The sequence below is a fragment of the Leuresthes tenuis genome, unplaced genomic scaffold, assembly GCF_036924035.1.
Source record: "Leuresthes tenuis unplaced genomic scaffold, fLeuTen1.0.hap1 SCAF_15, whole genome shotgun sequence".
NCBI lineage: Eukaryota > Metazoa > Chordata > Actinopteri > Atheriniformes > Atherinopsidae > Leuresthes > Leuresthes tenuis.
Genome location: NW_027325369.1, coordinates 20,899,073 through 21,039,372, shown reverse-complemented (window position 1 = coordinate 21,039,372; position 140,300 = coordinate 20,899,073). Strand labels below are relative to the sequence as shown.

The 140,300-nt window shown below is 40.8% G+C and overlaps 11 protein-coding genes and 3 non-coding genes across 20 annotated transcripts; 9 read left to right on the top strand and 5 right to left on the bottom strand.

Annotated features, from left to right (window-relative positions):
- Positions 1-2,102: 2,102 nt before the first annotated feature.
- Positions 2,103-13,213, top strand: tonsl (tonsoku-like, DNA repair protein). Its single transcript, XM_072365658.1, has 28 exons — positions 2,103-2,379; positions 2,461-2,556; positions 2,666-2,808; positions 2,900-3,083; positions 3,177-3,306; positions 3,467-3,638; positions 3,722-3,836; positions 3,942-4,093; positions 4,194-4,346; positions 4,667-4,792; positions 5,159-5,369; positions 5,465-5,520; positions 5,630-5,719; positions 6,071-6,143; positions 6,273-6,436; positions 7,879-8,002; positions 8,090-8,331; positions 8,439-8,910; positions 8,997-9,196; positions 9,693-9,799; positions 9,914-10,070; positions 10,312-10,390; positions 10,492-10,799; positions 11,190-11,361; positions 11,609-11,784; positions 11,888-11,961; positions 12,192-12,325; positions 12,753-13,213. The coding sequence occupies exons 1-28, from the start codon at positions 2,355-2,357 to the stop codon at positions 12,950-12,952; spliced, it is 4,335 nt and encodes a 1,444-aa protein (XP_072221759.1). The 5' UTR covers positions 2,103-2,354; the 3' UTR covers positions 12,953-13,213.
- A 1,272-nt stretch (positions 13,214-14,485) lies between these two features.
- On the bottom strand, positions 14,486-16,638 carry LOC140270238 (antimicrobial peptide NK-lysin). The gene is made up of 5 exons (XM_072365354.1): positions 16,569-16,638; positions 16,379-16,458; positions 15,158-15,235; positions 14,912-15,066; positions 14,486-14,667 (listed from the first exon to the last, which is right to left on the bottom strand). Exons 1-5 carry the CDS (start codon positions 16,615-16,617, stop codon positions 14,580-14,582), a joined length of 450 nt encoding a protein of 149 aa, XP_072221455.1. The 5' UTR covers positions 16,618-16,638; the 3' UTR covers positions 14,486-14,579.
- A 9,032-nt stretch (positions 16,639-25,670) lies between these two features.
- Positions 25,671-56,373, bottom strand: stac (SH3 and cysteine rich domain). 3 transcript variants are annotated; one of them, XM_072365924.1, is made up of 12 exons: positions 55,947-56,373; positions 54,951-54,983; positions 52,229-52,562; positions 45,454-45,587; positions 40,328-40,409; positions 39,996-40,102; positions 38,505-38,586; positions 37,436-37,503; positions 34,582-34,679; positions 29,727-29,778; positions 29,026-29,163; positions 25,671-27,063 (listed from the first exon to the last, which is right to left on the bottom strand). In XM_072365924.1, the coding sequence occupies exons 1-12, from the start codon at positions 56,058-56,060 to the stop codon at positions 26,965-26,967; spliced, it is 1,341 nt and encodes a 446-aa protein (XP_072222025.1). In that variant the 5' UTR covers positions 56,061-56,373; the 3' UTR covers positions 25,671-26,964. The 3 variants fall into 3 exon arrangements, with proteins under 3 accessions (XP_072222025.1, XP_072222026.1, XP_072222027.1); XM_072365925.1 differs by lacking the exon at positions 54,951-54,983; XM_072365926.1 differs by lacking the exons at positions 25,671-27,063; positions 29,026-29,163 and adding an exon at positions 29,173-29,617.
- A 10,990-nt stretch (positions 56,374-67,363) lies between these two features.
- On the bottom strand, positions 67,364-75,206 carry mtfr1l (mitochondrial fission regulator 1-like). Of its 4 annotated transcripts, XM_072365123.1 has the most exons (8): positions 75,083-75,206; positions 74,164-74,296; positions 73,899-74,006; positions 73,679-73,788; positions 73,026-73,237; positions 72,001-72,379; positions 71,747-71,916; positions 67,364-67,591 (listed from the first exon to the last, which is right to left on the bottom strand). In XM_072365123.1, the coding sequence occupies exons 2-7, from the start codon at positions 74,176-74,178 to the stop codon at positions 71,790-71,792; spliced, it is 951 nt and encodes a 316-aa protein (XP_072221224.1). In that variant the 5' UTR covers positions 74,179-74,296; positions 75,083-75,206; the 3' UTR covers positions 67,364-67,591; positions 71,747-71,789. The 4 variants fall into 4 exon arrangements, with proteins under 4 accessions (XP_072221224.1, XP_072221222.1, XP_072221225.1 ...); XM_072365121.1 differs by lacking the exon at positions 67,364-67,591 and having other exon boundaries at positions 70,549-71,916; XM_072365124.1 differs by lacking the exon at positions 67,364-67,591 and having other exon boundaries at positions 70,549-71,907.
- Positions 75,207-77,224: 2,018 nt separating this feature from the next.
- LOC140269729 (oxidation resistance protein 1) lies at positions 77,225-90,403 on the top strand. 2 transcript variants are annotated; one of them, XM_072364703.1, is made up of 16 exons: positions 77,225-77,353; positions 78,090-78,312; positions 79,199-79,395; positions 79,653-79,714; positions 81,633-81,776; positions 82,248-82,421; positions 83,248-83,379; positions 83,461-83,645; positions 83,751-84,115; positions 84,209-84,365; positions 85,941-86,103; positions 86,333-86,449; positions 88,088-88,240; positions 88,328-88,423; positions 88,701-88,774; positions 89,416-90,403. In XM_072364703.1, the coding sequence occupies exons 2-16, from the start codon at positions 78,212-78,214 to the stop codon at positions 89,549-89,551; spliced, it is 2,256 nt and encodes a 751-aa protein (XP_072220804.1). In that variant the 5' UTR covers positions 77,225-77,353; positions 78,090-78,211; the 3' UTR covers positions 89,552-90,403. The 2 variants fall into 2 exon arrangements, with proteins under 2 accessions (XP_072220804.1, XP_072220803.1); XM_072364702.1 differs by having other exon boundaries at positions 82,245-82,421.
- Positions 89,978-96,596, bottom strand: selenon (selenoprotein N). Its single transcript, XM_072364704.1, has 12 exons — positions 96,151-96,596; positions 95,256-95,373; positions 95,004-95,134; positions 94,593-94,805; positions 94,377-94,501; positions 93,879-94,016; positions 93,715-93,796; positions 93,246-93,434; positions 93,049-93,154; positions 92,410-92,521; positions 92,186-92,288; positions 89,978-91,803 (listed from the first exon to the last, which is right to left on the bottom strand). Exons 1-12 carry the CDS (start codon positions 96,334-96,336, stop codon positions 91,636-91,638), a joined length of 1,671 nt encoding a protein of 556 aa, XP_072220805.1. The 5' UTR covers positions 96,337-96,596; the 3' UTR covers positions 89,978-91,635.
- Positions 96,597-98,261: 1,665 nt separating this feature from the next.
- On the bottom strand, positions 98,262-99,809 carry znf593 (zinc finger protein 593). The gene is made up of 4 exons (XM_072365035.1): positions 99,751-99,809; positions 99,241-99,456; positions 98,824-98,886; positions 98,262-98,680 (listed from the first exon to the last, which is right to left on the bottom strand). Exons 2-4 carry the CDS (start codon positions 99,438-99,440, stop codon positions 98,554-98,556), a joined length of 390 nt encoding a protein of 129 aa, XP_072221136.1. The 5' UTR covers positions 99,441-99,456; positions 99,751-99,809; the 3' UTR covers positions 98,262-98,553.
- A 524-nt stretch (positions 99,810-100,333) lies between these two features.
- Positions 100,334-114,300, top strand: rlf (RLF zinc finger). The gene is made up of 8 exons (XM_072364840.1): positions 100,334-100,596; positions 103,067-103,221; positions 105,718-105,799; positions 107,163-107,298; positions 107,412-107,614; positions 108,372-108,508; positions 108,694-108,835; positions 109,080-114,300. The coding sequence occupies exons 1-8, from the start codon at positions 100,366-100,368 to the stop codon at positions 113,739-113,741; spliced, it is 5,748 nt and encodes a 1,915-aa protein (XP_072220941.1). The 5' UTR covers positions 100,334-100,365; the 3' UTR covers positions 113,742-114,300.
- A 1,156-nt stretch (positions 114,301-115,456) lies between these two features.
- Positions 115,457-120,014, top strand: zmpste24 (zinc metallopeptidase, STE24 homolog). Its single transcript, XM_072365045.1, has 9 exons — positions 115,457-115,853; positions 116,526-116,672; positions 116,806-117,009; positions 117,128-117,280; positions 117,439-117,580; positions 117,686-117,852; positions 118,132-118,236; positions 118,407-118,550; positions 118,632-120,014. Exons 1-9 carry the CDS (start codon positions 115,746-115,748, stop codon positions 118,854-118,856), a joined length of 1,395 nt encoding a protein of 464 aa, XP_072221146.1. The 5' UTR covers positions 115,457-115,745; the 3' UTR covers positions 118,857-120,014.
- Positions 120,015-120,764: 750 nt separating this feature from the next.
- atp5if1b (ATP synthase inhibitory factor subunit 1b) lies at positions 120,765-122,106 on the top strand. The gene is made up of 3 exons (XM_072365616.1): positions 120,765-120,916; positions 121,566-121,678; positions 121,812-122,106. The coding sequence occupies exons 1-3, from the start codon at positions 120,848-120,850 to the stop codon at positions 121,951-121,953; spliced, it is 324 nt and encodes a 107-aa protein (XP_072221717.1). The 5' UTR covers positions 120,765-120,847; the 3' UTR covers positions 121,954-122,106.
- A 2,214-nt stretch (positions 122,107-124,320) lies between these two features.
- rpl13a (ribosomal protein L13a) lies at positions 124,321-126,154 on the top strand. Its single transcript, XM_072365218.1, has 6 exons — positions 124,321-124,409; positions 124,669-124,734; positions 124,941-125,042; positions 125,352-125,437; positions 125,628-125,687; positions 125,899-126,154. Exons 3-6 carry the CDS (start codon positions 124,970-124,972, stop codon positions 126,106-126,108), a joined length of 429 nt encoding a protein of 142 aa, XP_072221319.1. The 5' UTR covers positions 124,321-124,409; positions 124,669-124,734; positions 124,941-124,969; the 3' UTR covers positions 126,109-126,154.
- Positions 124,504-124,586, top strand: LOC140270967 (small nucleolar RNA Z195/SNORD33/SNORD32 family). The gene has a single exon (XR_011907783.1). It is a non-coding gene; the product is annotated as a small nucleolar RNA Z195/SNORD33/SNORD32 family (small nucleolar RNA).
- Positions 124,786-124,866, top strand: LOC140270969 (small nucleolar RNA Z195/SNORD33/SNORD32 family). Its single transcript, XR_011907785.1, has one exon. It is a non-coding gene; the product is annotated as a small nucleolar RNA Z195/SNORD33/SNORD32 family (small nucleolar RNA).
- LOC140270971 (small nucleolar RNA SNORD50) lies at positions 125,178-125,253 on the top strand. Its single transcript, XR_011907787.1, has one exon. It is a non-coding gene; the product is annotated as a small nucleolar RNA SNORD50 (small nucleolar RNA).
- Positions 126,155-140,300: the final 14,146 nt, after the last annotated feature.

The following is a 140,300-nucleotide window of genomic DNA, read 5'->3' as shown; positions in this document are numbered from 1 at the left end:
GGTTCACATTCCCCAGAGGACAGACCTCTCCTGTCAATCAGAATCTACTCCTCGCCAGGGTTTGGAGCACTCTGCCCTCCTGAGACATTCCCTTCTCCAGCGCCGGAGCAGATAAGAAGGAGAAAAACAGTAACAGCAGCAGCAGCTACACTGGGCTATTCTACGGCCTGAGTGGAAAACATCCTACGGTGCTTAATCTCCACTGTGGGAAAAGCAATTTTGACTAAACCCATAAATCCTTGAGCGTCAGATGGTACAGATTTGATCCCTCCAGCGGCGGATATGCCTGCCTCTCTGTGCTCTGCTGCTCTCTGATACTCTGCACTCTGATGTGCTCTACTCCACTTTGCACCGCCCAGAAACACCAATTCTCACAATGATGCAGCATACCCATTTGTAAGGTCACCGGTGTGGAAATAGAGACCTGCAGAGGCTGAGACGAAGCTCTGTATGATCTGAGAGGCGTCTCAGCTGCTTTTGATGCTTGAGTCCCCTGCTGACATTCTGCATAAAGCAGATGCTTTCCTGTTGGTTGGTTTAATGCCAGCAGAGCTTGTTTTTTTCTTTTTTTTATGGCTGCATGCTGTGGTGTTCTTCACTGCTTTTTTTCCCACGGGACTCATATTGGGAACTATTTTCGGATTTACACAGGTAAATGTGTCTGTAGACCCCAGCCATGAAATAAGTCAACATACTATTAGAGATGTCAAAAAAGAAAACTTCAAATCCACTTCATTAAGATGACATGTGAGAGTGAAGCTGAGGACTTTTCATCATCACTCAAATATCAATCTCATTAAAAATCAAATAATAAAAAAAAGACAATAGTGTGTTCATTGAATTTAGCGTCAAGCGAAACGCTGCACCACAATTTGTCAAAACGTGCTGTCAATCAAACCCTAACCCTGAATAGACCAGTAAAGAAAACAAAGGTCTGAGCGCTGACGTCACCTGGCCATGTGTCGCCCTTTTTTTACATTTTTTTTTTTCATAGCACACTGAACGACTGGATTATAAGATCATGAATGTGGGTTAGCTGCAGCTGTGCCAGTCTAAATAATTGGTGTTAGTAATCTTAAGCATTGTTAGTGTGACAGATCTGTGGATCCTTGTTCTAAAAATAATAACGTCATCTGAATCAGATTAACGCTCACACGGGTGACCACTCGCTCTTATTTCTTACATTTGTCTTTTTTCCCCCTTCTTTTTGCTGAATTTATATGTATTTCCTAGTATGGCCTTCTTTGTATTTCAAAAGTAACTAAAGATTTGAATTTGAGCCTTTTAGGAAAGGTGTATATGAACCGTCAGTGAAGGTGGAAAAAATTGCAATAAAAATTAACTTTGCATTTAGTGATCGGTAGATATTAAAAGTTAACCCTTTATCGTATAATACTGTTATGTTCTAGCATCTTATTTTTTCCCCAAATATTTCATTAAAAATATCTTGATTCAGGGACATTTTAAAAATCATGCAATTTAACTTTTTATTTCAGCTTTCTGTGAAAAGTTGAATCGTCCAGCATCTGCCATGGCCATTGATTGACCAAATATACAGGTTTCAGCAGATTTTTGTCCTTCTATGTGTCTCTTTATCCAACATAGACTCATCCCTCTCACTAGGTTCAAGTCAGACTATGACTATGGCTCCAGTGCGCATTCGTTGACTGCTGCATTGTGTCTGTGTGTTTTTAACGCCACACGGCACTGATTTACTATCTTGCTTTGAAACTATGGCTCTATGTGTTGGATTGGAGCGAAAATACAACAATTTAGTAAAGTTAGTGCCACAGTTGTATCACGCTGTAGCGTTGGCCAATGAGCGGTTACCTTGTGAATATGTGTTTTTTATGCCCTAAATTTAGTCTGTCAGACTGAGGCACATTCTTTTATGGAAGTTCAAAGGTACGATATTTGTTCTTGTGCTGAATATCATCATAGAAACTGTCAGTAAATCTATAAAGTGCTAAATTACTGGGCCTTATCAGGAGATTTAAGTTTAAAAAAATTTATAATCTCAGGATTTGAGGAGGAATTTGTGCCTGAAAGACTAGGAAATGGACATTAAACACAACAATAGCTATTGGCTGACACGTTCCTGGCGGGTCAATCTGAAGTTGTTGTAAACTCGAAGCTAAAACAGAGAGAGATGGTTAATATAGAGGGCTGTTTTCTATGACCATGAGTGCGATCGGACACACACGAGACTGCTGAACATCTGCGGACATGTGGCATGGAAGATGTGGTGAAAAGTTAGTTTTATACGTTTGGGTTCAGGCAAGCTAACAGTAGGCGCGCTGAGTTGTCATTCACTACTAGCTGGAAGTTAGCTTAGCTAACAGAGCTGGGCCGAGATGAGCTCCTTACGGGAAATCAAACGTAAGTACTGCTTTGCTTTCACGTTTTCTACTTCGAAAGATTTGTGTAACCCACATCCATTCAATGGATTGCTCTCCACAGAGCTGCAGAAAGCTAAAAACAAAGCCGAGGCTAACAACAACTTGAAGGAGGAAGCCAACATCTGCAATCAGCTTGGGGAGCTGCTGTCCAGGAGTGGTAAGTCGCAGTGTGAATGAACAGTCGGCTTTCCTGCTTTGATTCTTTCATTTAGGCTCTTTAATATTTGTTTCCAATATTTGTCATGTGTGGTTTATGTGCATCTCAGGTGATTATGAGGCAGCCATCGGGGAGCACCAACGGGAGCTGGCTATCTCTGAGGCCTTAAATGATGTGATCGGACGAGCTGTGGCGCATCGTAGAATAGGAGAGTGCTGTGCCGAGATGGGAAACATTCAGGCTGCTTTAAAAGTAAATGGACTTGAGATTTACTTTGGCTTAACACCGGTGGCTAATGTGCGTAAGCATTTGGGATCTATGTTTTCTCTTTTTCTTCCTCCAGCACCAACAGTGTCACCTGGACCTGGCCCGCTCTGTCAGAGACCATGCTGAGGAGCAAAGAGCCCTCGCCACCATTGGTCGAACCTACCTCTTCCGTTATGAATCGGACCACTCGGAGAACAGTTTAAAGCAAGCAGAGGATGCTTTCAATAAAAGCCTGACCATTGTGGACGAGCGTCTGGGAGGTATGTTCCGTAGAGGAGAATATTGAATGACCTTGTTCCTGTTTTTGGGGTTTTTCCAAGAAACGTATGCTCGAATCCTTTTCTGATCTGCAGGGACTGTTCCTCAGCGGGAGATGAGCGAGATGAGGGCTCGTCTCTTCCTCAATCTTGGTCTTGTGTGCGATCATTTGGGGGAGCCCAAACGCTGCAGCGATTTCATCCGACGGAGCGTCTTTATTGCTGAGTAAGACATGCCAAACCATCGTAAAAGATATTTCCGAAGCTATCCCTCTTGTTCCCACTCATCACTAACGACGTGAACAACAAGTGAACGCCACAGTCGGTGTACCTAATCTATAAAATGCTGAGAAGAAAGCGTTTTGAGCACTTCTTGTTCTGTACAGGAAGAGCCAGCTGCTGGAAGATCTCTATCGCGCAAACTTTAACCTGGGAAACATCTACTTCCGCAACGGTCAACACTCTAATTCTGTCCGCTGCCTGGAGCAGGCCAAAGAGTGCGCCAGGAAGATGAAGGACAAGTTCTGTGAGAGCGAGTGTTTTCACTGCATTGGCAAGGTGTGAGCTCCACCGACTCCTGTACGTCTGGTCTGATTTGACAGGGTGTGACGTTTCCGTGATGTCATGATATTTGCCAACAGGTGCAGCTGTCTCTGGGTGACTTTGTAGCTGCCAGGCGATCTCTGAAGAAGGCTCTCCAGCTGGGTTCCCAGCAGCCGCTGGACGGACAAGCGGTAAAGAAAGCGTTCAAATATGGTGAGAGAGCAGCTTTGAATCCGTTCGATCTTGTTTTTTGTTTTTTTTCTAGACCTCTCTAAGATGGCTGCATTAATGGCACCATTTGTGTTGTCAATTTCACAGCTGACCGGGGCTGTAAATTAGAGGAAGAGTTCGGGGAAGATCAGGGCAAAAGACTCGGCTCCCATCAGGCTGTCGAGCTGGCAGAGCAGCTGGGGGACCTCTATTGTAAGATCGGCTGCTACAGCAAGGCTCTGGGTGCCTATCAGGCTCAGGTGTGAAACATCAAAACATGGGCAACAAGCAGCTCGCATCCCAGCTGTTTTAACCTGACCTCCCGACATTCACTGCATTATAACTTCTCTTGTGGTGTAGCTGAGGGGTGCTGAAGCCATGGGAAAGCCTGCAAGGGAGCTGGCAGTCATCCACGTGTCTCTGGCTGCGACCTACACAGACCTGAGGCAACACAACAAGGCAGTGGAGCACTACAGAAAGGAGCTGGCTTTACGACAGGGCAGCCCCACTGAGGTGAGCATGAATAAGCTGCATTCTACGCTCAGAGATGGAGGACAAAAGCCCCGAAAACGTTCACCATCTATCCCTGCAAGGGCTTTTAGATGTAGAAAAGCTCCAGTCGGAGCCCTGTGCTTTGTAGAAGAGGCCTTTTTGCTAAGTTTTATTCTAAATTAGATGAAAATACGATCTATGCATCATTTTAAAAATCCACTCGCAGTAAATCGCTGAGCTGGGATCGCTCATATTAAGTCACAGCACTAAGTCGTTAGCCAACATCATCGTGTCGTGCATCCTGGCAGGAGTACATTCTGACTTGTGTGTGTTTGTGTCAGGAGTGTCACACATGGCTGAACATCGCGGCAGCTCAGGAGGAGAACGGCTGCGCCTCCGAGGACGTCGACGGCAGCCACAGGACGGCCTTACGCTGTGCCCAGGTGTCTGGACGCGCCCGGCTGCAGGTGGGTTGGAATGAGGGGTTAAAAGCTGCAAAACGGTTCAATTTAAAAGAAAACTACTCTGTTTCAATTGGTTAAACGTTGACAATTGGATTCATGCACAAGCGACATGTTTTTTTTAGCTAAATATCCATTTACTGATTAGAAGAATTAAGCTTTAAAGCAATAAGAAAGATTCTCACACAGTGTTTTTATCTGTCATTAGCAGAAAAATCTGACATGATGGGTGATGTGCTGTAAATGTAGTGATCTAATATTATGATTCATATTAAGTGTGTAACTTCTCAATTTAAAGACAAAGGTAAATGGGTAGAAAAGCATCAAGTCATCGTTGTCACCACCCATAAAAGCTCTCCTTCACGCCCACAGAAACGCGTGCTGTCCCTCTGGCTCGCGTCCCAGAGACGCTGCGGCTCGTCCAATGTTAACGACACCGAGGCGAAGCTGCGTCAGCTTTGCGCTTCAGAGGGCTGGAGTCCAGATGGGAGTGACGGTGAGGAGGAGGAGGAGGAGGAGGAAGAGGAGGAGATGGACTACAGTGAGCCTCTGGGTGACAGTGATGTCATTCTGTCAGACTCAGGTAGGCTGTGAAGAGAGCTGGCATAGAGGCAAATGGAGCCTGAAATTGATCAAATTTACTTAGATTGTCTTCCATTACTTTATCACGGGTTCTAGATGATGATTTGGAGGGTTACGACAAGATGGTGTCAGGAAAAAGGAAGACCGGAAGGGTGAGTTGGTTGTTGCTTTGCCCAAGCTGTCATTTCGTCTTTGTATTCTTTATTTTGGATCCTCACTGTCTGAACTCTTGTTTTTCTTGTGCCCGTCTCCCTGATTTAGTGGAACAAGAGGAATGAGAAAGGGGAGACATCTCTCCACAGAGCGTGTATAGATGGAAACCTGAAGCAGGTCCAATATCTGGTAGAACAGGTGAGGGGGAAAAACAAGGTTTCTCATTCATGTCTCAGACAAATATTTTATATCGGCCTGTCCTGAGCAGACCTGTCAGTATCTGCACTGGACTGACCGAGAACAACAATAAGAAACTTGTTGGAATTGAGCTGCTTGTCTGAGCTTATTAAAAATTGAACACGTCACACATCATCTCTCTTTTAATCTTAAAAAAAAAAAAAGAGAGAGATTGGCTCTGCTCAGCTCAGCAATGAATATTTTATGAAGAGTTCTTCTCATGAACATTATAGTGTTTTTTTTACACAAACGGCTGCAAACAGCAACCATAACCTCAGACAACATTGACTGTTTGAGTTTTACTTGTGTCAGGGTCACCCTGTGAATCCCAGAGACTATTGTGGCTGGACGCCCCTCCATGAGGCCTGCAACCACGGTCACTATGGTAACCGATTTCTGATTGGCAGCATAAACCTTTGCTTCAGAGTTGTTTTTGTTTAAATAAAAAAAAGAAGAAGAAAAGAATCAGCCCTCTTCAGCTGTGTTGAGTGCCTCTGTTCTGTCTTTCATGCAGATGTTGCCGCTGTGCTGCTGGAGCGCGGCGCTAACATCAATGATCCCGGTGGCCCCGGGTGTGAGGGAGTGACTCCTCTGCATGACGCCCTTGCTTGTGGCAATTTAAGTGTTGCAAGACTGTTGGTGGAACGGGGGGCTTCAGTCGCACTACGCAACTCCAGGGTATGTGTGTGGTTACACCATGATCTATGACTTCATTTGGGTGGGAGTAACACAACAGGCAGGATTGGGCAGTAAGATACTGTATTTCCCTTGAAATGAAAGTCACATTTCATACTTTAGAATCATATCGTTAGAACGGGGCCGTTACTCATGTCACATAAAGTCAATACTAAGGCATTTCAAACCAGCTAAAACGGAATAAACAGTCTCCTGATATGACGGCAACCTTTTTAATGAGCTTCCAGGAGCTCATAGATTTAACGTCTTATTTATTTATTTGTTTGTTTTCCTTTTTTTTTTTTTTATTTTGGTTGACTCACGTGACCAATTCTTTTCTTTTTTTCCTTTTTATTATTACCCTGTAGTTAAAAAAAAATCAATTTGGCTCGAGTCCCGGCCCCTTCCTTCCTCTCTCTCTCTCTCTCTCTCTCAGTCCCATTTCCTGTCAAGCAACTTACCAATAAAGGCCACTCCTCTTATTTCATAGTAAGAAAGGGGGGAAAAAATACGCGTTTGTCAGTGTCAAATTTCCAATTCTTATTAATTACTGATGGATTTGTTACATCTTCGTTCCTATGTGCATCTTCAGTCATGTTCTTTAATATTCCCTCTCTTGTTTTTTTTTTTTCTATCATTCATAGTATTTCTTTCCTGCTGTGAATTCATTGGCATGATTCCTGGAACCACAACTTGGTTTTAAGCCTCTCCTGTCATGTCCTACATAAAGAATACCAATCTTGCAGTAATGAGAGAATTAGGTTGAGGAATCCTGTTTTTCTTTTTTTAATCCGTGTGTTTTGCTGCAGAATCTCTATGTGGCAAAGTGAAATCTAATGCTGTGTTGTCTCTGCATGTCTTGTTTTTGTCTGTTTGTTGGGTGTTGCAGTGGCTGCGTACGAAGATGTGTTGATGGGAAGGTCACTAGTCTGTGTTTTTACCTCTTGAACAAAGCTGGCCGAGGAATGTGAAGCGAATATAAAGCAGTTTTGTATCATATCGTACGTGAGCATTGCCCCCTTCAGCAGAAATGACTTCTTGGGGTTGTTTTGCCTCCCTGTTCACCAGTCTTTCTGAAGTTTTCTGATCATCTTACATGAAAAATTCCTTCACATCCAAGATGTTTGAGGATTTTCTAGCCTGCAGAGATAATTTCAAACCCCCCCCACCACCACCACCACCACCCACGGCTTTTCAATTAGATTCAGCTCTGCGTTTTTTTTAAAATTGACATTCTATAGCTCTCCGTTTCTTCTTATTGGACCTTTTCATGGTGGAATGCCACTAATTCTGAGATTATATTTACTTTAACATATATCTGTGATAGAAAAGCAGCTCTTGGCCTCGTATAATTGAGGACTTTGTGGCTTGGTAGATGTAGTTCAGGCAGAACTGAAATGGCTGACCTCTTATTTCATCAGTTTTTTTTTTGTCTCCACCCTTAGGGTGAAACTCCCATGGACACCCTGCGTCAGTGGCAGAGGACTTACAGCAGAGAGTTGGACGAGGAGACCAGAAAGGAATGTGCCGCTACAGAGAAATTGCTCAAGAAGGCACTAGCAGGGGGAGGTAAAGCTTTCACATTATTATATCATGTTAGCCTTGGTCTTACATGCATTTTCAAATGCATGCTTTTCTTCTCTGTGGGAACTACAGTGCCTGCTGTCCCGGCCCCAGCCAAGCCTTTTGATGCCCTGCAGGACAGCCAGCTGTTTGATGCCGAGAACTCTGAGCCGCTGTCAACCACTGGAGGGGGCTGTTCCTCCAGCCAAGACTGGCCCCGACCCAGCAGGAGCTCGGAAGCTCAAGCAGCAGCCGTCAGCCCCAGGAGGCAGCAGAGCAATGGCTCATCACAGCGGCGCAGAGCCAGAGGAACGGAGGCTGCTGTTCTGTATGGGGTAATGACTGGCAAATGGTTTTTTTCTGAGGGTGAAAATACCACACGGTTACTGTTTAAAGATTCTGTTTGAGGTTATAAAAGCAGAACGTGTATGTGTGCTTTTAGATTAACAGCGGCTCTGATGACAGTGGCTCCGACAGTCCGGTTAGTCCTCTCCGTCCCGTTCGTCCTAGACGCACTTTCCCAGCAGCGCCGAGCCAAAAGGACGTTCTTCCAAACAAGGAACCCGTTACGGTCCCCAGCTCAGGTCGGGAAAGTAACAAGGAGGCCCCTGCCCCATCTGTATTTGGGCGAGAGGCGTACCACAGTGCCATTCGGGGTTTAGGCAGTGCCAAAACTCTTCTGCAGGGTCTCTCACAGCCTCAGTACTCCAGCACACCTGCTGTTTCATCCGGCAGCAGAGCCGCTCTGGTTCCTGAGGACGAATATCTGGCTGATGACTGGTTGGAAGATGATTTGGGGGAAATGCAGCCAAAGAAAAAGAGGAGGCTTCGAATGGAACAAGGTGGATTGAGGGGAGAGGAAAGTGCTTCAGCTTTGACTGCCAGGAGTCAAAACATGGACACAGCTGTCAGAGGTAGCCATCCAGTTTGTTTGTTCCTCTACATATCTTTTTTTAAAATTTTATTATATTGTATCTTCATTACAGTCCTCTTCTCTCAGATTCTGCAGCCTCCTGCAGCCGGGCTCACACCGGGAGAAGGAATGGCTTGGCGAAGCCTCATCAGGTCAAAATGACTCAGATGTCAGGAATGGTGAGGTTGGGCAGACGAGAGGTCAGCAGGTCACACAGCCCGACCGTCACAGACGATGATGACATGAGGCCCGACGCACCTTCACCTCCCCCACAAATACGTGTTCAGGTCAGAACCCCGTCTGCATATGGAGTGATCCAGATCAAGTTCAAAAGACTCCAGTTTAAATTGAGAGTAATATTTGACATTAGATATTCAGGGGAACATGAACTCAGGGAGATGATCCTTAATGTTGCAGCGTCACCGGAGGAAATCGCACGATTTGTCAGGAACGTGTCCCCATGATTAACTTTTGACAGTGATGAATGTGGCTGCAAATGAGAGCTAGTTGATCAAGAAGCTTGTGCTATTTCAAGATTTTGCCAGAGCTTAGGTCCCATCGGATTCATGTGGGATTAAAAACATTGTGATTTCTATCAGGATGATGCATGAATCACATGATACAGAGAAGCTTTGTTTTTTTTTTTTCTTTTTGGCATACTTCTGTAAAATGACATCCCTCGGGTAAATCCTGCTTCATGAGGCAATATTTTTCATTTAACTAAAGAAAGAAATGAAAAAGAAATGCTTTATTTTATTAAGTAGTTTCCTTTGTACATTTTAGCCTCCAACGCAAGCTTTGGTTGCTCCCATGCCCACATCAATGCCTCCACCTATCAGAATGAGGGTCAGAGTTCAGGAAGATGTGTTCCTGATCCCTGTTCCGCAAAGGTTGGTATATGTCTTCGATCGATAACGTAAACTGAAACACTTCTGTTGAAGAAGCGTTCTGGTTTATTAGCATGTTCTAGCCAGTTGGTTCAATCCCGTTGCTTTGTGTTCCAGTGAGGCAGACTCCTGCACTGTCTCGTGGCTGTGTGAGCAAGCAGCTCAGCGTTACTACCAGAAATGTGGCCTCCTGCCCCGTCTCTCGCTGCAGAAGGAAGGGGCCCAGCTCTCTGCGCAGGACCTGCTGCTGGCTGTCCTGCACACCAACGAAGAAGTGAGGATTGTTTGAACCCGCGCTGCTGCTTGAGGGAGGCCTGAGGAGTAAAACTGCATTTGATTTAAAAGAAAGAGAACAGCGTGAAATTGAAGTGTTTAGCTCATTCATCTTATTACTTTAGCACATACCGCATCCCTAATACGTGTTGATTAAGGGCTGATCTTGACTTATTTTGTTTAAACAGTCTGCTTTTAAACGAAGCATCGGTTCTGAATGCTGGTGGTGTGTTGTGTTGCAGGTTCTCGCTGAAGTTTGCTCCTGGGACCTCCCGCCTCTTCCTGAGCGCTACAAGAAGGCATGTCAGAGCCTGGCAGTTGGTGAGCAACGTACCCCGAAAGCACTCAAAACTCTGCCGCGTTTCTTGGATATCTCTTCCTTTGCATTTGTTCTAACGTGCCCGGTCTGCATGTCCCTGCAGGCGAGAACAAGCGTGTCACCCGGCTGTGCGAGGTTCAGGATGGGAGCTCCTCTGTGTCGGTGTGTGGCCTCAGTCTGCCCTCCTCTTCCCTCAACCCTTTGCTGCGTGCCCTTAAACTTCAGGCCAGCCTCACCGAGCTGCGCATCTCCGGCAACCGGCTCCCCGACCACCTTCTCCCTGAATTGGTCGCCACAACAACCACCATGCCTCGGCTTCGGCTGCTGGACATTTCTGCGAATTCGATTTCAGCGGAAGGGCTGGAGAAGGCTGTTAATACTCTAAAGGGACACAGTCACCCTGCATTCCCGGTAAAACCTTCATTTTTATTTTATTTTCACGGCAGCTCTGTTGTTAGTATTTGCAGGAACTGACGTGTCTTGTTGTGCAGAAATCAGGCTGTGGTTTTAAAAGATTACATAGACAAATGAGAAATTGCTTCTTTGTTATTCACACCTTTTATATTGAGCTTGAGAAAATAAATGCGTTTTTTTTTTTTTTTTTGCTCTCTTAAATTGTCAGTTCTCAAACCTTGTGACACTGGTTTGAATAGAACTCCTTCCTGTCTGTTCAGCGCTTTCAGAAAACTCCCCCACTGCTCCCTTTCCGATCAGGTCTTGGTGAACCATTAAATATGAATTTGAATGAATAGATTATCCTTTCTCATGTACTTCTCTATATATGGTTGTTTCCAACTGTAGTGCCTGGAGGAGCTTGATCTGAGTATGAACCCTCTGGGCGACGGCGTGTCCGAGTCTCTGTCCTGCCTGCTGTCCTGCTGCCCTCTGCTCGCCAAGCTGTCTCTGCAGGCCTGTGGCCTCAGCGCTCGCTTCCTTCAGCAGCATCGACTGCTGCTTGCCAGCGCTCTGACAGGTAGCTCTTGCGTCTTACTTTTCAACTTTGATCTTTTATTCTGTTAATCATTCAGCTCAACTGAACTCCCGGCGGATTAGGACATTAAGCAGTGGGAGCGGTAAAGATGAATTTCCTTCCAGAGACTTTGGTGTTGAGATGTTCTGAAGACGGAGGAGAACGAGACAGAATGTTTCCTTTTATATGATAATATTTAACATCTATTCAAAAAGAATAGCTTTATAAATGATATTTTGTGATCTCTCAGGCATGGGTCACCTGAAATCAGTGTCCCTTTCCCACAATGCACTGGGCTCCACTGGCTTTGAGCTGGTCTTGAAGACTCTGCCCCTCCACTCCCTCACACACCTGGATCTGTCTGCTGTCTGCAGGGCTCCTGGCGATTACCCAGCCCTGGAACACCTCACCAAAGTCCTGTCACAGGTGGGCACGCATAAATGATGTGTCCCTCGTGTTATGACCATCTGAGGTGTAACTGTAGCTGCAATACAGTACAGTCAATTGAATCTTTTCATCTTTTTTGTAGGAGGAGTCTTCTCTGACCCACCTGAGTCTGGCGGCAAATGGGCTGACGGACAGCTGCGTAGTTGCTCTGGCCAGGTTTGTGTTTGATCTGCTGTCCGCCTTTTTTTTCCCTGCAAGAACATGCAAAACGTCGTTGTAATAATCTCTGGCATGTTTCCAAAGGTGTTGGTACTGTGGTAAAAGAAGGATGAATCAGTGGAGACGTTTGAACATGCGTGATGACGCAGTGTTTTCTTCTGCTTTTGCCTGGGACGTCCAGATTTCCTTGACTTGTCTCTGGATGCGTTTCTCTTATTTTCTTCCAGGTGCCTGCCGTCATGTCCGTCCCTGGTGAGTCTGGACCTGTCGGGAAACCCCTCTGTGACCTCGGCGGGACTTAACAGCATCCTAACGTACATCAGAGAGGCTGCTCGACCGTTGACACTTCTAAATCTTCAAGGTACGCATAGTTCAGTACTTGGATGTATCCCGTGTAGTGTTCTTTATTATTTTTTAAGATATCTTTCTTATGAAAACTGATCGATGCTGATAGAAGTCATTCTTTTTTAGCTTTGAGGGTTTTTTTTTTGGGTTGCGCATTAAACGGCAGAAAATGGCCTTTTGTGCATCATGCAACATTGACTGCCTCCTTTGTTCAACGTGAACTGAGAACAAGATGCTGCATACTGTAGATTTTGGTGCTAATGTCTATTTGAACACAGTTAAGGTTTTTCATATTCATTGTTTGATGCATCCAGCGTTTAGGTAAACATGTCAGTCTTTGTGGTTCGTTGTGCCCGAGTAATTCGTTGAGTTGACTGAACTGTCAAACTTGACAGTAACGGTCCCGTAAATGCAAAAGTAAGAATTTCTCCTGTTGCCCTCAGGTTGTCAGGTGTCTGGCCCCTGGGACGGTGAAGGACCTGACGATCTGGCCGAACTGGTCCAGGATCTCCGCCTTTGCTCTCATTCCCTGAACAAGTTGGACCGACTGGCTTTAAAGCAAAGATGGGACGAGGCTCAGCCACACGGACATTTCGTGGACCGCGGTGCCAAGTGCCTGCTGTCTGCTGCAGCCTCTTCATGAGGGGGCACCGTTTGCTGGTGGTGGAAGTTCTTTGTTTCTCACATCCTCTCTTTATCATTGTAATCGGGGGGGGGGGGGGGGGATTTCTTTTAGGGATCTGCTCGGTGAAAGCTAAAGGCTACACACAAAGGACAGATTGTGCACTACGCAACCAGCAGTGACCGCCACTCTGTGCAAGTCGCTTAAATGTTTCCTTAAGTTTGTTTACCTTATTTATGTGTGCGTGAGTATTGCCTTTGTTTGTCTTCAATCTACTGAATAATTGTGTGATTTATTTTTTTTAATTAAAAAAGAACAATTAAAGTGACTCAATATTTCTGTATTCCTTTGAGAGTTCCTCTGGTTCACACATTCTGCATAAAGTCTGCCGTGTGTTCACACACGTTACTGCGTATTGGGGCATATTTGTGTTTGGTGCAAAGTTTTAAGACTGAACTGTGTGTCGGCTCATATTTATCGTCCACATTATAAGAAGAATGAGACTTCATTTAAACCCATTACAAAGAAATTATGACAGAGCACCTGAGCAAAGATGTTCGTTGGACTTGAAGGTCCAAGATTTGTCCTGTTTGGCTCCAGCCCCCCCCTTAGTTGGATTAAGTGGGTATAGAAAATGGATTTTCGGTAATGTCACAGGGTGCTTAAGCAGGCGTTAGACGAGGTTAGATACTATAGGTGTTCACAAGACTAAAATAATAAAGATCTGCCTGTATCTCAGGGCGTATCTCTGTGGATTTCAATGGTTGAGAGGGCACATATCACATATCAGTGTCATGTCAGTGTGACGTGTATGCAGTGGCAATGGCATTTAAGGCTTCAAACATTTTTAAAAATCTCAAATATTCATTTTGTTCTGTTTTTTTGTCTAAGTTTGAGGTTGCACTTTTGTATGCTGTAGTGAAGCTCACTCAAATGTACTCATATTTACTCACGTAAACCAAATCCGGAACTTGTGGCTTGTTTGTTCTTTCTAAACTATGTTAATGGAACACTTTTCTTTCTTGCAGTTAAGCCGAGCTGCATTGCAGTCATCACCAGCACACCATGTGCTCATTGTGTTTTGACTCAAGACTCACCAGCAGGACATGAGAGGTGGTATTTTAACAGAACCCACCAACATCCTGTCAAAATAGATATTTAAATGCATACATATACATATACATACATATTTAACTATGTGTATAATCATTTTATTATGAGCCAATGCAATCAAATGTACTATACAGTATTTATGTTAAAGTGTTTCTAAATTAACAATTTTTTTATTTTTTTGCTGTTGTTTTCAGAGGTGAAACCACTATAACCATAAGATGTGCCACGTGATTCAGCAATAGGTTTCTTGTGCCTGTGAATATTGTTTTTAGAGTAAGGTCTCTCTGAATGTTCAGAGCTTAGTCGTTTTTATTTCTATAAAGTTTGTGAGGGAATACCAAGCACTTCTAAAGTTCAACTTTAAGTTTAGTCAATGAAACACAGAGGTGCAAAGAGTCTTTCAGCTGTTTATTGATACCAAATGGGCACAAGTTCATCAACAATTCAAACGCTGTGACGTGAATAAAGGGGAGATTATGCAGTAAGAAAAGAAAGCTGCAAGAGATGACAAACTGATTTGTTGATGATAAATGTTTCAATCCACGAGGGTTGAGATTTTATACATGTCAATGCTTGATCCTTCTTCGTTTGGATAAAAGAGCAGGTCATTTAGGTCCTTTGGTCTAAAGATCAGAAAAAGCAGAAAAAAAATCCAAAATAATTCTAAAATATCGATTAACCATTGGTGGAGAATTAAGATCCATGGGAATTAAACTCCATTACTCGATTACAACTGAGTTGTACATTATGAAGATGTATGAAATAATCAGTCACTGTCAGCCAAAGTAGAACTAAACTGAGCATTTTGAAGAGCTGCAACTAAACCATTTTAGAATAGCATTACTTGTGCATGTTGCAGTCACTCACTTGCATGCTTTCACGTTGACACAAATGGTCCTCACATCGTCAGTGGTTGTGAGCTCCTCAATTAGTACAGGGAGGTACCTTTTCACAAATTTGTTGCAGGTAGATTTCATGTGTCCAATTTCATTGCAGACTCTTAACAGCGTTGACTTCAGTTTCTGCAAAAGTAAAAATTACACTACTGCTCCTTCCGAGGTGCTCCTGCTTTCTAATGCGGTTTAATGTGGACAGTCTTACTGGACACTTTACCTCTACTGTTGCGTTTTTTCCAGCCATTTTCTTCACCTTGTTCAAAGCCCACTTGCATGCCCAGCAAATCCCTGGACGCTGTGGGTCAGAATATAATGATGTCAAGAAAGTATGTGGTTTTAAAATCTTTTTTTCATCTCTCTGCCACCATACATTTTCAGTAACATGTTAAATAGTGACTGACTATACCATAAAGTACAGTATGATAAAGCTTTAAAATACTGTATATGCCACAAGCTCATCACAGTTGAATCCTTTGAGACTTTTAGTCCAATTAAGATTTGAATTATATTTAAGCTGCAGCAGTACATACTCTGGAAACATCCCCATCCGCTACATACAGGCAACACCGTTCATTAAAACCAAAATGTAACTCCTGAAAAGCTTTCCCATTTTCCACTCTCCCTGTTGACATGTGGTCTCTCATGTTCCACTGTGTGAAATATTCAAATCCAGTGCTTTTTCCGACTGCACCTTTACATCAAGCAGAAATATTTAACAGGTCTGCTACGTAACTTCAGAGACAGTTTTCTGTGGGGTGTTTGTGAGGGCTGAAGGTAGCTCGGGTATTAGAACAGATGGGTGTTAATGAGTAGAGGCTGAAAAAAAAGTACAACTATCCAATGTAGCAGACAGAAAAAGTTTTAAAAGAATAATAATAAAAATCAGAAAAATATTGTCCCTTTTATTTTCTGATTTGTTAACTCAGCCGTGTCTTCCAGATTTACAGACAAAGTTCTTAGTATGATAGAATAGAATAGAATAGAATAGAATATGCATGTTCTCCCCGTGCATGCATGAGTTCTCTCAGGGTTCTCCGGCTTCCTGCCGCCAACCAAAAACATGCATGTTAGGCTGATTGTTTATTCTAAATTGACCTTAGGTGTGAGTGTGCATGATTGTTTTTCTCTGTGTGGCCCTGTGATGGACTGGCGACCTGTCACCTGACCCTGATTTGGATTAAGCAGGTGTAGAAAATGAATGGATGGAATATACATATATCTGTTGCAGAGTCATTTTCCTGGAAAATGAACACTTTTAGTCTAAAGTGGCTTCTGTTCCTGAATTTTAATATTTTACATGTAACAGTTTTCTATACTACAGGGATAAATATCAGAATATTTCACCTACCGCTGATTTAAGTCTGAGTGTGGTCAGGTTAGTATTTGCAAAGTGCTAACCTGCAGCACTGCAGTAAATTGTTTAAAGCAGTCACTTTACCTTGCGTGCCTCCACAGAGATTTCCATCTCTTTGTCGTCATCAATGCTGATCTCTACGCTTCTCCCTTGGACTGCCCAGACTGGGAAGAAAGAAATCAGAAATGTCAAGTTATACTTAATGAAACCATAATGAAAACTTGTACTGCGATGGAATAAGGTATAAAAGCTGTATTAAAGACAATAGCCATACCAGAGCATGTCACCAAGATGCACAGAAGGAGGACTGAGGATCTTTCCATTGCTGGCAGTTAGCAGTTTTCTCTGAGTCTGAGTGTTTGAGGTGTTAACATAAGGCTTTTATACACAAGGGGTGTGGTGAGTGGGCTACACAATAGCTCTTCTGCAAGTGATTGTTTCCGCTCTGAATCCCCCTCCCCAACCATGTCATTTCTTGAAAATGGTGGGTTTGCTTGTGGGCACAGACCGCTTGTGAAATATCATGCGCACCTTTAGCACAATTACCACACAGTGACCTGAGTCAATCTTCTTTCTAAAGGAAGCCAGAAAACATTTAATGGATAGAGATCCTGTTTAAAGTAATGTCAGGATCGCGTTATGTTTGATGATTTCATTTAGTTCCATTTCAGTTCAGTTCAAAAAATCCAACATATCTTCATTCCTTCATCCTGACCACACATGGAAGGGCTTCTAGAAAAAGTTCTAGCGTGTCAGTGTGACTTTAAGTATTGGTGACAATTGCTGTGTTTAAACAAACATAAAAACTAGTTAAAGATAATCTCCTGCAACTTTACTTTCAAATTAATTTTGTTCAGTTACTGACTCATTCAGTCACTTCCCCAAATGATAGAAACACCTCACAGTCAACCCGACATCCAACTCTCAAGCTGGGTTTTATGAGGCCTCTTCATGGTGTTTTGCAGAACTGAAAACTCTCATCCTCCTTAGTTTGGTCCTCCAACTATTTCCATGTCTCAACAACAGCTAAAAACAAAGTATAAGTGCCAACATACTTGTATTTTCCAAAAGATGGTGGTAAAGATAAAGTAGGTATAGAAAAAGGATGGGTGGATATACTTACAAATGAATACATTCTTACTAGTGGACAGCAGAATAGTGATGAGGGTGATAGCATGGCTCATAGTCATTGTGACCATTTCATCTGAGCTGATTTCAACCACTGCTTTTTGTACTGTTTTAAGGCTTGGCTAGTTTACTTCTGAACTGCATGTATCAGCATTTCATTTACCAAAACTGCCATGCTGTTTGAAAAAGTGACACTTTGCATTTTCTGTTTCTGCAACAAAGTGTTTTCAAACAACACCAGCTGACTCAGAGGGGAAACATATGATAAACTGGATGGAACACCCAGGACACCCCACCCTAATACATATGTATGCCATGAACAATGTTGTGTTTACTCAGAAAGTGTTTCCCAGAAAAGACCCTGCCTGGGAGAAGGAGCTAAAATAGTTATAGGAACTAAGGGCCATAGTCCCTGGTTCCTGTATGTCCGAATGCACGAGAAAATAGCCCTATTCCTGAAAAGGTTATAGGAACCGCAAAGGTTCTGTTAGCCCGATTTTTTTCATTGGAAGCCCAAGAACAAGCTGGTGAAATCGTTTATTAAAAAAGTATTTATTAGTGGTCACAAGTAAAGTATATTGCAGCGCTGGTCTCGGAGTGCCAGAGCTCCCGCAGGAAATCCGTCAGGCCGAGCCCCGTTATCCGGAAACATTTCATATTTATATTCAGCTTTATCTCACAGAAGTTGTATTCACACTTGTCAGAGTATAATTGGCCAGTTTTGAGTGGCATGATCAGGCAAGCTGCTGTCCTTGTTGTGTTCTTTGGATGTGATAAACAATGTGTGTATGTGTGAGTGCTGTTTTAGGCATGGATCTAATGTACCAGACCTATCTGCCCTAATAGAGATGTTTTGTCTGACCCAGTTGTTTATGTCCTTCTAAGGTCTTGGACCATTTTAAGGTCATCGATTGTGCAGTATGAGCAGAGTGGAAAAGTAGCAGCTAGGAACATAGGTTATTTAGTAAAATACAGAATATGAATTTATAATGTCTAAGATCAAAGCCAATTATAACAGTTCCTACAGTGGAAATGCGCCTATTGAGAGCGGTGTACTTTTCCCTCTGTTTTGAGTTCCTCTTTGTTTGAACTTCGCCAACATTTAATCTGGTGAATGTATCTTTCAAATACATGTTGGAGACCTTTTTGTCTGCTTCTCTGTGACACCTCTGAAGAATTTTTCCAGAAAATTTCAGATAATTACTGAAAATAAGGGGGCGGGGCTTAGCAAAGGGTCAATTGTGCAGTTTCTTAGAGGGGCATTATTATGTTGTGCAAAGGGAAAATGACATGTTTATTTTTTAATTAATATTGTGTAAACATGTTATTATGCTGTTCATGATAAATGCATTACAACATTGAACTTGACTGAAGCTACATTGTGTCCGTGTCATATTTTCTATTTCCGTAACACAGGGAGGTAACACTAGCATATTAAGGGGTGAAATGATCCTCCCCTTCTTAACACCCACAGTGGCCACAGTGGGTATAAACTGTTGCATGCACTGCTTCGTACTGACAATGTGTGAACTGAGAGATCTCCTGTCTCCTCACAAACAGTAAGCAGTTTGTGGTCTCAGCATTTGTTTCTGTACTGATAGGGAGACTCTGACCGGCAACAAAGCGGAGTCTCATCACTGCTTGCACCAGTTCAAACTCCAGTTACTGAAGAAGCAAGCTCCTTCACTTGCACCCGGTTCCTCCTCCTCTCACCTCCTGGTGGCTGATCGCGCCTCCTTCATTTTCCATGTCTTCGATTGTCTGACAGTTTGTCTCAGATGATTTCCAGGACATCACAGGGCACATAGCCTGTCTTCTTTCCGCTTGCCACTTTGATGAAGCCACTGCGTTCACCCTCACTGCTCACACAGATCTGACAGCCAGAAAAGAAATGTTACTTCACTGACAAGCATCAGACAAAATAAAAAAAAAATATATATTTTCCATGTGCTCTCAGTTCTGAAGTTGTGTTCCAAGCCAAGCGCCATCAGTCAGGTCCATTAGAGTTTTAACTTTGGCGATATTGTTGTAATTTGCCCCAAGACCACAACAATGGGCTTGAAATAAAGGAGCTTGTATATAACTAAAGTGGCAAAAAAAGGGTTATCTGATTTTTTTTTTTTACAGTTTCTCCATTTTCTGAGGCTAAAAAGTAGTCAAACAGTTTTTTACAAAGTGTTCCTTTTGCATTTGGTGGCTCTTTCATCCGATATCAGCTGGGTCATTTTGGTGTGTTCTCCCATCACCAGCATTTGGGAGCCATCTTTACAGTGTGTTCATATGCTGTTCGGTTTCTTTAGAAGCTGGTGACAGAAGCCCAGCATGGGGTCATGTTGGTTTGGTGTTTAAGAGCCCTAAAGGTGTCATGTGCAACATTAGAAAAGTACTGGATATTGCATCAGAGCAACTGAATCAAACTCTAAAACAAACTGAGCCAAACCAGAAGTAAACATGTGAACATATGAGCAGGAAATATGACGCAGGAAGGGAAGGAAGCTGGACTCTTTGGTAAGAACATCAACACACTGCTCATTTAAGGTTTAAAATATTGCATGAATTTTATTTTAAAATCGTTGTACTATAAGTCGATTCTGTAACTGATGTTAAACTCTCACAAGTTCATAAAACAGCAGAGCATTTCCATTTTTCCTTACATTTCTGTATTATTTGCAGCTTTGTCTCAATTTATTTTCTGTTTTCATTTCTATTGATAAATCTGGCTGCTGCATACAGAGATCAGATCACTAATTTATATAAAGTTATCATTATTCTTAATGGTATTGACGTGGTTGTAATAAAAGAATAACTAAAATTGCTGCATTTTTTATCAAATTTGGTGCATTGATGATGTTTTAGGAATAAATGCTGTGTTTTTCTCAGCTGGAAAGATAATCTTTAGAAGCTATTATTTCTTTGCAGCTTCTAATTTCTCTCATTGACCATCTTAACGGGTCAGAAGACACTGTGTTAGCATGTTTGCTCGAAGCTCTCTACAGCATCTTCCCCTGTGTCTGTGTGACTGGAAAACAGAGTCAGAGGGTCACTGTTACATCTTGTGTTTGATGGTTTCATCTCTGTTGGGAGTTGCTTACTTTAGGCCTCCTTGTTCCAACAAGCCATGAAAGTGTTGTGGGAAAAAGGAGGCCTGTTCTAAGTACTGCCATTTTGCCAAAATGCTAATTTGATGGTAACGTCTGGGAGTTATCCTCTATCTCTTGACTGTAGTTGAGCTTGTCACTGAAAGAGTGTGCGATGGAAGCATAGTAGGAGGGAGCTACAGGAGGGTAATAAGATGGCTGAGGAGCTGTTGGATAGTGTGAAGAGCATGTGCTGTAATGGCCAAGGTGTGCCCATGAATTAGTCACACGAATTCTCAAAACCATGATGACTACTCGTCTGACTGCTTTAGTCTTTTTGGCTCTAAATCTACAAAGTTAACCAGAACACAAGCAACTGAGAGTGACACAGCTTCGGAGTTTCTTTATTGCAAAGACATGAGGCCCACATGACTGCATTATCAACACGAACAGCTGAAGCATTTTCTCTGCTTTTTTAAGTTAATGTGTGACAATTGATATATTCTGTGGTTTCTGAATGCGGTTGTATTTTTCCTTGCAGATTTTTGCACAAAAGCAGAGAGTTGCGAAAAGCAAGAGCATTTAAAAATGTCTTAAAAGTTTTGAAGAAACGTGATTTTGCACGTTTTTCCTGTACAATGCCATGATATGAGGCCATGGAGCCGATTGTCCCTTTTTTTAACTATAAGAATTCTGCTCAAAGCCTAAAATGTGATTTGTATCATATCAATGTACAAGAGAAGTGTTGCATATTATTGAACTTTTTTGTTCTGCATAAACTTTCCATATGTCCACATATTGTGGGACATTTTTTTTAGGTCTGACAAATTTTTATCTGATGACGAATGAGACATTTTGACACCTTGGAGAAATGAATTTCCTGACTGACTTACTTTCTCGTTGCAAAACTTGCCACGAGATAATATCACAGTAACTGCCAGTAAGATTTGCTTACCTACTATGTGATTTTACTTTACTTTACTTTTATATTTTGATACACTTTGACTTCGACCAAACAGCAACAACAAAAAAAGTTTAAGTTAATATGTTAAACTCTGAATCTATGGATGATAATTCATTATTTTTCATGACAGAATATTTTGTGCACGTTGACATGATGGCTTTAGAGGCTCTGCAGGAACCCGGGAAACCTCCATCCTGCAGGATATGATAAAATAAACTTTAACTTTACACAACCCAACATCCTCATGTGCTTTTTAATTCCAATTAACTTCCGACCCCATGTGTCGATGAGTCAGTCAAAGTCTCAAGGATTGGTCAAGTTTTAATTTAACTTCACAAGTGTGAACCTCACCTCCTCTTCATGGTGTTTTGCAGAACTGAAAACTCTCATCCTCCTTAGTTTGGTCCTCCAACTATTTCCATGTCTCAACAACAGCTAAAAACAAAGTATAAGTGCCAACATACTTGTATTTTCCAAAAGATGGTGGTAAAGATAAAGTAGGTATAGAAAAAGGATGGGTGGATATAGTTACAAATGAATACATTCTTACTAGTGGACAGCAGAAGAGTGATGAGGGTGATAGCATGGCTCATAGTCATTGTGATCATTTCATCTGAGCTGATTTCAACCACTGCTTTTTGTACTGTTTTAAGGCTTGTATAGTTTACTTCTGAACTGCATGTATCAACATTTCATTTACCAAAACCGCCATGCTGTTTAAAAAAGTGACACTTTGCATTTTCTGTTTCTACAACAAAGTGTTTTCAAACAACACCAGCTGACTCAGAGGGGAAATACATATACATATGTATGCCATGAACAATGTTGTGTTTACTCAGAAAGTGTTTCCACACCGTCCACCCCCCTCCTTGTAAGTGTTTAGTGACACAGGTGATATTTGAGAAAAAACATCTGCTCAGATTATTTCTCTGATTATTTTTGTTCATTATTTCACTGATTCCTCTTCGCACGCCTATCACTCCACAGAGGGCAACTACAATTGCTTCTCCAAAATAAAGATACACACCTGAATGCTCCAGACCAGAAACCGATGGTTGTGTCCGTGTTGTATGAGTAAATATCTCAGACAAGGGGCGTAGCTACCAACCACCAATCACCTACGGCATGTGTTCCTATGGAACCCAGAAAAGACCCTGCCTCGGAGAAGTACCTAAAATGGTTATAGGAACTAAGAGCTGTAGTCCCTGGTTTCTGTATGTCCGAATGCACGAAAAATTGGCGCTATTCCTGAAAAGGTTATAGCAACTGCAAAGGTTGACTGGGTAGCAACAGTAACCAAGGGGGCTGGGCTTAGCAAAGGGTCAATTGTGCAGTTTCTTAGAGGGGCATTATTATGTTGTGCAAAGGGAAAATGACATGTTTATTTTTTAATTAATATTGTGTAAACATGTTATTATGCTGTTCATGATAAATGCATTACAACATTGAACTTGACTGAAGCTACATTGTGTCCGTGTCATATTTTCTATTTCCGTAACACAGGGAGGTAACACTAGCATATTTAGGTGTGAAATGATCTTCTCCTTCTTAACACCCACAGTGGCCACAGTGGGTATAAACTGTTGCATGTACTGCTTCGTACTGACAATGTGTAAACTGAAAATAAAAATCCTGAGAAACATGACTCGATATGCAGCACTTCACAATATTTTTCCATAACTAATGAACTATCTGACTCTGCTATGTTCACTCTACTTGCTGGTAGAATGAAGCTAGTTTTTATACCTTTTTATAACCTACTGTGGTCAATACATCAAGTAAGATACATCACTCAAGTCCATAAAGAGCATTAATTTTTCTCAAAATTTTAAATTGGTGTGCCAACAATGCTCGCTGACGTTGTGTGAAAAAGCAGCTGTCAATGGAAGCAGCTGAAAGTACTACTTTTGTACATGTTTAAGCTTATTGAACAGTTAGTTTTAACTGTGAGGGTTTAATTGTACAATAGTAACAGTGCAGTTATCAGTTTGAGAAAATGTGGTTTACTTCATCTGAGGAAACTGTCTCCTCTGTCAACTCTGTATGAGAACCTGCTCCATCACACAACTCTGCAAGTCCTTATAGAATTGGTTATTTCGTACGGTTGTTTTATCATAAAAATTCTTATCAAACAAACAAGTATGCCATTTTTGTCGTCAAAAACATCTTAATCATTTTCCAGGAAATGACACACTCTAAAGTACCAAAAAGAGTATCCATAAAATTACATTTTATAAAATTAAAATGAAATTTTATGGATACCTCACAGCTAGATGCTGTTGTGTTCATCTGTTAGGATTCTTCCCCCACTCTGCATTTAAGAGTGTCTGTTCTTTGTTCAGCAACAGTTCAGTATGGGACAACCTTGTTCGACTGTGCTGACTCTTGCTGTTACTGTGACCAGCCAACAGGGGGTGCTGGGTCCTGTTGGCTTCCTGCAGCAGTGGCCTGCACAGACACGGAACAAGAGCACTGACAAATGCACAGAAATAGCAGAGTGTCTGTGATTGTCCTAACTACTGTAGTTAGGCTGTGCCTTCAGCAACAATTCTGCCATTTGAGCAGCTGCTTAATGAAGCTACTTTAAGCCTCTGAATCTGATCCGCCTTCCTCGTGGTAGACTGCAGGGTGTGGAGGTTGGGAAATATGGCAAAAGGTTCTCTGAACTATGACAAACAGATGAGAATGTGGCTTTCATGATAATCTCTTCATGCTAAAACTCAACAAAAAACTATTGGAATGTTGCCTAAAATGTCAAGACAAGGACAAAAATACAGATATTAAGATTGACAAAACACAACCATTGCTATTATTAATATTACTATTATTGTTAGCAGTTCAGACAGGAGTGTGTTGTATCAGCTCTTTTAAAAATACTCTGTCATGCTTAGTATGTCTGTTTGTCACTGATGCGAGCCTTCCCAACCAGTTGTGGCTAGCAGAGCAGAAACTCAATATGTGAAAAGGAGTGATGGTTGAAGTATGCGTTTTATGTCACAGAGATTCACTATCTAAGTATCGACATGTAACTGCTCCTCACAATACAAAGAAAAGTGGAATGTTTGATAAGCAGTCTGGGGAAGCGATTTAAAACTTTTGATTAGAACCAGTGCGAGGACACTGGCATCTTGCTTTTGCACTCTAATGCACTCAACCCAGCATTGCAGCTGTAATGCTCATGCCCAAGACACAGGCTGTACTGTTGTAAAATCCATCCCTTTTCTATACCTGCTAAATCTAACTGTAGGGTTGCAAGGGGGCTGGATCCTATCCCAGCCGTCATTTTGCAACAGGCCTCTGGTCAAATCACTCTGCATTAACTAGAGCCAATAGACTGTACATTGTCTCAGTGTATTTATGCACATTTATGTCAAACTTGAACCAAAAGTCATTTAGAAATTGTGGTTACAAATCAAAGACCTTCTTGTGTCTTGGGATCACAACCCTGTTGTGTTTATAACAAGTAATTGATCGAGGTGGACACATTGCTGCTGGATATGAGTGGGGCATCTGCTGTACGCGATGGCTGATACGCTGATTTTGAATGATGTGAACATGCTGCTTATTAGAAATGGTGCGGGCCCTTTGACTGAGCAGTCAATGGTTGAGCTGCATTGTGGGAAATGTGTGGATAAAAGAGCATTTATAATGAAAAAAGATGATTTTTCAAGCTCTACTTCAAAGATTTTGGATTTCACTCACTGGAGACCCCATTTGATCTTGAAGTAATTGTTGAAATTTTGTGATGTACAATAAAGAGGAACAATTTAGAGGAGCGCACACACAGAGAGTGCATTCTCTAAAAAAGGGGCACCAGATCTACACAAAAAATGACATTTTCTTTGCTGCTCCACCTCACCTCCAAGTTTCTGCAAAAGATCGGCCTCTATGGGTTTTTTTTAACCTCACAGACATAAATTGCACTGAGAAATTTTTAGGAGACAATTTTTCCGTCTCGTGTTCTGATGAGTATCATCAAATAATAATTGTTTTGTAGTTAAGAAGCTAAAAAACCCGATCATGCTCAAATGTCGACTTGAGTGAATGATGAGCAAATTACACGAACAGGAGAAAAAGAGATTTAAAGAAAAAAATCAAACTTATTTTTGGGGAAAATTGCTAAGAAAATGTTGGTCACAGCAATACAGAAATAATTGTCATGCCCATCGGATTTCTTTGATTAAAAACAAATTTTATTCTTGTTCATACATGTTTGTTCAATAAAGCATTCTTGTGCAGTCAATAAAGCCAGTGCAGAGCGACCTTTAACAGATGAACTATATCTACTTCACTGTGACACCTTGCCATAAATGAACTCCACGAGATTCTGCTGAAGTGCTGTTCAGAGCGGTCTGAGCTGAAAAAGGAGAAAACCACACGAGGGACCACATTTAAGGTTAAAGCTAACTAGAAATGCATCATTTCCTTACACGTTTTCTTTCATGGTAACAGGCCACACCGAGTAGGACAAACATACTGTGGTTCAATCAAAAACAATTTTTCTCGTCTGGTTATACTGTGGCTTTAGTTTAAATCTCTAAGGAGACCGCAACTAAAAACCCTAAATAAAAGCTATTCATAAACCAGTGAAAACACCACTGGGTAAAAAATGAGAAGGACAATTTTATTTTTTTATCCAAGTGGGTGCTAAGTAACCTGCTGTATAGTACCATTGTGATCAAATGAAAGACAGTAAATCTGGGGCGGGTGAAGACAATATCTTTAGAAGACCACTGAGACTTTTAAAAGTCTTTGATTGAATCACTCTCTCTCTCACTCATAAAACTCCAGGTTTTAAGATAAACACATGGAAGCATTTTTCAGTTCTGTCGCAAAAACAGCAAATACACTGGAGGACATACATAGTTAGGTTTTTTAAGAATACATTTTAGGGGGTATATTGCAGTTAAACATTTTCATGTTATTGTTTGACACATGTATTAGTTAATCCATCATCTCCGTCAGGCGTTTTACCTTTTCAAAATGACACTTAGTACAGCAGCTACTCTTGACTACTTTGCATTCGCTCAACATTTCCATGGAGCAAACCACAAAATAAAATCATGAGAAACTAAACTATTACCTGGAAGAAGTTCATTTGTGTATTAGAATCTTGAAAAAAAATCCACTTTTGACTCTTAAAGCCAGCTAGCAGCCCAGTTAAAATGGAAACGGCTTGTAGAAAAAATAAAACTAAAGGGAAATGGGGAAAAATCACACGCTCACATAGGCTCTATAAATTAAATAAAATCAGTGACACAGTGATCTCCTGTCTCCTCACAAACAGGAAGCAGTTTGTGGTCTCAGCATTTGTTTCTGTACTGATAGGGAGACTCTGACCGGCAACAAAGCGGAGTCTCATCACTCCTTGCACCAGTTCAAACTCCAGTTACTGAAGAAGCAAGCTCCTTCACTTGCACCCGGTTCCTCCTCCTCTCACCTCCTGGTGGCTGATCGCGCCTCCTTCATTTTCCATGTCTTTGATTGTCTGACAGTTTGTCTCAGATGATTTCCAGGACATCACAGGGCACATAGCCTGTCTTCTTTCCGCTTGCCACTTTGATGAAGCCACTGCGTTCACCCTCACTGCTCACACAGATCTGACAGCCAGAAAAGAAATGTTACTTCACTGACAAGCATCAGACAAAATAAAAAAAAAATATATATTTTCCATGTGCTCTCAGTTCTGGAGTTGTGTTCCAAAGCCAAGCGCCATCAGTCAGGTCCATTAGAGTTTTAACTTTGGCGATATTGTTGTAATTTGCCTCAAGACCACAACAATGAGCTTGAAATAAAGGAGCTTGGATGTAACTAAAGTGGCAAAAAAAGGGTTATCTGATTTTTATTTTTTTACAGTTTCTCCATTTTCTGAGGCTAAAAAGTAGTCAAACAGTTTTTTCCAAAGTGTTCCTTTTGCATTTGGTGGCTCTTTCATCCAATATCAGCTGGGTCCTTTTGGTGTGTTCTCCCATCACCAGCATTTGGGAGCCATCTTTACAGTGTGTTCATATGCTGTTCGGTTTGTTTAGAAGCTGGTGACAGAAGCCCAGCATGGGGTCATGTTGGTTTGGTGTTTAAGAGCCCTAAAGGTGTCATGTGCATCATTAGAAAAGTACTGAATATTGCATCAGAGTAACAGAATCAAACTCTAAAACAAACTGAGCCAAACCAGAAGTAAACATGTGAACATATGAGCAGGAAATATGACGCAGGAAGGGAAGGAGGCTGGACTCTTTGGTAAGAACATCAACACACTGCTCATTTAAGGTTTAAAATATTGCATGTTCTTTATTTTAAAATCGTCATACTATAAGTCGATTCTGTAACTGATGTTAAACTCTCACAAGTTCATAAAACAGCAGAGCATTTCCATTTTTCCTTACATTTCTGTATTATTTACAGCTTTGTCTCAATTTATTTTCTGTTTTCATTTCTAGTGATAAATCTGGCTGCTGCATACAGAGATCAGATCACTAATTTATATAAAGTTATCATTATTCTTAAGGGTATTGAAATGGTTGTAATAAAAAAATAACTAAAATTGTTGTATTTTTATCAAATTTGGTGCATTGATGATGTTTTAGGAATAAATGCTGTGTTTTTCTCAGCTGGAAAGATAATCTTTAGAAGCTATTATTTCTTTGCAGCTTCTAATTTCTCTCATTGACCATCTTAACGGGTCAGAAGACACTGTGTTAGCATGTTTGCTCGAAGCTCTCTAAAGCATCTTCCCCTGTGTCTGTGTGACTGGAAAACAGAGTCAGAGGGTCACTGTTACATCTTGTGTTTGATGATTTCATCTCTGTTGGGAGTTGCTTACTTTAGGCCTCCTTGTTCCAACAAGCCATGAAAGTGTTGTGGGAAAAAGGAGGCCTGTTCTAAGTACTGCCATTTTGCCAAAATGCTAATTTGATGGTAACGTCTGGGAGTTATCCTCTATCTCTTGACTGTAGTTGAGCTTGTCACTGAAAGAGTGTGCGATGGAAGCATAGTAGGAGGGAGCTACAGGAGGGTAATAAGATGGCTGAGGAGCTGTTGGATAGTGTGAAGAGCATGTGCTGTAATGGCCAAGGTGTGCCCATGAATTAGTCACATGAATTCCCAAAACCATGAAGACTACTCGTCTGACTGCTTTTGTCTTTTTGGCTCTAAATCTACAAAGTTAACCAGAACACAAGCACCGGAAGTCCGAGGTAAACCTTGACCTTAACAAATCTTATAGCCAGACTGACAACTTTTCAAGAGAGAAATACCCAAGGGTAATTATACTCAATCCAAAGTGCAGCAGACCCAAACAACTCTAATAGAGTGTGAGCGCTGCCATCTGCAGCAGCATGAAGCTGAAGCAATTAACAAACAGCTGTGCTTGAAGAGAAAATAGCTTTTTCTTCCGTTGGCTGGGACGTACAACCTGATCACGTACAGCTGCTTGAATCTATTCTAATATTACACATAGTGACACAGAAAACTGTGACAGAACAGGGCGATGCCTAAACCGCCTGAAACACAAAGCATTCACTCATCGTCATCCATTGTGATATTGGATAAATCATTCTGAGCACCTGCCCCTCCTTCAGGGTGATCTGGCCTTGCTCCTTGCAGCCAATGAATGTCCTGTTACATCTGAACACTTGGTCACCTGCCCGCAGTGGATGAGCAAAGGCTGCTGGGAAGAAACCAATCCTGTCATCAATTACCCCCTGAAAAAAAAAAAAAGACAAATATCATCAAACATATGGTGCGTGGAGGGCTGGATTAACAGGATTAATAACCTCGCACACGAATTATCAGATGAAAGCCTTGCAAGTGCTCTACTGTATGTACACCTGCAAAAACTGTCTGAAGAAGATGAACTGATGATGTGTTTACATTGAGAACATCAATATTGAATAAAGGTGCTATATGAGGTGCTAATGTTCGTCTCCTGACTTGCTATCTGCTGGTTAAAACCGAAACAGGCCAGATGTCTCTGTTTATCTACAGCCTGCGAAGGACAAAAGTGTGATGAGCTTTTTCATGGTCTGGTGGAAACGCGCCGCATATGCATAATTTCTCTGCCCTCTTGTCTCCGTCATCTATCTTTCATGCGTTTGTGTCCTGAGTTGGCACCTTGCTCCTATAATTTGCAGCCTCTCTTCCTATAATCCTTTAATCCTTTTCGATTAAAGTTTTTGGATTTAAGAAAAACAGAGAAGATACAAACTCGTGAAGCAACACTTTGGAGAGGTAATTGTGCTCAATAAACGTGCTGTTTCATGCCTACCTTCCACCAATCCTCATTGGAGTCGTCAGCCAATAAGATCCTGTCTCCCGCTCTATAAATAAAAACATACAGTATTTGCTTTTTTTTTTAAAAAGATGACTATCTATGACCAACATGATCAAAAAGCAGTGGGTGGTCCTGCTGCAGCAGCAATTCCCTTTCAACTTCATCACCTTAAGTTTAAGAGATCGGTCTGCTGTGGTTATTACTATAAATGGTGATAGCAACTTTTTTAACCAGGGCCCCTCCTCCCTGTTTATTAACATCCTTACAGTGCTTTAAACCTCCGAAGAAGCCCTGCACTGCTCTGCTTGCTCTCATTACTCTTCATGTACTGTATGCAGTAAAGTCGAGCTAAAAATCAAATGACATGTGAGACAGCTAAAATCCTGTTTCTCGTAAGAAAAAAACAATCTTTATCCAGGAAATGGATGAATCATTGCACCCTTGCACCTCATGCACCATAATTACAAGCATCTGTTCAAAGCTGATGGCTTAATTTGGCCAATAAAAACAAAAGGCACAGTTGCGCCAAAAGCTAGTTTACCTGATTTTTCCTTTTTCTTCCCTTTGTGGGTTCAGTTACAAAACTGAGGCTGAAACAACAAAACTGAGGATGTTTGCTTGGTAATAATCACAATGACTCAGAAAACACTGTTTATCAAAGGTAAGAAGAGCAGGAAATATACCGAGTGAGCCTTTGTGCCAAATACTGTGTTAGAATCAATCAAGTAACAAAAAAGTGAGCTGCCAAACTGAAAAGAGACTACTGTAATTTTTTAATACAAAAAAAATTAAAAGTGTGAGCTTAATGAGTCTGTTATTTTGAAAAACAGGAGAGGACATTTGATTAAAAGGTATCAGTGGGCAGAGAGTTCAAGAGAAGAGCTCTATTAATTTCAAATAAAGTCTGTACATCGAAGTTTCTCTTGACCAAAGACAGACACACAACCCACGACTGTGTGTGAGTATGTGAATAGGAAAGACAGAGACAGAGCAAGTACACCATCTTAACCCTCAATCCCCAGGAGATTTCAGTGAGAACCAGGAACAAATTGGTACTTTGGTACAATTGGACTGTTCTCTTCTGAGGGCCTATTTTATAGCATGTTGTTCTTGGTACCCAATCAATCACAGTTATGGCAGGGAATAAAATCTAGAGTCTGAGCTTCAGACTACAAGAAGATAATAAGACAAGGCAGACACCCAGAGCTCTGTCTACTTTAAATTTCTGTTCCAACATATGAGCATGACTGTTGGCAAAGTTCGCTGCTTAACCCTGAATATCTTCACAAATTCATCACAAAGTTATACACTTGAGGTTATTAATTTGTTGCTTAAATGGCAATTAGTACCATAGCGGAGTTTTCATTCAGTAGTGAGGTAAGTCTAAAGCAATCAGAAATCAGTTTCTGTTGACTGGTTTGAGGCAAATAAACTAGGCTGGGCAGGATGGTCGCATAGGCTACTTTACAAGCGGTTGTACTTTAGTAAAAGTAGCTGTATTAAAGAGGAATAAAACAAGAGGAGAAAGAAAACTACAACTTTAGGGAATGTCCACAATAGAAAAAGGTAGAGGGCTCTTCTTCAGAAATGACTTTAATCTTTGGGAATATCTGGAATGTTATTTTATATCTGGGAAGATGCCAGTCAGTCACAGAGGTTTATTGTTTGCCAGCTCAGATCCAAAACAGCTGGTGATTTGCGTCATTTAAATCTATTCCAGGTCAGATGTGATTCACAGAATTGTTTCCATTCCCTAATGGGCATCAAATCTTTGAAACTGGCAAAAACCACCTCAAGAAAACCTACAAATTTTTGGAGTATTTGTGGAATTTTTTCCCCCCAATTTGTTCCTTTCCCATTCCTTTCTTACTTTTTAAAAAAAAAGCATATTTTAGTCATGAATCATCCAGGGCAATGGAAACTCAACTATTCCCACACATGACTAATCAAATGTCATAGCTCATGTTGAGAAACAATCAGGTGCCACGTCGGTTGATTTTTATCAGATAAAGCCAAACCACCATCAGCCATTAGGTCAAGCCAACCTACACAGCAAAACCACACTCGTGTTAACACGAGCCATCTGATTAAGGGGAGTACGCTGATTTTGTACGCTGCTGACGGTCATGGTGAAGACCCACTGGTGTGCATTGGAGTAGGCATTACTCAGCCAAACTTATACAGCCAAACTAAATATTTCGCTTGGGTAGCTTTGCTGTAGTTTAACTTCCTCCTTCAACTTCCTGTCTGCAAACAAAGTGGGATCTTGTTGCTTTGGCTCAATGAACATGTGGGTTGTGGTCATTTTTAACCAAATACATGATAAGTTTCTAATCTACTGTTCATCGACTGTGACAGTGTCAGAGCCGCAGGACACAGATGCAGGGTCGTTTTCAGAGTAAGAGTGTTTATTTGGGAATAAACAAGTTGAGGATCTCCAGACAGAGCAAAACAAAGGGGCTGTGAAAATCCTAAAGCACTCTCCTCAATAAATATGTTTGAGGAGGGTGCAGCTATGAAAGTTATCAGAAACCAAAACTCACTCCACTACAGGAGGAAAACAAACAAACTATAAAAGATCATCTTTAAACTTAGCGCACTTTTCTAACGAGGCAAAACAAACAAAAATCCTCTCCTTCTAATGGAGGCTCTATGAAATATTAACAATAATTCAAAAACCCAACACTCGACTATTGGAAGTTCTATGAAACATTAATGAAATCAAAATCACTCCTTAAGGGAGGAACAAAAACATGCTATGGAATTTACCGTGAACTAAACTGAAGCTATGGAATAAATTAAAACTGAAGATAGCTCTGAAGGAGGATCACCCAACTTCAGGCTCAAGGAAATCACGACTTTGGGATACTTGGAATGGCTAGAATGACGAACTCTCAACAGATTGTTGCGACACACTGGCACAAGACAAGGGAGACACAGACTTTTTGATTACATGAGGAGCCATGGGGAACAGGTGGAAACACTTAAGAATCAGGGAAGACAATCAGACACTTGACACAAGAGGAAGGGCAAGGTACCTGAAAGTTAGTGTTTCAAAATAAAACAGGAAATAACGGGTCAAAACCTAAAGACGTGCAGGAAGGAAATTAGACTTCAGTCTGACAATCACTGTCTGCTGTTTACATAGTGGAGCTAAATATATGAGTTCTCAGCCACATGTCATCAGGATCAACTGGTCAAATCTCTCTTATAATGTTCATGATGAGAGGTCAGGGTTTGGGTCTTTTTATTTTCTATTCTATCATGACACAGTGTTACATGATTTTGGACATAATACAATATTTTTTCATCCCAAAAAATTGGTCTCGTTTGCACTTTATCATTGCATAGCATGGAATTCATTACATGGAACGGGCAAAAGATAAGTAAAGTCATGAGCATACAAATAGAGTAATAACTTAATGACATATGTTACTGCAACATGACTCCTGAGACTTTATATTGCAGGAACGGCAGAGCGACACAACTCGCAGCTGGTCGATGCATCTGTAAATTAGTTAACTAGCGAATGTGGCATCAACCTGACGATGTATCTTGTGATGTCAGGCTATAAGGTCTCATAAATGTATACCGGTGCTCCCGAACTCATTGTATAACACCCAGTGATGTCAACAATCATGAAAAGCAAAACTGAACATGAAACAAACGAAGAAGGTCAACACTTTTAGTTTAATTTATCACAACGGAATGCATAATCTGCAGATCTTGCCCAATTGTTTTGTACCTTGAGTACATTTTTTTCCCATTAAAAAAAGTAGAATTGGACTCTAAATTACACAGGGATCTACTTTTTTGCTTGCCTGAAAAATGTGGACGTCTCACCATTTGGGCTGCTATAAATCAAATTAGTGTTAGCTTTCAAAAACTATATATCCCATCTTAGCTAATGGAAGAGTGTCACAGCCTCGTGGGAGCTACAAATAGATAGACGATCCATCTCTCTCAGGATATATCTGAGAAGACACAAGACTGATGAGATATTAATAGACACTCACATCACCCACACAGGTACCTTTAACAAGATCACTCCAAAGAACTCCAAAGAGGGCACTAATTAGTTTCTTATGTAAATTCATTTTTGCTTATTATAAGCTGTGCTGCTCTGAATCGAGTAATTATATAACCTAAAGCTGAGAAAAAGACACAGACGCATAAATTAGGAGACAAAATGCTCCTGCGAAGGAGCAGACAGCACTTTAACAGCACTAACATGACAGAAAGCAAAGTAAATGAACACGAACTGTATGCACAGCGTCCATTGTGTGCACAAAATATAGTATTTAACTGCACTAGACAGTTGCATGTATTATAATGTTCATAGTCATCACAAAAGGCAACGAGGCTCTGTTTCTGTCATGGCTGCTGCGAGCACATGGAATATCTGTGCAATTATTCAATTTATTACAAAAATCCTCTTTTGTTTCTTAGTTGTTTAAGTACAAAAATTTGATTCAAGATTAAATTCTTGGTCTATAAATAACTGAAACTAATGATCATCAATAAAAAGTGTAATTGCAAAATTTAGAAACTGGAACAGTTCGCTTGGCCAAAAAAAGTGATTCAATCGGTCTTGTTCAGAGGGTTTAAATCAAATTTCATCGTGAAGTTGAATCATGCTTATAGGACACGTGGAATTGGAGTGCCTTAGTCTCAGGATCTTTGTTTACTTCTCTTTCTGGATAATAAATAAAAAATTAAAAAATCATTGCAGGAATGTCAGAGTCAATCAGTTAATGATATTCTATCTGAAATCCTGGGAAGAGGCTCTTTTGAGTAATGCTGGGAGGTGTTTTTATGTGTGTGTGTGTGTGTGTGTGTGTGAACGAACCTCATCTCCAGGTCATGGCTCTCTTGGGCAGTGAAATTGTACAAGGCCACAAAGGTGTTGAGCTTGAGCATATCCCTCTGTAGCTGGCTCTCCTCCATCTAAATGCGACACAAGAAACACATTGTTTACAAGCCCTTGTTTACACCACAGTGATACACTGAGGTGCTGTTTAAGTTGCGCGGCAATCTGTTCGTTTAAATCTGCTGTCGACATGAGTGAGAAAGGCAGGATCAGGTCCTCATGAAGTTACAACAGGGCTGCGTTGTGTAGGTGGAGAGGAAGTTGTCAGAGAAGTGTCGGCACAAAAAGCAAGGAGATACTGTATGCCACCACTGTGGCACTCTTCGCACCTGCTGAGAAAACTGGTGGGTGTGCTTTCCTGTTTCATCACCCAGTACCTTGAGTCTAAATCCTGACAGCTGTGTCCCATCCACTAATAGCTCTCCCTGCGCGGTAACAGAAAGAAAACTCCTCCAAAAGATATGGCGATGACTTTTGTAAGACATTAATGTCTTGAGCAGCAATAGACTTCTCCATCTTTGTGCCACTATAATGAAATGAAATGGCTCCCCAAGTGCCACCACCAAGGACTGGAAATGTAGCTGATGGATGAGATGAGTTAACTGTTGCCACAAGGCAAACTGCCTCTGCGGCCTCTAGATGGAAACAGCAACATCAGACAGTGGCGATCTATTACAGCTAACCAAGATCTGCACACTGGCCTCAAGGGACTCCTGATGCTCCGGCTGGAGGGTGAAACAGTGGACACCCAAGATAACAATCGCTGAGTATCATTTGAAACGAAGGATGATGTGGTGATGGGAAAATGAGAAAAAGAAAAAAAGATTCATTTAAACGGCAGCATGCAAGACTTATGGGAATTCAATAAATTATTAATAGCTACAGATATGTTTTGATTTGCAAAGTGGATATGTGACAGTTGCTCAATTAAACATCACTGAGCAACAATAACATCAATTGGGATTTCTGTTTCTGGGCACCAGGTGAATGAAATTCCAATGTTCAACCTGTTTTTGATGCTCCTGTGGGAAATGCTGACTGTGTATTTTTATTCTATTGGATGCAGGTCTGGCTGAAGAAAGACAATGATGAGGTGAGATTGATTCAAAATGGCAAAGCTGCTGCCCAAAAAACAAAAATTAGATAAAAGACTCTAAAGCGCTTACAGCTGGCATAGCTTCATGTTTTCTCAACAAACAATTGATTCGGTGTTAGGAGAAAGTGCTGTTTTCAAAGACTTGGATTTGATTTTCTCTGGAAGTGATGGACTGTTTCCAGAAATACCAGAAGCAAAGTTGTGAATCAACAGAGGCCGCCAAAATTGTAATGTAGATACTAAAGCATCATATTGTTTAGCAATAATAGGTGTGAACAGACGGTGATCCTGTCTGTGATTGTGTGCATTCCTACATGCACGTTGAGACCTCCTCTCCGGTAAAAAAAAAGAAAAGAGTTTAAGCATTTTTTCTCTGCTCATTACCCTGCAGAGCCTCCATCTGTCTGTCCGCCTGCCTGAGCTAATGGACCTGTCGGCTGACAGACGAACCGCCCGCTGCCAGCTGTGCTCGCTCCAACCTGATAACGCTGCACAATCCTCCTCCCTGAAATGGATGACCGGACGACTGGAAAGCATTGCAGAGGATAGGTGCACATGCACAGTGCATGTGCGCGTGATCGCCTTTTATGGATATTTGTTCATTTTTGTGTATATCCAAGCATCCATGGTCTTTTTCCATTGTTGACAGTTAGGACAAACATGTTAAACTATAAAAGTAAACAGAATAGATGGCTGCATGGAGAAAATATTTACAAAGCAACGCGATACGAAGAGAGCACCTCTCCCACAAATCCAACCATGCAGGAGAAGATAGAACAAATAAACCTGGCCTTGAAAAAAATCATTGCTGCTCTACAGGAGTCTACGACATATTTGTGGAGGTTTAACCTTTTTTCTTTCTGTGGCATAAATTTTGCTCCATCAGCAGTGCATAAGAGAACAACCACAGCAGCACAGACTCCAGAGTTTCAGATCCAAACATTGAGGTCAAGGCTTCTCCGTATCAGCACAGGCCAGCGGTCACGTCAGCTTGAGTTTGATTTGTTACAGCAGGAAGAGAACAGAGAGTTTTCCCCCCCAAAGTCCTGGGAAATTCAGCAGTGGGGGGCAGGATGCTTAATGGACGCGGAGTGAGTTGGCTGGGTATCAGTTCTCAGACTGACCATGCAAAGTTCAGGCACTGGTCAGTGGATAAAGTTTGTTCACAGAGGTTTCAGACTGTGAAAATAATACATGTTGCAGAATAACTAACACTGTGAACACAGGAGGTAAAACAGCATGAAACTGAAAAGTTGACATTGTAACTTATTAAACCGGTTTAAAACTTATTAACACAGTTAAGCTAGCAGTTCCTAACAGTTAAGTGCTTAGCTTTTTTCTTTTTATTGATTGAAGTGGGAGGCTATATATGGGTTCTCTACTTGTACTAGTACAACTAGTACTAGTTGTACTAGTACTCCAGCTTGTTTGTCTCGTTTGTCTCTGTGTGGCCCTATGATGGACTGGCGACCTGTCCAGGGTGTACCCTGCCTCTTGCCCTATGACCCCCCGCGACCTGACAGATTATAGAAAATGGATGGATGGATGATTGAAGTAGCAGCAAATTGTCTTTATGGGTGTAATGCTTGTGTCTTAGCTTAAACTGTTTTTTCGATAGCACGAGTGCTTAAAAGGCTTTTCAAAGTGTTTGTAAGATATAAAAACAGCATTAGGTAGTAAACTCAAAATTGCTTTCATCACTGCAAGGAAAAACTGTTTGATGGATTAGTTTCTCACCGGTAAATCATCGGCTTTTCTCTCTGGCAGGTGGTAACGCTCTGTTCCGTTTTCAATGACTGTGAAAACTGAGAGAACAAATCACCATGTCACAACAACAATCAATTCAACAGAGAGACTCAGTCTAAAAAAAACAAAAAAACCACCCTGACATGTTTGATATTTCTTGAAATCTTTCAGGAAGCAGGCAAAACTGATTTAATTTGTCTTATAGGGGGCACTTATCACAGAAATCAAAAGGTGCTATTAGAGAAGGATAATCACCTCTTTCTGTGAACCTTCACATTTTTAACAGTGTTCCTTTATTTTTCTGGAGGAAAATGAACCCACAGTATAACGTATGATGAAATCACCAAAAAAATACCATGAGAGTTGTATTGTTTGTTTTTTTTATCATTCATGAGTTCAATAAGGCTAATTAGAAGTTATTGTATAGCCTACATTTCATTCTTCTCACGGGAACATATATCTCTCTCATAAGGCTTTGGTCTACTTCAGAAGGATCACATTTGTTCTTTTACTAAACAACAAACTTTTGGCATTTATTTTTAGGAGGTTTCAGGACCAGCGGTGAAATCTGGCAGACACTGGCCTGTAATGATATCCAATTAAAAATGTCCAATTCGACATCATATCGTGAATAATCAGTTACATAAAAGAACTGCAAAACCTGTTAACCTTAATTGTACAGTCTATGAAATGTATGAAATTTGTTCTGTTCAGGCAAGAAACTAGAGCAGTTTCCACACTTCTTCTGCTGGGTTGAAAGTACAATTCACAAAATGTTTCCCAATTCCACGAACAACATTATAGCTTTCTCTGTGCTCTGAGAGCACTACCGAGACTGAATTCTTTGGAGCTTAAAGTGTTCTATTTAAGTTGTCTGCCTTTTATACCGTCTCCAAGAGAGCAAACGCAGCTCAGTGGGAAACTGAGAAGCCGTCTCTGATGTTTCAATATTGCAGCCTTCTTAGACTCTCGTGTGGGAAGAACTAAAGATGTCATTTCTGGCTGTGTCACTGCATGGCTTTAATTAAGATAGAGACAGTGAACTGCAACAGATACTTGCCATCATCACTGTGTTTTCTTGATAGCTCTTGCCGACTGCTGTGGGCCACAACTTCCTCTGGAACATTATCCAAGTCACTGGTCTGCAGACATTAGGATATCAATGATTAGTGAGACTAAGACAAATATTGATAAAAGAATTGGAGGAGATATAAACTGGTACAGAAATAACATTTGTTAGAAATAAACAGTGTGGATGGATCAGTGAGAGTTTTTGAGCTAAAATTCATCCAATTTCACAGGCTGAGCATCTATTTGGAAGTCAGCAGTGCAGTAAACTTGCTGTTTCCCAGTCTGCATTTGGAAACTATTATCAGACCCCTGTTGAGATCACATTGTCTCTGAAGCTTGTACTGACACACACACACACAGACATCTGTAACAGCTGCAAAGGGCAGCAGAGGATGGCCCAAACCCAGTAGCTTTAAGACGTCATCATACACAGGAACATATCCAGATACAGATACAGCCCACTGAACATAGGACATGATACACTGTGAAAAACAGATTTGACATGCAGCTGGATATCAGTTTAATGCATCTTCAGAGCTGTAGGTTGAATGTTTACACTGACAACTTCTTACATGACTGCCTGGACTACATTGCCTTTATTGGTAGTGTTTACAGCCCTGTAGTGACAGTATCTATTTAGACTATCACTACAGTCTGTCTTATAAAGCTGGGCAAAAATGTAAGAACATTTTGAAATATCTTATAAAACAAGTCAAATTCGGGATACGTTAAGAAAAATAACCTAATTTCTATGCCTGGTAACAAGTATTTGATGTCTGAAGTGACCACCAACTCTAAAACATACTGTAACACAACAGTTTGGAAGTCCCCTAGATCCCAAACTATGTTATTCAGTGAGTCATACATCTAGATAAATATCTATGTAACATTATCCATATAAACATAAGTTTTTAATGTTAGCCTCTCATAAACTGAATTATTTACACTGATTATTTCTTGTTGCTTTAGAGTTCATATCTCTGGTTTGGCCCAATTTGTTTAACACACGGCTGGCAATGAGATCCCGAATAAAAGTAGGATAAGTACTGACTGTGGCCGACCTGCAGAGGAAATGTAAATATTTGATAATAAAATTCCCAGGCAGTCACATTTTTCTTGTGGCTGTGTAAGCTGTCAAGTTAGGTGCTGCATGTTCTCTCAAACTGTAATAATGTGCTTCAAGGGGTTACTGAGACTAAATTGTATGTAATTTCTATGCATGGTAACACAAACCTGTATTATATGAATGTCAAACTGGAACCTCCCCAAAAAAGATTGGTGGGGAGAAGTGGTAGAGGTGGATGATAATAATAATAATGACTGGATTGATAAAGGGTGATTTTGTTCTGTTTCTCTGTAGGATTTGGCCAAAACTTGTCACAGACCTTTGTTAAGAACTTAGAAAATCATGTCAATTTTTGATCAGATGGGCATAATGTGTCCCTTAAGCGACAACAGTGACAGGTATCCTGTTTCTTACCGAGCTTCTGTGTGGAGAATCAGAGCCGCTGGCCCTCTTGGCCTTTTGTGCCAGCGATGTCCCAAACCTCAGTGCTTCATATACGGGGTCCACCTTATTGCCACAGGCTTTGCAGTAGAGAAACACAAATCTTAACAAAAGCCGATGACAAACAAATGCAAAGCTCTCATCATATCTAAGTTGTGAGTGAAAAAAAGATGTCACCTTATGGATAAGGTTCATAAAAGATTTCAAGTAAAAAAAATGGATCTGGGAAAACAGAGTTAATGCTTCACTTTTGTGCATTCCATCCCAGGCAGAACTGAAATGAGGATGAGATTTATGCTGCTCACCAATAGGCAATACTTCTTTGATGCAGCCATACTGTTCCTGGATCAGTAATGGAGAGCTGTAGTATCGCCGAAAGCCTTTTGGCTGAAGAGAGAAAGATCGAGAGGAGGGAAAAAGAGTGAGGTGACAGACATCGGGAACAAATCAATAAATACACAACACCACGGGCAACACAGCAGTCTGGCACTGAAAAAGCACACGACAGTGCACAGTCAAACTTTTCTGAACACAGCTGTCCTCGTAGTGGGAAAGTTGTAGCACAATACGTGTTTGACACGATAGTTTTGATATAAAAATTCTCTGTGAAAAAATGAATTAGTCCCAGGGGGCGAAAAAAAAAAGTCTACAGAATGGTAATCAATATGAATGAATCTATACTAATACCAATATGATTAGGAGGCTTTGAGCATTATTCCCCACCAACTTCATAATGCTACAACGGTCAAAAGACATTGTTGCAAAGAAAAGGGAAAAGAAGTCGCTAATCAGGCACTTTATGAACAAGTCTGTTTATAATACATCACCTGTTGTCTGAACTTATTCTGTGAATGTATCATTTGTAAGTGTGGAGTTTGACGCGTGGAATGATGTGCTTCGTGTCATTTTAAATGTGGCCTGCAGAGGTCACCGATTTTATAGTCATCTTCATCAGTTTGTTCGATCCAGAATACACGCCTAGTTTGAAATGATCCAACGCGTTTTGTTTTTTTTATTATCTGCGTAAAAGGAGCCTGTGTCTGTGTGTAATGACACACACACTGCTCTGCCCTCATTGACCCTGTTACCACGCCTCAAAACGAGCAGTTAGCTGTGCTGCATAGTTTGTACAATACGGATGAGTGGGCCTCAAGTTTATGCACAAGTTGAAGCATTGTTGTTTCGATAGCTTTCAACAACCAGAGCCACATTATACAAGTTTACTAGATTGATTTCTATAAATAGTAATGCTTTCTTTTCAAATATCTTAATTACTTTGTGTAAATGAATATAATTTTTTGAACAAGATGACTAATTTTAGAATAAAAGACAGCTGCAAACAACATTTATCAAAGACCATAAAGCATAGTAATTTTAGAAACCTCAAATATATGAGGACATGAAATAAATGACATCGCTGTAAAGAAGATAGTTCAAGGGCAAAGTGGACAACAGATGCCGGAGGGGCTATGCCTGTTTACAAAATGACATCAGACTTAGTCAGTCGTCACGTTTAATACTGCTCTGCCCTGAGGTTGAGACGCACCATTAGCTCCAATAAATCTAACTTTCAGCACATTCTTACATCAAAGCAAAAATATTAGTGATCACAGTTTTATATTATGCATGACCATCCTAAATGAAAAGCTAATTAATCACAGACTTGAACTGCCAACTTGCATGATTTGTTGAAAAGGTTCAATGCCATCCAGCAGTTTCTATCTCAGTAAAACTGCCTGTTTGTCCTCCTCTAATCTGATCAGACTCTCACACATTTATCACGTCTACATCTATTGCTGCCTCACATTCGATCAATATTTCCTCATCAGTTCTGAACCCTTCATAACTATGCAAAATATAGAAGATTGAAATTTTCCTCAATCTTTGGACATCATCTTATCTGCAGCATACTTGGGAATGATTAATGCATAAATTCACATCCATACACAGTTGTTCCTACTGGACTTCTTTGTTACAGGACTTCCTTCTCCAGTTTGTTTACATTTCAAGCACTCAAGTCACGGGTGGTGAAACCCACGTTGTTAATCACTCCTGATTAAGACTTCTTTTGGCACTTCTTATGATGCAACAGCTAAAATTGAGCTCTCCGGGCCTATTTCAAGAAGTGATATATCAGACTAACAAGTGCAAACTCATTAAGGAAAAGTTTAAAAGCACACGCTTGCTGGAGCCAATCTAGTTAATATGGCAAAGAAGACACAAGAGATTGGTACAGAGAGTTGTGGGAAACCCAGAGCAAAGTCCCAGATTCTGAGACAGACACAAGACACCCAGCATGTTTGTCAAAGTCATGTATTACAACAGGAGTTTCTGCACACGTTGGTGTCTTATGCAGATGGGTCAGAACCTCTCACATGATAGTGATTTTACATACTGTTTTCACGACTGACTGACTGACTGACAACTATGATTATTCATCAACCTATTATTGCCTATTAATGCACTTAAGATCACAAACTGTTGCTATTTGGACTGGAGCTGGTTTACTTGTGCATTACTGAAATGAAAGAAAAAGTAGTTTTCTCTATCAGGGATTTTACAAAATGATTTTGTGAGAGAATCTTTTTTAAAGCACCAAGTACTTGTAATGCCTAAACCTAGCCAAGAAAAAAATAAAAGTGAAAATAAATAGTGAGTGAAAACAAAGAGTATAATGTACTGGGATGTAGAAGAGAGGAGCTCGGCTATTCTGGATGATCCTGCCACACCCCACCAACCATCAAATATGGACTTCTACACTTTATAACACTATAACTGTTGTATATAAACACTGTGAGCTTTTCTTTACAAAATCCATGTGCTATCAGAGTAAGGCCGTATTTTCCAATTCATAAATGTAATTTGATTTGAGGTCATTTTTTTAGCATAAGCATGAACTTTAGACTACATATGAAGATGCACGTGGTGGACAATTTTATCTTAAGTGTTCCAGTGGCCAAACAAGTCTCACACATTGGATTAAGTGTACAGTCAGACCTCAGTAACTCACTCTTTTGAACAACAGAATATGTAAACTGAGCACCAAGGAATCGGCATGATGCTGAGCATGAGCATTACAATTCTTAGGTCTTATGTGTCAGGACATGATTAAAAAAATCATCTAGACCTTATCAGGTCATTAGATGAATACAAGCTTACATGACATATTACACATATTGTGTTACAATTTATTTATCAAAGACTAAGTCCAAATGCAGAAACAGTGTGTGAAAACTATGTAAACCCTTACAGATTCCATAAGAATTAAGAGTGTAAGTAGCACCCAGGTGCTGCTAATCAAATGCACTTGATTAGCTAATCATCAATAGGTGTGAGCACCTCAAAAAAAGATGTTTTGGCAGGTTGCTGGTCTGGATCATTCAGTTAAGTGTTAATACAATGCCAAGGAGGACAGACCTCAGCAATGATCTTTGAGAAGCAATTGTTGCTGCTCATCAATGTTGAGAGTGCATATAGGAGTTACCAAAGGATCTTTGTTATATCCTGATTAGTACAACTTTATAATTGATATAATTACAGTATTTTTTTTATAACTGGATTTGTCAAATCAATCTTAGAAAAAAAAAGATTGACCTCTCTTGTGAGATATCAGCTTTTATTAACTTGTTTGACTCCATTTAATTATTTTTGAATAGGAAAGCTTACAAAGAACAAACTGAAAAAGCAATTTCAATGGACATTTGCTCATTGTAAAACAGGAGAACTACATCTTGAACTCCACTGATTTTTCAACTCCATTTCTAAGGGAGTCAATGTGTCACTATGTTCAGAAAATTACTGGAAAAATTAAGACACACTGGTTTTACGTTTGATAAAAATTCAGAGCATGAAGTCACTTGCTTTCTTTCTGAGAAGTCCTCAAGCCAAGAGAAACAAGCATGGCTGCAGAAGCGTCCAAGTTTAGAGCGAGTTGAATTTAGAGCTGTACTCCTCTGGGGAAACTTCTCTTTTTATGCTTGACCTCTCAACCTCATTTTCCACTCCTGAGAGCTGGTCATATCTTCAAGCCTCATCCCACAGGCATCTTGTGGAAAGACGTAACAGGGAAAAGGAAAAAGGCTAGTTGTATTGTTATTACTTCCATACAATGTTTATTCTCCTTATTCTTGCTGACTAACACCAACTCAACCTGTTCCTGTTTCCCTTGCTAATTCAGGTCAAATTTACTCAATGGGAGGATTGTAAAGCACACTTATAGCCTGTATTTCCTTGGATGTGGGATGTGGGCAATGACTAAAGACTTCCAGTTCTGTCCCATCTGCTTGTTTGCTGGACTGCTATGAAAGCGAACATGCGTCTTGGCAGTGTCCTATATCAATGTAGCCAAACCCTTTCCTGTAAAAACAACCGGGCCACCCTCCACAACCAAAGGATCTCATTTTAACATCTACAGATGATGCAAAGTGATAAAGCCTGTGACTTATATCATCCGAATATTCATTGTTACCACCCATGAATGAGGACAGTCCCCACAGAATGTGAGTTTCAGGGAAAAACACCTCATCATAAAGTGACGACAACAACATGAAAACACATGACAGACTACAGATAACGGTGTTAAACTCCAGGAACTTTATTGCTGTCACTGTTATAGATTGTGATGAAAATCTTATAAATAATCTGCTTACTTTAAGGTAACGAAAATATACACTATTCTAAACCTTATAAGCATGTTGCAAACAAACTGCACAGTCCAGCGTCTCAAAGACCCCATCTAAAGGTTCAGGTCACAAACTTGGTGGAGAGATTGAAAAGTTCGCTGTCAAAAAGACCCATTTTGAGACATGCTGTCCTCAGAGAAAATGATGTTTTTTCCATTCAGTTCTACATACAGCTGGAAAAAAATATTCACATCCTGCCAGTAACTCAGCGAATTTACTTATAAGGTGTAAGAATCACTTTTTAACATTGCCAAATTTCATTATCTCATTTACAGCCTGTAGCCTGTAAAGACTGGGCTTGACTTCACGGTTGAGACTGTGAAATGTCAAACGCATAAAACTGCCACATGATCTTTAGTAAGACGCTTCAGGGTGATCCTATTTGTCTTGATTTTATGGTTTATGATGACGGCAGTACCAGCAGAACTTGACGAGAGAGGAGGTCAGCATTTTTAAGCAGTGAGCTGTATTACTGTTATCTAACACAAAGACAGTGATGATATAATGATGAGGACGGTGACAGGGAAAGGATGGTGGTCACAGATGCACCAGAACGCTGACACAGAGAGTGGGATTTCTGAATAAGCCCATTCTGATGGGAAACAGACACTTCTGATATTTTGATGTGTCTGTTTTAGTTGGCATCATAGTGACATTGTTCACGATATTCCTGAAGTTCAGAGTCTGCCAACTTGTCTGAAGTGCATAATGTACCGTCTGCATCTTGTCCTCTGTGTCGTGTGTCTCACCAGTTTTCCCATGCAGCGCTGCTGCCCAACGCCATTCTCACATTTGTGGTGGAGGCTCATCTTGCAGGCTTTGCAGCGGAGGCCATGCTTCGCCGTGTTACCCGCCAGGAACACCACATGCTTGGCTGTTGTGCCTGTTACCCAAACAGAAAAGAGAACAACAGGTTCAAATCTATTATGCCAAATATTGCAATCGAATAGTGTTTAGCGAATTGGAAACTGCCGGCAAAAAACACAGAGGAAATATAAAACATTCATCTGAAAACTGTGTCATTCAAGCATCTATTGTCTTTAAGTGATATGTGGAACACTGTAACAGGGACACAATTTACAAAATCCAACTTATTCTTATTCTGTAAAACTACTAGACCCAAATAGAGTGTAACTGCGCCCAGTACTATCTCCACAACGTGAAGCCACCTCAGGCTGCTGCCGCTAGAGTTCAGATAGCAGCTTGTTCCCCCATATTAACACATGACTCACACATGCAGAAATAAATTAAGATGAATCATACTAATTTGTGAGCTGAAGTTACGCAACATTGCAAGTCCAAATATTCCACGTGTGTGAATAAGTGCAAAATTAGTAGCGACTGAAGAGAGAGATGAAAGACAGAGAGTTGGGAATGGGAATGAAATTTATGTTGAAATCTCTCTAAGTCAGAGAATGAAGCTCACATGACAACAACAAACTGAACTGCTGCAGCTCAGTATTTAATAAAAACCACTTAACTATACGGTACGTTTATGAGATGAAAAGAGAGATACGAGAGGGGGAAAGATGATCGGGAAGGTAAATGTACTGTAATGTGGGTAATAATGGAAAAGGAAAGGGGTGTATTATTAATACAGGAAAATTGTTGAGGGTGATCTTACAGATTTCAGTAAGTAATTTGTTTTGATAAGGTATTAAACTAGAGATAATGTGTAAATGGCTCCATCTCACTCAAACGTAAAAACATCCAGGGTAATCACAAATGAAAGAATATAAAAGGTCTTTATAAGTTCAAAAGAGAATTCAATGCAACAAATGAGACAAAGATATCATTTTTGGTCATTGGTGTGTGTACCTCTAGGACTAGCAGTTCAAGGTGAAGGTGAAATTAGAGGAAGAAGTTTCAGGTGCGAATGGGTGCCATGGAAAACATCAATCTGCAGTCAGACAGACTGCCTACGAATGGAGGAAAGTCAAGACCACTCATAACCTAAATCCAGAGAATGTATTAGAATAGGGTGCAAGGAGAAAGCCATTGCCCTTTGAAAACAACATTGCAGCCTATCTGCTGTTCATCAAACCATGTGGACAAGAGGGCTGCTGAAAATGTAACCTTTTGGTTTAAATAAGAGTGATAGAAGTATATTTGGAGAAATGAAAGCACTGCATTGCAGCATAAGAACCTCTTTCCAACCATGAAACATAGTAGTGATAATATCATGGTTTGGGCTTGTTTCTTTGCATTTGGGCCACAGCGATCTGCCATTGCCTGGAGAACAATGAATACTGAAATATACTACATTCTAATGGAAAATGTTGACACATCCGTCCATGATCTGAATCTCAAGACAAAGCGAATCATGCAGCAAGACAACGGCCCTTTGCACTTAAGTCATTAAACCAAAGAATAAAGTGAATCTGTTGGAATGACCAAATCGAATTCCTAACTTTAATCCAATAAAATGTTGTGCATGGACCTGAAGTGATCAGTTCATGTAAGGAAAACTAAGAGCTATAACAAACAAGATGAACCTTGGTAGATAAGATGATAGCCAGATATTACGTACTTCAGCGCAAAAGTGCATTAACATGTCAGGTGACAAATGTAGTGGAGTCTATGAGAAGACAAATCATCTCTTAACCATTAAAAACATTTAGGCACCACTTACGACCAGCAGTCATCTATTGCAGGGCTATTTCTATTTGACAATGGAGGAGAGTTCAGAGTTGCTATTAGCTGTAATCTAGCAACCGTGGCTATTCATTGATTAATCCATAAACTCGTGCCCTGCTCAGGAACATGCTCTTCATATGTGTAAAAATATGGACACGCAAAAGAGCCATCTATCTACTTCTGTGGGCACTAAGAGAGCAGTCAGGAAAAAAGCTTATCTGTCAAAACTAAAGTTTTAGCAATGAAACATTGTCAGTTTGTGCAAAGTTTGTTTGTCTTGGAGCACTGCTGTGATGAGCAAAAAGGATTTTAGTCCAGATTATTATTTGATGAGCAGGTTAAGGCGGGACAGCGAGAAGAGGTAATCCTGTACTGTAAGTATGAAACCAAGCAGAGACTCTGATCCCTGAACAAGGCAGCAAATACAAGACCCACTCGAGTTAAGTTTACTTAGCTAACAAAAGAGAGAAAAAAAAATCTCTGCTTGCTCTTCACGTGCTGTAATGCGAACATGTGTCACGGCTCTTTGGGTCTGAGCAGCAGTGACAGGAACTTGAAACAAGAGATCCTCATTGAAAGCTTGTTTGATGCTTGGCGAGGCTCAGCTGACACAGAGCTGGCAGAATTAGTTATACTGAGACTGAAACTGAGAGAAAGGTGAACCCTCACTGGTCAGCCACGGATCACCACAACAACAACTGAAGCAGCAGAGACAATGCACACAACCAGAGCCAATTTCTTCTCAATATCAGGTCAACTTGTCAAATTCTTTAACGAGCTGCTCGTGTTACTATTCACCATGGATATCTTTAAAAAACCATGATTCCGTCTCTGTGGATACACATAAACAGCAAGTAAATGACGCTCATGTCTAGCTGTTGTTAATTGGCTTGTTTCAGCTGACTTATTCAAGGGGAATAATGAGACACAATAATGTTAGCTAAGAGAATCAACCACCAACTTTCAGTAGGCAACTATAAGAAACTAAAATCGTCATTCTCCTTTGTAATTGCTGGGTAATGAAGTGTATGATTAGGAGCTCTCTCCTCCAGTTTCTAAAGACATTAAACTGTGTTTATTATTTACATAGCAGTAAAGAAAGGCACCTAACCTTGCTTTCCCTACTGCTTTATCCCTCGTATCTTTTCTATCCTAAGATGTTCACCTGAGAGTGAAACTTACATGCTTGCAGTCTCCATATGACAGTCATATACTGATCCATCAAGCTGACATTATTAAAGCATGCCCCCTGATTTCCTGCGAAGATAACCTGCATTGTGACATTAAACTCTCCAGCTGCTTCAAAACACTGACTTCGACATTTGTATTCATTTGCAGACTTTGCTTTATTCCACATTTCACACTGAAATCCCTTTTTAATATGGCATTAAATACTTCTTTAAGCTAAGTGCACTGCAAAGTCATGGACTGGATAAATCATAAAGATTGTATATATCATTTATACAGCCTATTTTACAATATCAAAGTAATTTGGATGAGTGATTTTCATGTTTTGGCTAAATATTATCTCTCTCATTTTCTCAACATACTTGCCTGCATTTGAGAGGTTTAGGGGTACATCTGTTAAGTTTAACTATAGAAAATTCACAGGTTACCACTGTCCCAGAGTTGGACAGTGTTCATCAGAAGGGTCCACAGAAGTTAACTATAGAGGATATGGATATAACATGACGTGTTTTAGTTAGTAAACTGTCTCAAAATAAGAGTTAACAGTTAATTCTTTAGATAGACATTGCCACATGTGAACAAGGCAGTGCTAGCTTGCTGTAGACAGCCACAGCCAGTGTTTTGAACTAAATTATTAACAACATGCACTCACAAGATTAATCAAAGTCAGCACTGTTCCTCCTCTGGGGAACATAAATGTTAAAGAAAAAATGTATGCTAATCTATTAAATGGTTGTTTACAGTCTGGACCAGAGTACTGGACCGACTAGTAAATCATCGTGCCATCACTGGAGCCACACTGCAAATACCAGGCTAGTGTCTGCCTTAAACGAGTGGGGAGTTTTACGCAGGAAGGGGCTGTATAGCGTCGTTCTGCTGGGTGAATTTTATCCTTGGCCCCCAAATGAATTCCTCTCTGGGTATAAACTAAACCTTTCACATGTATAGACAGAATGACCTAATCAGGTGAAACCTTTATAGTCGGAAGCCATGTTGTTGATCTTGGGAATTTGAATGCCTTGATTTGATTATTCTAAAGGATTTTGAATGTAAATTACTGTTTAACCTGTGAAAGCTGACCGATAGTTATACTTTCCAATAGGTGCTTCATTTCTGTACGTTTCATACACCTTACACACATCTTGGAAAATACTCAAATATTTCTTGCTTAACCTGATATTTTACTAATTTATTTTACTCTGCCTTTAGTGAAGCTAAAGAAAGAGTCAGCTAACACTGTGATATAAGTCAGCCCTGTTTTTGTCATAGATGACACACTGATTTTTGTACAGGCTTTTATATAATAGAGGACATTCCTGTATGAGTAATGTGGATGTTTACATTTTTTTCCTGTCTGTCCATTGCAAATATTAGCATAGTCAACTGTTTTATTCATCTGTAGAGCATTTATTCATTTTATACATACTCACAGTTATTATGTTTTAAAAGGTGCATATTTCAGTTAATCCATTGAAAGCGCACCATATTCTTTGCAGATATTTTCTACATCGTCTTAAGAAGTGTATTTCGATGACATGGGATAATAAGAAAGAAAGCAACGCCAGGGTTAATAAAGTTATAAATGTTCATAAAACCTTGTTTACATGTCGATCTTAAAGGCAGATTAAACAACTCTTCTCGACCACTATTTTCACACACAGCACTCAAACTAGGCCTCTCCTCTCCTGCTGATATAATAGATTATGTCACATAGTCACATGACAAATTAGTAAACCAGATACGTGAAATATTTTTAGGATAGAATGGACAAGAAATGGGCCAAACGTTTCAGTTAAGCACCTTCCCACTCCACCTCACCGGGAGGGTTCCACTTGCTGGCTACTTACCCTCTTGCCAAATATTACATCTCAATAACGTACCAAACACAAGAAAATATGAACAACCAAATAAAACATAAATAGAGAGTACCTCTGTTGACAAATACACCACCACACACTTTTACTGGTTCATAAGGGATAACTGAGAGGGATTACTTCTGTATATACAGTATATGTTTCTTTTCTGCCTTTAAGATCCATGTAAATTATTGCTGCACTAACTCACTTACATGAAACTGTAGCCATTAGGATATAATCATCAAAATGTGCTTGCTCAGCCTGTTCCCTCTTTCTTCTCGACCAGGAATATCTCTCCTTGAGTCTTGTCTGTGCTGCTCTTTGACTGGAACACTGAGTCTGATTTTGACAGCACTAATGCATCAGATTACAGAAACACGCACACAAAATGTGCTCTCATTAAACAGGACACATGAAGAACAGGGCAGCATCTATTTCGTGAATGCACCAGAGGCCATAGAACCAATCAGAGAGCCAGGTGCAGCTGACATCATATTGTCATCACAGACAGACCACCTGGGGCTGATTCAAAGCTACAGCTACTGGACACGAGTTTATGATAATGCTGGTTAAAGCAGGCCAGTGTAAATAAGGTCCCACACATGAAGATGTTTATGTGTTTAAGTGCAGACAATTTGACCTGGTATTTTTCCACAGTTGTTTACTACACAAGCACATCACAGAGAGAGGTTTCCTGCGGGAAATGCACTCTATCAACATAAAATGTGAGGGAGGTGATGTAAGGGAAATCGCTGTGTTTTTCTTTACAACACATTGAGAACAGCGTATAAATTTCCTTATTGTACTGCAAGTATCTGTACATATCCAAAAGAGCAGAGTTTGCACAAAGTACAAACTCTCACCAGCACGCACACGCTCACTCACACAGTGGCAGCAAATGCTCTGAAATATTTGCCAACTGTACATTGTCTAACGCGGGTTAGACAATGTACAGTACAGAGGATGTTCCACTTAAATAGTTCAAAGGTTCTTTGTTTTTTTTACCCGAACTCATCCAAAAGTCACATTAATTTAATTTCAGATAGGGAGCAAAGTTTTGACTTAATCTCCCAACTTGTTACTTTGAGGAGGAGACACATGGCAACATTTTACCTTTATAAAACTTTGCTTAACTTTGCTTTAAGAAAGTAATTTTGAATAATTTCTTTTTCATTTTCACAACTTTTGGTGAGCTGCTCAGAGGGGTGGTGCAACTCTAGTTTATAGGTGCGCATTTGTATGCACATTTATACTTTCCCAACACTCTCAAATAGTTGCAGGTAATTGTTATATAAGTGGCTTATTGAGCAGATGGCAGCAGTGGCCCTTGCCATTATCATGCCATCATGAACCCCTGATGCAAAGACTCAGTGTCCCTCTGTGCTGATAGTTAACAAGGAGGTCTGCAGCCAGAGAACCTGGAACATCTGGTGAGGGAAAAACAGGTAGCGGAGCTGGCACAGCTACTGTTGGCAATCTGACACCTCGGCAAACAGATGGAAGGACTGAGCTCAGTGCGAGTGCAAGAAAGATGGAGATACTTTGGCCACATGTCAGAGGGTCAAGTTGGATTCTCGGTGTCGGACACCTCATTGTGTTTCGATACACATGGTGTGTGTTACAGCGCTTTGCAAATTATTCTACCTATATAACAGTGTTTTGAATACAAAAAAGCAATGTTATGCAGAATGCCCTACTGTTTCCATATGTACACATAAATACAGGTTTATTACCCTCACAGTTTGATTATAGAGACAGAAAACATGGTGGGGGTGTCTGCAGGAGCTTTTTTCTTAGCTTTGTATTGCTTGATGTTCTGATCACACTTGCGTTTGAACCATACCTACAATCATGTGGTTGCAGACATCGCAGAACGTGGGCTTCTTGAAGATGTGCTCCATGAAGCAGTGTCCTGCCGAGTCTACCTGCAGCGGGTTGCGCGACTGGGAGCGTGACGTGGGAGGAGGCGCGCAGGGAATGGCCGGAGGGACCGGAGGAATGGGGAGGCTGGTGGTATGCGGCGGGGCCATCCCGATGTTGCAGAGATGGCCCGTGCTGCTGCTCACGTCAGAGAGCAGCTCCGTCTTGTTCTCGCAGCTGGTTCGGAAGAAGTTGTCAGCGCTCTTGCTGCGGATGCTCTTGGTCTTGAAGGACAAGGAACGCTTGAGTCTTTGCAGCTGAAAACAGAGAGGACGAGTTGAAGGCAACTGGGGCAAAGGAGAGGAAAATGATGAAAGAGAACAATTTAGAGCAACTGACACAGCTCTGAAGTGAATAAATATGCATAACCTCAATAAATAACACACATAGCCTCTAAAACCTTTAATGCAGTGTCCGGTGGCCAATAAAACGGCTACTACTGTGGGTATCACTGCTCAGAAGCAAAAACTCAACATTTCCTACCAAGAATGTAGTGTGATTTCCATGTTGAGGAAATTTATTAGATTGAAACAATTTCTCACACAACATGCTGTCATTACAGTAAAACTACTCATAACACTCCACACTTACAACTCCACATTTAATCTTTCAGTGTGTACCTCTTCTCCTCTGAGATCCATTCAAACGTGGGTTCAAACACATTATGAAAAAGCAACAGTAATAGTATTTTACAGTTTTTGATAGAGGGGAATGACTCTTAATTGCCATTAGATCCTATCACAGGGCACCTGCTCGTCGTTACAATTGTAAAGCCTGCGGGAATTTATTTGTCCTCCTTTGTTTGTTAAAAACAGACAGTTCAGCTCATCCTGAAATCATACACTTAAACTAAAGTACTATTTGTTGAATTAACACACTGTACATACGCTGTCTGCGCTTGTCACTTCTCTCAATATGCCTGTGCAAATTGTTTAGAGTCACTGCAGCTGTGGCATGATGAATCAATTCCACAGGTCACTCTGGAAACAATCGATTTTGACCCTTTTTCTACTGTTACCACCCACACACATGGATGCACACACACAAATGCACAAATACATTCTCCTGCAGCCTCCTGGTGCATAGCACCAGGATTTACACACCCAAACAGAGCTTGATTTTAAATAGTTTCAGTATTCCATCTGTAATTTCTGCATTTGCTATACTTTTTAAACAAGCTGTGACTGAAGAGGATACATTTCTATTTTCTGTGTTGCTGTAATGCATGAAGCGCAGTGAGGGAATGTGGGCATGCAGCTCATGCTCTGTTTAATGGCACCAAACCTATGGGTTCTATGATAAAGCAGGGAGGGTTAATAGAAGTCAGGTGGAGCGCTGCTCAATAAATGCAACAGCTACTTATCACATTAGATTAAAATCCAGTCATTAATATACAAACCCCATTTCGAAAAAAGTTCGGAAGTCTTTTAGAATCAAACAAAGCCTTAAATCCGTAATGAGTTTGAACCTTTATTTAATGGACACAAATGTATTCAGGAATTTAACCAAATTACGGCTTCTATGACAGTAACACACTCGAAAATAAATGCGGGAAAGGTTCTGAGGGATTCTACATTCAGCAGATTAAATGGTGACAGGTGAGGGCGTCAGGATTGGGTATAAAAGGAGCATCCACCATGGTTTTCTGTCAAACTATGTAAGAAAATCATAGGTAAGTTAAATAGAATATTTCTAAGGAAGTTAAAAAAAAGCCAAAGCTTAAAATCCACTGCTGGGTATGACCTCCAAATCCTCAGATGTCACAACATAAGAAACTGTCATGACATCATGACCACTATAGACACCTGGTCCCAGAGGTACCTTGAAAAACTCTTGTCTTTCACTACACTACACCTCTGTGCTTAGAAATGCAACGTGAAACTGCATTACTCAAGAAGGAAACCAAATACTCTGCACAGAAATGCCACAAATCCCTGTTCTTTAGAAAGGCAGACGTGGGGACGAACACATCCAGGTTGTTTTAAATAAAAGGTGCAAATGGCACCATCTGTTATGGTATTAAAAGTCATCAGTATCCATGTCATGGTTAACTTAAAGGTACCAATGGTACAGTGGATGTATATTTGAATTTCAGAAAGACATATGCAATCATCAACGTGACATTTTTTTTCTCAGGAAGCTAGTTTATCAGAACAATGATCAATGTATTTCTGCCCAACTATACAACACTGAGACTTCATAGGCACACATAGAGTGTGTGCTTTACTGGCCCGTCTGCAGTCCATATCTGTCTCCTATTGAAACTGTACTGACAGTGTCCTGAAGAGGAAAATCAGACACAAATTCCTCTTGCAAAACTTCAACAATTACTATCCTCAGTTCCCAAACATTTTAAAAGTGTAATTAAAAGGAAGAATCGTACAATACATTGGTATAGATACTTCTCTCCGAACATTTTTCTTGAGAGGTTTAAGTTCTTGTTATATTTTGGAAAGCCTTACGACTTCTCTGAAAATGGGGTTTGCAACCTGAAAGAAGAAGTGCCCTCTAAAATATGGGTGATGATGGCTTTAACGTGACTTCTTAGAGCGATCTGTCCTTAAAAGCAGTGGTGTGATCTGTATGCACATGCAGGTATGCCCTTATGATTATGGTCAAATATCAGCAGTTTGCTACAGTCTCACCTTGCGCTTGTGATGTTCAGGCCTCACAGTATTCTTAAAAGAGGAATAAAGATACAAACACAGCTTTACTTGATGGTCATTGACGACTACTGGGGACCCTACTAGTTTGTAAAAATAAAACCCTTGTCTTTAATGACTTTTTAGGTCAGCTTCTCATCTTGTGACACACTTGAAGTAAGTGTGGTTGTTTGGTCTTAGAATTAAGAGAAAACACTGAATGATATAACGTGGCAAATAAGGGTTTACATGTGAGTTTCATCTTAGTTGCAAACAAGAAAATTGACCAAGAACTGGTTAAAGCCTTAGTTTTACAAATAGCTTCATTAAGAGGGAATACACTTGTAATGGCTTCTGTGTGGGAGTTTTGGAAACAGGGCAGAAGAATAGAGATTCTATAGCCATATGTTTCCCTGATGACTAGTCCAATAATGTAGTGCTAATTGTAGGAGTCTGGGAAACACGTGACCCAAATAGATGGTAAAATGCCCAAGGCAGCTGTGGATTGCTATCAAACAGCCACGACTCGAAGTTCAATATGAATATACACATATGATCAAGCTTTGCCAAAACATGAAACTGTTATTAGGCTAACCAGGAGCTTTAAAGAGCCTTCTAATACTTGTTGATTAAAAAAAACAATGAACACACATGCCACAGTTCATACGAGGTGCATATAGACAAGAAACATGGTTATACTTCTACCAAACATATTACTAATTAAGAGTATAGGAGGTGCTCCTTGTTGTCGTAAATTTCAACAGGCTTTCTAAATATAGTATTTTCTGGAGATATTTTTGTGATACTCTCCTTAAATGCAGCTCTTTGCTCTTAAATCCATGTTGCGCTCTTGAAAAAAGCTCTCGTGGAGTAGATTTTGATTTCATCTTAGAAGTTTCTTTACTCCACTCTGTTTCTAAAAGTTGAGCTGATCCCATCCTGCCATAGAGCTGTCAGGTGAATAAGAAATAAACAACAATACATCAGGGCACGACCTACCTTGGTTTCCTGCTGACTGACGCTCGTCGTCGGGGATTTCGGCGTCTCATCCTGGTCCTGTTCGTCCTCTTTGCTCCCACTGTCCTCCTGAATCGCACTGGCCGGCGGGATCATCCTCTTTATCTACGATCTCTTTTAAAAACACACGCACACTCACACTGTTGCTCTTTAGAGTGCGTTTCCTGCCAACACTGTTTACATCGTTTCCATTCCTGTTGCAGTCGCAGTGACCAGGGGATAAGGGGAGAAGTCACCCAGTCCTGCAGCTGGCAGTGAGAGATCCAGGAGGAAAAGACGAGGTAAAAGTCTTGCAGTAACAGGAAAGTGGTCGTTTCCAAAATCGAAAGTTGAATGACATTCCAGTCGGGCTTAGAAGTATCCCGTCCGTCTGAGGAGGAGGCTTTCGCATGTATGGTGGCGTCTTGCGTGAACCTTCCCAAGAAGTCTCTAAGTCCACGCTGTGCGCTGTGCGCCGTGCGCCTTAATTTGCCAATATTCCGATGGGCGGAGAGTTTTAAGAGAGGGAGCGGGAAGGAGGAGAAAACGAGACAATAAGATCGTCTTGCCGAAGTGTGGTTGTAAGACATACTCAGTAAAACTATTAAAAAGATCAGCTTATCTAAAAATACCCTCCAGCCACTTTGAAGATCAAATGGTTCTGCTAGAAACCATATTAGTGTTTCCTTTCATAACAGCATTCAAAATACAGATGGCATTTCAGATTCTTGGAAAATCAGAAGTTGCATCAGAAGTTTTATAAGTGGGTACGATGTGTCTCCTCTGAATAATCATCTTCCACGTAACAGAGATGCTTTTTTCAGAATCCCACTGCAAGTGAGCTAACATCTCTTAAACTGTGATTTCAGATTTCGGAGATAATTCCCGCTGTTGGTAGGTACATTTTAAAGCAGTTGTAAAGATATAAGTTGTGGGAAAAATAAGTGATGGTAAAACACCAAACATCTACCAGCACATATGCGCTGCAAAGCACAGACATGAACACTTTCATAGAAGTTTATCAGCAAATTAAGCCTCGTGGACCCACCTAGAAATTTGACACATGAAATGGCAAGGTGGGATTTTTATGCTTTAGTTGTAACATAAATCGACCGCCTCGACAACTGGGTTGGGATGAGACAAACTACATATGCAATGTTAATTCCTGAGCTTTAGATGTGCTGCTCATCTGTTGAATTCAACTTTTCAGAGAGAATGTCCATATGTATGTCCTGTACCTTTATGTTTGCACAGAGATAGAACACTGTTTTGAAGTTTTGACTCTTTAGCATTTGCACATTGGATGGGATAGGTGTGATGGTCATTGTCATGCTACCTCCCTCCAGGCTCTCTTCTGATGTGATGTCCTCGAAGTTATATTCCAGGAGGAAGGAGGCAGGCACCAGACTGCAGCCTCCACTCTATGACAGGAATGCAAACACCAACACATTCCCAAGGACTAAGTCTACATATCCAGTTCAGCTTTTTGCATGTAGACTGAAGGGATTCTCATAGGGAGTTAGAATCCAGGTGACATTAATTTGATTTGTCAGGCTATAATGTGTGGCTGTGTTATTTGAACAATAGACAGACTATAGCTATTTGCAGTTTACAGCATCTTCAAAAAACATATTCAATAGTTGGGAAGGTATTGATTAGAGCCATACATTAGAGAAAGCAGCATTTAGTATTGAAAAACTATCTGGGGAAAAAAAAACACTCATAACATAAGAACAGAAAAGACTAAATTAGACAAGAAAATGTCAAAGCAATTCTACATCAGCATTCTTTGGATAAAATAAGTCAATCTGTACCAGAATATTGGGGGAAAAAAGTAGGTAATGGCATGAAACCGCTCACGATCTGAACAATACAACATCATCTGTAAAACACTTGGAGGCAGTGTGATAACATGGTCATGCGAGCCTTTTAGTGGCACTCTGTCACTGTTGTTTACTGTAGACATGTCAGACGGCAAAAGCAGCCTGATTGATTCTAGAGTGTGAAGCAATATACATCATGCATGTTCAAAATCATCCAAATGCTGCAGTGTTGATTGGAGTTTCACACTGAAGACAGACGATGACCAAAAACATAATGCAAAACAATCACAGGAGGTCTGAAAGGTAAATAAGTGGAATATTCATCAATGCCACCGTCATCAGATAAAGCTATATTTCACTTGCTGAAGACAAACATAAGTGAGAAAGATCAGCGAAAGGACAACAGCTGTAAAGTCCTGGCAAATCATCACAATGGAGGAAATGCATTCTCAGATGATGTCCACATTAGAATATTTATTCATTGGTCTGTTACATTGTGTGGTTAGGTTTAAATTCAAGCTGAGAGTCTGCACATTGAACTCATATTCATTGCAATTGTAACTTTAATTTATTTGCATAAACAGCTAAAATTGATACAAACAAAAATGTAAGCAACATCCAAATATTTCTGGACATAACTTTATGTATCTTTGGTAAATTACTGATATAATTCAGCCTTTACACTGCAAGTATTTTGGAAAAGAGCAGCGACTCCTCATTGAGATTGACTGCAGTGTTTGACAGGAGCACAAAGACTCAACCTGGACTTTTTAATGTGTGAATAGGACAATGTTGTGTTTTCTCACTATAGTAAAAAATAGTGTTTTAGTAAGACTTGACTTCAGACCACAAATGAGCTGACGTCTTGTGCGTTCACACAATAGACCACCACCTGGAGTGCACAAGACAATTCCGGGAGCAAGTCACCAGCGCATGAGTCAGTTTGTGCATGCATGCCCATGTGGTGTGTGGTTATTGTGAATCATGTCCGCAGAGAGACCCAAACACCGGAGCAGTTGTTCCAGGAAACAAGAGGAAGGAGAGAATCAAGTGTGAAATCAAGACAGCGAAAGAACATTATAATTTCCTCCTTCAGCTGCTGGGCCATCACAGTGAAAGGAGGGCGTGAGAGGAAGATGGAGCGGTGAGGGAGGATAGGACAGAGGACTGGAGTGATAGGGGTTAATTATTCCAAATGAAATGTTTCATTAAGGCAATATGAATAGCCAAGTTTTGTAATTTCATGGCTCACAGTTGTTGGCTTGTAATTGAGTTGAATCTTTCCCTCGTAGCATAGCTTTATCATTTGATATTTAATAAGATAAGTTTGATAAATAGACACCAGTGTGACTTATTTTGTTTGTTCTAACCCTGATGTATTACCTATGGCACAGGCTGTAAAGCTCGATTTAAAAGGTTGAGTAAACAATATCAGACAGCACAGTTCATCCAGGCAGAGTGTTTTTTGTGGTAAAACTTTTCAGCAATTATTTAATCTTAATAACTCATTTGGCAAATTTTTTTATTGATTTCTTATTAATTTGATCTATTTTATGTCATTGCCATGTCTCACGTTATACCAGATTGTCACTAAAATTATTTAGTTTAAGCATCTAATATACCAACATTTACGATTTTCTCGTTCAAAACTTGTTTTTGTTTTAACAGTGAAGCAGATATAGATCATCAAAGTACAACACAAGTGTTGTCTGCACATGTTTCTTGATGAACACAAAATGTTGTTTTGCTACAGTAAACCATGACTTGTTTGCACTGGGCTTCACACGTGTGGCACGCTCCTTGATGAGGTAATGTGTTTTACCTCATGAAGCGTGTTTATTTCCGTGTGGTGTGACCATGCTTCACTAACATTTTGCTGGTTGCTCACGCAGAACTGTAAATGGTTGTTAGACAGTTTGAGTACCTCAGTGCATGCTTAATGATTTTACACAAGAGCGAGCTGATTAAAAAACACAATCAGTGCAGCTTAGGATCTAACGTTTGAACTGTTGTTGACTGGATGAATCCACTCATAAGAAATCATTCTGTCTGTTTCAAGGTAATTACAGTTGGCTTATAAGGACCATGAACAGGACCGAAGCCAGAAAATATTTTTTTCTGGATAAAACATGTATCTTCACTGCTTTACCACAGGCTTATTATTACATTGACAAATAATAAGAATGGATCATTATGCTTGTAGAGGTTTTAAACAGTACTTTTAAGGTCAGTGTTACCCTCAGCTGGAATATCAGTGCTAACTTGCTAGATGTGTTTGCATGCAAGCATTGGCTAATCACCATTTAAAAAAACTAAATGTGCAAAATTTGTTGCATGGTGGTGTAGTGGTTTGCACTGTTGCCTCACAGCAAGAGTTCTTGGTTCGAATCCCGGCTGGGGCCTTTCGGTGTGGAGTTTGTATATTCCCCCTGTGTATGTTCTCTCCAGATACTCCAGTTTCCTCCCACCATCCAAAAAATGTGGTTGTCCCTAAGAATGAGTGTGAGCATGCATGGTTATGTGTCTCATTTGTCTTTGTGTGGCCATGTGTGGACTGGCGACCCTGCCTGTGCCTCTCGCCCACTAACAGGTGGGATAAACTCCAGCCCCCTGCGATCCTGAATTAGATTAAGTGGGTAAAAACGATGAACGATGGATGTTACAAGTGGGAATCAGGAGGTTCCTATCCTCTAAGGACCAATTCCTGAACGACTGTCATACATTGTGTTTCATTTCCAACCTGATCTTAACACTGTTTTATTTGTTTGGCTGTTTTAACCTCAGTTTAACACGATCTTACAGGAAAACTGTGTGGTCTCAACAACCAGATATAAGTATAACCCCAACACCAGCATCACCAAATGTTAACACAAAGGCTAAACAGTATTCACAACAAAGCTTTTAACATCTGGAGAGTCATTTATAAAACTGACTTGAAATCAGCCTTGATGTCAGGTTTTAATGTGTGTCTGATCCTCTGATACCATTTTTACTCATCATGTCTTGAATAAAGGAGGAGTTTATGAAAACCCCTTTCAGACTTTGTCACACTTGCATGTGCCAAACTCCTCATTTTGCCTCTTTCTGGTGGGAGCTAAGCTCCTCTGAGAGACTCAACATGTCACCAAGCTATTCTTGGAGCGCAGTCTCCAGCTCACGCACATTCTGTTCAAATCAGTTTCAGGTGCCAAGAAGACCTGATGAGCATTGAATCCTGGCATTAGCGCAATCAAAATCAGGGCTTGAGCAAAGGGCAACATTATTTACAGGATATATGGTTGCATCATGAGTTATCATCATCATGAGTTAAATAATTTCAGGACAAACATAAAAGAGCAAAAACAGAGATTCTCATTCATGTGTATTCATCCAACATGCAGGGGACCAAAATATTTGATCAGATTTGAATCGTTGAAACTGCCCTTTAATGCCTGTCATCTAAAAGTGTAAGTAGAATAAATCATCGATTTACCTCAAAGCAAAGCTGAAAATGTTAGCAATTACCAGTGACCCAGCCTGACATTATGGAACACACACATGCGCGCGAACGCGCACACACACAGCCACGAACACACATGTGTCCCAGTATGTCTTACAGTAATGGGCAAATGGATTCCCTAAGAACCAAGGCTAATTAGCTATCTTATTATGAGCCACCCTTGGAACAGTCTCTGCAGGGTACGACCATGTAATGAGAGCTAGGAACATACTATATATATGTGTGCACATTAGTGCATGTGCAGGAGAAATATTTCACTTTTATTAAAAGAATCTTGAGAATTAACACATCTGGAATAATGATGATAAATGAAGTTTAAAGGCACAAATTATATGCTGTGTGACAATTTACAGCAACATACCCATTTTGATTCATATCAAAGACCTTTGCAGCATGATACCCTTCTCTCACGCAGCATATTGTGGCGTCATCAACACTGATACAATAAATGCAAATGACTTATTTTGTAATAGAGCTCGTACTTTAACAGAATCATTCTCATTGTTGTCATAGTACGGTTTGGGCAACGATCGAGTCAGCATGGCTTCCCTATGTTAATGCATTCAAGACAGTCCAACACTTAGAGGAAGAATGTAGGATACAAGCAGGTATGGCATACATGGATTTCCATAATCAAGTAGCTGGAATAGTGCACAGCAGGGATACCCACATCTGGTCCTCGAGGGCCGCTGTCCTGCAGGTTTTAGATGTTTCCCTGCTTCAACACACCTGATTCAGATCAATGCATCATTAGCAGGCTTGTGCAGAACTTAACAATCCTTTGAAGAGATCCATTTCATCTATATATTAGAATAATTTGAACTACCGCCTTATGTAGAGTTACATGCGAAAGTAATCCCTCTGCTGAAATCCATAGATTTTATGTCAACTCAGCTGGTTGCCTGGCAACCTTATGGGAGATGATTAGACCTAATGGTAAGGAATGGTATCTTTCTTCTCTCCAAACTTTCATGAGGAATGGGGTAGCAATGTGTCTGTGGTGTGTGTGCAAATGTGCTTTCAAGCATGCATACTTTGACACCGTGTGAAACATAGCTGGCTTATACTGACGCCAGATTTTTTTAACTTTGCCTCATCTGTCCATGCTGATTCATGAATTTTCAGCACCCAACAGGATCTCACACCTCAGAGGTGTAAATCTCAGCTGACTGAGATATTGAACATTCTGTCAGTTTTCCTCACCGGACGCTGACTGATGTAAGAGTGTTGCTGCTCAGATTTAAGCACCCTTCTTTCACTGCTGTATCTGATTCAGCGGTGCTTTTGTTTTGGGTTCCAGCTGGTCATTTCGAAGTGTTGGTGTGTCCCAGTCAGGACTGAGAAGGCAACAGAGGCTGGAAACAGCTCAGAGCGGCAGCTGTTACTCTGCCACACCGAGAGACTCACATTTCCACAGGAGGAAAAGCAAAGCACATTGACCTGCTGTGTACAGTATTTTCAATTTGCCTTTTTTTAGAATATTTGTATAATGTGATGACAGACAGCTGCTTGTGATCAGATCTTTGGGAAATTCCTATGCTGCGTGTTCCATTAATCAAGAATTTAGAGAGTAATCTGGTAATTGAGTAAAACCTAGAATTGACTAAAAGCTTGGGTAAAGTCTTAAATAAGTTACACAAAAACTACACCTTTTGTCTGGAAAAGCAAAAATCTATAAGTAAAATGACTGATGCCAGATGATTAATACCTAAAGACCGGGCATAACTGTAAGCATTTTTAGACAGTCCTCAAGCTGCATCGTTAGTTTTTCAAAGGATAGTTTGGAACCATTTTTATCATTTTCACACTATTGGCTGTCCTTTCACCTATAACTCAGTATTTTATGTCTCAAGCTACTTGTCTGTATCTCTTTGTTATTCATTACTGTGGTGCACACACGTCATTAAGATCATTTTCAAAATTTTGTCACATTTGTCAAATTCTGAAACACATCTCCAATGTAGAAATGGGCTAATAACATGCTTTATTCAGCTGTGGAGAAATACACAGTATAAAGCAGGAAAACAGTGTTTGAGGGACAGACAGAATGATACAGTAGATATGTTGTTTTTAAATTAAGAAATATGTAACTCAGTGTCACACTATGGCTAATTCATGTGTTTTTAATGTAGGTTTTGGACAGTAAGAAACATAATTTGCTTGGAAGGGTTGGCTGTGAATAACAATTTGGCAAGAAACACAGTAGCAAGATCAATTAATTGTTTTCTGTTGTCAATGGGATTTGTTGTTAGCTACAAAAAAATCTAAAATAATTGGACTGCATCACATAAAGAATACATAAGCAGATGGTTGCACACTTCATCAAACATAAAAATCATGCACATTCACTGGTCTTTCATTGACAGAGTGAGCCTGCGGAGAAATATTTTATTTATACTTTGGGAACAGTTCAACCAAGCAATCTGTTTTATTAAAGGTGGGTTCCAGCCGTGCTGTTAATCCCCATAAAACATGGCTAGCCTGGCTTTATTGCCTACCAATTCCTCCACTAATAAGAGAGCTAGTTAACCCTCACTGTTTCTCTTCTGCTTTTGATTCCTATGTACATTACAATATTTGAAGATATTTCACATGATAGAGATATTCCCTCAAGAATCACTTAAGCTCTACCAGTTAGATGCAATATGGATGCAATACCCATGATTGCATTCTTTAAAATGATCTGTGCAAATAGTGCTGACTTGCTCAGTGGTGTTGCTTCATGATCGATAATAAATCTTATTTATTAATAAATAATAAATAATTTGTTTTGGACCATTTGTTGTATCTGTGGCTGATCCATCAAATTCCAGATTGAACTCTAAAGCTAGAACATGATACGTTGAAGTTTGATATACCTCAAGCAAATCACAAATCTGAATTATCTTGTTGTTTAAATTCAGTTTAAGACATTGAACCTCTGACTGGAAAGCAAACATTGTGAGCAGCTGTAGGCTCCAAGCTGTTTAGCAGGTCCAAGTGTGTTGCTTTTTGCTTGTCATGGCAAAAGCCCACAAAAAAGGAAGTTGTGAACTTTAACCTCTAGAAACCACAGGCATGTTAACCAGGTCCTGGAGACATTAATGATTGCTTAGTCCTCCACGAATTGTTTATATTTGGGTAAATTGATCAAAATTGGGCTGACAGGGAAGTAGATGAGAGAAAGGACGTTCATCCGTGTAGAAATCAAATCGGCTTCTTTGTGAAAATTACCATGATTTTCACCCGACCCCTTGTAAAACTCTAGTTCAGTTAGGCTAATTTTCAGCTGACCTTTTCAAGAAACCCTTATCATATCATGTTGGGAGAGGACTCAAATCTAATCTGATGTGTAAAAATGAGTAAAATTTTGTAGGCATCCTGATCACATGTCACCTGAAGCACAATCGAGACAAAAATCTTTGTAAATCCATTACGTTATTCTGCCTCTATGAATAGAGTAGGTCATAAAATGAGGAGAGTATTTAGAGAGCATGTTGACCTCAGCAAATTTCCTTTTCTACGGTAACTCCATAATTTATGAGTGACTGCCACTAAAGCCATTATACCAGGGTACTATCTGAGGCTCAAAAGCCAGTTATTATCAATTTTTATCAACAAGTGAGCCAGAGCTCGAGGGTAAAAGAATGGTGGAGACAGAAAAGCAAACAAATCTTATCTGAGTAGCCACCAGACAAAGTCATGAAATAGCTTTCAAGATATCTTTGTCATCTATGAATAAAAGTTGTCATCCGTAAGGGGGCTGGCAGTCTTGCCAGTTGTGGTTGTGAAAACAAGAAATTGTGTCATCTTCAAGGAGATACAGATGTTTTACTCTGATGTACTAGAAATTTCTTTAAGGAGCTTTTACGCTTAAAAAGTGACAACAGGTTCATCACTGTCTCAAATTAAGTGGCAGGGCAACACCACACTTACGTGTGCGCATCTCCATTTATGGAAGCAATTTATTCTGCATCACAACGAAATCATCTTACAAGGGTGAACCCACTAATGAGACCGAAACACCACAGATGCCCAAAAATAGAGCACGCAGAGTGAATTCAATTGAGCTTGAGCAGAGCTGCGGCCCTTGTGAGTCACAAGTGTGAGTCTTGTGTCTTAATGACGCGGAGGGATGTGTGGGTGACACTTAGGGAGGGTGGGAGGATGGGAGCAGCAGATGCAGCTCTTGTGTTCCCCCAGACCTTTGTCATCCGCTCGGTCCTCGCATCATTCAGTCCCTGGTTGCTACGATACAATGTGGAAGATGACACTCAAACTGAGCACGCAGACAAACACTGACAAACATTTTTCTTTCTATTTCAGACACAATTGAAATGTCTTGCCCACATCAACTCAGTGGGAAGTCAAACACAGGCTGTTTTGCTGTTAGCGCTTAACATATCGCTGGCACAGTTAACACGAGTTAAAATTAGCTTAACCCTCTTTTCCTCAGTCTGCTGAGAAGCCTGATGGTACCTTGAGAGTGTTTGAACTAAAAGAAAGCACTCGATTTCCCCCTGGTTGCTGTCTTTCTTTGTGTTGATAATGAGGAGGACAGAGTGAGTTTGGGGGCTGTTTTGATCATCATGGAGCTCTGTGAACTCTGCCTTTGGTATTTCCTCTAGAGTTTCCAAAGTTAAAGGCCATTCAGTCCAGAAAACCATAAATTTCCATGCTGAAAAGGATGCAGCTTCATGGCCACAATGAGGAAAGAACTTTCTAAACGCACTTGTGTTACACATTTTACAACAGTCAGCATATTTGAGCCAAATATTCTCACAGTACACTGCTGTTGTTTCAGAGATGGTAAACATATGGTTCAAATGTTTTAAAGAAAGATTGTTTTTTTTTTTTTAATCTTTTCTAGTGTAGCATACATGTCAAGACTGAAGTTCAGTCTCAGATACTCTATTAGATTAATGGCGATGATTGGTGAATCAGCATCAGTTCATTGTAATTGTCCTCTTTTTGCATCTCTGTAGCTGTTTAGTGTCTTTTTAGTTATTTTGAGTGTATATGTGGTCATTCTTAAGTCTTTTAATGATCATTCTTCATCCATTTGTAGCAATTCTCCAAGAAATGTGGTCTCTTGTCACCACAATATTTGTTAATAGTCACTTAAACATGTCAAGGGGGCCTGTGCACAGGTATGTTTGTTCATTCCACATTAAACATGTTAGATGCTTTCAATAATGCCACAAAAAATAATATCTTTTCCATGCAGGCTTAATACTTCTATTTTCAATCTGTTTGCTACTGCGATATTTTGAAGAGTGACGCACAAAAAGGGCATTTCTCATCGCTCCCGAAACGATGCAACAAGCCAAAACAAAAGAAAGAAAGAAATAAAACCGTCTGTGACACGTTCCGTTACACCTGAGAGTGACGGCAGCTGGACTCGTCTGTCTACCCCTGGTTTTGCTTCAGCTCAGCTGTAGCTCATACATACCCTCCCTGCTGCAGCAGCGCTTGGCACGTTTGCCAGACAGATTAATCAAAACCAAAAACCCGAACAGCGTGTCTGTCCAAAGAAAAACTTCATCCATGTCTCTCACCACAAAGGCATTTCCTGTGGTAATAATGTTCTTAAAAGTAACAAATGCCACTCAGCAGCATGGGAAACCAGCTAGGACATTGGAGTAATGTTTCTGTTTCCAGTGACAGGCCTCCTAAAAGGTTTCCGGCAACATAAAAAGACACTAATAGAAAACTCTGAGGCGCAGGGTGATGGAGGAGCCATGCTGGCCAGTCGGGATGACTGATGCTCTACCTGTTGGCATGTTTGCTGCTGCTTTGATGCTCATCACAGATAGTGAGCTTGGCTGGAGATGCTGCCCCTTGTGATGGGATGGGATTTAACCAAACTGGACCGTCTCCAGGTGGGAAGTACTCGTTTTCTGTAAAATACTGATGACAGAAATATCAAGAGTTCCAGTTTCGATTTTAAATTTGACCTCAAAGAGGAGGTCAAGTCATTGCAAACCAAAAGGTGAAGACACAGATCAAAGGTGTGAACGTTTAAGTTGAGTCACTATGGAGTTCATCACTTTTAATAGCTTCAGGGAACTTACAGCTTATTTAAGAGTGCTTTAGTCTGCTTTGAAATTCTTCAAACAAGAGATGTAGTGATGAAAATGTGTCAATGTCACTTTGAACTGAGGGCCTGTATTTATAGATTTAACAGAGCCTCGTTTTGACACTGAGCTCCATTAATTGAGCCCTCCGCAGACATCTCCCTGCATCTAAAATAGGTAGAAAGTCCATTGTGGAGGTGATGAGGGACAAAGTAGGCCAAGGACTTTCAGAGAAAATAGACTGTGAATCACAGAGGGGGCCGGATCATCCTGGGAAAGAACAGGAAATGAGAATGAATGTGGGTTAACAATAATCCTGGAAATTAAGTGTGCAGACAGTCAGTGAAGTAATCAAGAGAAGAAATACTGCATGTGATGAGATGTCAGGTTTTATTTCACGGCACAAACTTGATTTGATGGCACAAACTGCTTATATTTTTTATCTCGAGGGCTATGGATGAATAGTATTATTAGTGAAATGTGAAGATTCACACAGTTTGAAGATACTGAATGCAGATAAAGTGAAAAAGAACTACTTTCTACTAAACTGTTTTTATTTCATAACCATTCAGGGTATCAATAATGTATTTCTTTTTACAGCAACACAAATTGTTATTGCTCAAGGTGAGTCATGGAGGGAGAGCTACCCCAGCCTGTCATTGGGTGATAGGTCACCAGTCTATCACTGGGCTAATGGAAAAAGACAGGCGACCACAAACACTCAACTTGTACTTGAAGCTAATTTAGAATCACCAATTAAACCAACATACACAGGACTGTGGGAGAAAGCCCACGTACGCACAAAGAGCATATTCACACAGAAGAGGCCCCACATAGGAACCATCTTGCTGAGGTGATGGAACTAAACACTACATCTCCACATTGCCAACCATGAAATTAACTACATCTTGAGATGTGAGATGTGATTATGTATCATTAGAATATTCTGTATTTGCTATAGCTAACACTTGAATGAAGGACTTATTTCTACTTTTATGTTGTACTCCACCTTGTTTCATAAAAAAAAACAAAAAAAAACAGGATGCTGTTTAAACAGAATGCTATGAAAGTTGTATTGTAGAAATTGGGACAGGTGCATGTTTGCTATTGCGTTGTATCGTGTCTTCTTTTAGCAACACTTGTTGTCTCTTTTCTTGTAATTTGTGCTTCATAATGGACCTTTCATGAAGAGATAGGCAATCAGGCAAGTTAAGTATTTCAGTATTTTGCGAAAGAGCCATGCTTTTTTTTAATATGTGTAATACAGATGCTGGCTTGTAAACTACACCATGAGTAAAAGTTTGGAGGGTCTCTCACCTCTTCAGCCTGGAGGACCCAGCGTACGTTTAGACCTATTCTAATCTTCCCTTCTGAAATCCTCTTTTTAACTGACGTGAGCACAACTTTGTTAATCCTGAAGGGAAACTAGATTGGTGTAAGAAATATTACTGATCAAAGGAAAAACGGAGAAGATCAAAAATCATTAGTCATTACGTAGGGATGTTGCAGTGAGCAGGAATGACCTCACGTACCGGTCCTTATTGCAGCAGAGCTGAAGAAGCATCTGTCTGAAGACACCACGTTATATAGAGGATGTGCAGTGCTGTCCATTGTGTCGAGAAACTTCTTTTCACAATCATCTCTCGTGCAGTCCCCACCACCGAGCCAGCATTTTTTAATCAGCTTGTTTATTTTCTTTGAGTCACTGACTCTGATACTGCTGCCCCATCAGATGCACTTTTCACCACACTTTCAAAGGATATGAAGACCCTAACCCACCCCCCCTCAAAAAAGTATGCTGTGCCTCTCATCGTAGACACCCTCAGTGTTGCATATTTGCAGTCCTCTACTACCTCCACCTTCTCTCCCAAGATTAATATTGTGTTTACTTGTTCATGACCCTCCTTAAAACCAGAAAATCTATTTTTTGCCTTCTTTACATTCAAGATCAGGTAATAGTTTCTGAGGATTATGAGCTGTACTGGAAGTCTAAGCTATACAGAGCAATAAGAAGCTCTGCGATTCTGACCACCCTCTCAGACACACAACCCTTCATTCAGTCTTACAAACTGTGCTCTAAATCAGAAAATCAAAGAAAATGATCCTCAACAGTGTGGCCTACTTTGTCCAGATGATATTGGTCTAGTTGAAGCAAACAGATTCAATTACATTTCAATCAGCTTACTTAAAGAGCACAACTCTCACAGAAGACATTATAAGGCACTTTAAAAAGAAAGAAGTTCAATGCAAATTCAATTAGATATAGTTGACTTCAGTCCAAGTATAAACCGCTCTTATAAACCGGTCTTACTCGCTTAAATTCATTATAATAGCACTCACACTATGTCAATTAATAAAAAGTTCCCTTGCAAATGAGACATAGTTTAAGATGGTATCTTTAACTCTAACCTAATATGCCCATATGTCAAGAACAAAAATTTCTCCGATTACACCCTTATGACGTTACAGACCTAATGCCCATTAATCCAAACAACTGCGATCCCCAGCAGGTGTTTCATTTTTCTGTTCCAAACCATTTAAAATGTTTAAAAGGGAGACTTGAAAATGAGCATGACAAAAAAAATATATATATATATTTTAAAACTACATGTCTTCAATAAACTGTAAGACAAAAAAAGATGAAAATCCCTTGTGTCGTTTGTTTGCCTGCACTGCCCTCATGTGGTGACATACATTACTGCATGCTAACGTCAAAGAATTACTCATCATTTCAAAACATCTGCACAGTCTTTATTTACAGGTCATTGCATGACAAAAAACATACACATGGTGGTGACAGAGGGCTCAGGTTCAATGGTAACGTGCACTCAAACTATAGTAGAAATTCTAAATAAACATAGCAAGGTTCCCCTTCTTATGAGGATGAGTGATGTCGTAGGTAGTGTAAGCTGTGTAAGGTTCCCCGCCTCCAGCACAGAGACAAATCCAATAAATTCAAACTTGTGTATAGTATTTGCAGTTCATTGCTTTGCCCAATGAGGAACTGAATGACTGCAGGCCAATTCCAGCTCTACAAAACATACTTTTACTCCATAGCTTAAAATCGACAAACAGTATCCTTGTTCACTTCACAGCAGATCGCTTAGCCGACTCTACACATGACGGATTCCTCGTTGTACAAGTATAAACATGAATGTTAACTGCTCAGGAATGACAGAGGTGAAAGCATTTTATGGGGGTTTATTCTTTAAAAAAAAAAAAAAAAAAAAAAAACATTCAGGGGTACCACACGTATAACTGATCAAGATGGTGGATGTTTGTTTGGAAATCTTAGTAAAGTGGAGGATGGAGGGTAGATTCTGGGGAGGCGATACGGGGTGGGCTGATTCAAACAAACCCATGGCACTTGGATCTAATAAGGGAATAAAATTAGGCTTTTGAACGGGAAATAGATCTGTGGTAAGGCGTCTGGGGAAATAATAATGATATTAGTCTCATAAACCTGACTCGCACAAAACTTTTACCAATTATTTTCGCCTACACTCCGCATGAAGACCTGTACAAGCTTGTGCCCGTAGTTAGAACTGCAAACAGTCGACAGATATTTCACTTGTACGTCCTTTGATTTACACTCTTTCGACTAGAAATCTAATCGTACTCCTTTTAGTTTTGGTTTCAAATGAGTGCTCCGTTATTTGCCGACTATCAGCCTATATGTTAATCACAAGCAACAGGGCAGGCAGAGGGGGTGCATGATTCTGAGAGAGTCAAAGATCTGAAGGTAATTTCTTCCTCCTATACGCCATTATTAGCTACAGTACATCTGCATGTACATAAGAGCAGTTTCACCTGTAGATAAAATATGTTCAAGTATGTTAGAAGACTTCTCTATGCGACTGGCAAAAAAACAAAAAAAGGTTTATTTGCTTATCTCTTCTGCGGGAAAAATTCAAAACAAAAAAAGAAAACTGAAGCGAGTTCCCACCGCAACCTGAATACCATGCTTCTTAAAAGAGAAAATAGCCTAAACTAAATGAAAAATGCTTTGACATCAGCCTCTTCTGTGTCTTCCCTTAAAACATGTGGGCCAAGTAATTGGACAACACCAGAATTCAGTCTGTTGAGTCCTTATTGAAAGAAAGGAAGTTAAACTGAACATAATGTACAACATAGTGCTTAAACTGACCATCGTTACCTAAATGAGACTCACATTTCAGTTTTTGGGTGGTTTTTTTTTTAGTTCCAAATTTGTTATGTAGCCATTGCTTGTCTCAGGGACGAGATTGTAAATCCGATATTCAGACATTTTAGACAAAGGCCTAAAAATTAGAAAAAAAATTAGACTGAAGAGCTGAAAACAAATAAGAAAAAACATGTGCGATCAAAAACACACAAAAATTTATTAAACGAAACACTTAAGTAAAAAGAAGCAATCCAAAACTCTACAACTTTCTCCTGACTTACATGGAGCAGCAGGATCAGGCTTTGATGACTAACAGCAATCTGGCTACTTCCTTCTCACAGCAGCAGTATCTTCTTCTTTCAGGACAAACTTTTTCCTCAGAGCTTCTGAAATCAGTGTGGCCGAGTCCTCCTCCCTGAGGGACATGCAGCCTCTATTGTATCTGAAATGACTCAAAGCAGAAACAAATTGTCACTTGAAAAACAGCGAGAAAGTAGTGAACATTGTGCTTTTCATTTACACCAACACCCCTCACCTGTCTTTGCTCATCTTCATTCTGTTCATGTCCTTCAGTATGTCTGTGACATCAGCAAAACTGGTGGACTTTGATAGTGACACGGTGTCCTCCTCTGCCTCCCTGAAGTCCATGCTGGGTCTGTCCAGATCAAAGGTGGCTGATGCCGTCATGGAAACAGGCGGCAGAGGGTCGTGGACCAGCTCTGACACCACGGAAACATCCTTCTCATCCTCCTCCTCCTCTTCTTCCTCCTCCTCCTCTTCTGTGACATCACTGATGACAAAGGAAGCGGGAGCCATGGTGGCCGGCTGGTAGGGCGCGGCCTCGAAAGGCGCCATGGAAAAGCTCATGCTTGTGTCATCTGGGGAGAGCAGGTCAGGGGTCAGGGAGTTGGAACCTGAAAGATAAGAAATGAGTCCGTCTGTTCACTTTTGTTGAGGGGAGTTTGTTTCTCTGTGGAAATATACCACACAGAATGCCCAACTAAACTGAACTAAACTCTTTTCAGCTCTTCTAAGTTATGTCTGTCTTTGCAGAACTTCATTATTTCATGAGACAACTATTATTTATTATCATAGGATCTGCATGACCTAAATGTTTAAATACATCAAGTGAAACCTACTGAACTGAAAGCTACTAAACAAGGAAAGGATTATAGTGTCTCATTGTGTCTCTCAGGAGTCTTTGACGTGTGATGACCAACTGCCAAAGAAAAGTACAGATAATCTTATATTAGTCACTGACCCACAAACTGATTCTAAGACATCTTAGTAGAAAAGAGCTTTAGTAGAATCAGGTCGGCCGACTTGGCAACAGGATAATCAATGACATGACGAAAGCAATTCCTTTAACGAATAGTTATGTGTATTTAATTAAAAACATCAAATCAAGTCTTAAATCTGCAGGATTGTGAGCAGCTTCATGAATTGTCGTCTTTGGAATCGATAAATACAGAATCAGTTTCCGTCTGCAGCTGCGATGTTCTTGTTTCAGGCATTCAGAGGAACAGTATAGTGCGACGCTTGTCTGCTCGGGTTTCCTACCAGAATCGTTTGAAACGATCTTGGCGATCTGAGCTCGTAGTCTGCTGAGCTCATCCTGCAGGGCTGTAGTACGGTTCATGGCAGTCACGCCGGGCTTTCTCAGCCCCTCCATTCTCTTGCCCTCGCGACGGAAGTTGGGCACAGAAGAGTTCCTGTGGAGCACCAGGAGTGGTGTGGGTCGCCATTCGTGTTTCAGAGGACGTGAGTCACTCCTGAAAAAAGATGAGTGATTAGTATCACCAAACAGCAGTTTTTAATTCACGACCAACCAAATGCGCTCGAGCACGCATTTCACTCTGTGCTTAATGTCTCTTTCCTTTTGACCAAGAAAATTGACATGTGCTGATTAAAGCTTGCTAAGTAAATGCAGCTATCCAATCTCAACTAACTCAATGCAATAGCACTGAAATAAAACTTTTTTTCATGTTCATGTATTTCAGCTATTATCATTAAAAACATGGAAAAAACCATACCAGAGCTGAATCAACATCTTTCTGAAACAGTATGTTAACATTGTGCAGCGTTTCAATAAGCTGCACGCGCACAACTAATAACCTGGAATATTAGTGAGGTTTAATACTGTTAAAAAGATATGACTTAGCAGTGCTCCACAACCTCCATGTTTGACTTTGAGGGAATCAATGCAGACTTACCTCACTCTGGCATATGTTTCCTCTTCATCAGCAACAATCCAGGCTATGTCTGCCAGGGTAGGAACCATGGGGCCATCCATAGGGCGAAGAGAGGGCAGACCAGGTAGCTCCTAATGCACAAAGACGCAAGTTGATGTAAATCACACAGAAGAAAAGTTATTGGGAGTAATAAGACGGCACAGTTTCAAGACGAAAGCTTAACACAGATTGTTAGATGTACCTGGAAACATGCCCTTTGTGGAGGTTTGAGTGGCAGAGTTGAACCTATTCTTCTAACAACACTGCGGGTCGATCCATGAGGCTTATTCTGCCAGATAGGTATAACTTCCTGCAGAAGACACAAAAACATTACAATGCTGCCCTCAAATTACAAAATGCTTTTTTACAGATTTCTAACTCTGAACAGTTTTGGGAGGTAGAAGCCTATGTTAAACAAGCAAAACCAAAATAGTATAATTCTGATAACAGCTAGAGCACAAACTTACCGTTTCTGCTTCCATAATGACGATGGCTCAGTCTCATTCGTTGGGAAGTTGCACACCAGGGCTTGGGTGCTTGGAGCGTCTGAAGACCAAGCAGTTCAGTTAACAGATGTCATGTTAGCGTGCATGCCAGTTCCTAGGATTAAAATGCGTAAACTAGTTAGAGCGTCTGCTGAGAGAGACAGCAAGAGAAACTAAAAAAAAAATCACACAAATGTTCCACTCTTTTGAGGCTCCTGTCAAAACATTTTTGCCGGCGTCAAATTCAAAACAAGGACATACTTTGCAAATAACAATAACCTTTGTTAAGATTGGTTGCAGTTGCTCGTATCTTTAGCAACATAAACTAGCCATCACTTTTAAATAAGTCAGTGGGTCAAAGTTATCTGCACATGGAATTGCTACCAATAAATGCGGCTTTTTGTATGTGCACAAAAATATTATTGGGTCCACCAGTAACTGTAAGAATTGTTAGAATAAAAATAATTAAAGGGCTTATGAAAATATAACACTAGCAGCCTTGCTAAGCCAGCTACTGCTGTCACTTTGTCCTCTCACTGGGACAAAAAAATATTTCATTTATAGGGGAGGAGGACTATTCTGATGGCTAAGCTAACTAACTCGGGCCCATCGATTATGCTAATAATAACACCGCATTCCGCATCAACTGGTGTTTCTGGTGATATTCAGGTAAGGATGTATCTAAAAAAAACAGCCATTAGTGCACTATGAATGCAAATTAATTTTTGGCAGATTTATCAAGAGCCGGTTGCTAACTTAGCAACGGGTATCTAACACACAGGCACCGTCAGTTAGCTTGGGGACAGACCCTTGACACGTAGCTATTTATTTCATCGACATTTGTCAGTATATTTCCCTAATTTTCGCAAATTTCAGTCCACGCTGCAAAATGGTAACTTACGAGAGATTATGGATGGATCACGGAATGCTAACACATTACAGTCTCAGACAGCAGACACTTCTCCTCTTCGTCTTTCACACTGTTGTCGTTGATTAGGCCTGAAACCAGTGTCTCTCTGCCCTGCGACGTGATTGGCTGTGAGCCTCGTGAGCTTCCCTTATCAGAACCAATCGGAATTGGCTCAAGATCGCCTTCTGCAGATGAATAGGAGCACTACAATTAAGGAATCATTTCCACCGCTCTAAGATGAAGGGGAGCGATGTTTGATTGAGGGACATTCAGTTTAAACAGTTCGCAAACTAAGGTACTAATGTCTCTTTAGACACTTTCTGCTTTTAGATAATTTTCAGTTAAGTCCTTGCATCTGACCATTTTTAGGTGAATGTGTTATTTTGTCTGTCAAGCCACTTAACACTAACCAATGAACCTAAATAACAAATAACCAACCAACCATACAAAACATAAAAAAGAAACCAAAGAACAGATCATTCATGAAAGGATTTAATTTCAAATGATGCCTGTCACAAAAACTCATATTTTGTCCTCATTTGTTCATTGCATCTATGAAAAATTTTAAAAAGACAGACAGACGAAAGACAGTTTGACAGACACAAAGTAGTATTTTTGCATGATAAAGGTGTTTTCCAAAGACCTAGCAGTCGAAAACTTGACATATCTCAGCATGGTGTGCAGTGTGTCCTTAAAACTATGTACAGCAAATGAGCAGTCTGAAAGTTACAGTGCCCACCATAACGCTTGGGACATTTGACATTGTGACTTGCATGTCACATTTTTCTTTGAGTTGCCCCTCTACTCCTCAGTGTACAATTGCAAGTTAAATGATTCAGACAGGAAAACAGGAAAAGAGTTCCTGATGAATATTGGGAGCAAATTCTGGGATCCGATGTGACAAAGACACATTTGTCTGCTTCAGGAGAGGTAGAGCATATTTGTCAAGAGTCTGGCTAAGCCTCTGTAGCCCCTACTGTAAAGTACATACATTTCAAGGATTGATAATTCACCTGAAGAGGAGATGAGAGTCAGTTAGAGGAAATTTAACGATGAGCACTCTGCTTTAGAATATTTTAAAGATCTTTTTTTGTCTCCACTAGATCTCTCCATGATCAAAATGTGTTATACTCTTTTAGATCAAAATGGGTCAACTAAATTTCTCTGTCACTTCAGCTACTGAGTCATTATTCATGAGTCAAACCTTCAGAAGAAATCTAAACAGCAACTGTGCGTGACTTGCAGTCTCCATAAAAAACATTGCTTCTTGAAGCTTCTTTAAGGTTATTTGGACAAACTATAACTTGATCCTACCTATGAAACGTTTTGAAGCTTTTTGGGTTTGTGTGGCTTGTTATAATTAGTGGAAAATCTATTCTGCGTTACAATAACAAATTCTAAAGCAAAGTGTCAGGACATCCATCATGAATTCCATTGCAAGAGAAAGTGAATCATGCAGCTGCAGCTGTGTTGATTTTTGTGTGTTGATCTTCGTTTATTTTGATTTATATTCCCCAAACCCCTTTCTAAATATTTTCTTTCGTTAAATCGTAATTAATATGCATTACCAATCACCTTATTTATCCATTTTCATTTGATATGACATAGAGCTCTTAGTCACCCGTTGTAGCAGGGGGAGCCTTATTCACTGACGCACCAAAGTCTGTAGCGTGAGGTTTCCGCAGCCTCGCGGTAGAAGATGCGAAACTTTTGTCTCTTCGTGGAATAAATGCGCAGATCTCGATCCCTGATGTGAATGTCATTGTCAAGTCTGCAAACATTCAGCCTCTACTACGCAGTAAATCAAAGGGCCACCGCACACATATTTTTGCAACACCAAAGAATTGATGCATCAGTAAAGCAGTGATAGCTTGTTCCCGTATTTTATTAATATTTTGCACATTTAAGCCTTTATCTGCACTAAGTATTCCCCACTGCTATACTCAATAGCAAATTAAACAAAATAAAGTGAATATAGAACATATAAGCATGTCTTGCGTTTCAAAGTACTGATAAAAAAAAAGATGTATGAAAACACAAGATACATCTCACCTTTCTACTTCCGCCTCGGTAGTCATCGCTCAGCCGGCCTGGGAGAGGAGGGGAACTATCCTGACAAGCAGCCATGAATCCGCTCTTTAAGCACAGGGCGGAGCTTGAATATTGAAATTGTTACAGTTGTCTGCAGTGATATCATAACACTGCAACATGAAGACTGACCCATGTGACCGCCACCAGTCTCCATCCCCTGGCAAGACGCAGGTCAGTAAAGATACCGCTCACATTACCCTCTTTGAATTCCTCGACTCCGATGCTGATGCCATTTGTTTCTGCCATTGCTGCTGTCTCGATCATTCTGTAATGTCGTGTGAAATGCTTACTTCCTCCACTGAAGATAAAATCACCTCGCAGCATTTACAGGAAACAATTCTTACATTCACTTCACCGTATGACTGAGTAAGGTGAGGAGCTCCTGAAGTATGCAAAGGAACGCTAAGCTTACCCTGGACCTGCTAATTCAGACATTACTATACAAATCAACGCCATAAGCCCAAACATGTCGTATGAGTTGCACAGCTTGGGCCGATGCAATCTGATGCTTTACTTTGTCATATAAACATTTTTTTTATTACTGCTTACACACACCTAGCGCTGGAATCAGCAAAGGAATACAGTAACTGATCTGAAATATGGGCAATATACTGATATTACCTACTGTATCATTTCAGTTTGTTACATGTATCTAAAATTTGAAATGAAATATATTTCATGTGCCATGCAACCTTGGGCTATAAGCTCATATTGATCATAAGCACACTCTTATACACTAATTTAACAGGGCTTATTGACAGTCTTTTGAAGGCTGGCTCTGTTATTGTTATTATAGTGTCTGTCTCACTTTCTTACAGGGTCATGTGGCTGCAGGTGCGATAGGCTTTTCCCTCCTTAAATACGGGCAATGTTTGTAAAATCAGCCCACATTTGCTGTCTCGTGTAGGTGCTGTAACTGGGGCAGGAGGTACGCATGGAGATTAAAAGGAGGAAGGATGCCAGCTAACCCCCTCGTCCCTCTGCATCTACCGCTGCTGCAAACATCAGACTAAAAAAGAAAAAAAGAAAATGGCTCAGTCTGTGAGGAGGCCAAAGACTTTAGGAGCCACGAACCTCGAGTCCCAGAGGGACAAGACCAGGACTAGCTACTTCTGCAACGTAAAGACCAGGTCAGACCTCTAAATATGTGGATTACTGGAAAGAAAGCAAAGGAGAAAGCGGTCATGTGACAAGTTTGGCTGGCATTTGCCTCTCAGGTTTAAGCACGCTACACTTCAGACTTTCAGCTAGAAATTTTTATTATTATTCTTTTATCACAAAATGGGCATTTCCATCAGGTGGTTTTATGCAATAAATGAAGGCGTTTATAACAGAGCATCATGTGGGTGAGAGCAGCACCATCTTGCCAGAAACTCTATTGCACAGACGACTCCTACTCCACTATAAATAACTGAGCAGACTGTGAGCTCTGCTTTGTTCGGTTATTCACACTCTAAACCCAAAATCCTTGAAGCCGTGCTGATAACAAGAAAATCCTCCCTAAACACTATTTATATCCAAGTGTTGATTCAAGGCCTTTTGGTGCAGCTTACAGTATATGTAACATAATATTATATTTCATTAGGCAGGCTTTTTTTATCCGCAGCGACTCACAAGTGAGGAATACATTGGTGGGCAATGTGGGGTTCAGTTTCATGCTGATTTACATAATTTTAAACCTTAATACAGCAGCAAACAACTATTTGCTATGTGAAGATATAGTGGCCCATTGATGCCCTACTCCCTTGGCTTACCTTGTATTTTCTGCTTGGTCTTGCACCATCCACCTCCATTAGTTAGAAAGGTTTTGATAAATAAAGGAATATATAGTTCAGTCCGTAAAGTTGCTTTTTACCTAGATAAAGAGATTTTTGGGCTCCAAGCTCAGTTTGGTTTGGAATTAGATGAGGGTGATTGTAGTGACATATATGATAACACGGGGTGACACTCCAACCTGGATGTTGCCTAGCGGTAATGTAATGGTGCTAAATCTGTTTGTGCTGCTCCTTCTCTTAGGTTGGGATCCAAGTTGCCCGCTGGTGTCTCCCAGCCTCCACAGTTTGCAAAGCCCCCCTGGGACACGCAACCTCAGGCCCGAATGATGCAGCAGGCCACAGCGAGCAGCAAGGGCCAGAACCAGCCCATTGTGAGCCGGCCTCTCAATCATATCCCCCACATCAGAAACCCAAAGCTGCGCCAGTACTACCTGCAAGGTATTCCTGCAGTGTCTGAGAAACTCAGGCAGGGTGCAGGCTGTTCATGTCATGCAGAGGAATTGCAACTTGAATTTGCGTATAATTTAAAGCCTGTGGGGTGGTTTCATGTCTTTGCATAAAGTTATTTTCATACAGAGAGGAACGGCAGCCATATGAGTTGGAGTGACTTCTTATAATCATCCTCATGCTTATGTACCGGGGGATTTATCAGAACACATGACAGAAAGGTGGTTTTTTGGCTTTTTCCCTTACAGGGACTTCATGGGATCTAAACAATGCTGTTGTGACAAAAGATCACGTGGGTGGAACATCAGATGTGAGTCACATGCTTGTTTTTACTCTATATGCTTGATTTAATGTTTTGTGGACAGTGAGGAACTCGGCTGTGGAGCAGGTAAGAGAAAAGCCAGGACAGATGTAGATTTACTGCGGCATTTATGTAACAGCTGATTAGGGTTGCTACAGGAAACACTTCCTGGTTGGTACAGTAATTGGTCTTGCGATTTATGGTCTTGAAAGAGCTTAATAGAGAGTGTCCAAGGTTCAGAGATGAGCTGACCGTCAGAGAAGGCTTTGACACCATGGGGAAACAGAGTCTGTTTAAAAGCTTCTGCAGCAAATACAGCCACAGGAATGCATTTTCAGGCATTTATTCCAAGGTAATTTTAAGACAGTTCTTTTTATTATGTTTCTACTCGCTAGAATTAGCTCATTTTGGAGATCATTAGTTCTTCTTCGGTAAAGCTTTCAACCTGTAAAGATTTACTGTGTAAGCCTCGTTCATCATCTTCTTACTTTTCTTCCACTCTTATATCTTTGTTTTGCCTGAGAAGTCAGACATATTGCACCTTTTTGTCGATAATGGTGGCTTTGGAGAGGAAGTATATGGGGCTGCTGAATTGTATTCAATTTATGATGGTTTTGGTGGTTGATTGAATATTTAATACAGTCCATGTTAGAATTGTTTATCCAGTTAATGGAGAAAAGAAGCGCAGCTGAATGGACATGTCATAAGACATCTATGGGATCACACCCACGGTCGTTTTCTGTGGTTATGCAATCTTATCTAATCTAATCTTTAAAATTACATCAGTGGATCCGTTTTTCACTCAATGACATTTAGTGTTTGACTCCCAGTTTTAACTTGATGATCCTACTTCCATACAGTCACGATTGTTGTTCACAAGTGAATATCGTAACTGATTCAACAATATTTGAACCGAGCTGGAGCTGAAGCATAGTCAAGCACTTCGTAACAATGGCAGCGAGTGTTTGAGTCTGTGATTAGTGTCATGTGTGAAAGTTCCTGAACTCTTATTCCACGTTTTCATTTGTGCACTAAAAGACAACCCCATGAATCCAGTGAAAGTAATATATTAAATTTGGTTGTTTATTGAGGAAAATGATCCATTATCTCATATCTGTGTGCGGCACGAAGTATAAGAACAGAAAGGAAAAGCAAATTATTCAAATATGCAACAGATGCTTTCCATCAGGGGGGCTAAAACCAGGTGTGAGTGGCACTTTGTTTTGCCTGAAGATCAGGCTTCTATTAGAGATTTCACAGCATTCATTTGGGCAAGTGTGAATGAGTTTCTGGGGACTTCCGAAAAACAGTCGTAGATTGTTTCCACACACTGAGTTTCCTATATTTAGTACACAAAGTGTGTGAGAGCCCTGCAAGCTCCCAAAAGTATCAAGGATTAAATATTTGAGACAAAAGGCTCTCTCTCTGACTTTAGCTCATGCTAACGTTCCAGAGTCCACCACCAGGAGAACATTAAACACGGGCGGCCAGAACGGCTCATGTGTGCAATATTTAATTCTGAATCATTCCAGCACAATTTAAAGGATTTAAATGTCAGGATATCTGTCTGCGCAGTGGACGGTTCTGCAGTAAACGGGTCAGGAAAACCACCAAAATACCAGAGGTGAGGGTGTTCTGTGCAGAAAAAAATGAACTGAAGCTCCTCCAAGCTATGACCTGATACTGAAAGAAAAAGCACACACACACTTCTGCTGCTATCTGAATTTAATCTGAATTTATTTCACGAGTGTATTTAATGCTGCAGATTTAAGATAATGTTTCCAAACAGCAGGATATAACGATATATATGAAACAAACAAATAAAGAGTAACCTCTCAGAGGTTGGTGGGTGATTTGATTTGAACTTGTAGTGAAAAAAAACCCAAACATCCAACAACTGTCTTGCGTTTCTGTTTTTTCCGGGTAGGGTCTGCCTGGGGACACGGTTTTTAGTGTTTCGTCCCAGTCCAACAATAACGGTGCACCCTCAGTGGACGAGGGCAAAATGGGCCACCCGCCCTTTCATGCCTCCACGCGACTCAACTTATCTGCTGCCCTCATACCTGGAGAGGTAAGAATCAACTGTCAGCTCCTGAAGGCTGCTGACATGTAACCTGCATAAAAATTGTTTATACTATGCGTGTAAATGAAGGGGAATGACGAGTCGATGTTGATTTGAAATGCAAAACAAAGATTTTCCCGTCTCTGCCTTATGACCACAGCATTTAACAGGAAGCAGCTTGCTCCACCTTATTACAGTCATGCCTCAGTACTTCACCCAAATGTATAGTTTCCGAACCAAATCAGACTGAGTAAATGTCAGTTTAATGTCATCAACTGAATTATTGAAATTGTAGAACCTGTGTCCAGCCTCCCATCTGCAGCCCTCATGCCTTATGGGCTTAGATGTGACTACAAACACAGAGAGGAGGAGCGATGTAAGCCTTGCAAAAGAGGAAGTGATGCCTCCCGTCTCTGGGTTAAACAGTATGTCCATGTCAATGTCAGCGCTAACATTATCATGGCCTCTGTCCTGAAGCAGCTGCTCTCAAAGGGAAAAAACACATCAGCCAATGAGGGTTCAGCTCACCTAGAACTGGACTTGAACTCTGAACCTAAAGAGAAGCTGGAGGGAGGCACAGGAGACGAATGTTTTGATCCACTCACCGCTCAGCCTCAGTCCCCCTCACCAGAGGCAGAGTATGACAAACTACTGGTAAGCAGAAAAGTAACTAGATTTGCTGCATGTTCTCTGCTATATATGTCACCCAATATTATGCTCCAAATCATTGAAGGGAAAGAAAAAAGAGTTTTTAATTCAGCAACATTTCTATAACGGCTGAAATATCCTGAAAACGAAAATGATTTATGTTCACGCAGTATGAAAAACCAAAGGATAGCAAAGTGTCTTCAGGTAGATATTTCCTCAATTCATGTAACTCAAGACCAAGAAAAACTTTACAAGACAACTGCTCGTAGCATCGCTGGACCGGTAGGTGGAAGAAGGGATTTAAAGCAAAGGGAAAACTGTAAAAAGAAAGTGATAAATAAATAAGAAGCTGAACATAAGAGGACGTTGGCTTCTACAGAGGGATAATGATCCCGAGCTATTCTAAATGTCTGCTTGATGGTCAAATATCTGTGGAGATATCTTTTAAGAGCAGCGCATGGCCCAAGACTTTACAGAACTGTCTCTCAGGCAAAAACCGAAGGACTGTTAGCTGCTAAAAGAAGCATTTACATGCCCAAACTTTTTTTTTTTCAAACAGTAGAGGACAGAGATAAAAAGTAGTCTCATCTAAAATAGTTTTCAAACAATTGTAATCTTGGAAATCAGTTTTTTTTTCTTTTCTTACTTGCTTAACATTTACAATGGCACAAAATCTGTCCAACGTTGCCCAAACTTTTGCTTTTGTGCTTTTCAGGGTGCTTTTTGCTTCATGTAAACTCTGCAGGAGACTTTTATATGAGCCTACTGCGATGAAAGAGAAAATGACTGTGAGTGAAAAGCTCTGTTTAGTTGATAACTGTGATCCTGGCAGGATGTGGAGGCGGTGCCGCTGCCTGATGGACAGCTCTGCTTATTGGCCCTGCCACCAGAGTGCTGTCAGGGGGAGGGACCAGAGTCCATGCAGTACCTCAAACTCTTCTGCCGCTACATCACAGACCGCAAGGTGGGACTGAGGAACTCTGCCCCGATCTCAGCTTTGTGCACGTTAACCAGCTAATTTCACTACTTTCTGTCGCTCTGTCAGGGCGTGGTTTCAGGTATCCTGTTGGTGACTGCCAGTAAAATCTTCTTTGACCCATGTAAGACACATCCTCTGGTGACAGAACATGGCTGTGAGGAGTACCTTCTGTCCTGCTCTGTCGACAATCTGACATCTGTCTCCTTCTTCTCTGACATTTCACACGTTCACTTCAACACGTCCCAGCAGAGGTCAGCAGTGATTCACTGTTGCTTAACAAACAACACAGACAGGACTCAAATTCAATGAAAAGCTAATGCAGACATTTTGTTTTTTTTTCTCTCTGTTGATTTTAGGAGAAAAGGAAAAAACATTTTCCAGAAACTTAAAAACACCAAACCCCGAACTGGCAGCCTCCCGAACCAGGAGGCGGAGTCTATACCAGCCCAGGTGGCTGCTGCTCCGTCTGATTTGCCCTGTCTAGCTCTGAGCTTGACCAGGGAGGTTTCTGAGGATGAGGAGTCAGACAGCAAAGACATGGCGGAGGCTGAGCAGGAGCTGGAGTGCAGCCCTCCGAGAGTTCAGTCAGAGGAGTCTGCGGGCGGCCTGGCTGTCCTGAGCAGTGCTGCCACCTTCTGCTGTGGAGGTCAAGAGGTGGCGAGTAAAATGAAGACGGACCTGCTGGACACAGAGAAGTCCTCTGCGAATAGTCAGATGGCCGGTGTGCATTATCTCCTCCCCATTTATCCGTCTATTTCTTTTTTTCTTCTTATATTTCTACATTTTATTCACTTTAAGTCTGTTTAATCTCTAGTGCCTCTGAGGTCATCAGCAGGCGGCCATGGAGGTCTGATGTTTGTGCGGCTGCGGGTTCAGCCGTCTGCAGGAAAGAAGGGTGCAGCAGGTCTCCAGATGGGATCCGCCAAAACCTTACCCAAAAGGGATACCTGGCTGGCCCTGTCACGGGAAAGGTAATTAAAAGCAAGACGCGCCAGCACAGATCTTTGGTTTAAAGATGAAGGCTCATTTTCAGGTCTTTCAGGTTACAAAATGATCCTTCTTTAGCAGAATCTTACACCGCTCTTCCAGTTGCACAGTTGGCTGCTGGGCACTAAATATGCCGACTAAACTGACTTTGTAATCTGTAGTAGATGACATATTCCCCAAAGGAGCTAGACTTTGAAGCCACGCTGCCGGAAAATTCCCCCCACCCCCTCCTTTCAGGGCTCCCTCCACACCACACCTTTACAACATGTGCACACGCACCACCTGAGTCACAGGGATGAGCAGCAAGTTAGCTTTGGGCCAACACCAGAAAGCGTGGTAAATACAGTCACCGAGTAACACGTAATGTAGCTACAGAGCTGTGCTAGCTGTACAGTAATGAAAGCTACAAATTCCCCTCAAAAACAAACCAAAGCAGTACCTGTCCAGCACAAAAGCAGAAGCCATGATGTCAGTTCTTAGGCCCTGTGTTTCCTGGAATTGTAGCCATCGTGGAAAAACTATCCTCTTGACTCCACTCTTTCTTTATCCCTATATTTTTTTTAGTTCTAGCCTTTTCTTATAGTATTCCTTCCCTGTAGCAGTGCTTGATTTGAAAGATGTAAGTTGGTGCTCTTTTTTTTCTGCCATTACTGTGCTGTGCTGGGGGGGGGTTTGCTGGCAGGATGTGGATCCACTTTTTTTCTATTTTAGAATGAGCAGTTACCGCAAATCGTGTTGTCATGTTGTGAATCATGTGTTGTGGCCTTTGCTTTTGACCCAGCATATTAGACATCACTCTCCACCATGGTTAAAACACTGAATGAGGGAATGTCTTTTGGAAGAATGGCATTCAACCGTCCGGTGGGGTTTCACTTCAGATTTGAAAGGATCCCTGAGACCGGTTCAGAAGGATATTCGTGCCAAACACCTTGCTAGTTCTTTCCCTCAGTTTGTCACTTTGCTGTGTATACTTACTAAGTATTTATGTTTAAATAGGTTTTGCTACTTTAGACTTTTACTCTACTACAGTTCAGAAAAATTAGAATTATTTAAACCGCCAAAGTTAGTATGTTTTATTCAACTGTGTGTTCTGCTGAAGGGTTTTTGCTTTTACTTTTTTACATTCACATTCGCGCTTGTGTTTCACACCTGAACATTTTTATAATGTGCCATTGCTGCTTTTACTGAAGTAAATGATCTGAGTACTTCTGCCATCTCTATTTGAATATGATATTCAACTTTGCCAATGAGTGACTCTTTAACTCGGTGACCCTCCCCAAACTTGGGACTGTATTTTGGAAAGACGTCTTTCTTTGAGGTTAAAGAGGCTCTAGAAACTTCTTTTTTTTTTTGCTTTTGTCATTTTCAACTAACCTTTGCAAATGCAGTAGAACTCGACACCTCACCAAAATATGCCTCTGATGATATATTTTTCTTCAATAACAAAGGACAATCAGCGTGCTCATGGTAGTGTGTCATTTTTCCCCTGTGTTGATGCAGCTGCCGCTGCCGTTTGTCTATTCAATAATCCCGAGTGAGTCATTCTTCTCCCGCTGCAGCTCTGACGAGCTGCATGCCTATCTGAAGCGCTGTCGACCAGACTTGTGTCTACTCCAGGGAGAGGACGAGTGTGATGAAGAGGGGTTTGTTCTTATTGAGGACAAAGAGGAAGAGGATGAAGAGATGTTCCAGAGGCACTGTGGCTCGGCGGATGATTGGGAGGTGAGTGGGTTCACGTTGGTCTCATAGGAGGGACACAGATGTCACTGTACACACGGCAGAGTGCAACGGGTCAGTTTATGTGTCCATTTAACATGAGAGTCGCTACAGACTTGAATGTTTTATTGCCGATGCCGATGGGTTTTTGTGCTTTTGGATGTTCTAGAACAAACTGTCCGTTGTGTTTTTTTTCAAACACATCAGTGTTTTTTTGTTGTTGTTTTTTTTTCAGGTGGTGCTGATGGAGGAGAGCAGGGACAAGTCGACCCTTGTCATTGACAGAGAGCCCGAAGGGCTCAGTAACGTCGTGGAAAGCAGCCACATTTTGGAGGCTTCGCATGTCAGAGAGGTGAATGACGCACTGACAGTTCACACAAAGTATTTAACACTGTGTGCTTTCCGCCTGGCTGCACCAGCCGTATTTATGTCTGTTATCAAATCTGTGTGAGGTTGTTTCTGACTGCTGCCTAATTTCTAAAAGGTGACTTCCATTAAAACTGCAAGCAAGGACCAAGGTTTAGTTTGTTGAGGAGAAAGAATGATGTTAAACTTTCTTCAGTTATCAAGTTCACGATAAAAGCAAAGAAACAGCCTCTCATCCATTAATGCAAATCTAATAGAACATTTTTGTCTTTATTTCTATTAACTTAATTTGTTTACTTGATTAACTACTAATACCATTATCATGAACAGTGGTGTATTTTTATTGCAAACCGCATTGCTCTTACTGTCTTTTTAACTGATGATGTTTAACATTTTTAGACTGTTTAGATAAAAATAAATGTCTTTACTGAGAAAAGGTACTGAGTTAGTGGCTCTGAGATCTGAGTTAAGAGCCGCCTGCGTCTCAAGCAAAAACACTCTTGCTCCATCAGCTTGCTTTCAAGGCTGAAGATGATTTAATAGTATAATTTAATCGTCATTATTCAGCCGTAGCCTTTACAATTGATTTCAATAATCAACATTAATCTATGTTACTCACACACCAGCACAAAAAGAAACAAATTTAAAAAATTCAATTTAAGTTTCTCCTTTTGAAGACAGAAAACACTCCAAAATGTTGACGTGACTGTTAATTCTTCTGGATCTTGTGCCACAGCTTTGTTCAAACTGAAGGCCACTGGATAGTTCAGCTCTGTTTGGATATATATATATATATATATATTTTTTTTTAAACCAGCTTCAAAACAATAAAAGGAGGAGGACACAGACAGGAATTTGAAAATTGAACGGGACGTTTAAAGATAGTCTTAACCGTTAAAGGCCCTGGAAAATGTAGACAATGGTCGCAAGAAAACATCCCATCATTAGCTCCGTCAGAAATAAAGAAAAGCTGCACTGTTCTGTGAGATCAGGTCCGCATAAATGTTTGAAAACTGGGTTACAGTTTACCTTACCTTAGTCATTCATTGCTGGTATTTGTAAAAGATTGCGGTGTTTATGAGAGAATATGTTCGTTTTGACAGAAGAGGTGACAAGTCATTGCACTACAAATTGAATGAGAATAGTTACAAAACAAAATGAAACGCCCTTTGATTCAGCTGAGTACAAGAACTCTAACTAGTCTGCATGACTGGGATCTATCTGTGTTATTTTTATTTTTAATTTTTTTACATTATAAATGATTATGTGAAATATGACACATTTCTTGCTTCAGCAGTTTCGACTCAGACTCCTTTAGTCTTACATCTAAACTTAATGTGTATGACTTTGTGATGATGCTGGATACCGCTTTATAAAAGTCAACATTATGATTAAAGAGCATTTTAATCATATGCAGAGGTGTTGACCACGGTCTTTAAAAGAAATGGCTCAAACATTAACATGCTAGTCTTGCCGTTTGGTTTAGTTTTTTTTTACATAGGAGTTCCTCCTGGAAGTTGCAAACACAGGTGGTAGCTACAGCATGTGTGCATTTTGTTTTTTATGTTAACCGTTATTTATCTTCCTTTCGTCCTAACATTGCCCTCCTTTTGTTTTCCCTCAGCTGTGTAAGGAGCTGCCTCCCAGGACGGTCGGCTACACATGGCAGCTGGCTTACAGCACATCCCGCCATGGCGCCAGCCTCAAGTCTCTTTACAGAAAACTCAGTGCCACAGACTCTCCTGTGCTGGTAGTCATAAAGGATGCACTTGATGAGGTAAAGGTTCAAATAGGTTTTTTTCTTTTTTTTTTTTTATGTTGCTGTGTTTTGTAGTAGTTCCCTCTTGTGGCTTTTCTTCGTCAGGTCTTCGGCGCCTTCCTCTCTCACCCGCTGAGACCCAGTGAGACGTTCTACGGCACGGGAGAAACCTTTCTCTTTATGTTGCACCCTCGCTTCAAGGTAACTCATCACCACCCTGAGCATGTCCCAGTGGCTGTGGCCATCAAGCTGAGTTACTGCGTATTCTAGCCTAGTCCTTACAGATTCTACGTGCTATGTGGGGTCAGAATATTGTGCAAGTTACAGCACTGAGTGTTTATGAGGCATGTGATAGATTTCTACACGTTCATTGTCTGTGATGCTTCATGGAAAATAAAGTGTTTCTGAGTCGATGGAACTAAAGATTAATATGTTTGAGAACGGTTCGTAATCCAGTCTCATATCTGTGATCTGTCAGTGTTTCAGATGGACTGGAGAGAACTCCTTTTTTATCAAAGGAGACTTGGACTGCTTTGCGATTGGCGGAGGCAGGTAATGTCTTCCTAACTTCTGTTCTGGCATATTTTCTACCTGTAAAATGTAAATGCAATTTATTTATACAGCCCTTTACAACAATCCATTTCGGTGTACCAAAGTGCTTTACATCAGATAATAAATAAAGAAAAGAATAAGTACAAAACAATAAAACAGTAAACACAATAAAATAAAATACAGCAAAATTGAATAAGATAATATAAAAGAGTCACCATACTACTGGGTATTAAAAGCCATCTGAAATAAATATGTTTTTAGCCTAGATTTAAAGAGGCCCAGGTCAGAAATAAGACGCATCTGGGGGGGGGTTCCAGAGCCTGGGGGCAGCAACGGAAAAGGCTCGGTCACCCCAGTGCTTGTATTTTGACCTGGGCACTTCCAACAAAAGTTGATTTGTTGACCTCAGAGCTCTACCAGGATTACGGACAGTTAAAAGCTCAGATAAATATGATGGGGTGAGGCCGTTAAGAGCTTTAAAAACAAACATTAAAAGTTTAAAATCAATTCTATGAAGAACAGGAAGCCAATGAAGGCAAACGCAAAAGGTAAAAGGCAGATGATCCTTTCAAAGCAAGCCGAAAAAGGCTGTTTCCTCTTCCTAACCAATGTCGTCTGTCTCTCTCTCTCCGTCTCCTCAGCGGTCACTTTGGGCTGTGGGTGGATGAGAACCTGTACCTGGGCCGCAGCAGTCCCTGCTACACTTTTAACAACTGCTGCCTTTCAGAAACCGCCGACTTCCGCGTCATGGAGCTGGAGGTGTGGACTTTCAGCTGAGGAGACCGGATGGCTTTTCTCCCCAACTGACGTTTGTTGCCGCTGATCGGCTTTAATCAAGACAGCATTTATCACTGAGCAAAAACACGAAGCTGCTCGTTCATGTATCGATAATGTCCTTATAGTGTATCAAAAGCAAACTGCTGGATTTATCATTGTGATCATATGCTGTGGACTGTGGTCCACTGAAAAAGGCTGAAAGCTCACTGTCCCAGAGAGGGCTCTGACGGTGGACTGTTTTCAATAGTCGATTCATTCCTGTGGGTTTGGCCAAATTGAACTACGCTTAAGTGAGAGGAGCTGAACTGCTATGAAACTGGATTCTTTGAATCCTCATTTTTGACTGGAGTTGGTTACAAGTCTCAGAGAACGCACTTTGCTCTTAATGTGAATCTTCAACTTCGATACTTTTTCCTCATTTGAACACAATGTTGCGACTTTTCTCCGAATGAAAGTCTGTGCTTTCGTGTAACTGTTGAGTTCATGCTAGAGGTTCAAAAACACACATTAGTCTTATTCTAAAAAAAGATTTCTGATGTGCACATGTACAGCCAGCTGCCTCAGAAATACCCCCTTCCCCCCCTTTCTATAACCACTAATCATCCCTTTCATCCATTTGTATCATAGCCAGTACAATTCTGAGAGGAGCTTCTTTCACAACTACCCTGTTCTTTGAGTGCCGAGTCTTACACCACTGTTTTCTGACCATGACAGAAAAGCTAGAAAACTACTCCAAGTTCATGCAGTTTTGCCATTCAGCTGTAACTTTCCCAGTCTTATAATGATCTACTTTGCTTACATTGTACAGAACTGTGGATTCCTTAATAAAAGTCAGCACAATGTGAAAATGAACATCTGTATGATAAGATCTTACACATTTGCTAAGAACAACACAAAAAGCTTTTATTTGGTGGGAAAAAGGTCAGAATTACAGTGTTCCTATGAAGGCTATAGACAGGCAGATGAATCACATGGATAAGATCTTATATGACCTGAAAAGTGCAAAACTCAGAGAAAACTATTCTTATGACTTTGTGTCATACTCAAATTAATTAAGGACTTAAAGAAAAGCAAAAATGACACGAGATGAGAGCCCTCAGCAAGTCCAGAATATCTTCATTTTCCATTAAAATATCAAGTACTTCTAAATACCAGCGCAAGCAAACTGTTTAATCGGTACACAGTGGAGCGTGTCTTTAAGCTATGGAATCAAACCATTTCGTGCCATATTTTCACAAGTGTAAAGCAAGCGCAAGCCAATCTAATGAATTTATCTGCCTGATATATCAAACAACAGGGATCTTTGGTGTGGTCACACTCTTCCTCTGAAAAGCATAAAAAAAAGGCTAAACGTTCTGACATAATGTTTCAAACACAAACCATGAGGAAAAACTATCAGATCAAACTTTTATGTGCCACAGTCGAGTTTAGTTCTTCCTGCTGCTTTTGTCCCCCGGGTCAGAGAAGGGCGTTCCCTCCAGCGCCCTCTGCAACAACATCAGACGTCACCCGACTCAGAGAGAGCTTTCAGGCGAAGTCTTCACTAACTGCAGAAGCGCAACTGGAGGCAATAACGCCGGCTACCCCGGCTCAGGGTACACCCAGCAGCAGGAAGACTCACTCAGCCATTAAATACTGCACAGGCAACAACATGACTGAAAGAAAAAAAAGAAAAAAAGTATGGTATGCTGTGTTGTGATGTACTAAGGATTGTCTTACACTCTTGAGTGATTTGGCAGGCCTCCTCTCCATCACATCAATCAGCAGCTACAAGCGGAGCGAGCAGGTCTAAATGTGTTTTTACGTCTTAGTCACTGCTCAGTGTGCAAGGCATTTGTAGTGGATCATTTACATGTAGCAATCACAATACAAAAACAGCTTATAAAACTTCATTTTGACCAAGAGGGGGGTTCAAATAAATAGTAACAAAGAGGACACAAGGCAAAGATGTTTTCCAGCTGCCAACACAGTTGAGAAAGCTTCTCTACATGATTGTTGGTGGGTTTTCCTTATCGTGGCTCATTAACACGAGGAATGCTTATGACTTCCTCAAGCCGAGTGACTCAGGCTCTATCACACACACATTATTGTGCCATGTACTCCTTAGCTTTCTCCAGCCCCTCTTTCAGGAAGGTGATGTAAGTAGATGTGGAGGGGTCCTCAAATCCACTGGAAAAGCTGAAAGTTGTTCCCTCCTCCTCGGGCTTCATAGCCGTCTGGTCCAGGAAGTAGTTAGCATTGATGTGGTGGACCTAAAAGAGATACACAGGAGCCTTTTGCAGTGAATTCCTTCCTTTCAGTAATCGTAAGACGATTGCTTTTTTTAGGAATACAGGAAAGAACACTGCGGAAATTTGTGTGGAGCAAATGATCAAAAAGATCTGAGATGAAGCTCTTATTCTGAACAGCCAAGAATAATTTAGAGCAAGTTTTTACAAAACAGTTTAGGGTTTAAACTTGAAAACAAATAAGCATGATAGTACCATTAATGGCATGTTTTGTCTGCCCTTTACAATGGTTTCCATTGTTAGTGGCAGAGTCAGCTGCTGATGGACGAGGCAACAGGTCCCCTTGCTGCAAGTTCATCTCAGATTTCTTTGGATTTTCACATAATTTGGTCAGAAAAATATTTACAATGGTTCCATTGGGAAGTGCCAACATCATCTCCACGGGGAAATTGTACTTTTCCAGGTGTAAGCGGGCCTTTTCACTCATTGCAGGGTTCCACTCATCAGCCAGATGAATGACAAAACAGGAAATGTATGTTAACCACACAGTTAATGTAAACAGTCCACCTTTCAGTTAACTGGTTTCTACACGAGTTTTCTTCTGGGTTTTCACAGCTCTGACTGCTCACCTGCATGTTCTCCAGCTCTTTGACCAGAGACCAGCTGCTGATGAAGCTCTGGTTGAGCAGAGCGAGGACGGGCGAACTTTCCAGAACTGTCTCCCGGAGAGTTCGCCCTGAACCTACAGAGGTGCGGAGACAGAGATGGAGACATCGAACTACTGTGCAAAACTCAGAATACTTATGGAACTAAACTACTGACTTTGTGCTGAACAAAGTGAATAATAGAGACAGAAATTAAACAACGCCACACTAAGCTAAAATGCACAAGGGAATTTTCATATAGCAATAGTGTTTTATTCGTCCACTTCAGGTCTAGCTTTGGTGTTGGTGTGCGATTATTGCTGTCTGCATGTTAGCATGATCACAGGAAAACTATCAAGTCTAATTTCCTGAAAGTTGCTAAAAAGTTGGAGTGTCACCTAAGGAAGAACCTGCAGGATCTCAATGACTTTCTCTAAAATTGCTAAACAGAATGTTAGCTTTGGTGAGGGTGCACTCGGTATGAGCCCTTTTAAGTTTTCTTCTTTTTGAGGAAGATTCTTATAAACAGCAGATGAGCTTTTTTGAAAGTGTCCCTTATCTGTGCTCCGATACAAACCAAAAAGCATTCGCTGCTGTGACATCAGCTCCTTGCCAATGACCTCACCTCAGCAGGACTGGTCGTCTAAAGCGCCCCAGAGCAGAATGGAATGCACCAGCTTCTTCTCGGCCGCAGCTCGCTCAAAGGCCTCAGAAAAAGGCAGGTAGGGCACCTGTACAGGAGCACGGTCGCACCAGTAAAACAGTTGTGAAAAGGATCTTGTCACACACCAATGATTCAATCACTCACTCTTGGACACTTGCCTTCTTAAAGGGGTAGAGGGTGACCTCCAGATGGCGAGCAGCTTCCTGATGACTGATCTCCGAGGTCCAGCGAATTTCCTCAAAGACGAATTGAATTGGCTCGCTGCCGCTGTCTCGACTATCGATGACGTTTCCCTCTTCATCCACGATGACGGAGGGAGTGGAGGGGCCAGTGGACTGCAGCTCTAACTAGAATCACAAATCCTTAAAAATGTAATCTGTGTGTTTCGTTGAGGTTTTAAAGTGGAAAAGAACTGAGAAAAGATTAAGTGAAAATCTCATGTGGGCACACAAGTAGTGCTTTTAAAATAAATTAAGAACTTCGGATTGCCTTTTAAAAAGCTTAATGATTGAATAGAATTAAAATGTCAAGACATCCAAATGTAAAAAGAGAAAATACCTCCAAAGCATCCTTAATGGAACCAAGAGTACATGTAGCTAGACAAAGAATACAGTAAGGGAGCCGTACCTGCGGCAGGTAACCAATGTCCACCTCCATGTTACTGCTCTCACTGGCTCCATAGAGCCACTCCATGTCCACGTTCAGAGACCTGCGGCACAGCAGCAGGAGTCTCAACTGCACTGTCAAACGACTGGAAATGGCAAACGTGACAGTGTCTTTGAGGGGTTTACCTGTCATTGGGGACGTAGAGGTGGAAGCGGCGGACGTGAGAAGCGTCTTTAGAGAGGACAATGTTGCCAGTGAACTGGCCCGGTGTGAACCAGAAGGGGAAGTCTGGAACATCATTGAGCTGGAACTCTGCGTGAATCCTGCATGGGTGAAGAGAATGAGAGGCTGAGTTTGTACTGTGAAAATGAGATTAGAACGTTCAAGACTTAACCAATCAGGTCTTTTAATCAAATCTCGCGCGCTGAACAGAACGACTACTCCAAAAGCAAACTATCAGCGGCGGATTGCTTTTACAGGTTTGTAGAACGTATAGTCTATGAAACTTTCATCACACCAATAACACTGTGCTGAATCAAACTCTCTGACGATCCTACACTGCAGCCAGTGGCTGTCTGCCAGCACAAACAATAACACGGTCAGCACTGAAGTGAGGAATACATAATTCAATAGGTAATGGGCTAAAAGATGAAAAGCTAAGGCCTTTTAAGCCTCTAACTGACCTGAAGACGATGTCATAGTAAAAGTCGTTACTGGCACGAATGCAGGCGACCGTGCCCTGCGGAGCAAAACGTGATTTAATGAAGGGCCGAGGGTGGAACATGCTCAGCAAGGAGTGGATGAGAATCTGCAGGAGGAGAACATAAACAGCCATCAGCACACGGTGTAATCGGTGCAAATTAAAATCTGACAACAGGAGGGTATTTTACTAAAAGGACCTCTTTGCCCTTTGGGGTGGGAGGGTGGTATCGATTGTTAGGCAGGTATCCCGTGAAGATGTTGAGCTCGCTGGGAATCACCCACCACGTGTCTCCCACTTCTGCCTTGTTCTTTGGTGGCAGAAACACTCTGAACTGGCTGGCCGAGAATGACGAAGAAGGCACTGCAGGATCCTTCCAAGAGCGGAGTCCGCCAAGTGAGCTGTGTGAAACCTGACAAAAAAAAACAGAAGAACAGAGTTGATCATGAGGATTGTTACATTTTTTCAGTCTAACGTAACTGTGTTAATTAATCCCAATTACATGCTCTGTTGGAAAGTACACTGAATGAATGAGAAAGACAAAATAAGCTTGTCCTATAGAGAAAAAGGGATAACACAATGTTTTGTGCTGTTTTTTTTTTTTTTTTACCCCAAGGAAACCATCCTTGCTCTTGGTCATGGAGTCGAGCAGCAGAGGCTGCATTTTGGCCTCCAAGATCAAAGTCTCTCCATTGGGGTCATGGACCACTTCCTCCTCCAAATCCACCGGTGGTGTAATCCCTGTGAGGAAGCCGTAAGTTATCAGTTAGCATCGTGCTATAAATGGCAGGAGACACTGAGGGCAAGTGAGTGAACTTAAGAGAGAGGATGAATACAATTTGAAAAAGACAAAATGACGTACCTGTGAGCTTCTCTGCAATGGGTTTAAACTCCTCGGGACTGAGAAAGAGGTCGTGGTCGGTGTCTAAGGAGGAGAAAAGAAAAAGCCCCTCGGCACCAAGAGTTCGAACACTCTCTCCCTGATGGAGGGACACGTGGGTCAGAGTGATCTTTATTGTTATAACACGCTTGAGAGATTTTCAATGCAGCAACAAATCCAGGACAAACAGCCATCACATCACTTACATCGCAAACACTTTTTTCCAATCTTCAATACAATCTGATGGACATTGCAAACACTGTTGCAGATGCAGATACTGGTACATTTACATTAAAATATCTCTAAAGCAAAATATAGCAGCAGGTTGTTTAATCTGTTGTGTCTGAGCATTCATCCGTCATCAGCAGTCCTGCCTAATAAAGATCAGCCCAGAGGCCACATATTGCATGGATGTCAGTCAGACCACCCTTTCTCAGACAGATGCGTGCCTACCAGCGTCTGTACAATGGAGTGAAAGGGGGGAGGGAGGTGCCAAAGCGTGTTGGAGACCCACTGTAGCAAGAAAATGTGGATTTAAAGCTAAGGATTGCGTTTTACCAGCTAGCAGACAGACCCACCCAGCTAATATTTCGTGTATTATCCTATACATGGCCATAAATCTTATCTCAATAAATCTAATCTTGTATCTTAATCTTAATAAAAACACCACAGGGTAGGTAAAAACTGCAGAAGAAGCGCTCAGAGCCGCCTGATGTCTGGTCATTTCTAAGAAACGCACCTTTTAAAGATAATACTAGTGTGAAGGATACTAACGGAATTACACAAATCGGACAACCATAGGTCACCAAATGCAGCACGAGATCAGTGCAAAGTTTCTGCTGAACTATGAAACGAGCATTACAGATGTCCATCTTACATGACGTTTGAGGAACTGAGCATCTTGGTAGTACTTGATCCCAAAAGCGAGAAGGGGGACAGTAAAGACCATCAGCAGGGTCCACATCCCCCTGTAGAACCAGGATCCAGAGCCCGGGGTCTGGTGTCCATTCTGCCTTACGTTGCTCTCTTTATCGGAGATTTCTTTATCCACGTCTGCAGCCATCCTCGACCTCCACTACAACTATTTAGACGAGGGCATGGTTGTCCGATAGCGTTATAAAACAGCTGCCAGCACCAATTCCTCAGTGTGAACTTTCTTCTCAAGTGTGTGGGAAATTAGCAGAAAGGTCGGAGAGCTTGTACTCGGGGATGGCGCGTCTTTTCGCAGTCGTGATCGACGCTGGCAACAGCTGTGAAACGTTAGCTAGTAGCACAGATTTCTTATTTCCCACATCCCATCTGGAACCATATAAAAGTGGTTAGAAGCCCGAGGTTAGTCAGCGGCAGGCACGATAAACCGGAAATGTGGCGTGTGAGGGCTCAAAATTAAAGCTCGGATGATTGAGTTTGTTCGCTGGCGATTTCAGACTTCAAACATGGCATTGTTACGAGTCGTGATCAGTTTCTTATGCGATAAAATATGTATATTTTATCGTATAAATGCACATTTTCCCTGTGGGATACCAAACTATTTGTGTAGGGTGATGCTAACAGTTAAAAATGTCTGCAAACTACAAATTAAAGTGTTGTATTTTCGCTAAGATACGCTGGTCATTGATTAATATATCTACGCATTCCTTTGCTTGTTGATTTATTGCTCAACAGTAGTTTGTGGTATCAAGCAAGCCGTTATTTCATGAGATAGTTTTATTTTTTTAAAAAGGACCGGAAACTGTACCTTGCTCTAGGCTAGCTAACTGTAACTTGGCACGCGGGCACAAGAGGTGCATTTAAAGGGGCAGGGTCTCTTTGTTCGCCCAAAGAATGTCTGCTTACAGCCCTCAATTATATGTTTCTGTGCCAGAAGGATCTGTCGCTACTTTGTGTTCTTTTATTTTTTTGGAACTTGCCCTCAAATCAGCTAACAGAGGTGGACATTTTGTTCCTGAAAAATGCTCATGTAACATTTCATTAACATGCCTAACAAAATGGGGTCACACACAAATGGTGGAATAAACTCCAAAGTAGTGAAACCAAATGTGTGTCATCACATGTACAAAGATAAGCAAAACGTATAATAAGGTGACAAGTCGGCAGCAGCATTTTACAGTGGCCATGGAGCAACTCTGTTAACGCCATAGTGTTCTGCTAAATCACACTAGAATAATGCAGTAAAATCTTGCGAAAAGTAGTAGTCACAGAGGGTTATCTTGCTGAAAAAAGGGAAATAATTTTCAAGTACAACCTCTATCTCCAAAAAGATGGTGTGTAAGAAATAAAGTAAATTATTGCAACGACTTTGATTCATCTAACCCCAACGTTTCTTTAAAAAAGTACGAATAACCATATCAAACGTTGAGACAGAGATTCTTTTTCTTTTTTAATATTATATCAGCTCTTTTTTTCAACAATAACTGAGAAGACCAGCTGCTGTCGCTTTGAAAGTGAAATACTTCCCATTAACTTCAGTTGCTCGACAGGTTATGGTGTCTTTTTTTTTCCTTCCCTGAAAAAGACATTTAGATGGCAGCATATGTCACTATAAAGCCTGTATAGAGCATTCAGCATTAAGATGGACAATACCTCCCCTCTTAAATTGAGATGGCACGTCAACCTGATTTCCATTTCCCCTCAGTCCCTCTTAAATCAGATTAAAATTTTGGACTGTGTTCTATGACACTCATTTTCAGTATTACTGAGGCCATAAAGTGACTTCCAGCCCTGTTCCTAGACTACTGATGTTTCCTCTTTTAAACGATGTACCCCTGAAGATGAAACCTCAAAATTCTTTGCAATTTGAACTATTTTTGTGCCATTGACCTTGAGATTTTTTTTTTTTTTTGTTGTTGTTTTTTTTTTTCAAACCTTGCTTAAACTCTTCAAAATAGTTGCACCAAATTCAAAATAAGCATGTGGTCTTTTAAAAATGAACTGTGGCAGACAAAGCAATTACCAGGCAGCTTCTCTAACTGACACACAATACCTTAGTTCTGTTACTTGTGGCCTATAAAATGAGGCATATTCATTTTATTATCATTCCACACAGTTCTGCTATTCTGCATGTACATGGGTATTGTGTCTAAAACCTCGCCAGATCCAGAAAAACGACATAATTATATGTATGTCACAGCTGGCTGAAGAACAGACATCATTTATCACAAAAAAAGCATGTAACGATGCATCTGGAATCGTGATAATAATTAATAACAAAAGCGTTTACAAAATGGATCGCGCTTGTGTTATTGAGTAAATCAGTCCATGTATCAAAGTGGGGTGGCTCTCAGTCCATGTCCTCTTCCAGAGGCTGCGTCTTCACTTCAACAGTTTTTGGAGGGATGTAGGATCCCATACCTGCTGCTCTCTCTGCCTCTGCCTGGGTGTAGGGCTCCTCCCTCAGCTGTTTCAACCTGGGCGGGAAAAAAAACCCAAAAAACAAGGTAAGCTGTGAATCTCCTGTGGTTCAGTGAGCACATTTAGAGAGCTCAAGGTCCAGCATTTTTCACAGATAAATGCATAGCGTTATTTATCTTATTTAAAGAGCGTATCTTACCGTTTCTTGTGCACTTTAGTCTTGAAGTGCTCTTTCAAGGATCTCATGTCCACAAAATATCTCCTGCACAACATTAAGTAGACCAGAATTAAGAGGCTATTAACAGTTAATCATTTAATGCAAAGGCCTCACACATGGAAGTCAAAAGAGTCCCTATATAATTTGCATACACTTGTGTGACAGCCCGTTGTGCTTTCTTCTTAATACAAGGGCCAACTATCACAGAAAAAAACAAATCTAAAATGCAGCCAATTCAGTTTGTTTACAGTTTCTATCAACGATCAAAGATACTCGTATTGTCAGGACGTATGCTGTAGCATCAGTAGGAGTACAAACTTTTTAACGACCCATATTACTGTAAAAGAAGAAGAAGAAAAAAAAGACCAGCTCTGCTAAACTACTGAGAGAAACACTTACGCGCAGTGTAAGCAGTAGTGTTGTGCACTCCCCGTTACGTCATAGTCCACCTCCTGATGCAGCAGTTTGGCTGCCGTCTCTGGCTTCATGTCTGAGTGGATCTGGTCCAAGTCTTTGGTCCTGCGTTTTGTTTTCCATGTCTTTGAGATGTTCTTCTTTTTGTCACTCTTGTGGTTTCCCACCTGCTTGGACTTCCCCATCTCAGATACTGCAGGGCTGGATAAACACACACAATAACTTCGTTTGCAAAGGGGTATCAGATAAGCATTTAGTAGTGCTTCGAGACGTTTGTATGTATGCCGAGTAAACCTGCTGATTTAAGTGATAAACACTGCGGCACTCGCTAACAAAATGCCCAAATTAACTTCCAAGGACGGAGCGGCGACTTCGTGTCAATGCTACAGATTCGATCGTACTGTATAAACAAAATGACTCCCAACAAGTTAAATCGGTAATTTAGCAGCTTTCCATAAAAAAGCCTTCGCAGATATATTTCCAGACTTTGCTTACCTTCCACACGTGTGGCAGAGAGAAATAATTTGTATTTCCGGGTCAACAGCACAACGAAGTACACCAGCTTGCCTCTAGGGGGCACCAAATACTGTGCTTGCTCCAAACAAATTGCATGAATGTTTACGGTCATTAGTGATTTACAACGTTTTTTATATATATATCCGGTACGGGGAGTAATCAGGTGTAGTAAATATGTATTTTTTTAAATGTTTGATTAATGGACATGATACATATTTAAGTAGTCACTTACTACACTGGGCTCCTGGACCCATGTTTTGGGGCTGAAGTCAAGTTCACTAATTTGTCCACACACACGAAACATTTAAATTACAGTTGAGCACAATAGTCAGAAAAAATATATATTGTTTAAAAACACTTATATCCATTGTAAACATTACAAACAAATGGGTGCATTCGATATGAAATATTATGTAGATGTAAAAATTAAATTAAAAAAAAAAATTTTTGCAGGTGAAATTTTACATATAATTATATACATATATGCTAACAACATTACAATTGCTCCACCTCGGCTCCTCCACTCACTCACTTTTATGTTTTCGGGTCATTCAGGTGAAGTTCAGTTGACAGGCTTAAAAATTCCGACAACACATGAAGGCGGCGTTAGACTGCACTGCATACGCGCCGTGGCGGAGAGCGAAGATGGCGGAGAATAATGTCGAAGCGGAGCACGAATGGAACGACTGGGCCCTGGACGCTGCCGAAGACACTCTGATCGCGATGGAAACCTTGCTGGCCACGCTGAGAGCTTTCGAAGACGTACTCAGGCAGCAGGAAATATCCGTAGCGTCTTCCACAGAATACTGCGATAACTTCTGTCAGGTAATGTGTACATGCAACATCGAAGCTACCATTAGCTTCACGTTAGCTCACCCAGGACTGGGTTTTTTTTTTTTTTCACAGCCTGGAAGATGAGATAACCTGCGGCTGCGGTTGGCCCTGTGGCTTCAGGGCTAAGTTTTAGTTCGTAGAGCAATTGCGCGGCGTGTATTTTTTGTTTGTGTACGTGTGTGCATATCATTTCACAAAATCACCCCCCCATCATTGGGTCAGTTACAGTGGTAGATGACTGATTTATTGCCTGTTTGCTGGTTTGAGTTGCTTTCGCTGATGTTCGCCCCTTAGCTGCGCATTATTGCGAAATCTGAACATACAGATAAGGCGATATACCAGATGTTTGTTTGCACATGACATTGTCACAGTTTGCACACCATGCATTACTGCGTGCTTGTGGGGCGGGGCAGCGTCGCGGTATGTTTACTCCCAAATTTCTCCGTTAAATTTACGCTGGGCGTCCTAATGAGATGCGCTTATCTCGTACACATTGCGCGTCTGTATTTGTGCTGGAGTCGGACCCTTGTCATTTTTATATTTTCATATTTTCATACTGACCGGCAGTGCTGTGCATCTGCAACGTCACATTTATCTCTTATCAACAATGGAAGTGGTTTAATCTCAAAAGTATAAACTGAAAACAACTCAACACAGTGGTAGAAGAAGTATTCGGAGGCTTTACATAAGTAGAAGTACTGTTACAACACTTTACAAATTCTCCATTACAAGCAATAGTCCTGTGTTGAAATTCGTAACCATGGAAAAGTTGGAGTATGTTTGAAACACTGAACTCAAACTACTAAAAGTAAAAGTAAACTAATAGATGTCATAACTGGTGATTATTTCCTCGATTGACTGGTCTGTGAAAATTCAGAAGATGCTTTCAAAGCACAAAGGGGACACATCCCTTTCTATCTTTTGTCTAACAAATAACCCAGACCTCGAAGAATCAAAATTACTACTGCAAAGAAGCGAATTCGACTGTGAAATAGGCAGGAGACTGTGAAATGTTGGCATTTTACATGAAAAAGTGGCTAAATCAGCCAGTATTTCAGCTGTACGTTCGGTTTAATTTGCGGCAGAGCATTTCCACAACACATCACAAACATTATTTCAGCTGAAGATTTCTAAATTAGAAGACATAAAAGTATCATATGCAGGTGCCCAGTTTGTTCTTTGGTGCCGTATTTAAGTCAAAATCAAGTTACATTCCATATTAGGGGGAATCCTTCTGGTTTCCTCTCTCCAGAATCCCTTTTGAATAACTTCTATGTAGCTATCCCTTTCATTTTTGCAAGAGGAGCTTCCAGTCAAACTTGGTTAAGGGGCAAAGTGGATTTACATGAGGGTAATTAATTTGCCAGCTCGTCCTGGTGGCCGTTGGACCACCGGCTGCTGTGTTATTTTAAGTCTGTTTCCAACACGGCACTCCCCTGCATCATGGACGACCCGCAGTTTTTGAGTCCCCCGGTCCTTTCTTTTCAAGTGTTTGGTTTCAAGTAGGAATTTTGGGTTTGAGCAGCAGGGGAGGAAGAGTTGGCCCTGTAAAACAGAGAATACTTCATAATAAAGAGACAGAGGAGCGTGCAACTAGAAAAGCTCGCTCCTTCGTTGGTTTTTGTGATGGTGAAGTCTCAAACAATTATGTTTGACTTTCAGTTCCAGTTGGAAGTAGTACAGTTGTAATTAGTACACTGATGTAGGTCTCTGGGGTAAAGACTTTATTCTTGGCTTCCTTTGAGGGGGGGGGTGGCTATATATTTAGACAGAGGGGAATTAATTCGGTGCCTTTGTGGACAGGGGCACCAACCAGCGATGCTTTTGCTGTCTGGTAAATGAGACTCCTGGGATGATGCTGGTGTAAAAGTATCAGTGATGGTTTAATGTGTGCGTCTGCCACCTACATCCAAGTAACAAACGTGTTTTACACGTTTTCTGCGCAAGATTTTTTTAGGAATAGCGTTGTGCTGAATGTTTTAAGGGAAAAGTCAATCAGAGAATTAAGCTGTTTGTCTTTTATTTAGTTAGATATCACTTTGATTGTCGTTCACGTGATTTATTTTTATTTATTATTATTTATTTTTGTGATTGAACGGATAGTTTGGCTCACATGAACGTCATATACATACATGTTTGGGTGAAATTTCAGCTTCGATATGATGACATTAACGTATATAAACTGTGTGTTCACAGACATTTAAGGGTCAGATTTTGTTGAGCAGATTCAAGGTTTTCATGCTGCTTTGTGAAGTCCCCTCAGACCCAATCAGGAGCACATCACCCCAGACAGTCAGCTGGGATCAATCAGGTGTTGACTGGCATGTCCCCTCAGAGGAACAACCCCCCCCTTCCCCTTTGTCCTCCCTCCCCTTTGGATCCATTTTAAACACGTTTGCAGGTTGTTTTCATAACTGCTTTATGCTCTTTGTTCCGGGTGTGTGTTTGTGTGTGTGTGTAGGCACTGATGCACTATGCTGGGAGCAGGAACTCCATCGAGCACGGTCTGCCTCTTCTGGAGGTCTACTGCCTGTCTATAAACTGCTTTGCCGCAGCCCGATCCCACCTCACCGCAGAGTCCGACAGAGTGGCCCTTGTTTTGAAGAGACTTGCGTTGTAAGTACTTCCAAATATTTCAGTGAAACACGCACAGTAACACACACACACTCACACTCATGTGAGTCTATTAAAGACACCAAAGCCGTTCAGTCGTCTTTGGTTCATTCACTTATTCCAGTTTGGTATGAGGGGAACTTGTAGTATTTTATGTGCACACGTTCACTGCCCACAGTATTAATCTAAGGTGATAAGGGCAGCTTCTTTAATCCCTTCCTTTCTCAATAGCCTGCCTACAAAAGCTGGCAATTTGTAGTTTGCCTGACGTCCTGGTTCAGCTATTTCAATGAATGCCAGTGAATGTTAATTGTTAGAGCACAAATGAGCCCAGTCATTCACTTTTTCATCCTCTAACCCTGAATTGCACCGAGTTATCTTTCCAAGCCAAGCATCTCCCTGTTATCTGTTTGTCTGCGGTTGCTATTATTTGGTTCTTCTCCGGTGTTTGTTCGCCAGGTGCTTAAATCGAGCGTCACCCCGTCTCTTTTGTTGGAAATCTGCTATCTCGATGTGTCTGTGTCCATCTTTGCTGGTTTTCCATTTTGAATCCCCGGTCTTTGTTTCTTTTGCTGCTCTTTGGTGTAGCTGTTTGACAGACGCGTGTCCCCGCTGTAAATCATTTCATTCACGGTTGTAGTTCTCAGCGACGGATCACCGCCGACCTTTCCGGCTCCTGACTGGACAAAAGGCACATCCTGCGGCGTTCTCCTTTGCCTCACCGTTTCAGATTGTGAAATCGCAACGAGTGTTCTTGTCATGTCAGTTTTCTCTTCAGCTTTCCAGTCGGTTTGTTGTGAAGTTGTGTCGTGCGGTTGCTGAGTTGTGCAAGCGTTTATTTCTCTGAGCGATGGATTCTTCCCAGGTCGGGTGGGTCAGTTTAGGCCAAACTAAGACGAGGCAAGAAAAAAAACCAAATGGAACACTGCAGGAACTGTGCAGGTGTGCATCATTGAAAAGGCCCTCCCTTCACTTCCAGGATAGGAAGAGGTTGCTTCAAGAATACCATGGATATGCATGAGGATGAAAGTTCTCTGAAAGAAACTTTAACGGTCCTTCGGTGCACACTAGCAGTGCAGCTGTTAAGGATCCCTCTTTGTGAGCACTTTTACATGACTACCAGGAAAAATTATATTTATTGCGCTAATCTGACCAGAACCGGACTTTTAAAACGCACGTAAGCTTGTTAGTTTGACCTAAATTTGATTAAATCGAGCTTCTCAAAACTGTACTAACACACCCGGATAATGCAGTGGGGCAAATGGGCCTCGGTGCTCTGTACATGCTCCAGAGTTCCAACTGTTGAGTCATCAGTAACAACAATATCACCATTCAGGTAACTGAAAGACGTCTGTGCAGTGAGTCCAGTTATATTTACCTTAAATGTGAATCTCCCACAGAGAAAGCTGGAAGCGGCCCAAACACAGAGTTCACTCCTCGGTGTTGCGGGTCACCAGATATATTTTGCCGTGCCGACCAGCCTTTTCAGATGCTGACCAGTATTCATGTGCGCCGTTTCACATTTCCACCTGTAAATGCCATCTGCCCGTATTAAAATATGACGAATAAAAGATGCAGACACTTTTTGTAAAGTTAGCTGAGAACCGGGCTTGTGAGTGCCGCTCAGCGCGGTGTTGGAGTTGACTTTGTTCTCAGACATTGTTCTCATATTCTGTGTTTTTCTAAATAATCTATGTTCCTATTTTGTCCTTGTCTGCTCTGCTCATACTACGCAATGTATGTCCTTGAATGGGTCCCAAGACTTTAAGATGACATAACTGGTTAGAACTGGACTGAATAACTGGGACATTAGATACACGCCTAAAAACAACACACACGCCTTCTTTATCGCATCCCAAGAACATGACGAGGACAGTGGCCTTTCCACCTCATGTCCACCACACTGTCTCTGGATCTTTAAACATGGTGGTCACAAAGTTTCAGCTGGTTTGGTTGGTCTCTGCAGTCCTGCCCCAACCCCCCGACATAAGAGGTTCTTTGCGCTGGACTGGCAAAGAGTTGTTGATCCCTGCAGACACCAGTCTTCCTGGTTCTGAACCCACTTTGATGGAAAAGGGTTAAAGATGGACCGAGGCTGTGTGTTTTTGGCTCTCGGTTACGTTAAAGTGCTTGTTCTGTCAGTGAGAACTTCTCTGAAATCATTGACTGAACATACTTGCTTGACTTAAATGGGGTCGCTGAGAGTTTCACATTTCTGTGTGTCGAGCGCTGAGTTCTCGCGCTTCATCGCACCGGCAAAGTGTCTCTCTCTCTCTCTCTCTCTCTCTCTTTTTTTCTTTTCTTTTTTTCAGAATTTTGTTTGGTCAAAGGTGACGGGAGTCATTTCCTGAGTCATTACCACTCTGTCTCTTTACTTGCGTGTGGGATCCTCCCACAACTGCTTAACTATTTAAATGTATTTCTTGCAGGGTCTACCTCCAGAACACTTCACCAGAGCTCAGTAAATTTCATTATACTTTCTGTTTCTCCTCCCTGCAGGAGCTGTTTTGAACTATTGCTGTCTGTGCCTGAGAATGAAATCCCATATGAAGCCTGGGTTCAGTTCCACCACTCCGTTCAGGTAAATGACCTTTTAAAATGATTGTTCGCTGATGGGGGGGGGGTTCTTTTGGGTTCTTTTTTTTTTTTTTTCTTACAGATCCATTGTAGTTAGCATCTCGTGACATGAGTCGGAGGAAGTAGAAAGCTAAATTATTGATGAGATCATTTCTGACTTGAGCAGCCAGCAATTATCTCAGTAAACCAGAGACCACTTGCACGAGGACGCCAACCATCGCCCCAATTAACATGTTGAAGTCCCATCTCGGGATTGCTCATTCCTTATTGTTATGTTATTACACGAGTCCTCAGTATTCTGATCGTCCTTTTTTTTTTTTTTTTCTCTCCCCCTGTATCTGACCGACAGGTTAACAAATCTATCCTCAGGCATAACGACACTCGCTAAAGTAAATAAAACGGCCTCTGTGATGGTTCCTGTTTTGTCAGGCGTGTCGACACTCTCACGGTATCGTAGCAAAAGCAGCGCCATCTGTGGTGTGGCAGCTGTCGAAAACCGTGCCGATTCTCCGTGTCGTATGGCACTTAAAGCCTGTCTGATGGAAGTAGATGCCTCCGACTGATGGAAGCGGCAGTCCCATGTCAGACCGTCAGCATTTCTGACCTCGTACGCTCTGATGGTTTCCTCTTGTGTACTTCGGTATTAAAATGGAGACCATCTTGCAGTTGGATCACGTGAGACTTTGTTCCGCCGACAGAGATCAAAGTCCTCCGAACTTCCTTTGTAGCAGTTCCACTACAGTTGCTGTTGCTCCACGAGGTTTATTACCAGCAACATCGTTGTCGCAGGCAATAAATCTATGAACATCTGTCTGAAAGGCCGGTCTTGAGATTTAACACACCAAAATTCAAAATATTTAAAGATTTAAGGTGAGTTTTTCCTCAGATAACCCTTTAATCTTATGGGATAGCTCGTGTAGCTTTAGCCTTAGTATCTTGTGGCAAATGTGCAGCGGGGAATTGGCGGCACACCAAATGCGTCCAAGCAAACTGGGATGCTTTGAGGAGTTCGCAGGACTTGCAGTGAGGTTACTAGAGTTACTACAAGACACTAAGCGCAGTGTGTTCTAAAAGCCATTAATTCTGTTCATTGTTTGCCATAATTTCACTTAGAAAATCCTCCATTTTTGTCTGCAAAGTAAAAGTAGTTTGAGAGCAGCAGCTTGTGCTGAGCTGTCATTAAATTTCCTTTGGAGACACAAATAAAGGTGGTTAAAAGACATGTTTTGCTGTGTGTAGAGGAGATGAATTATTGAATCGAGGTCACTTATGTTCTAAGATGGACTAATGGCCCTCTGTGGTGGCAAACTCACTGCAGTGGTTTGCGCTATTCACCCTGCTTTCATGTGTCCTGGTGTCTTCTGCAGATTGCCCATGATACCTTGTTACAGTATGGAAGCACAGACCTCCAGGCCTTACTCCAGATCACAGGAGAAGGCGGGGCGTGGAGCAACCCGGTCCTTACCGCACTTCTCACGGGTCAGCCCACCAACCCAGAGGAAGGTAAGGAGCTGCTTCATTCGTCTAGGTTCACTGAGCTGGATGCTGACCTCATGGCCATTATTTCTAACATTTTTTGATTTTTGATTTTTTTTTTTTTTTTATTCTGTCTGTAGTTGATGCGTACATAAGCCTGGAAGGCGAGGGCTTCATGGAGATGCGGGTGAAGCATCTGGAGAAAATGGGCGAAGTGGCCAAAGCTGTGGTGTTGGCCAAAGCTTGCACTGAATGCAGCTTCATTCCCAACCAAGCTACATTTCGTCAAACGTACGTCTCCCTGCTCTGTCACCTGCTGCCCAATGAGGAAGCCATAATGGAGGTATGAAAATACTTTTTTTTTTTTTTAAAGCTAAGATGCAAATACTCAAATCTCATCTTTCAGTTGTCGGCGTCCTCTGTAAAGCACATTCATACACGTTTGGCTTCTTTCTTATGTACTAAACCAACTGGTTGAATCTCTTTTTCTAAGGTGAAACGTGAAGTTTTAAATCTAGTGTAATGCATTCGGAAAAACAAGCCAGTCACAGTAGAGGGCTTTGTCTTCTACTTATAAAAAAAAAAAGGCTTTTAATTAACACAGAAGTACTCCATCATAGTGATGTTTTTATCCTGAATTATTTCTGTCTGGAATGTTTGCAGTCACAGTCATCAAGTAAATGTGTAAATTACTGTAAAGACGCCTGTAAAGACTTTTAGGTGCTGATTGGTCTAACTCTGTGACTCCAGGCTATAAAAAAAATTAAAAAAACAAGTACCCGGTTTGGTTTTTTGTCATGTATTTGAATTTCTGGGTTTTCTTTTCCCCTTTTGCAATGCAGGGAAGTTTTTTGCACTGTTTATTCCAGCAGCACTGAATAATCTTGACCTACAAAGACATGCCTATTTTTATATTTCTCAACGCTGGATCTTTGTGTTCTTGTTTTGTGGCGTCTTGTGGTTTCTATCGAATCAGAAGAGGAAATGATTACTTGATGTTCGGTTTCCTTTAGTCAACTTCGAAATGTCTAGACATGCAATTTCTCCTGTCACCCCCCCCCCTGTGATGTTAATATTATATTCTAACTGTATCCTGACAGATATCCAGATTGGACTGTAAGGATGTTCTGGAGATCACGTGTACTTTAGAGACCGAGGGAGAGGAGAATACGGCCTTCATTCTGTGCACAACCTTCCTGACACAGCAGCTACAGCAGCAGAGTCTTTACTGCTCCTGGTGAGTGGCCTCTGAATGGCTTGGACTGCATGTAGCGGACTGATTTCAATCAGTTGTCACCAGTCTGACTAGATGTTGGAATCACAGGTCTTTGGGTTTTTTACGCTCCTACAATGCTGTACTGCTCTTTGTCATTTTTGCATGTGTGTGAATTTGAGTTTTTTGTTTGTTTTTTTTACCAAAAGGGAGTTGACTCTGTTGTGGAGTAAGCTTCAGAGGAGGCTTGACCCTTCAGTGGTGTCTCTTTTGGAACGATGCCTTCAGCTTGGTGCCATTGCCAAAACGGTTCAACACTTGCTTTACCTCGTTCGTGTGATTCAGACAGAGGTGAGTGTAACCGGCGGTGCTGTCCGCTTCTGATATTAAAGGGTAGAAGTTGTTCACCTGCTGGCATTTTTGCATTACCATCTCCTTCTGTACTGAAGGAGGCCTAGACCTGATTTGCATAGAGCCTGAGAAAACAGACATATTTAGTCTGGCCAACCTCGATGCATATATGTAGCTAAGTGTAAATTTAAGGGGAGTAATTTCACTCTTACTATTTAATGGTAATTTATCACTCTCTTTATAGGCTGAGGAACAAGGGATTCCTGCTTCAGTAGAACTGTGTGTCAAAGCCCTACAACTTCCAAAGCAGGATGACTCCGAAACGAGAACATCCGTCTGTAAAACAGTGTCCTGCCTTCTTCCAAACGATCTTGAAGTGCTGCGTGCCTGTCAGCTCACAGAGTTCCTCCTTGGCCCCAGCCAAGAAGCCTTCAGTTGTCTTGAGGAGCTGTACTTGCGTCCTGACCAGAAGTATGACCAGGAAAACGAGGTTATTCCCAACTCACTACGCTGCGAGTTGTTCCTGGTGCTCAAAGCGTACTGGCCTTTTGACCCCGAATTCTGGGACTGGAAAACCCTCAAGTACCAATGCGTTTCCCTTCTGGGCTTGAGGCCCGAGTCAGACGGGGAAGAGGAAGAGGAGGAGGTTGGAGACAAAAAAGAGAAGATTAAACAACATGAGCTGCAGGAAGTTACGATGAAAGTAGAATCTGGGCACCAAACCAGGATAAACGGAGGTCTTGATGGTCATGAGTGTCAGGATAAAAAACCATCTAGTAACCACACAGAAATCAAAGGAGAACCCGAGACAAAGCGGCAAAAGCTCTGCTGTCAGATCTGTAAGAGGTCAGTCTCTGACGTGCAGATCGTTCACCACTCCAAAAGACACGCCGAGGACGACAATCATCCCTGCCCCGTTTGCTTGGAAACGTTTGATAACAGAAAGGACCTTGTTTGCCACGTGAAAAAGCACATTGACGGCGAAACGCCTCACTCCCAAAACACCGCGAAGAGCGAAGATGTGCAGAAACAGCCGGAGGACGACGATGACATTGAGCCTGGCGAGATTCCCATCGACCCTTCCTTAATGCTCTATTACAAATCCACACACGATCCCGATGTGCTGCACCACATCGTGCAGCAAGCCAAATCTGTAAAAGAGAAGCAAGCGGACGACGACGAGCACATAACGTTCGATTACATTGGCCAACACTTCAAACTGCAGAACCGCGATGAGTATCCCTGTCCTGGTACTGGGTGCACTCGGGTGTTTAAACATTCCAAGTACTTGTACGTCCACTTAAAGTCCGAACACAGAGGCGATGAGAACGTGAAATATTTTCATCAGATGAGAGACAAGCGAGAGAAGTGCGTGTTTTGCAGGCGCCATTTTGTCTCCGCTTACCATCACCGCAAACACAGAAGAGTTCACTATGGCAACCGGCCGTACATGTGCGCGGTTATAGGTTGCGGCGCTCAGTTTAGTTCGTCTAACGAACTCGTCACGCACAAGCAGACCCATGGCTTCCAGCTCAACTACCAGTGTGAGCTCAAAGGCTGCTACGTGACCTGCTCTGACCTGGGTCAGGTCTATCACCACGAAGCACAGCATTTCAGAGATGCAGCCTTCACCTGCTCGAGCAACGAATGTCAAAAATACTACTTATCCAAAAAGGAGTTTATAAAGCATTTATCCACCCACAACATTACCTTCACCGAAGAGGACTTTGAGGCTCAGAGGAAGGCAAAGCGGAAGCTCTTTAGGACTATTACTGATGCGCCAGTGCGCCTTAACAAGTCAGGTAATGACACGGAGGCTGTAAATGGAGATGTCCAAAAGTGTCCATCGATTAGTTGTGCCTCCTCTTCGCAAGATTCTGACACCAAGGAGCAGAAGGCCACAATGACATTAGTGGCGGTGTGCTTTGATGGAAGTAAGTTCACCTGCGGCTTTGAGAAGTGTGGAATGACGTTTTCCAGAGCCCGGGATGTCCAGAGACATCTGAAATGTGCTCACCCAGAACACCTTAAACTGGAGAACAAGGAACACAAACACGACAAAGAGGAGGGTTCCATTTTTAAAGCGGTAAAGGTCAAAAAAGAGCCCGACGGCGAGGAAAAGGAAAGAAATGAGCTCTCGACTCCATTTCAACCCGTGGAGTCATGCCAGGAAAAAAAGGTGTTCCCTCATTCCAAAAACGATGAAACGAGCTCGATAAGCCTTAACACGAAAAATGATGCTCTTAAAGACATTCTTATTGGGCTGAGCAAACTGAGCCTGAACGCCCCATCAGCTCACACTTTGCCAAGTGATCCCGCGCTGTCCTGCCCAGACTCGAACGCGTCGCAAGTGTCTCTTCATCAGGCAATTATGGCAAAGCCTCCCGTTGTATTGATTAGGAATCGACCAAATCTGACGGAGGAGAAGGTAAAAGTCAAAACTGAAACGGCAGTGGTAACCGATGAGGAAAGCGGTACCGAGTCGTTGGCCGCCGCTAAACCATATGTCTGTGAGACGAAGGGGTGCGACTTTAGGACTGCTCAGAGTTACAGCTTACTGCGCCACTATAACACCAAACACGGGTGGTCTATTGAACAGGCCAGAAGGATGACCTCTCTGAAAACCACCTCATTTAAGCCGTACACGTGCCAGCTTTGTTCCAAAAGCCACAGAGAAAAACACGTGTTGAGGGCCCACTATATCAATGCCCATAACATGAGTGAGGCTTTAGTAGACAAAATAAGCTGCGGGTCCGTAAGGTGTGAGGAAAACAAAGAGCCTTCTCCAACCAAGCAAACCTCTCCACCATCGGTGACCCACGGTCCAAAAGTGAGGAAGAAGGAGAGCCCCAAGCTGCAGCGCTACCACGGGACGAGGAACTCGACCGCAATCGGCGAAAATGGACAAAATTTTGACAATCATTCCCCATCTGAGGAGGAGGCTGAGGATGAAGCAGAGAGAGGAGGGGAAGCAACTGAGCAGAAAGAAGAAAGTGAGGATAAAACCACGCAGCAGGTCAGGACGAGACGCTTGGTCGCCAAAAGTAACCTGTGCTATATTCTGGACAAATTCAGCAAACCCTTTCATTGCGTGGCCAAAAACTGTGACTCAGCTTTTTCCACCCAGGGAGGCCTCGTACGCCACCTGCAGTTGGTGCACCACTACAATCGTTCTCAGCTCCTGTTGGAAAAAGACGGTGATGTGCACCAAAGTCCGGAAGTCCGAAAAGAGCCGGCCAAGAAAAGGCCTCCGCCAAATTCGGATGAGCCTCAGCCGCAATTCAAATGTCACTTTGCTAACTGTAACGCTTCCTACCACCTTAAAAGCAGCCTCGTGCGGCACACTCGCGATTACCACTCACAGCCACCACAGCTGATCAGGTGCACATTTGACGGCTGCTCGAAGGTGTTCAGCCATAACGATGCACTTAAGAAACATACACTTTATAGTCACTGCGAGTACTACGATTCACTGGTGGTACGACTACAGAGCACTCACAAGAAGTCCATTACTGGATGCCAAAAGAAGCTCATAGTGACGCCGCAGAATCCTCAGAAAGAAGAAGAAGAACCGGGTTCACCCGCCACACAGGAGGAGAGGTTGAGTCCAAAGCCTGAAGTGGAGTCCCAGTCGGAGGAGAAGGGCGACGAAGGTCTTGAACAGAACGAAGTGTCGGGCGAGAAAATCAAGTCGAAAAGAAATTCTTTCAGTCGTTTTGTCTTTAGATCTCACGAAGAAGCACTACAGATGTGTCAAGATCGCTGTTTGCGCGTTGCCTACCCGTGCATGGTGCAGGACTGCGACTCTGTGGTCACCTACCTGCACAGCTTGAACCGGCACTACCTGAGAGTGCACCGCATGCGGCGAGAAGATCTGGTTAATAACGAGGATAAGCTCGTTTTTAACGCCGAGCAGCTCGAGGAGCTGATTCAAAAAAAGTCCGCTAGGCCAGCTGTGACGGGAGCTTGCGTTGCTAACGGGACGCACAAAGTGGAGGATGAAGAAGAGTCGGAAAATGTGGGGGAACAGCCTCCATCCGCGAACCTGCACCTTGTTAAAGCTGAGACGGTGGAGGAGGTTGATCACGATCCACCGGAACTCCCGGGTGAGGAAGAGAAGGAGCTCCCACCTGTTGAGAGAAGCGGGGTCCTTGTTGGAGCAGATGAGGTGCTTTATGGGGAAGCGAGCACAGATGGGCACACCGAGGACTCGCCCGCAGCACCGCAGAGCGCGCCAAAACAAGAGGAGAGATTAACGCTGGACAAGATCAAGCCGCTCCTTCGTCCATTGACCGTTGACCTCTCGCCACCATGCTCGCTGCGCTTGACTAACGAGGAGGGCTTCCAAGACCCATCGAGCAACAAAGATGGTGGTAAAATGATGAACGGGTCAGCGGCGGTGCCCTCGCCTCCTGTTCGTCAGCCACTCAAACGCAAAAATGAACTGTCTGATCAGCCTTCAAACTTAAAAGACACTCAGCCTAGAAGCCCTTCTCCGCGCCCTTTTGACATCGCCGCCTACAAGCCTATGGGCTTCGAGTCTTCTTTCCTGAAGTTCATACAGGAAACGTCTCCAAAAGACAAAAATGCACCAGTGAAACGACGGGACACTTTCAAACGCAGCTGCTCTGTTAAAGAGAACAACCAGCTGGGAATCTCTCACACCCGCAGCAGACGCACTCATTCCTCACTGGTGAAGCCCCACGCAATGAGTGGAGACTTCACATCAGTACAAAACTTGAAGTCCATACTGGACAAAGCCCTGGCTGGGTGTGGGGACCTGGCCATCAAGCAGCTTCAGTACCTCAGACCTGTGGTGGTCCTGGGGAGACCTGTATGCACCACCACCTTGCCTGAACTCTTCCCATCAGACACCAACAACAGCAAACTGCTTCTTGGAAGTTAGTTTAACTAAGCACCTTTTTTTTTTTCTTTTCTTTTCTTTTCTTTTTTTAACATGGTGATTATTGCGAATTCCATTCGCATTTTCTCAAGCTATGTATCAGTATTTTTGTTTCTTCCAGAACTGAGGATGTCATGTGTTGCCGTTTCGTTTTTTTTAAGTCGCCAAACTTAAGTTTTGTAGAAATTTAGTAGAAGAAAAGAAAACGAGCCTCAACAGTACACATCAGATCCAGTTCGACTGTATTTTAGACATTGATAACGACAACAGTCGCATGAAATGTCATCCGATATATTAAATCATGATCACCAGTGTGTATATACTGTAGTTCCTCAAGATAAATGTACAGCTTTCCAGATTGTTAGAACTGGTCAGTAGCGTATTGAAAGGCCTTTTCACTTTTGTGAAATTGTGACTAAAAATATTTCCATACTACAAAGTTCTTGAGGAATATGTTGTTATTTTCCACCTCAGTTTATATAAAATCAGTGTTTGGATGCAGTGGACAGACATTGGCAGACATGTATGTAACACTTTCTAATAAAATAAATGTGGAAATGAATTCAGAGCCTTTACTCAGCCGTGTAATAGTCTGCTTTTTGTTAGCCAGATCTCATAAGGACACTTAAGTGGCCTCTTTTATTTTTTCTTGTTATTCTAATGACCATGACATTAGTATTCCTGAGGTGCGTGGATCTTTTTTACATTTCTGTTTGTCTTGGATACCAGCCTTTAATCTGGAAAGAAGTCTTCGCACTGTGGACTTTTTCATCCTGTAAAGTCTGGATTACCATCGCAGCGAAGTGGCCAGCTCCCCCAGCAGTCTAAATTCCCAGTTTCCTTTGCAGCAGTTATTTTTGTGCCCATTGATTTTATTTTAACTTATAAAAATAAAAAAGATAAATAATTGTAATAATAATAATGGTTTTCAAATACACATCACTAAAGTCTAATATCGGAATAAGGTACTGTGGTGCATCTTCTGTGCCTCATGGCTGGAGGCAAAGCGGGTAAAAACATTGAATAGATCAGGTTTGATGCACAAAATAAGTCGACTCAAAAACAAGTACAAGGACATTAACACTTACCAAAAATATGCTATTAAACAGATAAATGTCTATCCAAAACATGCACCAAATGGCTTCAAAGAGAAAGCAAAACAAATTGATATTAAAATCACTGCAAAATGACGACACACATTAGCAGCGATTAAATTTAATATTTTAGAGGGGATAAAATACGTATTTATGTGGCTCTAATGTTAGTGGCGCTAATGTTATCATATAAAGTTTGTAAAAAATTAGGTGTCAGTACAGAGTAAGGCTAACTTCAGGTTTTTTTTCTTCTTCTTTAATTTATATACCTTTCAATACGTAGTTAAGTTTCAAGACAAACGAAAAATAAATCTGCAAAAACTTTCCACCGTTGCAAATATTTTGCAGGCCATTTCCTGTTTTTAAAATTTTATATTAACTGGCGGCCTTTTCACGGTGGCTAATTGGGGGATACGTGGCCGCCTCCACACAGCGAACAAGAAACATTCAAACAAGGAACGCTATTTTGCTAAACAATTTTTAGTGAAGTTGTTTTGTAGATGGTTGTAAAAAAATTTTTTTGCTTGTTTGTTTTTTTTGGGTTACATTTACGTTTACTGTAGGGGTTCGACAAAAAACTACAATGATTCTACCGCGGAACCAAAGTCATTACAGACCTTAATTAGATGTTTCAGTGGGAGCGGAATTCGTGGACACGCTTGACCCGACCAGCTTGTTCGCGTCTTACATGAATGGAATGATATAAGATGTAAAAGCCTTTGACGTAGGAATGGAAACTGGATGCCAAGATTTCATTTTTAGTCAGTATTTGTAGATTTAACGTGTAGACAGTGCTCACGTTTGAAGTGACTGTGTGTAAAGCGGAAGCTAAGTAGCAGTTAGCAAAAGTACCAGTCAGGCTGTTAGTAACGGCCGAGCTAGTGAGCATTGCTCCGAAAAATCCAAAGCAAAGATGGTTGAAACTATATTTGACCTCCCGGTAGAGAAACAGATATTTTACGCTGTCTTGGGATTCTCATGGACAGTGTATCTTTGGGAAGCATATCTGTCTTATAGACAGGTAAGTAAACCGTATGTCAGTAGCAGCTCCACTGGTTTATGACCGAAATTAAACGAAATCAAGCACGGAAGGAAACGATCCTTAAAATTGAACGTGTTATTCTTTTAATGCCCTTTGAACCACTTACGACTAGTGTCCACACGTAGAGACACCATAGGCAAAATTGGTAAATATCACATGAAGATAAATGTATTTATGGCAAATTTCCTGCATTTAAAAAAACAAACAAACAAAAAAAACATGCCAGATGGGCATTATCCTCTTATCTATCCGCTTCTTTCTATAATATAAATCAGAATTCTGAATAAAGCAAGCTTCACTCTTTAATTTTTAATTTTTGACACCTTCACGTTAAAGTTTTAAACAAAAGTGACTACAAAACTAATATCGCCATTCAACTTCTTTAGCAGATTAATGACCATTTATACACGTTGCTTAAATAATTTATGTTTAACTAATTATACATTATATTAAATGCAGAAATTCAAATGAAAATTTTTCACCCCAGTTGCACAACTCTTTTTTTTTTTTTTGTAAACAAAGTTTAGTAAAGTCACAGTGAAGCAGCGTGTTTGGGTGTATGTGCTAAGTTGAGTCTTAGCTTCATTTTCCTACCTCTTTTATCAGTAAATCGTCTTTTAACATTGTGCTCATCTTTTTTCTGCCATGCAGAGGAGGATATATAGATCAACAACACATGTGCCGCAGGAGCTTGGCAAGATCATGGATTCTGAAACCTTTGAGAAGTCCCGCGTTTATCAGCTGGATAAAAGCAATTTCAGCTTTTGGTCTGGACTTTATTCTGAGAGTGAAGGGACGGTAAGACAGACAATAAATTAAGAGACAGAAGAAAAAAAAAGACGATTTGTCTGATTCACAAATTCTTCAAATATTAGGCTGATCCTAGTTTGTGTCATGCTTTGTGATGATGCCTCATTTTAAAACCTTTCAGCTGATCCTGCTGCTGGGTGGAATCCCTTTTCTGTGGGGCGTAGCTGGTTCTGTTACGGCTCGTTTCGGATTCAGTCCAGAGTACGAGATCACCCAGTCCCTGGTGTTTCTGACTCTCGCCACCCTGTTCAGTGCCTTCACTGGACTTCCCTGGAGTTTGTACAACACATTTGTCATTGAGGAAAAGCATGGCTTTAATCAGCAGGTGCGCTGGCTGAAAAGCCCTCACTCTCACACAGATATGGACTCAGAAACCACAGCCGCTCCCTCTGTAGATTTAAAACATTTATCTTTTTTGATGGTCTGTCTGGTCTTCCTCTTAGACGTTGGGGTTCTTCATCAAGGATGCCGTGAAGAAGTTTTTTGTGACCCAGTGTATCCTGCTGCCTGTGACCTCACTTCTCCTGTACATCATAAAGATTGGTGGAGACTACTTCTTCATCTATGCTTGGCTTTTTACACTGGCTGTTTCTCTGGTTAGCACTCTTTCACGTTCCTCTGAAACTTAGAAAATTAAGACCTTTGTGTGGATAATTAGAAGCTCAAGAGAAGTGCATAATTTACTGAGTTAATCGCTGTTTGTTCTGCACTACCAATTAATCACAAAGCATCCTCTCTTGTCCTGTGTTCTAAGGTCCTTGTAACCATCTATGCTGATTACATTGCTCCCCTATTTGACAAGTTTACCCCATTGCCAGATGGAGAGTTAAAGACAGCAATTGAGACCATGGCCAAAAGTATCACCTTCCCTCTCACAAAAATTTATGTAGTAGAAGGTAAGTCCCTGAATGTATGTTTTTTTTTTCATTCATGTTTGGTTGGAGAAACTTCCATCTTTGGATTTTTATTATTATTTATTTTTAATGTTTCCATGCTTCCAGGTTCCAAGCGTTCATCACACAGCAATGCTTACTTCTATGGCTTCTTCAAGAACAAACGAATTGTGCTGTTTGACACTCTTCTGGAAGACTACTCCCCTCTCAACAAGGCTGGAGAGCCGCAGCCTGAGAGTGATGAGACATCCGGCGAGTCAAAAGCCAAGCCCAAGGTTACAGGCTTTCTTGGACTTTAGAAAATCCTTGTGCCACTTAAATAAGCAAGGGCTCTATAAGGCTCTTAAGAAATGCCTGTGACTATGAGAATCAAACTTTAAAATGAAAGAATTGCCATGATAGTAGTAGCACCTCCCAGTGAGGGAATAGAGAAACCTCAAGTATCCTGTTTCAGTGGCACAGGAAACCATCCGTGTTCCAGCTGCTGTAGTGCAACTTTACATGAATCATTGCACTGTTTATCCAACAACATTATTGTCTTCAAATGTCCACAGAACAAGAAACAAGGATGCAACGACCCAGAGATCCTTGCTGTTTTGGGTCATGAGCTCGGCCACTGGAAGCTCGGTCACACTGTCAAGAATATTGTCATCAGTCAGGTGATGCATTTTCATCACAATTGGCTCTCCATATATATATATATATAATTTTTAACTCTTTTACATAAAAGATACCCCCTTAAAAAAAAAAAAAAAAAAAAAAAAAAGCTCTAGTAAATGGTATTGCAGACACTCTGATCCTAATGTTCAGTTAACTTTTATCTCTGCAGATGAATTCCTTCCTGTGTTTCTTCCTGTTTGCTGTTCTGATTGGACGCAAGGAGCTGTTTGTAGCTTTTGGATTTACTGACAGCCAGCCCACATTAATAGGCTTGATGATTATCTTCCAGTTCATCTTTTCTCCTTACAATGAGGTGAAAATTAGATTGTATAAGCATTAAGTTATTAAGTTCCACTGTTTTGGGCCATTTAAATGTTTGCCTCTCTCTTTGCAGCTCCTGTCTTTCTGTCTGACAGTCCTGAGTCGCAGGTTTGAGTTCCAGGCAGACGCCTTTGCACGTAACATGGGCAAAGCATCAGAGCTCTACTCTGCCCTCATCAAGCTCAACAAGGACAACCTGGGCTTCCCCGTTGCAGACTGGTTATTCTCCATGTGGCACTATTCCCATCCTCCTCTCCTTGAGCGCCTCAGGGCGCTGGGCAGTGTCAAGCAAGACTGACGGGGCGGGAAGGGGGAGCAGCGAGCGCCGCCTCCTCCCAGGGGCCTCCGCAGACCTCTCCTGGCCCTGTGACGCAACCTGATCATTCTCTTCCCATCTGTCCCCCATCATCTAGTATTCTCCTATTTTAAGCTTTTCTTCACTTGCCATAATTTCACTTTTTGTTCCCTTTGAAACTTTGTTTTAAACCAAACCAAAACATATCAGCACAAGGCAGCCGATAACTTGTCAGCCTTCACTCTCACTTTTTTTTTCTAGAGACGCCTATTATGCACTTTCTGTGAGCAAACATCTGGACAATTTGTGCTTTTTAGAAAAAGGTTGTCACTGCGCGAATCTGATTTTACCGATTGGCCTGTTAAATTAGTTTTTAGAATTAATTTAATTTAATTTTCTTTCCTAAAGTTCTATGAAAAAAAACCTTTTCTGGATGGTAGACCTTACTGTTGTGACGCTGCCATGACATCCAACTACTGACAATATAGAAGAATAATTTTTACAGCGTGTTTTCACTCTTTGGTTTAGTATTATTAGAAAAACAAACCCAACGTCACATGTACTTTGGACGATGCTTTTTATAGATACCCGGGCCAGATTTTGTTGTCCCTCAAGTGCGACTGCTGAAGAGAATTTTTGTTAAAGTCATCATTTGCTCAAATTGTACATTTTGTCAGCGGAGCTGTGTAAATGCTTGGTCACCTTAACAAAACGAGTGCCTCTAATTGTCTCTTTTTGTTCTGACAGTGAACAGAGCGGTGCAGAAACTTTCATTTGAAGTTGAATTAAACTTGACTTTTTTTTTTCTTTTTTTTCTACATGAAGTGAGGAAATGTTCTTTTACTTTTTCTTAACCTCTGGCTTGCCGTCAAGGGTCCAAGCTTACCTGTATATATGTAACTTTGATGATTAGAGTTAGGATGTACGACGTGAATTGTGAAAACGTTGGATGTGGTTTGAAATGAAATTTTTAAGTTGGCATGATGGTTAGTTTCTTCGATTATTGGACCAGTGTTGCCTGGCAAGCAAAATATTTATAGGGGACTTTGGAGGGAGAATCTACAAGGTTCTCTTCACCACGTGAGCCAGAGTTTGGTCTATTCAGAGAGGGGGTTGTATACTTTCTTTGCTGCATTGAATAAAATCCTACGAAGCATCTCATTCTGGTTTCTTGTTTAATTTGGGTTTGCAGTTTAAAACTGAACAAGACTGACACTGCGTGACAATGAGTGACGACGGCAGTCTTAGTTTAGGTCTTGCATGACAATTTCCAGTAATAAATTGCATGTGCTCTAGTACAAACCCTGCAGTAGTTGGTAACAGTAGACTTATGCATTTCTATCTATGGCTTCCTTGTTGTGGTTGCTTAAATATAGGTTGTGTGAATTCACCATTTCCTCTGCTAAAAATTAGAATTACTTGTAAACATACATGTATGAAGTTGTTTCACATCAAAGCAAAAACAAGGAGGAGGAAAAACTTGGTATCTAATTGTTTTTTTTTCTCTTTAAATAGAAAAACGGTACAAAAAATGTATTTTTTATTTTTTAACATGTTTGAATTCATAACGGTAAATAATGCTTTGACATGCGTTTTAGTGTGTGAAATGTGATGATTAAACTTTAAAATGGCAAGAATTTAGATATTAAAAGTGAACTCACTGATATGAACGTGAGGTCAGGAGCCACGTACAATAAACGTAAGGTGCTGTTTCACGAGGTACATATTTGGGACCGTACCATTACGGAGAGGAACATTTGAATTTTTATGCCTGTTCGTTTCGGTGCAGATAACATACGTGAAAATGAAATTTATCTTATTGTTTAAATAATTTGCCAGTGCAGGAATTCATATTTGTAGGATTTCTGTCATTAAACGAGTATGACGGATGTGTCAACCCCCGTCGTCCTGATCATGGTGCGGTCCTGTGGTGTGATTCTGCGGACAAGGACAAGCGTCAGTGTCAGTGTTGTTTTCATATATGAGAATCAAACATGGCGAGGTTTTTGAGGCCTAACATCAGGAGTTTTATCACCTCGCAGCTGAGAATGTCATCCGATCAGGTAACATACTTCCTGGAGACACGTTGCTCCGTTAAAATATGATGCAACCGATCTTTGTGTGGGGATCCAGTTTGCATCATTTCGCCTCATAATTTCGTTAACGGAAACTCTTTAAAACAGAGATTGTGTAGTTTTAAATTGTGGTGATATGACGTATAGGTAAGGCAAAGTATATAGTATTTAAAGTGAGTAGTTAGTTAAGGAATTATCTTGCTGATGGATTGAATATGACCATTAAAAGTTTGGGCTTAACTATCACCTGGTAAACTATATTCAAAGAATACGTTAGTCCTGTGAATTGTTTTGTCCATTGAGGTTGTGGTTGCATTGTTAACTCATAAAATAGTTTCTAGTCTTTTCCACATACCTCAATTATCACATGGAAAATAAAGAATCCCTTTGTCCTACTGTGTCATAAACTTAATCTTGACCTTCAGCTGGTTTTCAGAGTTCAATTGGCTTTACTTTAAAGTAACAGCTAATGAAAACTAAACTTTGGAAACCTAACTTTGAAATTGTGTCATTTGAAGCCCTTGTCAACACTAGTCTCCGACACAAAGCCCCAACAGCCTGAGCTCTTCTACGTTTTTCTCTGATTTAAGTCACAAAGTAATTTTTTTCCTTGGTCTGCTCCCCCGCCCTGTCTCAGTTGGGTGAACTCGGTAAAGGTGCAGGGAAAGGTGGTGGAGGTGGAGGCTCCATCAGAGAGGCAGGTGGAGCCATGGGGAAGAAACAGGCTGCGGAGGAGGAGATGTATTTCAAGTATGTAATATTTGATTCCACACCAACCAAATAGTGGTTTGAGTATCAGCTGTCTAATTTTGTTTGATCCCCTCCCCCCATCCTCTTCCTTATCTTGTTTGTATGTGATCCTGACTATCCACCTGTACACAAGGCGCAAAGAGAAGGAGCAGCTGGATGCACTGAAGCAGCACCACCAAGAGGAAATTGATCACCACAAAAAGGAGATTGAACGCCTCCAGCGTGAGATTGACCGCCACAAGGGAAAGATCAGGAAGCTGAAGCATGACGACTGAGGAAAGCCCTCCGAAAATAGTTTATTTTGCTCACCGTCCCAGACGCCTTTAATCACTCCAATTGCTGCATGCACTGTGTTACCAGGCTGGTCAGGAATGTGTAGGAGATCTGTAAATGCTTGAAAGTTATTAAAACTGTTCACCAAATCACAATTGTTTCCATGGCATGCTGTGACAAATGTACAGTGACAAAGTATTTGAACCTATTCCCCCTGTCCTCTAGTGCCTGGTTGTATGTGGCGTGCAGATTGCCACAGTGGTGACATCTAAATATAGATTCATACAGCAATATCAGCTTATAAAGGGTAACATAGATAGCGCGAGTAGTTCCAGGTGCCGCAAAAACTTGATTAATTAGCACTTTTCAAATGTAAGGATTGCCTGCTTTATATTGTTCTATGTGAATGTTTAATATCCCAAATACCCAAAATATTAGACTATTGTAAAATGACAATTTATCATATTAATCCTTGTATTAAAACTGAAAAATGTTTGTTTTATGCTCATTTTGAATGTAATGTCAGCACCAATTTTTAAAGAGGTTGGAAAGGGGTAAGCAAAAGAACTGGGGAAATTGTTTAATGCTAATAGACAGTTAAAAACACACATCCAATACACTGCTTTCATTGAGAACAAGTGAGAGGGCTTTGTCCATCTGACCAGGTGGGCCCCATCTGTGTTTCCCATTCTCCAATGATTACCTACAGTATTTGTATGCCACCTAGAATCCATAACATGAACACACTTTGGGTATGACAGTGTGTACCCATATATAACCCAGTTATTAAATCCAAATGCGTCCTAGTTGTGTTGACCTTTATTGAGCCTATGTGTTCATTTCCTATAAATGACCGGGCTAGGACCAACATGAGGTGCAAACCTGGGCTCACCCATGTAATTTCTCTATATTTAACACTGTTGCAAATCACATAAGATGTTAATTGTATGCCCATGTCCACCCTCTACCCATGTAGCCCAAGGAAAGATTATGTACATATGTTGCCTGAGCAAAATGATTGGATATCAAAACATCACAGAGGCTGAGTCTTTAGGAAGCAGAGATGTGGAGCATTTATCATTCTGTAAAAGTCTATTGGGCAAATATTACAATCCAAAGACTTGGATTATTTCAATAGCAGAGATATGGTCAAAAAGTAGTAATAAATGGTCATGATCATAAGTAACCAGGCATGATTTTTGTAAAGGAAATCATTGCATAAGTTATGTTACAAAGTTAAATGAGGAAATATTACATGAAATGTTTCAAAATACACCTGACACATGGAATATTAAAGCACATCACTCAGTTCATGTAGATTTAGATAAAGCTGATTTTGAATTAATAATGTGATCGTGAGCTGCCCTATGAAATTGATGTTTTTCTTTACTGGTTTATACACTTAGACATAAAAAAAACACGTCTCAACTGACATGAAACTCGGCTTCTGGTTTGTCTTGAGGCACAGAGGTCAGACTCAATAAATTTGCATAAATAATTAATATTTTACAAGTGAATAAAGAAAACTGAATTAAAACTGTCAACAATAGATCCAATGAACTAACGTCCTTCGCCTAAGGGGGCGCTAGAAACTTGTTTAAAATCCAACGAGAAAGAAATAGAAATGTCATCACTTCCGCCCACCCCTGCCTTTTACCACGAGCAACCCCGTTCGTCTTTCTTTTCGCTCATCATGGCGGACCGGTTCAATAAGGCGAGTAACTGCTGCGGGGATAATATGTGTCTTATTACTTTTTAAGTGTCAATATAGTTCTAGCTGTTTCAGTTAAACACGGAGTGTTAATTGTGGAAGTCGTTGGTGTGATTATTGTTTTTCCCGATTCTGTCTGTAATGCTTTATTTTAAAACATTTGCGGGGACTAGCCGTAGCTGAGTGAACATGCCTTCATCATGGCAGCTTCCCCAACGAGTGAATGCTGTTAGCTTGCTAAACTGGACTTCTGTACTGGTTTTATGCAACTTGGAGCGGGACTGGCTCATTTCATATAATTTACTGGCTTTCTTGTACTCATACGAGGATGTCGTTTGTTAACATCTGAGCATGTGATTTCTTCTATTAGAATACGAGTTTACGTGTCGGTATACCTCTCATGGTGATGCTAAGCTAACGTTATCTCGTCCGGTACTAGTGTCCATGTGCTAGTTTTAAAACTTACGTAGAAAAAGTATATTTTTCAATTTTTTTTCTAAGAAGCGTTTGTAATCTGCATGTTACTAGTTTTTCGCTCATAGAAGTTAAGTACCTTTGCATAATGTCGAAAATTTGACCAAAAGGAAGGCTCCGCCTTAAATGTTGCCGTAAATGGTTAAAAATGTCCTTGTAAAACCAAATCCGTGACATGGTTCTCTCATAAAATCCTACAGGTTCTGCTGCTTGATGGCAGGGGCCATCTACTTGGCCGCTTGGCGGCCATTGTGGCTAAGCAAGTTCTTCTGGGTAAGGCTTAAAATCATTTGGTCTTTTTGTGGTCTTATGAACAATATTTAAATAATGAAAAGCACATTTGGTGCTAAACTTCGTGTTGCCTCAATCTATCAGTGATGATTTCATTATCCCCCTTGTTAGAGTCTAACGACCCTGATAAAACTTACATGCACTACCATCTGAGATAGGAGGCAGATGATCATTGCTAGTGATCGTTTTTAGTGTAGATTTTTCCTTTTCTTAACCCTCAGCTCATCCGTTTTATCTTCAGGACACAAAGTGGTCGTGGTGAGATGTGAAGGCATCAACATTTCTGGCAACTTCTACCGTAACAAGCGTAAGTTGGTGTCCAAATCTGGATTGAATTTATTTTCTTGGGAGGGGTATGCTTGTCAGTGATGTTTTATAACTGTAGTTCGAGTTTAACTGACCATGATAATATCTTACATGCACTACCATCTGAGACATCGGCATACAAGTGCCACTTTCTTGTCTTAAGTATGTTTAGTTTGCCTTCAACTTACTGGGGGTTTCATGTTATAGTGAAGTACCTGGCTTTCCTGCGTAAGAGGATGAACACCAACCCCTCTCGCGGACCGTACCACTTCAGAGCTCCCAGCAGGATCTTCTGGAGGACGGTCAGAGGTGAGAATTTGGCACCAATGAAGACACAAAAAATTGTGAGAAACAGTGACACATTCTATAATATTCGTTAAAATGTAGATGCAATCATCCAGGTTTCTGAGTTGACTTTTGCATAGCATTATGTTGGTCCTTGCTTAACAATGATGATCTCTTTATCCCGAAACTGACATCCATTGATGATCCACAACATTTCGGATCTGATTGCTGAGTTTAGCAAGGACCTACTTTTGTGCAGTTACAGGTGTTTAATACGGATGTAGTGGTTGCTTTTTTGGTATTGTGCTAAACTTGGATGACTTTTGCCACCAGGTATGCTGCCTCACAAAACCAAGAGAGGCCAGGCTGCTTTGGAGAGGCTGAAGGTGTTCGATGGCATCCCCCCACCCTATGACAAGGTGTGCTGACATTTTGTCTTGCTCTATAAGACTTGTACATACCTGCTGTCTGTGATGTCATCTAACTTACCCTTCTTGTTTGAATTGAGATTCTGAAAGTAAATTACGTCTGAGACATGTTATCTATACGTGCAAATATGTGTAGTTTTCCTCATGTTTTTTAAAAAAAAAACAACTTTTTAATTTGCAGAGGAAGCGCATGGTTGTCCCAGCTGCTCTTAAGATTGTGCGTCTGAAGCCCAGCCGCAAGGTGAGCTACAAATGCTTTAAGGACTGAAATAGATTAGTCATGTTGAGTGAAAACTAGATATTCTTGAGATAAGAGTTGTTTAAAAAAAAATCTTAATCCTGAAAATGTTAATTTATGGATATGACAAACCAAACAGATGTTGAATAAATAAATGATAATTTTTAATGAACCTAATAACGTTAAATCTGAAACGTTTTTTCTTCTTCCTCAGTTCGCTCTCCTTGGGCGTCTGGCACACGAGGTTGGCTGGAAGTACCAGGCTATCACAGCCACTCTGGAAGAGAAGAGAAAGGAGAAGGCAAAGCTCCGCTATCAGAAGAAAAAGACACTGACCAAGCTAACCAAGCAGGCAGAAAAGAACGTTGTGGCCAAGATCTCCAAATACACAGACGTTCTGAAACAATATGGTGTACTTGTCTAAGCTGGTTTCTTCTGGCCAATAAAAAATAAATAAATGTTTATAGAAAGTGTTATTTTATTGTTTGTCACCATAAATTGCTCTGGATCTAAACTCAAAAGGTAAATTAATTGTAATGATGCTGCTGTATTAACATCTATTCATATGCCTGATTGGATTTAGATTTAATAGCAGAAATGATTAATGCTCTTTTTTCACATTGAATTGTCGTGCTTCCCCACTACTCATGCATACCATTGCTCAAATGTGGCCACTGGTATGTTTATAAAAAAAAAAAACATGATTATGCTACTTGGATACGATTTTATGAAACCGCTTAGTCTTTACTTGCCTCCATTCCAAACTTGGGAATTCTTCAAGTAAACCTGATGCACTGAAGTAAGATGGCAGCTTCATCCTGAGGCATGGCCAAAGGAAAGTGAAGCAGAATATTTTGCTTCAGGTGATTGTTTACATACTTGCAGGTTATATCCTGTTAGTGTGATAAAATAGTTTTATATTAAAAGTTTTAGTGTATGGTAAAGAATGTAGATGGTTTTTATTATAAAATGCAGCACTAAGGCATTTTTTCCCCTTTGTGCTATGGAAGAGGTGCTATGTTTAACTTGTAATTTTTTTTATCCACCAGCAGAGGGCAGCCTTGCACTGAATGAGAACTTTCAGCAGACTGTCGACTGTAGTAAGTAAAGAGAGCAGCTTCGATGTTTAACTAATGGAAACGTGTTGCGATGCTTCAAAGGCATATGTTGAAGGATTGCGGTATGTTTTAAATCAACATGTGTTCTCTGATTCAGTTTGAGGCTCATATAATAGTAAAGGCTAGAGTTAAAACGAAGCTGAATGCTGTTGTGATAAAAGTCTATGCGTTTGATTTTTAATTAACTGCTGTGATTTTGTTCTAAAGGACAGTTTTCAGTAAATACAGTTCTGCAAAGTCTATTTTGGAAGTAATTGTACTTCACGGGTCCTGGTTATTGGTTTTTCTGCTGGATCATTTATTCTGGGCAGCTCTAAATCAAGTAGAACTTTTTTACTTATGCAGCCGAATCTCCCGGGAGTGAGTGGATGGCTTTCAGGGCTCTTTTGTTTGGTTTTCTTTGGCTCCTCTTATTAAACTAGGACAGACTTTGAGGTTATTAACAGCCAGTTAATTTGCTCTCACCAGCAATACTTTTTAAAACATGTCCTCCTTTTAATGATTCAGAAATGAAAAAGTTTTTGCCCGCAGATGATTAGATTGCTTCGCCCCAGATGGGACAGTCTGTTGCAGCTGCTGAGTCTATATCACCTTTAAATCACTTAAATTAGTGAGCTTATTGAGGCTTGTGACAAGTTCTTCATACTTGGCTGTGGTCCCACCAAAGTGACTCAGTAATAGAGTAACAGATTTGTCTTGGTTTTGGATTTGTGGAAATGTCTGGGCTGAGAATCGGCACATTTGACCACACTGAGACTTAAGGATGACATTTGGTGAAGTGATCGACTCGTCATAGTGCAGCTGATGGTAATACAGAGCGGCTTTCAAACTATACTTGGAGCCCAGTTATTTCTACTGGCCGACTGGATTTGAGTCACGATAGTCCCAGATTATTTTGTCTTCCTTGGACTGAATTGACTGACTAACCGTGATCTTAATCAGCAGAAATATGTTGCTGTAGCTTTGCATTGATTACGTTAGATTTTTCCAACCTTTTAAAATTTGAAATCCCTTTATGATGCTTTTCTCATGTTTCTCACAGTTTTGTTTTTCATATCTAAAGAAAAGTGGTGTAGAATCGTCTTTTCGGGCCGCTCAAAGTCATCTCATGACCGCTAAGATTGATTTCGAGATTTCCTGAGGGGTCGAACAGAAATGCCTTTGGTGCCTTGTGCTGGTTCATTAATGATGTTTAAATCAAGCAATCTGTGAGAAGCAGAAAGGACAAAATGCTCTTTGGTAGACACTGCTTACACCAATAGATTGAAACTTTCAAACACCCGATATTAAGGGATCACAGCAAAAAGATTAAAAACCTGTAGGTTAGACCAATAACAACGTGTACAGCAGTGGGTGAAATATATTTAGAGCTATATAGTACCAACAAAACAAAGAACTCAATCTGATTTCTGTTGTATATTTCTAAATAATGTTTGTCTGCATCCATTGAGACCAGCAGTGTGCCGTGGAAGTTGGCTTTAATATCTTTCTTAACTGATGATTTTTATTCTGAGGTCACCCCCTTTTTCTCTTTTTGCTCCTTTACTTAATAACATTATTGCACAGTGGAACGTGTGTGGTGATGATCTCTTTTTAACATACTGCACCATGAAGCTGCCGTCTTTATGCTGAAGATGGAAGTCTGATCTTCCTCCAAGCACCTTGCAATGCCTTAAAGTGATTAGTTACACGTGTGTGGGCATTGTATTTGAGTCAAATGGCATTTCTCATTTAGAGCGACTTCCAAATATTGGGTGTCTTCCTGATTAAAACACATCGCCCATGAAGGATGTTTTGTATTACCAAAAGCTGGCAAGACAAGCCTTATATTCTATGTTTGTCCCCTTTCTCTCTGTTACTTATTATACACAAACATGCCCTCTATAAAAGCTGTCCCACTGAGGATTGAAGCCAATCTGATGCCTGTCTCCCTGCGTTAAGGAGGGACGTCATGCCTCCACTAAACAGATGGAGAAATTACCGTGACAGCTCCAAAGATGAGATATTTGGCCCATGGTGCTTGTTGTAGATCACTCTCTAATCACACCAGTTGAACCGCATTGAGAAAACCATGATAGTCTGAAACAGCTCCTACAGGTCTTGCTTATTATGGTCTGTAACTATTATGGATGTTCTGATCCCCTCCATCCAGCGTGCCTGCTGTGGAGTCGTGCATAAGGATAAAATTTACAGTTTAACTGGCATTTTGGGGATTTTAGGATGAAATGTGGCAACTAACTACATTTTCCACAAAGGATTTGGAGCAGTCTTTATAATCCCACTTGTGTTTATCTTATTGTGTGACCATAGTAACCTCTATTTGTCAGTCTTATTGCAGTGATATACCTGAAAGATTAAACCACCGTCACATGATTACTCATTACTCGGCGCCTTCAACGCAGCATGTGAGTGATGAGAATGATAAAAATTCTCTCCTGCAAGGCAGCGTGAGCTGATTGGTTTGTTAAGCTTCTATTTGATGTCTGAGTAATGTCTTATTTCTACTGAGTCTGTCCCGAGCTTATACTGTTGAGTCATTTTTGAACCAAAGATAGCTTTAAAATCACTTTAGCATAGAAGAACATCTCAAGGTCAACAGCTTGAATATCTTTTTTCTTCTTGATGAAAGTTTGCTACAGTGCGCTGTGGGGCAGATGTAGAAGATGTGCTATAGAAGAGACTTGCCCTCTGTCAACCATTAGTTTTTATCTATCTCTGTCTATGTCATCCTGAAATGAGGTCAAATCATTCTTTGTCCCAAAGGCAGCTTCAAGAAAGCTGGAGAAAGATGAAGAGCAAGAGAAATAGATAGGGACTGGGTTCGGTCTGATTTATAAGCTAGAAATCGGGAAAACACGGACTCGACTTAGTGTGCAGTTATCCATTAACCAGAAGCTTAGACAGAGAGTAATCGACTGTGAGTCTCTTTTGGTGGTATTGATGTACAGTCACTGACCTGATCTGTTTTAGTAAGAGTAAAACCTGCTCAATGCACAGGCATTTGTCAAATTGTAAAGTCCGAACCATCCCTGAACATTTTCAAGCGTTTTATCAATAAACTTTAGCTCTGTGCTTATTCTGGTTGCCAGTCAGATTAAGTATTTCAGCCATTTATCATGATGATCATGATAAATGTTGAAATTTACAGTGGTGCTTAAAATTTTTCTGATCTTTTACAATTCTCCATCTTTTTTCAAATAAATCTGACTTAAAACAACATCAAATAGCGCTCCATTTAAACAACTTTGACAAAAGTATAGTTCAAATATCTATTGGAGAAAAATATACAACAATATTACACATCTGCAAGGGGGAAAAGTATATGACACTGACCACCCAGCCCTGGCACTTAATTTGGAGCTAACATTCGAGTCATTTGCTCTCAATCAGAGCCATGACTGAGAACCAAGTTTTAGTTAAAAAACATGGATCTGTCAAACGCTTATCTTCACAGCATAATTTTGGAAGTGCACCATGGCATGAAACCTCAATTGATACTCTTGATTGGGGTTTGCACTATATTATATTTAAATCCACAGCTTGCTTATCACTTCAGTCTACAAAACCGCAAAAACTTTCAACCCACACAGAGCCCCTGATGTGAAACCACAATTACAATTCAGCAAACCTCTTTTGCATGCTTATAAACATGAGGTGCAGCGGGGCATGTGCACGCCTTGTTTATATTCACTGACCTCCGGTGTAATTGAAATGATCTACAGCGAGAGTGTTGCAACTCGATTCAGTCAGTCATGCTGAAGTCATTATTTCCATTCGCACACAAGAGCAGCTGTAAAACGTGGACACGGGAGACATCAGCGGTGACAGATTGCTGTTGGGCTCACGGGGCAACAAATTAAATTAAGAATGTGAAACCGACCTATCGCAGAAAAGCCTTATCTGCTTCACTTTAATGAAGCGCTACGGACGCAAACGCACCCAAAATACACACACTGTCACATAACACAAGCCGGAATTCACATCCAAGCGTTCTGGAGCAATATAAAACCCTGCATACGTTGCAGATGGTCGACCCAGCAGTTCTTCCTTTCCCTTGAGCCAAGTGTTCAAGTTTCTCATGGGAACAAAAGAAAACAAAACAAAAAATCCTTGATTACACTATGTGTATGTGTGTGTGTCCTTTGCAACAAATGTCTCTTACAACCCCACACCAATTCGACAGTCTCATCTCCCTCTAACTACGAATCAATAACAAGTCCCTGCCTGTGAGTGGATGAAACTGCGCCGTCTATGAAGCTAATGATGTTCTACATCCTGCACGCGTGGTGTCACGTGACTCAATTTACGGCGCACAATGTGCTTACATTATTGAAATGTATTGGCTACTTGTGAATGCAGTCATGTTTCATATAAAAAAAAACACATGCAGTTGAGCTAAATTACCTGATTTAATCTCAAACTCTGACTGTAACAGAGGACGGGAGTGACAAGGACTGAATATGGAAACATGCAGTGTTGATTAACTGACAATGTCGGTGTCAAGGGATCCACTTAGTTTAACTGTTCTGGAGGTCATGATTGGGTACCCAGATGACGGCTTTAACAATTAGCACGAAGCTGTTCGGGTTTCCATTTTTCAGAACACTTAACAAGCAGCGTTTCTCACGGGATCTCTTGTTAAATCTGATACTGTGCAACCAATTATTAATGAAACCTACAGGATTTGCCGATTTGTTTGTTGAGATGGTGCATGCATAATAACACTTTTCGGATTTGATTATTGCACGTGTAAACATCATGCACGGCTTCAGTGAAGGGCAGCAGACGGGTGATACAGCTCTGGTTAGAATGATTGGGACCCCAGAACTGTAATAATAAATCTTCAGAAAATAGATAAATAAATAAAAGAAACAATTTAGTGCAACAGGAAAATAATTTTTTTAAAAGTAAACTGAGCATTCATTTAAATGTGCTCCTCAAACTAAAAAAAAAACAATGACCTGTGATTAATCTTCAGTGGAATTTGAATCTTTGACTTCTGACTTTTGAGTTTCAGCCTAACCTGAAGCACTGTTTAGTGCAAGCTGCTCACTGAACCAAGTTGTTGCTCCATGGGTGGGCAAAGGAAGACACCACCATTGACAGAAAGCCACAAAAAGGTAAGCATGATGTTTGCAAACACATCCACAATGATTTTGGAATACTGAACTGTGGATAAATGAAAACCAAAGTAAAGCTTTTGGGAGTGCAGTGCATCCGTTTGTTCAAAGAAGATCATGTTGTGGGGCTGTTTCACCGCCTCTAAGCACAGAAGACATTGACTACATCAACTCAGACGATTTAAAAGGCATTTTATGGCAAAATGTGTCATCCAGGGTGAGAATACTCATCTTAAGATGAGGGTCTTTCAGCAGCAAATTTCGAACAAATTCAAGCACACAAAGAATGACTTAAAAGGAAAAGATGAGCAGTTTTAGGCCGAAATCTCACCTGAACGCTACTGAAAACGTTTAGATTAATCTGCAAGAAAATAATGAAAAGAGGACTCCTGCAAACCTCATAGAGCATAAAGACACAGGAGTGTAGGGGTGGAAGTAACAGACAGGAGCAACACGTTTCTGCACAATGTTTTTGCTGTTGGTGGTCAGCAATTTGGGGAATACTTTTAAAACATTGTTTATTTGTATGAGTTTATGTAAAGATATTCCACAATCAAGGATGTCCAATAATAAAAAGGAGAAACAAGCTCAACTACAAACATCATTAAGTCATAGATAAGTCTTATCCATGGTCGCTGCAGGTTTGAAAAATGTTGTTGCTAACACTGGAAATGGCTGATAAAACAGCCTCACCATGAGGCTCATAAGTCCTCCTTAGTAAATGTGAGATTGCTCTGTCAACTGTTGCTTCCAAAATTAAGGTTGAAGCTTTCATTTTGGCTGATTTATCAGTTAATGGTTTTCTTTCTGTTCTACTGATGAAATAGAACGACATGTTTATCTATAATATGTGTTTCCGTCTTTATAGAGATCATTCACATTATTTAAACAACAGTGTAATGGGCAAATTATGCTTCGCCCATCTACTGTCCAGCCAATTTTGCACATAAAACACGTCGCTATGTCATTCTCGATGAATGTATATTTGGCAGCAACTACTGCTGTAGAGTACGAACTGTGTGTTGTACTGGAGCTTGGAAATTTTTTTGTCATGACAATGAGGGTCTTTTCTTGCTGTTTGAACTAAAGCGTTGAGCAGCACGATTAATAATGCACACATTATTCCCTTAAAAACATCACATTCACTTATATTCATAGTCAACAGGAAGTCATTTTCCAGGATAGATATATGGGACATAAGAAGCCAGGCTTTGCTCTAACCTTCTTTATTGATAATTACACCAGAGGATATGCAAAGAAATGTTACGTGTGGGGAATGATATGCAAATAAATTGAATTTTTTTTAAGGCAAAACATTGAACATGGCTTCTCAAGGCCACTTTGTAGTTTCAGCCAATATGAGATCATGCCACTGTACAAAAAGGTTACCTTCCACACAGCTTATAAACATAGCGTAGAGAACAAAGACTCTGTCAGTGTTACAGCTCCTGGTCAAGGAGAGGAGAGGATCTTTAATGACAAGAGGCCAAATGTGAAAACAATAGAGACAAGGGATACCTTTGCCAGAAATGTTGTATTATAACAAGCAAAAAAAAAAAAGAAAAGAAAAGAAACAAGAAGCCATAATTGCTTCAGCTTTAACAGCTCATCTTTTGGCATCATTAATCTTTTGATTCTGCTGCTCTACTGATAATATGCAGCCAAACTTTGCAAAGATAGAAACTGTAGAAGGTTATCAAAGGTGATAGATAAAAGCTATTAAATATTAGTCTCTAAGAAACAGCAAACATTCTCAGTGTATTGATCTTGGTTTTAAATTCACAGGAACTACAAATATATGTCGCATTACATCTAAAAGTACTGCTTTTTAAATGTGTTTCCTCAAAATGTATAGCATAGTATTTGCTATGGAGGATTTTATGTGGTTGATTATCAAGTGAATAAAACATGTTTGCTGAAGCTGTTGACATAAATGTTTTTCACATGGATTTAATGTTTTTGCCAGAGGCAACCATTTGGCTTTCCAACTGCCTTTCCAGTCTCTGTCAGCAAGACCGGGTCTTAAAAACTGGCATTTAAGCATAAAAAGACATGTTTCTGTCCTGCTGCAAACCAGATCTCTGCTCAGCATGTAAACCAGGGATGTCAAACTCCGGTCCTCAAGGGCCGCTGTCCTGCAGGTTTTAGATGTTTCCCTGCTTCAACGCACCTGATTCAGATCAATGCATCATTGGCAGGCTTATGCAGAACGTAACAATCTATCGAAGAGATCCATTTAGTCTGAATCAGGTGTGTTGAAGCAGGGAAACATCTAAAACCTGCAGGACAGCGGCCCTCGAGCACCGGAGTTTGACATCCCTGATGTAAACCATTAAGGCTTTAAATGGACCTTCAAGTACACACACACAAACACACACACACAGAATCACCACTTCGGTTTATACTCATCCAGAACAAATTCCATCTCTAATGAACAATTTGAAACTTGCACTTCGAGCTGTTAAATCATTTAGTCATTTCTGATTCAGAAGGCTGTTAAAGGCAGATATTAAGAGGGACCAATGATGTCACACAAATTTGAAAGTAACATTTACCTTAGCTCTTTGAAAAGAACCACTGCACAGATTAACTACCATCCAGTTAGGAAACCGTAAAAAGAAGATTAATGATATTGCCACATTGCCTTACATGTGTTCTTTACTTGTGAGTTGCTTTGGATGAAAGCAGTTTACAAGCTAAATTAATTATTTGTAATGATAATCCTTGTTAGATTACAAACACGCCAGCATTAATCTCATCTCTCTATTAATTGATATACATGCACATAGCTGAGGCAGCTCTGAAGAAACTGTTCAAATGCAAGAATCCCCAAGGCAGTGCCAGAGAGTGCTGCTTAAATTCAGTGCAACTTAAGTCCCGAACCCAGCTGTTTGCATACATAAAGGTCTTGATAAAGCAACAACAACAAGAAAAAAGAGTATGTAATCTTATTCTTCTAGTTAATTCTAGTTATAGTGTGTTAATAGGCAGGATGTTTCCTTGCTCACCAGTCAGTCAGGGCCTCACAGGTTTGTGCTCTCACACCACATTATTCTTATGCTGAGTCTTAAGAGTAAGAGTGAGACCTCCTTTGAGAGCAGGAGGGTTGATCTCACGTAATCTGAACAACATCCCTTGTTTGCAAGAAAACCTGGCAGGAGATTGTCAAACAGATCATTTTGTGTATTTCCTATACATGATACACTGTGACAAACCTACACAGATATACAGAAAGCTTAACCTTCCAGTCAACAAATGTAACATGTGATTAAAGATTTTCTCCGTCTGTTTTAGAAAATTCTAATTCAAAAGTACTTTTTCTAAATAGATCATTGTTTTATTGAATTACTGTAAATCAACGGCAAATGTCCAACAGAATCTTATTATATTTGATAATACAGTAAATGCAATCTTAACCAATGTGCTAAAACCACCAATGTCCTGACAAAACATGAAATCGTTATAAAATACAAACTAATAATGGCTAATAAACTCAGTGAGGAGTCCCCATCAGTCTCCAGTCTTGGTATATGTTCCCGTCCTACAATTTCTAACCAAGGAATGGGATGTCACTACATTTTTTTTATGCGTGAAAAATGCACCAATTACACACCCTCTGGTGAGACTTGGCTTGTAATAGTCGATTACTGTAATTCATCAGCATTAGGAGCTGTAGTTTCTGTCACATCCACTCTCACTGACTGACATGATAAGTTGTAATGTGTTTGGGATTGATGACAACTCACATTGACATTCAGATTTTAATTAGTAGTTTATTTTTCAAGGAAAGTCAGGACTGACAAGAAGAAACTGCAGAGCAAACTTTATTTTTAGGAAACTGCCACAAATTCACAAGTTTGCTGAGTCCCTTCTTGTAGACAGCATCAGCGCCATACTTCCTGTTCAGTCGGTCCAGGTACACACTAAGGTATCTGCAGTCCTCCACCTCTTATCCCAGGACGCAAAAAGTGTCCAACTTTTTCCTGGCCCTTATGAAAATATTATTAAATAAAAGGCTCACGGCTCACAAATGGTATCTTCTGCTCTCATTCAAAAACAAAAACAAAATACGGCATTAACAGAATAAATCTTTTTTCTTTTTATGACCACTACTGAGTTCCTTTTTTTCCTTTTTTCCTGGTTTCAGTTTTAGAGCACGTGCTGTAAAGTGGATTGCAGAAAATGACAAAGTCAACACTCACTGAAACATATCGGTATCTAAAATTTTTACCTGGTTTTAATCAGATGAGATGAAGAAACACCAGAAACATATTTCAATACCAAACTGGTCATTTTTGCAGTATAATGAGAAAGGTTTAACCACCTTCAGGCTAGCGAACAGCCTGGGTTTAATTTCTGTTTAGGAAATCTCATACAGAGACAAAGAAGGAAAGATGTGTGCATGCAGGAAACTACACAGTTCCAACCAGCTCTATAATGAGGCTTTCAAACCAGTTTGTATCCTTTTACTTCAAACAAAGCGTCATGCTCACTCACATGTGCAACAGTGAGAGGGACGGGATAGTTTTACGGTACAATTTCCAGGATGCTTTATCCCTGTTATAGCAATGATTCACACTATTGATAACAACAGAGAGAAAAGACCAAAAGAAGGCACAGGGAGTTATAAATGGATCTTGATAAACAATAATGAAACTCTCTTGAGGTGGACGTTCAATATTGATTTCCTCTCCTCTAACAGTGTTCAGGGATGTCTATAGTCATATTCAAACCCTTCATTGATAATTATTGATGGTTGTGTGTGTGAATAAGAAGTCTCTTTATACCCCGTGCATGGTGCAGCACAGTGAAAGGGGAGCCTCTGCTTCTTTCATATACTCACAATAGTGCCATTAATCAAATGACCAATCAGCACAGGGCTTGTCTTGCAAGAACATTCAAGCTCTACTACTCCGCACCTCAGTTCAACCTCTTTCACTTTGTCAAGTAATTTTTATCATTTTGATGTTTTTCTCCCCTCCTTGCTTAAAAATAAGTCTTTTTTAAAAAAAAAAATCCTTTTGTGTCTGCCCTTTGGATCATTTGCTGTTAAAGCAAGGTCAGTGTGAACATTTTTCATTAACCTGAGGAACATCCACAATAGACTGTATGTTTTCCTTGTTTGGTTAATAGAAAGAGCACTGCAGGCTATTCTTTCACGAATGATTCTCTCGCTCATGTAGGGTTCATTAATATGCATAATGCTGCTATGCACTGTAACTGAGGGCTCCTTCTGAGAATGTAAGATGACTAATAAAAGAAGGTTTCTGGTCTCTACAAGAATCTAATCTTTTGACTCCTGGAGCATTTGTCAGTTTTGCTATTAATCTTAAAATCAAAAGTTGTAAAAAGAAGACCATCTCCATCATTTTTATATCCTCAGGTCATCGCTACTTTTATGATGAGAGGTGAAGGCACGTCTCATACCGAGTTCTTACATGACAAAAGTCATTCGCCCAACGGCTCAGTAAAGGAATCCATTTACTCTGAGTTGAATTAGTGTCAGTGGAGTACAGTTAAGGCCAGTTCAATCAGATAAAAGCTGGGAATCTGTTCTATATGGCGTTTGCACTCTTGATGATTGTGGTTTAAAAAATCCTCCCACTGCTGTCATCTGCTGCTTGTGCCTTTGATCGAAAATGTTTTAAAAACATCAAATAGGCAGTTGTTTCTCAGTGAGATTGTTTTTTCATGGCTCTTATTAAATCACCTTTAACACTCCGCCTCCATTATCTAAAGCATTTTTTTCTCTTGTTGATCCTTTTAGTGAACAAATGAACACTGGTCGTTTTCACACTTGCAGCAAATCCTCATCTTCACATTTTCTGGCCTGGTTTTATCGTTATCACGCAGGTGTGTGATAAGGAGACTTATCCAGAGGGAAAAAGACGAGCTGAATTATCCTTGAGAACTTCATAGAATAAAACATTTGCACATAGTAATCAGTACACATCTGTTCTCTCTTTTCTCCACAAGGACAAGACGAAACAATCAAAGATCCATGTATGAATTCTTACCTAACTGAATTTATTCATAATTCTATCCTGGAAATGCCTGACAATAAATAACTTCTTTCCTTTTCTTCTGTAGCCCAGGCTGTCCCTCATCATTTCTCTGCACCAGCTCTTCTTAAGTTGGACAAATGTCATGGTCTAGTTTGCTTGATTTATCTGCAAAGACACCGAAGTGGGACAAGAGAAGTATTTTAGAGGGTGATTTGCAAGATTTTTTGTTAGAGTCTCCTCTGGTTCAGCCTGGTCTCATTTAAAGATAAGAATTTTTGTTGTTTCAATCGTCATTTCATACTAAGGCTTACACCCTATTCTGTGTGTTTACCCCAGCCCTACTCACTGTAATTTTGCCATTTACTGTAATGTTACTGTATCCGCATTTTAGAAGCATGCTATCTTAATGACATACAGCGACATGCCAAAAGCTTGAAATGAGTTTGTATGACACATAAAAAGTGCCAGAAGTGGTACGCTGTTCATACAAATTGCCATGAGGCCGTGTTGTTTGGTTGCCTGTGTCAAAAACTGCCGAGGTGTAAAAAATGTTCATATCCTTTACTGAATCACAAACATTCTTTACCAAATAACACGTCGTGCAAAGATACTAAATGATTTTACAGGCACAAACTCCCAGTAATTCTCATCATAAATAACAACAATCCTATAAGAGAAAAAAGGTTGTGTCAAGTTGAGCCAAACTGTGCAACAAAACAGGCTCATGACGTATGTGAGTATCATGGCAAAAATGTACTGAAAAGCATCAAAAGTAAGGTTACTTTTAACTATTTTGTGTACTGGAACTCTATCAGGTATTCAGTGTTACAGATTTGTATTAACATTATTTTCCTCTGAATCATAAAAATACCACATTAAGACAAGTTGAGATACCTTAAATCTCAAGTTTAGTAAATGTTACCTCAACGTGTTCTGATATTGATCCCTTATCAGCATGTCCTACAGCTGTTACATCCTTCTTGTTAGCAAGAAAAAGCCAAAGAATATGTGGTAACCCTTTAAAAATGTATGTTACAATACACTTTTCAATTACTCGATTTGGGGAGGTGAAGGGCTCAGGGGGCACCTGATTGAGGAGGCTTAGCCCCCTCTCCTTGACATGTTGGTGTCCAACATTATGAATCCTCCAATGACCGGTTAGAAGGAACCAAAAAAGTTAAATTAAACCTGTGAAAAACAATCCATATGACTGCCTCATTTGACCCTGTCTGGACTGCATTCAATTACCACAAGAAGCTTGGGAATGATATTGGAGCCGGTGGTGATTCAAACACAGATTGTAGGTGACAGGCAGAAATGAAGAGACAATGCAGATCATCAGGGTGGCAATAGCCACAGATGATTAGATGTGTGTCGATGTGTGACTTGTTATCTGTCTGATAGTGAAATTTCCAATGTATTTGCCATTTTCCCTGTGGTCTGCACTGTTTTCAGCACCTTGTTCCTTTTGAATGTTACTGTCACACCGTGTGAGTAAAATCTGTGGGAATACGGCAAAAAGAAAGTCTTTCAAATCTGAGGGTAATGCGAGTGAAGAGGAGGCGGGGGATGTGCTTGAGTGTATGAGCCTACAGGAATGAATTATCATTACAAATAATGAGAATACATATTTGTATGCTCAAATCCTCCTTCAATGTCTATCACCCTCCTTTTTAAATGAACACAAGAGTGAAATTGGATCTTTCAGGATCAAATTTGTCATCTTTCTAAAATCAGACCAATTTCTTTGTCCGTCCTTTTTTCATGCATTATGCTTTTATATCAGCAGGTGTCTATATGTACTATTACTCTCTATAGTTAGATTACTCTGAGACTCTGGTGCTTAGATTCAAGTACAGAAGCAGGAAAGGTGCGGCATTCTCATGGTCCTTGTTGGCCAAAAAGGCCAGAGGTAAGAAACAGAACATATCATGGTGTGAGCAACTGTGAAAAAAGATGACTTAATGCTAACATAGGCATGTAAGGTAACTAAGTAATTGAAAGGTATGTCTGAGATGTGGCAAACATATGCCTCTTTAAGGCAAGTCCTTAAATCCAGGTCTCAGAGGCTCAGACTTTTTCTAATTGTAATGCCAGGAGCTCTGTCTGTCTCTTTAGTGAATTTGGGTTTAGTGAAGAACTCTCCTTCATGTAACCCCACCCCCATTTTTTCTGCTTAGATCTTGAACAAGTAAGGATGATTATTGTCCAGAAATGTAGCTTCTTTTCAGATACCAACTTAGATATTCAGGATCATTTCACATTCTGCATGCATCTATACCAAACAGCGTTTTCAAATTACTTGCAGAGATTATGTTAATGATCAAATCATCAATCATTATAGCTGACAATTCAGTGAACAAAACTAGTGGT

Excerpts from the sequence above, each read along its gene's own strand:
- atp5if1b (XM_072365616.1), top strand. The coding sequence starts at position 120,848 with ATGGCGAGGTTTTTGAGGCCTAACATCAGGAGTTTTATCACCTCGCAG. Across the intron at positions 120,917-121,565 it reads TGAGAATGTCATCCGATCAG|TTGGGTGAACTCGGTAAAGG; the intron begins GTAACATACTTC and ends GCCCTGTCTCAG. Across the intron at positions 121,679-121,811 it reads GAGGAGGAGATGTATTTCAA|GCGCAAAGAGAAGGAGCAGC; the intron begins GTATGTAATATT and ends CCTGTACACAAG.
- stac (XM_072365924.1), bottom strand. The coding sequence starts at position 56,060 with ATGATCCCGCCGGCCAGTGCGATTCAGGAGGACAGTGGGAGCAAAGAG. Across the intron at positions 34,680-37,435 it reads GAAAAGCCGATGATTTACCG|ATGGAGGAGAGCCAGCTACA; the intron begins GTGAGAAACTAA and ends TGTCGCATTTAG. Across the intron at positions 29,164-29,726 it reads CCAATGAGGATTGGTGGAAG|GGGGTAATTGATGACAGGAT; the intron begins GTAGGCATGAAA and ends TTTTTTTTTCAG.
- rpl13a (XM_072365218.1), top strand. The coding sequence starts at position 124,970 with ATGAACACCAACCCCTCTCGCGGACCGTACCACTTCAGAGCTCCCAGC. Across the intron at positions 125,043-125,351 it reads CTTCTGGAGGACGGTCAGAG|GTATGCTGCCTCACAAAACC; the intron begins GTGAGAATTTGG and ends TTTTGCCACCAG. Across the intron at positions 125,438-125,627 it reads TCCCCCCACCCTATGACAAG|AGGAAGCGCATGGTTGTCCC; the intron begins GTGTGCTGACAT and ends TTTAATTTGCAG.
- rlf (XM_072364840.1), top strand. The coding sequence starts at position 100,366 with ATGAAGGCGGCGTTAGACTGCACTGCATACGCGCCGTGGCGGAGAGCG. Across the intron at positions 100,597-103,066 it reads ACTGCGATAACTTCTGTCAG|GCACTGATGCACTATGCTGG; the intron begins GTAATGTGTACA and ends GTGTGTGTGTAG. Across the intron at positions 108,509-108,693 it reads CAGAGTCTTTACTGCTCCTG|GGAGTTGACTCTGTTGTGGA; the intron begins GTGAGTGGCCTC and ends TTTTACCAAAAG.
- tonsl (XM_072365658.1), top strand. The coding sequence starts at position 2,355 with ATGAGCTCCTTACGGGAAATCAAAC. Across the intron at positions 8,003-8,089 it reads GAAGGCACTAGCAGGGGGAG|TGCCTGCTGTCCCGGCCCCA; the intron begins GTAAAGCTTTCA and ends TGGGAACTACAG. Across the intron at positions 12,326-12,752 it reads GACACTTCTAAATCTTCAAG|GTTGTCAGGTGTCTGGCCCC; the intron begins GTACGCATAGTT and ends TGTTGCCCTCAG.
- zmpste24 (XM_072365045.1), top strand. The coding sequence starts at position 115,746 with ATGGTTGAAACTATATTTGACCTCCCGGTAGAGAAACAGATATTTTAC. Across the intron at positions 117,853-118,131 it reads AGTCAAAAGCCAAGCCCAAG|AACAAGAAACAAGGATGCAA; the intron begins GTTACAGGCTTT and ends AAATGTCCACAG. Across the intron at positions 118,237-118,406 it reads AGAATATTGTCATCAGTCAG|ATGAATTCCTTCCTGTGTTT; the intron begins GTGATGCATTTT and ends TTATCTCTGCAG.
- mtfr1l (XM_072365123.1), bottom strand. Across the intron at positions 73,789-73,898 it reads CACAAAGGGCATGTTTCCAG|GAGCTACCTGGTCTGCCCTC; the intron begins GTACATCTAACA and ends TTTGTGCATTAG. Across the intron at positions 73,238-73,678 it reads GAAACATATGCCAGAGTGAG|GAGTGACTCACGTCCTCTGA; the intron begins GTAAGTCTGCAT and ends ATCTTTTTTCAG.
- LOC140270238 (XM_072365354.1), bottom strand. The coding sequence starts at position 16,617 with ATGGAAAGATCCTCAGTCCTCCTTCTGTGCATCTTGGTGACATGCTCT. Across the intron at positions 15,067-15,157 it reads GAAAAAACGCAACAGTAGAG|AAACTGAAGTCAACGCTGTT; the intron begins GTAAAGTGTCCA and ends TTACTTTTGCAG. Across the intron at positions 14,668-14,911 it reads GTCAACGTGAAAGCATGCAA|ACCAAAGGACCTAAATGACC; the intron begins GTGAGTGACTGC and ends TCTGATCTTTAG.
- LOC140269729 (XM_072364702.1), top strand. The coding sequence starts at position 78,212 with ATGGCTCAGTCTGTGAGGAGGCCAAAGACTTTAGGAGCCACGAACCTC. Across the intron at positions 79,396-79,652 it reads GCGCCAGTACTACCTGCAAG|GGACTTCATGGGATCTAAAC; the intron begins GTATTCCTGCAG and ends TTTCCCTTACAG. Across the intron at positions 83,380-83,460 it reads GCTACATCACAGACCGCAAG|GGCGTGGTTTCAGGTATCCT; the intron begins GTGGGACTGAGG and ends TCGCTCTGTCAG.
- znf593 (XM_072365035.1), bottom strand. The coding sequence starts at position 99,440 with ATGGGGAAGTCCAAGCAGGTGGGAAACCACAAGAGTGACAAAAAGAAG. Across the intron at positions 98,887-99,240 it reads CACTACTGCTTACACTGCGC|GAGATATTTTGTGGACATGA; the intron begins GTAAGTGTTTCT and ends AATGTTGTGCAG. Across the intron at positions 98,681-98,823 it reads ACTAAAGTGCACAAGAAACG|GTTGAAACAGCTGAGGGAGG; the intron begins GTAAGATACGCT and ends TTTCCCGCCCAG.